The sequence below is a fragment of the Liolophura sinensis genome, chromosome 8 (assembly GCF_032854445.1).
Source record: "Liolophura sinensis isolate JHLJ2023 chromosome 8, CUHK_Ljap_v2, whole genome shotgun sequence".
In the NCBI taxonomy this organism is placed as follows: Eukaryota; Metazoa; Mollusca; class Polyplacophora; order Chitonida; family Chitonidae; genus Liolophura; species Liolophura sinensis.
Window position 1 is genome coordinate 2,891,448 of NC_088302.1, and position 129,347 is coordinate 3,020,794.

The window sequence follows — 129,347 nt, forward strand, 5'->3', positions numbered from 1 at the left end:
CTCAAGCTCAAGTCAATGACAATTTGTCTTCAACAAACCCTGAACAGTTTCTTCTCACCAGAACCCCACAAACAATGAAAAACCAAGAATCTAGAAATACCTGTTCTATTGTTGAGATTGAACCAGCAATGTGCGTGCCTGTGTTTGGGAGTGACACACTTTACCACTAAGCCACTTCATGATCCCCACAAGCAGGTTCATGTGTGGAGAAGGGGAGAGTCCTGAGGATATAATGATCAACCTTACTGGTTAGTGACACATTTCACTTCGTCAAAAAAAGCCTAATTAGTCACTCCTGAAACATGCAATCTCACTGGTCAAAGACCACACCAATCAATGAGGTGAATCGTAGCCACTGACAGCTTGCCAACATACGAACTATACACATGTAGCACTCATCATTTGCAGTCCACTAAGGAAACAAGAGCAAAATACAATTTTACAGATGTTGGCCAAAAATGCCATTTATTGAGGTGGTTGAACATGAATGATGTACATTAGTGACAATTTAAAGTGACATTTCTCAAATCCGTGTTAAAAGAGTGTTCTATAAACAGAATAAGGAACGTTTATGGACCAGCCTGATGACGAGATATCTAACATATGGCGTCATGCATCAGCGCCTTGAGAATCTGATCAACTACTCTCAACCTTCTCTTTAAAGCATGCATGGTCGCCTCCGACAATTAACATGTACAAATCTAAGCAGGTTAACTGTGCTGGGATTTGAACCAACAACCTTATGGATGCTAACCTATCCACCTGCAATAAGATGACAGAGTAACCATAGCTCCCGGGCTCTGATGCCTGAAGGCTGCATACATGTATGCTGTTATAAATATATCAAGCTCAAGATGTCCAACGTGTTCCATGACTCGTCTCTTTAATTAAATTTTAATACCACCGTGAACAGGAGACCTGGGTATTGACAGTGTATTAACTGCCCTCATTATTTTGTCATCAAGTTTTAGTTCAAATTCCTTGTTACATGGCCACCATGCAGGAATATCACAACAAAATATAAGCTCCCAGAACTGGATGATCTTTGTGATTGAAATTGCTAATGACACTGTGCAGTTGACCAAACTATCTGCCACACCTGTTGGGTCAGAGTGCCAGGACTAATTAATACATCTGGCAGTATAGTAGTCAGCTTACACCACTTACACCATAAAAAAATCATACGAAAATGTTACGCTTAAGAAAATCTCATTCTTGTACCCATGTAACTGCAGAAGACAGGGTTATGTCCAAAACGTTCCAAACGCTGTAAAACACTTCAAGGAAAGCCCAAACTTTGAACCTATTTGTCACACAACATACATAACTGTCTGTATATACACCACATTTCAACAGCCATTTGATCCAGTTCATGTACAATTTACAATTGTAACCTGTGATAAAATTAACAATAGACTTTATAGAAATTTTAACAATAACATTATTTCCAGCCAGCTAGAATTACACAGCAACATGAATATTAAACTTCCATGTACAATATTTAGGAAGGCATCAGCCCTCACGGCGTCATCATATGCATACATATAACCAGAGAGGTGAAGGCTGCAGTTTTGGGTTTCTCTGATCCCACTATTAAACTCTTGTTAACCCTTATAAATAACCACCCTCCATTCTGGAGACTTGCTCTACTCCACATAACCGTTACAATGGGCAATGCCATCTTATGTCTGAACTGAACATGTGATTTTGCTAGTGGTATATAAACATATATTGTGGTGGATATAAGGATGTGGGATCAGTTCTTGCAATCTCATAGCTCTTGTACTAAAAGCATGACTCTGTTGGTGTCCTTTGCTTCCATCTCATCCCGTCTTTTTAAAGTTCACATGCAGTTTCTGAGCGATGGTAATGGACCAAAAATGCACTAAATCAGGGGAGATAATTAAGTCCTCCTTAATATGTCTGTTTTTACAGTACAACAATGTACATGTATCTAACCTCAGGGGCGATAACTGACATTCAATGAACCCCTCCCTAATATGTCTGCTCTTACAACATAACAATGTGTTTTTTAACATCAGGGGAGATAACTATCAGTCAATTAACTCCTCCCTAATATGCTTGTTTAACAACATAACAGTGTGTCTAACATCAGGGGAGATAACTATCAGTCAATTAACTCCTCCCTAATATGCGTGTTCTTACAGCACACAACAATCTGTCCCTGAAAGCTACTGAAGGCTCTTAAAATTTGGACAGAAAGTAACTTCTCAATTAGACATATTTCCATGTACACTGCTTCTTGAAATTTCAGGTGTTTAGATAAAACATGCAGCTAAAACAAGCTGAAATAATACCCCTCAATTCAGCTGACCATCTTCATTAACTTTAACATCCATAAAGGATGAAAACTCCAAATACGTACATGTAGATTTTACATTATTTATAGACAAATCCACAACATCCCATAATTATAAAGTTTCCCAAATCCTCACACAACTTTGCTACCATCTACCTGGAATGGTGTACAAATATATATGGTTTGTCTCGCAAAAATCACAAAAACACCAATATCTAAAAGTCTCCAAAAGTTCTGCTATAAACACACAGCTGGTTAGCTATAGTGCCGTGTAAGTTATCACGTAATCAACACTAAACTATCCAACACATACCTGCTACTAGTTCCCGTCGTTCACTCTGGGGTCATGTACTTGTAGAATAGTTCATTATGAATTCATGCAGTTCATTTCAAGGTCATATAGTTCATTTGGAATTCATTTGTGAGTTCATTTGAAGTTCATTCTGTAGAATCTGACATGTCATTTCTGAGTTGTAATATTATGGCATAAGTTCACCCCACACAACATAGTGTGGTAACACCGCAGCCTGTCCTAACACAGCAATTTGTCACTTCATTAAAAATGTCACTCAGGGGTCATGCCAATGGAAAGTCATGTCGCTGAGGGGTCATGCCAATGGGTCGTCATGTCGCTGAGGGGTCATGCCAATGGGAAGTCATGTCGTTGAGGGGTCATGCCAAGGGCAAGTCATGTTACTCTGGGATGTCCTGCCACATGGGACACACCTATTTCGTACATGAATTCCAATAAATTCAAACTAAACTCTCACTGCATCAGTAGCAAAACAAGAATAACATGAAGAAAGAGAATGAAACAGACCCCTATGGCATAAGTGGCAGAGGAAAATACATCTGAAAGCACTGACGAGAAATATCTCAAATCAGAGAATTGGCATTTTATCCCCAAATACATTCCATGTAAATCTACTACACTACCCATCAGCAGATACCATCTTTTGCCATCTGTGAATGCAATTAAATCATACAATCTGGCACAATAATTAAATACCCATTTAAATATAGCAAGCCCCAGCCAATCTAAGGGAAAAACAAAATCAACAATAACTTTGGTCTCAACAAAAATATATCATATTACTGCACCATCATTAAACATGTGTGTATATATATAATTATATACATATATATGTAGGTATTTCTAGCTTAAATAAATACATCCACACATATTACAATGTTTACCATAGCTCTTAGGTATATCATGACCTGGACAAACTATTCATTACATGAGGATAGTAAACACAAAATGATATGCATGATATCTTAAGAGAAGATATGTTCAAAAACCTTCATTTGGGGAGAGGTGTTTAGTGGTTAAGACATTACTAAGATGTTTACAAAGATTAACACCTTTTCAGCCCACACACATGGAGTATCAATTCAATATTCAATGCACATTCTAAAAATTCTAAAAATCTTGGACCCAATAGGTCTGCTCTGAATTACCTCCCTTGTTACACAACAGCCACTATGACGCAACACGAGATTAGTTTTTGAGGGGTGAACTTATTAAAGTTAACTTATTAAAAAGAGAAGTGGGACCTTGCCTATTATAGCATGCACTATATAGGTAATGTCACAACAGTTGCAAACATTTTCTAGACAAGAGAATGGAGAAAAAAAGCATGATATCAGAGTCACAGAAATGTAGACAGATCTCAAACGAAGTAAATGATTTTAAGCTTAAAGGCAGAATATATAGCATTTTACACAGTTCTCCAAAGCTGTCTGTTGTATTTAATTGGGTCAGGATATTAAAATTACCTCCATATGTATCCTGGACTTCCAAACTGGTTTACAAAATTAATAGCTGTATGAAAGCTAGGTCTTCAACTACCTCATGCCACTTTAACTTCCATATTAGCCATTAGCCATTTTCTGAGGTCACACCTAACTACAGCATACTCCTACAAAGGCACCTCTTAAATGGCAGAGTGGTCTCCAGAGGTAATTCCGAGCTGCACTACGGTCTGAATTGCGAATGTGTAACCTGAGGTGATTTGCCTTTTCATCAGTCTTCTGCACTGACGAGTTGACGGCCGGTTTTTCACAGGATAAATTTGTTACATCAGTTACAGGATAAGGGAACAATATAACTGACATTATCTTGTGCCCCTGTGTACTCATAATTTGTACTTTTAACTCTACTCACGACCTGTAATATTAAACCAATGATTAGCAAGTAGCTCATAATTATCACAACATTGTATAAATCAGTATGCTTATGCCACGGTCTGTTTCTGCAAGCTTATCTCAGTTCAGCATAAAAATTTTTTCTATAGATTCTAAATTATTAATTTCAGAGAATGTCCATGTTCAAGTGCTGCAATATACTCAAACCTATATACCTGTAGGACATTCCAAAAAAGCTGAAGTCTACAGTTTATACAGCGCAACAGGCCTACTCTGTAACATCCAAATACAATCTCTGGCATGATATTGGCACCTTTTATACATTATACTAATTACAGAAATGATTCCGGTGAGCAGATTTTGTGGACGGTCCTAAACAATTACACACAGAGCTTTCCAGACAGTTACCTCCCTTTATAATCAACTCTTCTGTACCTGACCTATTATGGTATTTATGGTAAAATGACATCAGTATTTACAAGAATGAAGAACATTAATGTATCTGAACTCTCTCAAACAGCACCCAGCTGCAGAAGTAATTGCACAAATGCTTTTTCCCATACACTGTGTTCCCACAAATGCTACAATCAATAAAAACATAACTCAGGTGTCAGTAACATATTAATGTGCCGGAAAACATTGTGCTACGGTAACCAAACAAATGGCATCATGTACAAGCGCTTGAAATTACTTCGGCTCACAAGTCTAGAGTTTAAAGAGCAAATATATGAGCACCCATTATAGACTATGGGTAGATTTATACTTAGATTTCAGCACCTACATGTAACATCACAATTACATCTTGTTTGTACATGTTCACACACCATATATTGTTTTCCCACAAATGCTACGATCAATAAAAACAGATTCTACATTTACAAAGCCACAAAAATCCCACATTACTGTACTGCAATCCTACAGCACAGGATGTTTGAGTGAATAGAAACACTAAATACACTATCACAGGATCGGTTATATACCACTGTTAGATACATGGGGTTCTTGCAAATACAAATGTGACCATTTCCTTAAAGCTTAAACAGTTCAAAATAAATCAGGTTTTTGAAAGGACAGGAGGTTCGTCCACAATAAATCCAGCCTGGCCGCATCCAAGTTCCTTCTGCACACAACCATCGTACACATGCAACATTTGCAGAAAAGTGCAGATGAGTAAAAGAAAAAACAGGAGGATAAAGAGCCACATGTGTAGACCACTACACACAAATGCCATACTACACAGCTCACACCTGGACATTCATTCTCAGTGGAAATTATAAACATGATCCGACCGGATTACTTCAGTGTACACAGACTGTAAATAACCACTGTTTGATTGACTTCAAATATCCTTTAATGTATCACTCTAATTTCCTTGCCAAAGGTCAAAAAAATTCAACCATGCAGCATAAAGGGCTAGTTGTGTTAATGTCATTCATTTGGTTGCACTGCCACGACGCGAAAACGACCCTAAAAACAAATGCCACAGGAAGGACAGGAAGTAACATAGACAAATTTGTGGCCATATTATTACAGAAATATCAGAACTTTTCACAGATTCATATGCTGCGTTATTTCCTTCACTCTTTCAAGGATAAACTCCTTAGAGTTGCATAATCAGACCGTATGATATAGTTACAAGGAGTTTAATTCTCAACCTTCTCTTCATGTAAAGCCACAATCCTTTCAAATTGCACAAGATGAATGGGCACATGTCTGCACAAGATGAAGGGGCACGTCTTCACAAGATGAAGGGGCACATGTCTTCACAAGATGAAGGGGCACATGTCTTCACAAGATGAAGGGGCACATGTCTGCACAAGGTGAAGGGGCACATGTCTGCACAAGATGAAGGGGCACGCCTTCACAAGATGAAGGGGCACGTCTTCACAAGATGAAGGGGCACATGTCTGCACAAGATGAAGGGGCACATGCCTTCACAAGATGAAGGGGCACATGTCTGCACAAGATGAAGGGGCACATGTCTGCACAAGATGAAGGGGCACATGTCTGCACAAGATGAAGGGGCACATGTCTTCACAAGATGAAGGGGCACGCCTTCACAAGATGAAGGGGCACATGTCTGCACAAGATGAAGGGGCACATGTCTTCACAAGATGAAGGGGCACATGCCTTCACAAGATGAAGGGGCACATGTCTTCACAAGATGAAGGGGCACATGTCTTCACAAGATGAAGGGGCACGCCTTCACAAGATGAAGGAGCACATGTCTTCACAAGATGAAGGGGCACATGCCTTCACAAGATGAAGGGGCACATGTCTTCACAAGATGAAGGGGCACATGTCTGCACAAGATGAAGGGGCACGTCTTCACAAGATGAAGGGGCACATGTCTGCACAAGATGAAGGGGCACATGTCTTCACAAGATGAAGGGGCACATGTCTGCACAAGATGAAGGGGCACATGTCTTCACAAGATGAAGGGGCACATGTCTGCACAAGATGAAGGGGCACATGTCTTCACAAGATAAAGGGGCACGCCTTCACAAGATGAAGGGGCACATGTCTTCACAAGATGAAGGGGCACATGTCTTCACAAGATGAAGGGGCACGTCTTCACAAAATGAAGGGGCACATGCCTTCACAAGATGAAGGGGCACATGTCTGCACAAGATGAAGGGGCACACATGTCTGCACAAGATGAAGGGGCACATGTCTGCACAAGATGAAGGGGCACATGTCTTCACAAGATGAAGGGGCACATGTCTTCACAAGATGAAGGGGCACGCCTTCACAAGATGAAGGGGCACATGTCTGCACAAGATGAAGGCACATGTCTGCACAAGATGAAGGGGCACATGTCTTCACAAGATGAAGGGGCACGCCTTCACAAGATGAAGGGGCACATGTCTTCACAAGATGAAGGGGCACATGTCTGCACAAGATGAAGGGGCACATGCCTTCACAAGATGAAGGGGCACATGCCTTCACAAGATGAAGGGGCACATGTCTGCACAAGATGAAGGGGCACATGTCTTCACAAGATGAAGGGGCACATGCCTTCACAAGATGAAGGGGCACATGCCTTCACAAGATGAAGGGGCACATGTCTGCACAAGATGAAGGGGCACGTCTTCACAAGATGAAGGGGCACATGCCTTCACAAGATGAAGGGGCACATGTCTTCACAAGATGAAGGGGCACATGTCTGCACAAGATGAAGGGGCACATGCCTTCACAAGATGAAGGGGGCAGGTCTTCACAAGATGAAGGGGCAGGTCTTCACAAGATGAAGGGGCACATGCCTTCACAAGATGAAGGGGCACATGTCTTCACAAGATGAAGGAGCACATGCCTTCACAAGATGAAGGGGCAGGTCTTCACAAGATGAAGGGGGCAGGTCTTCACAAGATGAAGGGGGCAGGTCTTCACAAGATGAAGGGGCACATGTCTTCACAAGATGAAGGGGCACATGTCTTCACAAGATGAAGGGGCACATGTCTTCACAAGATGAAGGGGCACATGTCTGCACAAGATGAAGGGGCACATGTCTTCACAAGATGAAGGGGCACATGCCTTCACAAGATGAAGGGGCACATGCCTTCACAAGATGAAGGGGCACATGTCTTCACAAGATGAAGGGGCACGCCTTCACAAGATGAAGGGGCACATGTCTGCACAAGATGAAGGGGCACATGTCTGCACAAGATGAAGGGGCACATGCCTTCACAAGATGAAGGGGCACATGTCTTCACAAGATGAAGGGGCACATGTCTTCACAAGATGAAGGGGCACGTCTTCACAAGATGAAGGGGGCAGGTCTTCACAAGATGAAGGGGCACATGTCTTCACAAGATGAAGGGGCACATGTCTTCACAAGATGAAGGGGCACATGTCTTCACAAGATGAAGGGGCACATGTCTTCACAAGATGAAGGGGCACATGTCTGCACAAGATGAAGGGGCACATGCCTTCACAAGATGAAGGGGCACATGCCTTCACAAGATGAAGGGGCACATGCCTTCACAAGATGAAGGGGCACATGTCTTCACAAGATGAAGGGGCACGCCTTCACAAGATGAAGGGGCACATGTCTGCACAAGATGAAGGGGCACATGTCTGCACAAGATGAAGGGGCACATGCCTTCACAAGATGAAGGGGCACATGTCTTCACAAGATGAAGGGGGCAGGTCTTCACAAGATGAAGGGGCACATGCCTTCACAAGATGAAGGGGGCAGGTCTTCACAAGATGAAGGGGCACATGCCTTCACAAGATGAAGGGGCACGTCTTCACAAGATGAAGGGGCACGTCTTCACAAGATGAAGGGGCACATGTCTTCACAAGATGAAGGGGCACATGTCTTCACAAGATGAAGGGGCACATGTCTTCACAAGATGAAGGGGCACATGTCTTCACAAGATGAAGGGGCACATGCCTTCACAAGATGAGGGGCACATGCCTTCACAAGATGAAGGGGCACATGTCTTCACAAAATGAAGGGGCACATGCCTTCACAAGATGAAGGGGCACATGTCTTCACAAGATGAAGGGGCACATGTCTTCACAAGATGAAGGGGCACATGCCTTCACAAGATGAAGGGGCACGTCTTCACAAGATGAAGGGGGCAGGTCTGCACAAGATGAAGGGGCACATGTCTTCACAAGATGAAGGGGCACATGTCTTCACAAGATGAAGGGGCATATGTCTTCACAAGATGAAGGGGCACATGTCTTCACAAGATGAAGGGGCACATGTCTGCACAAGATGAAGGGGGCAGGTCTGCACAAGATGAAGGGGCACATGTCTTCACAAGATGAAGGGGCACATGTCTTCACAAGATGAAGGGGCACATGTCTGCACAAGATGAAGGGGCACATGTCTTCACAAGATGAAGGGGCACATGTCTGCACAAGATGAAGGGGCACATGTCTGCACAAGATGAAGGGGCACATGTCTGCACAAGATGAAGGGGCACATGTCTTCACAAGATGAAGGGGCACATGTCTTCACAAGATGAAGGGGCACATGTCTTCACAAGATGAAGGGGCACATGTCTGCACAAGATGAAGGGGCACATGTCTTCACAAGATGAAGGGGCACATGTCTGCACAAGATGAAGGGGCACATGTCTTCACAAGATAAAGGGGCACGTCTTCACAAGATGAAGGGGCACATGTCTGCACAAGATGAAGGGGCACATGTCTGCACAAGATGAAGGGGGCAGGTCTTCACAAGATGAAGGGGCACATGCCTTCACAAGATGAAGGGGGCAGGTCTTCACAAGATGAAGGGGGCAGGTCTTCACAAGATGAAGGGGGCAGGTCTTCACAAGATGAAGGGGCACGTCTTCACAAGATGAAGGGGCACATGCCTTCACAAGATGAAGGGGCACATGTCTTCACAAGATGAAGGGGCACATGCCTTCACAAGATGAAGGGGCACATGTCTTCACAAGATGAAGGGGCACATGCCTTCACAAGATGAAGGGGCACGTCTTCACAAGATGAAGGGGCACATGTCTTCACAAGATGAAGGGGCACGTCTTCACAAGATGAAGGGGCACATGTCTTCACAAGATGAAGGGGCACATGCCTTCACAAGATGAAGGGGCACGTCTTCACAAGATGAAGGGGCACATGTCTTCACAAGATGAAGGGGCACATGTCTTCACAAGATGAAGGGGCACATGTCTTCACAAGATGAAGGGGCACATGCCTTCACAAGATGAAGGGGCACGTCTTCACAAGATGAAGGGGCACATGTCTTCACAAGATGAAGGGGCACATGTCTTCACAAGATGAAGGGGCACATGTCTTCACAAGATGAAGGGGCACATGCCTTCACAAGATGAAGGGGCACGTCTTCACAAGATGAAGGGGCACGTCTTCACAAGATGAAGGGGCACATGTCTTCACAAGATGAAGGGGCACATGTCTTCACAAGATGAAGGGGCACATGCCTTCACAAGATGAAGGGGCACGTCTTCACAAGATGAAGGGGGCAGGTCTTCACAAGATGAAGGGGCACATGTCTTCACAAGATGAAGGGGCACATGTCTTCACAAGATGAAGGGGCACATGTCTTCACAACATGAAGGGGCACATGTCTTCACAAGATGAAGGGGCACGTCTTCACAAGATGAAGGGGGCAGGTCTTCACAAGATGAAGGGGCACATGTCTTCACAAGATGAAGGGGCACATGCCTTCACAAGATGAAGGGGCACGTCTTCACAAGATGAAGGGGCACATGCCTTCACAAGATGAAGGGGCATATGTCTTCACAAGATGAAGGAGCACATGTCTGCACCAGTGTGTGCCATGATTGATGCATAGGGAGCCTGTGAGCTGGCACAGAAAATCTTTAATGATACAATGATTGACCGATTTATTAAATAATGGATTATGGGTTAAATATGTCTGAAGTAGATATGTCTAATCTGCAGTGCAAAAAAATGTGAAATATTCTTTGCCGTCGCTATCTTGCCCAAACTATATTCACTGAATTCTTGATGAAAAGGCAATGAAGTGTGAGATTTGCCTTCTGCAGAAGTCAAAGAAAACAAACTAACTGTGTCCTTGCAGCTCTTTCAGCTGGCATGCAGATACAGTGTGCCTATCACAACACACTCCACTAAACAAGAAATATCCACATGTTTGCTGACTACGTCCATGTAAAGACAGAAGCATAGCTACATGTAGTCTGGGAAGTCTTGAAATTGTCAAGACACGTACGTCTACACACGTTTCTTTTAGACGTTTTCCATTTTCCCAATTCTGCATGCAGACTGAAGAAACAATGACAGATCTTATCACACTGGGTATTAACCTCTAGTATTGTGGTTAAATGCTAAGGGACTGCTAGACTCACAAAATGTGTAGCTTGTACATGTACCTGTGGCACACAGCTCCCCCTAAATCTACCTCTGTCTAAATCCTCCTTGTTTTATGTAAATCAGGTGCATCTTTTTGTCTATAACATTAAAGCACAAGATATACAGGATAGATCTATGTAGGCTAGTATGACCGAATAAAGCAGGTGTACCAATAAACTGGCTGATATGTAAGGTAGTCTCTGTAATCAGATGTGCTGTGTGTATCCACTTATCAATATTCTATTACCACTACTCACATTTCTAACACGTTAATAAAGTTCCCTTACCCATCAGGCGGTTATACTTACAACTGCACCCTAGCTACAACTACAGCTGTATAAATACAAGTGCCAGTATTTTGCTCTTCCAGAAAAAGACATTGTAGTTAACCTGAACAAGATAGACATTTATAAACATTAGAAATACAGTTTTCCTGAAGATGTGGCATGAGCTATCATCAATTATCACAAGATTTACTATAGGGGGCCTATATGAAAGGCCTGAAGTCAAAAACAACAGGGGTTAACCCACTGCTGTAAAATGTAAGGTATTATAACTTAATTAAAACTAAACAGGATACACCATCCTTGAGAATTTACCTCCCCTGAACACGAGCTCTCCTCTTTCAAATTTTCATTGAAAAAAATTTCTAACAAAAATCAACAAAATTTCCTGCTTGTGTAATTTACACTTCAATATCCTTTCAGACAAATAAATACACATAGACAGCACACTTAACTTGATTACCTTTCATTAAATATAATTATATCAAATCTAAAAAAAAAAAATTAAGACAAAACATGGCCCCTTTGTGTAAAAAAGTGGTCCAATCACAGCACTTGTTATATACAGGAGGAGAGTTGTCATCCTCACAAGTCAGCTGCAGTCGTCTGCCCCTGACTCCCCATCCGCTCTACAGTGCAGCGATGGACTGTAAATTGTGTGTAAGTTCTTTAATGAGGTACGCATCTGAAAATGCCAAGGAAAAAAACTTTTCAAATTAGTATTTACATGAACATGGTGAAGACAAATTTACTTAGTCAATCCTTTCCAAAAAACCTTTCAAATCAGAATTATGGCAGATAAAAACATATACTTCACACCGCCAACTTACGCAATTCAAAAATTAAAAACAAAATGGTGCAGTGGTATGGACTTGTGTATGGTCTTACCTCATTCAGCATCTCTATATTAGCCTGAAGGACACGTGGGAGCTGTTGTATGGTAGCTGTATGGACTTGTGTATGGTCTTACCTCATTCAGCATCTCTATATTAGCCTGAAGGACACTGTGGAGCTGTTGTATGGTAGCTGTATGGACTTGTGTATGGTCTTACCTCATTCAGCATCTCTATATTAGCCTGAAGGACACAGTGGAGCTGTTGTATGGTAGCTGTATGGACTTGTGTATGGTCTTACCTCATTCAGCATCTCTATATTAGCCTGAAGGACACGTGGGAGCTGTTGTATGGTAGCTGTATGGACTTGTGTATGGTCTTACCTCATTCAGCATCTCTATATTAGCCTGAAGGACACAGTGGAGCTGTTGTATGGTAGCTGTATGGACTTGTGTATGGTCTTACCTCATTCAGCATCTCTATATTAGCCTGAAGGACACGTGGGAGCTGTTGTATGGTAGCTGTATGGACTTGTGTATGGTCTTACCTCATTCAGCATCTCTATATTAGCCTGAAGGACACTGTGGAGCTGTTGTATGGTAGCTGTATGGACTTGTGTATGGTCTTACCTCATTCAGCATCTCTATATTAGCCTGAAGGACACGTGGGAGCTGTTGTATGGTAGCTGTATGGACTTGTGTATGGTCTTACCTCATTCAGCATCTCTATATTAGCCTGAAGGACACAGTGGAGCTGTTGTATGGTAGCTGTATGGACTTGTGTATGGTCTTACCTCATTCAGCATCTCTATATTAGCCTGAAGGACACGGTGGAGCTGTTGTATGGTAGCTGTATGGACTTGTGTATGGTCTTACCTCATTCAGCATCTCTATATTAGCCTGAAGGACACTGTGGAGCTGTTGTATGGTAGCTGTATGGACTTGTGTATGGTCTTACCTCATTCAGCATCTCTATATTAGCCTGAAGGACACAGTGGAGCTGTTGTATGGTAGCTGTATGGACTTGTGTATGGTCTTACCTCATTCAGCATCTCTATATTAGCCTGAAGGACACAGTGGAGCTGTTGTATGGTAGCTGTATGGACTTGTGTATGGTCTTACCTCATTCAGCATCTCTATATTAGCCTGAAGGACACAGTGGAGCTGTTGTATGGTAGCTGTATGGACTTGTGTATGGTCTTACCTCATTCAGCATCTCTATATTAGCCTGAAGGACACAGTGGAGCTGTTGTATGGTAGCTGTATGGACTTGTGTATGGTCTTACCTCATTCAGCATCTCTATATTAGCCTGAAGGACACAGTGGAGCTGTTGTATGGTAGCTGTATGGACTTGTGTATGGTCTTACCTCATTCAGCATCTCTATATTAGCCTGAAGGACACTGTGGAGCTGTTGTATGGTAGCTGTATGGACTTGTGTATGGTCTTACCTCATTCAGCATCTCTATATTAGCCTGAAGGACACAGTGGAGCTGTTGTATGGTAGCTGTATGGACTTGTGTATGGTCTTACCTCATTCAGCATCTCTATATTAGCCTGAAGGACACAGTGGAGCTGTTGTATGGTAGCTGTATGGACTTGTGTATGGTCTTACCTCATTCAGCATCTCTATATTAGCCTGAAGGACACGGTGGAGCTGTTGTATGGTAGCTGTATGGACTTGTGTATGGTCTTACCTCATTCAGCATCTCTATATTAGCCTGAAGGACACAGTGGAGCTGTTGTATGGTAGCTGTATGGACTTGTGTATGGTCTTACCTCATTCAGCATCTCTATATTAGCCTGAAGGACACAGTGGAGCTGTTGTATGGTAGCTGTATGGACTTGTGTATGGTCTTACCTCATTCAGCATCTCTATATTAGCCTGAAGGACACGTGGGAGCTGGTGTATGGTAGCTGTATGGACTTGTGTATGGTCTTACCTCATTCAGCATCTCTATATTAGCCTGAAGGACACGTGGGAGCTGTTGTATGGTAGCTGTATGGACTTGTGTATGGTCTTACCTCATTCAGCATCTCTATATTAGCCTGAAGGACACTGTGGAGCTGTTGTATGGTAGCTGTATGGACTTGTGTATGGTCTTACCTCATTCAGCATCTCTATATTAGCCTGAAGGACACAGTGCAGCTATTGTATGGTAGCTGTATGGACTTGTCTTACCTCATTCAGCATCTCTATATTAGCCTGAAGGACACGTGGGAGCTGTTGTATGGTAGCTGTATGGACTTGTGTATGGTCTTACCTCATTCAGCATCTCTATATTAGCCTGAAGGACACAGTGGAGCTGTTGTATGGTAGCTGTATGGACTTGTGTATGGTCTTACCTCATTCAGCATCTCTATATTAGCCTGAAGGACACGGTGGAGCTGTTGTATGGTAGCTGTATGGACTTGTGTATGGTCTTACCTCATTCAGCATCTCTATATTAGCCTGAAGGACACGTGGGAGCTGTTGTATGGTAGCTGTATGGACTTGTGTATGGTCTTACCTCATTCAGCATCTCTATATTAGCCTGAAGGACACGTGGGAGCTGTCGTATGGTAGCTGTATGGACTTGTGTATGGTCTTACCTCATTCAGCATCTCTATATTAGCCTGAAGGACACGTGGGAGCTGTTGTATGGTAGCTGTATGGACTTGTGTATGGTCTTACCTCATTCAGCATCTCTATATTAGCCTGAAGGACACAGTGGAGCTGTTGTATGGTAGCTGTATGGACTTGTGTATGGTCTTACCTCATTCAGCATCTCTATATTAGCCTGAAGGACACGTGGGAGCTGTTGTATGGTAGCTGTATGGACTTGTGTATGGTCTTACCTCATTCAGCATCTCTATATTAGCCTGAAGGACACGTGGGAGCTGTTGTATGGTAGCTGTATGGACTTGTGTATGGTCTTACCTCATTCAGCATCTCTATATTAGCCTGAAGGACACAGTGGAGCTGTTGTATGGTAGCTGTATGGACTTGTGTATGGTCTTACCTCATTCAGCATCTCTATATTAGCCTGAAGGACACAGTGGAGCTGTTGTATGGTAGCTGTATGGACTTGTGTATGGTCTTACCTCATTCAGCATCTCTATATTAGCCTGAAGGACACGTGGGAGCTGTTGTATGGTAGCTGTATGGACTTGTGTATGGTCTTACCTCATTCAGCATCTCTATATTAGCCTGAAGGACACTGTGGAGCTGTTGTATGGTAGCTGTATGGACTTGTGTATGAAATGAATGAATATCGCTGTACATCTTCTCTCTGAAAAACAAAATCAAATTGAGACTTTAAAAGTTACAGTATATATACAAGAACGTATTAATGGCTAAAGGGTTCGCACAATTTATCAGAAAATAAATTCCGGGACTTTTTCAGGACTTAAAAGGATAAATTCCAGCACCTAGCAGAATCTCCCCCTAACCCACAGGACCCCAGTCTCACGTGGACATGGTGTACCCCACCCATAACGATGTGTGTAAATCACACTGTCATCCCTCACTATGTGTGAAAGACCAACTACCATGCTGGCAACTCTAAACTCGGTGTTTGTATTTTTGCCCTAACCAGCTGGGCTGTTTATGAAGAGTTACCACCCCTATCACATATATATTACACGGGTTAACATCTAGTTCGCAAGGTATGCCGTGTGTTTATTTGTGCCTCTCTTCAACCAATCTTTAAATTCTTCAAATAATGGTCACTTGTTGCAAAATTTACACTTCCAGGGCATTTTTTCATGTGCCGGCCCAACTAAGAATTGTTAAAATAATCCAGTATCATACACAGCTGAGTTGGCAGAAGTATCAGCCACTATGGCAATGCATGTGGCTATACTATAAGTATCCATGCTACAGGGCTGCTAACTTGAATTATGTACACAACCCTGGGACTTTAACATTAAGATGCTGCAAGATACAAGTCAACCAACTTGTGACATGGAGCAGACATTGAAAGGGCGTGGAGAGTAAACAAGGCACAAATAAAACACGAAAGGCTTTACTGTTTTACTTTTTCACATGTGTGACATTGTGTCTTTCACATGTGTGACACTGTGTCTTTCACATGTGTGACACTGTGTCTTTCACATGTGTGACACTGTGTCTTTCACACTTGTGACATTGTCTTTCACATGTGTGACACTGTGTCTTTCACATGTGTGACACTGTGTCTTTCACACATGTGTGACACTGTGCCTTTCACATGTGTGACACTGTGTCTTTCACATGTGTGACATTGTCTTTCACATGTGTGACACTGTGTCTTTCACATGTGTGACACTGTGTCTTGCACTTGTGTGACACTGTGTCATTCACATGTGTGACATTGTGTCTTTCACATGTGTGACACTGTGTCTTTCACATGTGTGACACTGTGTCTTTCACATGTGTGACACTGTGTCTCACATGTGTGACACTGTGTCTTTCACATGTGTGACACATGATACACAACACTGTGATACTGTCCTTTTTTCTGTTACATAAGATTCTTCTGTCACATGATAAATAATACAGTGAGAAATACCACTCTTTGTCTATCTATGAAGGCAATTCTGGTATTTCACAAGAACATAAATACTGCCATGTAATACAGCACCATGTAATACAGCACCATGTAATACAGTGCTGACCTGTGCTCAACCATGTAATACAGCACCATGTAATACAGTGCTGACCTGTGCTCAACCATGTAATACAGCACCATGTAATACAGTGCTGACCTGTGCTCAACCATGTAATACAGTACCATGCAATACAGTGCTGGCCTGTGCTCAACCATGTAATACAGTACCATGCAATACAGTGCTGGCCTGTGCTCAACCATGTAATACAGTACCATGCAATACAGTGCTGGCCTGTGCTCAACCATGTAATACAGTACCATGCAATACAGTACTGACCTGTGCTCAAACTTGACCACTTCGTTCCAAATATGCCGGGATTCTAACTTTGCCTGAAGTAGCAGCAGTTTGTATGTGAGGGCAACAGCCGAGATGAGCAAAAACAACACCCTGAAATATCAAATGTTTACAGAGTCAGCATCATTCATATAACACGGAAACCACTTCACCCACATCAGATCAGACTTCAGACCTGACTTCGCCCACATCAGACCAGATTTCAGACCTGACTTCACCCACATCACACCAGACTTCACCCACATCACACCAGACTTCACTGAATGCAGGTAGTAGGCTTTTACATGTATCTAGCAACAACAACAAGTTGTTTAAGATTTCCTTGCAACCAGTAAGAATTTCTTTCTGATTTGATTCAAAATTTTGATGTTTTTTTCTAGAGCAGATATTATCAGTAGCAGGAGTCGGGTATGTCATGGATTCTACACAGAGAATCTTCAACTTGTGACTCTGTAGTATCCAGTTTATTAAACGAGAGTTAAAAAATTGGTTTGTTTGAAGCCTATGGCAAGAAACAAACCAAAATTTTGGACTCAAGTTTAATACACTTGATACGACAGTGTCACACAGTTGGAGATTCTGTTTGAATACCCCAAAAAAGTGCAAAATCTAGTCCTTCATCCTCAGGCCAAAGCGCAACATTTCTGAACAAGGTGAAATATACATCACAGAAAAGAGTTCAACTTCGGACCAGCGGTACTGACCCAAATTTGGGTGAACTTTTTACATTATCATCTATATAATTAAAATTGATCAGCAGATCATTGTTTTCAGTTTACAGATATGACTGTCAAAGGTAGATGTCAAGGAGGGGAAAATTAGAGAAGATGACATCACGCACAGTGTGCAGATTTGTGTGGGAACGCTGGCTGAAACGCGCCTAAACATACCAGACAAGAACATTCAAAAACTTCAAAGGCAACATCGTTCTTACGGAACGCTTAGAGATGAAACTGAAAAAAGGAATTTGCAAAGAATCTATGGCTATGCAGTCAAGATAACGTGGACGTTTGCACTCAATGCAGAAATGTAGGTTGAAATTACAGTAATTACAACCAGATGAGCTACTTTGTAACCATATATATTTGGCTTGATCAAATCTGTTCGACAGAATGTGTAATTTCTGAGTTGTCAATCAGGCATGACAAATATTGCAAATTTGAACCATATCCTTGATTGGTTTTGCTGATTGTCACACCGCTGATGGGTGTGGTACATGTAGGTAATACAGGTGTGGTAGATAATACAGAATGTGGCACAGAAATTCTTACACAAATCTTGACTTACATGACAGTACAGATTGCCAGGAGAAAACTGGTCCGAGGAATTCTGCAGAAAAAAAAACATAACCCGTTAATACACATTACAAGCACTGTAGCTATCTGCTTTAGTTGATGATGCTATGACAATTTGTTTTAGTGAGACATGATAAATTGGACAATGGACATATTACGGTTTATACTTTCGTCATACTGAATGTAGGCAATTCTACATCCAAGTTACCATGGTAACAAACTAATACAGGTGCTCAGAATCCACACTATGATGACTACGTAATTGATGGGGAAGATGAATACTGAACTTACCTTATTTCTTCTAAAATTTGGGACACCTGGTCTGCTCATTTTAGCCAACATATATGTAATTCTAGCATTGAGTTTCTTTTTTCTCACATGGTTAGTCCATCTCATGAACCACATACTCATATCTTTACTTTTCCAAAAGGCTAGCAAAGAAATATAATATTCTACTTTCAACATTACTAATATCTGTCCCAAATTTTAGAAGAAGCAAAACAAACTCTTCCTGACAATTCAGAGAGAAGTCATGTCTTGAGTGACCCAGTGATGCATGACCGAGACTAGAGAGAAGTCATGTCTTGAGTGACCCAGTGATGCATGACTGAGACTAGAGAGAAGTCATGTCTTGAGTGACCCAGTGATGCATGACTGAGACTAGAGAGAAGTCGTCTAGACCCAGTGATGCATGACCGAGACTAGAGAGAAGTCATGTCTTGAGTGACCCAGTGACGCATGACTAAGAAGAGAGAGAAGTCATGTCTTGAGTAACCAAGTGATGCATGACTGAGACTATCATTTTAATAATAAAATATCACAAAACTCAAACCTTACCTTTGAAGTTTTAATGACAAATGGCATATTGCGTCGTACGTTTTGTTGAATTGAAAACCTGTAATAAAAGAAGGGAGATAAAGTTTTTTATTTGGATCAGTAGACAGCAACAACTGTAACACCAGAATTTTTTACTTAGACTGCTGAGTGAAGCCAGACATCTAGCTGTATTTATATGTACAATGCTGGTGTAAGACATGGTTTCTCTACTCATGGTCCACATTCAATACACAAATCACTTCTCATTGGGAAAAATATATTTAAATTTTTACTTTTGAAACCAAATGATTGCTCAAGGTGGAGAGTACTGCTTCAAAGAAGAACACTCCTCAGACTTGTGCATAAGCACACACAATTTTGGGTCAAAAAAGACGTTTTTGCATGTATCCCAATTCAACCTTTTCGCATTTGAAAGAGAAATTTTCAATGCAATTTATGAGCATGTTGAATTTGATTTATTTATTTATTTGATTGGTGTTTTAAGTCATACTCAAGAATATTTCATTTATATGAAGGCGACCAGCATAATGTTGGGAGGAAACCGGGCAGAGCCCAGTGGAAACTCACGACCATCCATAGGTTGCTGTCAGGCCTTCCCACTTATGGCTGTTGAGGAAGTCAGCATTTTTAATTTGATTTCAGAAACAAAACTACTTGGTTGGATTGGCCAGTTTCAGGGCTTCATAAAAAATATAATTTTATCAGTCAACACAGAATAATGCCTTCAGACTATCCTTAAATGAACACCTTGCAAACGTGCAAAAAGATTGAAGAATTACAGTTCATGTACAAATCTTGTCTACCCATCTGCAACTTGTCCATAGACATTCCCATCATGAGCTGGACTTGAACTAACAGCCACCACGCTGTGAGAGGCTCCTGGGCATTGCGTCTCCCCGACACTCTACCCAAGTCTTAATAGGGATCTTGTTTACCACTAGATTTATTGAGCATACAAACCAAATTTGACTTGCCACCTCATGCAGTGTAATTTCTATTGTATACTTGCCATTGGAGGTAAGATTTAGACCTGGATGCCAAAGACACTAGAAACTTAAATGAAATGACCCCAGCTCTAATAGGAAATATCAAATTTGGACTTTCTAGGGCTTCTACTGTAAGCAAATATATACATGTACTTATGGGATAAAAATGTGTTCCGGCTAAGAAATATATAATGTTCCCCCACACCATTCTCAAAAATGAAATATTACAATAATCAGAAGAGGTCCATTTTACAGGGTCCTGAACTCACATTGTGTGAAATACTGCACATGGGGTCCACTGCTGTTCTGCACCACTGAGGGTTTGTCACCTGAATTCTGACGAGCTGAGTGTTTCTTATCCCTGTCGGAATCAGTCTCGTCAGCCAATCCACATTCAGGACACATACTGAGGTCAGAGTCTGAAGAGTCAAGCCCCACTCTGCGGCCATTCTGCATGGCCACACTACTGGCAATTTGCGGGGTGTCTATCACAGAAGAGTTTACCACATTGTTATTCTCCGTCGGTGAACTCGTGGCACTGGGACTAAAAATTTCAGAGAGATTCCCCTTGAAGGGTTCCTGCAATAAAAAAAAATATAAAAAAACACAAAACAAAATTTTAGTGAATATTTTCAAGTCATAGTGACTGAAACCTATATGCAGCAGAGTTTCTCCGCTTTGCAGCCTTTCTTTGAAAAACTGTAGAATCTGTTGAAAGAAATGAGAGGGAACACCAAGAAGGAACCCAGACTGTCTCCCATCTTTTACCCTGGCCTCAAATGCTTTTACCTTGGCCTCCCAGCTTTTAACCTGAGCTCCCAGCTTTTAACCTGGCCTCCAAGCTTTTAACCTGGCCTACCAGCATTTACCCTGGGCTCCCAGCTTTTACCCTGGCCTCCCAGCTTTAACCTTGGCCATTTATGTAATGATCTTATACAAGCAAGTCACAGCTATTGTCAATTTGTGATTGATAAAAATGAGCAAGAACCACAGCTTGTGAAGACACAAGGGTAACTTTTTGTTCAAACGATAAAAATGACTGAACACCACAGCTTGTGAAGACACACTGTAAACCTGCCACAATGTTTGTGAATTAGCTAATGTTCTATACTATTACGTTATGCATAAGAAAACCAGTGTTTACTGTTTGATCCTAGATGTAGACTACGCTTTCATTTTAGGCCTCATTTCATTAACTATACATCTGAAGAGAGCTGAAGAATACTTACCGGAGAGGAAATACTCTGATCCTTGGTTGAGTCTGTCTGAAAAAAACAAAAAGCAAGTTTTAGTTTCTCCTTTCCAACCCAGATGACTAGCTACTTTGTTTGTACACACTGCCTCTGCTTCATTTCCAGAGTTAGAGCTTTCTAAAGTTAGTTTTTAATATTTCGGCATTAATATGCAACCAAAACATTGATTTGCACAGGTAAAGAACTATGTCCAAGATAATGGTCTGAGCATGTGGATTATAAAGTGAAATGATCACCCAAATATGACAAAGGATAATAAAGAAATGGAGGACAAATTGCCAGGTTAGATGTATTGCACATGATAAAACCAAGCACAAAAATCCAATAAAACACACTGAAATAAAAATGCACATTCACAGCCAAAGCAAAAACAGCAAAGAGTCAACACTTACTGAATCCTGAGATTTCTTCCAGGTACTGACGAGGAATTTGTATGTACTGTCCCGTGTCATGAACGATCCAAAGACATACTGCAGAGGGAAAAACACACAACAAAGCTCATTATGGTCAGAGGAACGTTTCCACATATCACAAGAGGTAACATGTAGCGCAGCACATAACCTGTTTTGGAAGAGCAGCAATTTATTTCCAGACAGCTTTAAGCCTACTGTACATTATTCATGACAAGATGCTTTGAGAGACAACTTTTGTTTCACATGTCACCGGGACTGGTGGAAATTTTGTACATATTTCTATGGCAACCACTAATTATTTGTACCTTTTTTCAGCAACAAGAATTGCTCCTATGTAATATGCCTTTTGAAAATTATACATAAGCATAGTAGCTTGTTTAGATTAAGAGCACAATTAAAGATGTGGGGGTTAAGAAAGCTGAGCAGAGCCCTAGATCCATTTACTCACGCCATCTTACAACAGGAGGCATGTGTCACACTTACAGTCTTGATCACATGACCTTGTATTGGCAGAGCGAGGACATAACTCCTTAAAGTCACCATTTAATTTACAAACAAAGAGCAGAGAATATACATATAATTCCCTGCAAAAGCCCCTCTATGAAGTGATACCTTTTCCTCTGCAGTCTGAATACCAATGGCATTTGGAATGATAAGAGCGGTCTTCTCACGGGAGATGTTGACCACCTTCTCCATGGGGATCTCCACCTAAACAAAAACAGTACCAGGATAGCTCACTTAAAAATCTAACCTCAAAACCAAACAGATAAACTGTATACCATACTCAAGACTTTTTCACTTCCAAAACTCAAAATTTATTTATTTATTTCTTTGATTGGTGTTTTACGCTATCCAGAAGACAAAATAGCTTCCTTCAAATGAGCCTGACAGATATAACACCCCATTTCTTTTCTCACATGATAACCTAGTGTTGTGTTTAAGAGGACACTGAGCCTTGACTGAAAAAGATTACATTTTATGTGAAACACTGATGTAAGCAAACCCACCAAAACATAAATTATTGTCATACAGTAAACATTGAGGTGGACAAATTACATTCAAAGTTGCCCTATATATTACTAAATAAGCAAAAAGCCTGAGGAAATAGGATAACTTGAGACTTTTGTTCCTGTACTCCTTGTTGACGGATATAGTGGACACATGAAGCAAGAAGGGTACCATACACGTAGATGGAAAAGCAAATTTCCTATATTTCAAGAGACACTGTGAGAAAGTTTCCCTGCGACTTCAGAAAATGTGGGACAGTTTGCAGTCAACTTGTGGTTTCTTCATGCAGTGTACATCAAAAAGAAAATATTGGAATGTCAAATGTGCAACCTGAGTATTTTTTGGAGTCTCTATGTTTTACATTATGATCAGTCTACATGTATGGGTTGATCAAAAAGATTTCAGCTTTCGTATCATGAAATACAAACTGAAACAGATCCAACCCTCTGTAAATACAAGAAAGACTTTGCTAGAACGGAACAATGAATTATGATGGTACCAACTTGACTCACAACAAGCCACACCTGTGAATTGTGACAATGGAGATGTTTAAATGACTTACTTGTCGGCCACGAGCCCTGATTTTTGAGTAGAAGCAAATCCAGTTGGGAGAGACATAAAGGTTTCCATGTAAAAGTATATCACCCAGAAAGGCACAGGAATAATCTGTAGGGAGAGACACAAACAAATCTACATATGATATTGGTGCAAAAAGATAGGAACCATATAAATGTGACACAGGAAACAGATGATCCTAGACAATTTGAAGACTTACCTGTACTTATTTAATTAACTTCTGCTGGAGATGATTCTTAGGAATATTTCAGTTATACAATGAATACAGGATACATCATGAGCGAACTACATGCGTAACAACTAAATGTCATGAGACACAGAATAATGACTTAATCAGTTGTCATGATGATGTATTTCATATATATCATAAATGAATGTATGTATTGAGCATACAATTATGATCAAAATGATAATAAAAAAAATTATACTCTAAGAAAAATTAGAGTATGTAGATTTAATGTAAAAGTTAATTTGAATAAATACTGATAAATGAAAACGCACAAACAAATGAGGCAGTCAAGAGAAGAATTATCAAAGTCAAATACTGTATGCGGAACTGAAACAGCTGTTGTTTAAACAAACCTCAACAGTTGAACTGAGAACAAACATATGTAGCGAGGTTTTTATTTTTATGAAATTGCTCCTGAAGTGCACTGGAGGTTTTGCAGACAGTGGTGCCTAATACAGTCAGTTTGATTACAGGCAACAGGATGGAAGTTTATAAAGATGAATACGAAGTTTGATTACAGTCAGTTTGATTACAGGCAACAGGATGGAAGTTTATAAAGATGAATAAGAAGTCTGATTACAGCCAGTTTGATTACAGCCAATAGGATGGATGATTATGAAGTTGAATACAGTAAGTTTGTTTACATCCTATAGGTTGGAGGTTTATTAAGTTGAATACGGTAAGTTTGTTTACATCCAATAGGTTGGAGGTTTGTTAAGTTGAATACGGTAAGTTTGTTTACATCCAATAGGTTGGAGGTATGGTAAGTTGGTAGACCACAGGATGGAGGTTCATAAAGTTGAATACAGTAAGTTTGTTTACATCCTATAGGTTAGAGGTTTATTACGTTGAATACGGTAAGTTTGTTTACATCCACTAGGTTAGAGGTTTGTTAAGTTGAATACGGTAAGTTTGTTTACATCCAATAGGTTGGAGGTTTATTAAGTTGACTACGGTAAGTGTGTTTACATCCACTAGGTTAGAGGTTTGTTAAGTTGAATACGGTAAGTTTGTTTACATCCACTAGGTTAGAGGTTTGTTAAGTTGAATACGGTAAGTGTGTTTACATCCACTAGGTTAGAGGTTTGTTAAGTTGAATACAGTAAGCTTGTTTACATCCAATAGGTTGGAGGTTTATTAAGTTGACTACGGTAAGTGTGTTTACATCCAATAGGTTAGAGGTTTGTTAAGTTGAATACAGTAAGCTTGTTTACATCCAATAGGTTGGAGGTTTATTAAGTTGAATACGGTAAGTTGGTTTACATCCACTAGGTTAGAGGTTTGTTAAGTTGAATATGGTAAGTTGGTTTACATCCACTAGGTTGGAGGTTTGTTAAGTTGAATACGGTAAGTTGGTTTACATCCAATAGGTTAGAGGTTTGTTAAGTTGAATACGGTAAGTTTGTTTACATCCAATAGGTTAGAGGTTTGTTAAGTTGAATACGGTAAGTTTGTTTACATCCACTAGGTTGGAGGTTTGTTAAGTTGAATACGGTAAGTTGGTTTACATCCACTAGGTTAGAGGTTTGTTAAGTTGAATACGGTAAGTGTGTTTACATCCAATAGGTTAGAGGTTTGTTAAGTTGAATACGGTAAGTGTGTTTACATCCAATAGGTTAGAGGTTTGTTAAGTTGAATACGGTAAGTTGGTTTACATCCAATAGGTTAGAGGTTTGTTAAGTTGAATACGGTAAGTTTGTTTACATCCACTAGGTTAGAGGTTTGTTAAGTTGAATACGGTAAGTTTGTTTACATCCACTAGGTTGGAGGTTTGTTAAGTTGACTACGGTAAGTGTGTTTACATCCAATAGGTTAGAGGTTTGTTAAGTTGAATACGGTAAGTGTGTTTACATCCACTAGGTTGGAGGTTTATTAAGTTGAGTACGGTAAGTGTGTTTACATCCAATAGGTTAGAGGTTTGTTAAGTTGAATACGGTAAGTTTGTTTACATCCACTAGGTTGGAGGTTTGTTAAGTTGACTACGGTAAGTGTGTTTACATCCACTAGGTTGGAGGTTTGTTAAGTTGAATACGGTAAGTGTGTTTACATCCACTAGGTTGGAGGTTTATTAAGTTGAGTACGGTAAGTTTGTTTACATCCACTAGGTTGGAGGTTTATTAAGTTGAGTACGGTCAGTTTGTTTGCATCCACTAGGTTGGAGGTTTATTAAGTTGAGTACGGTAAGTTTGTTTACATCCAATAGGTTGGAGGTTTATTAAGTTGAGTACGGTAAGTTTGTTTACATCCACTAGGTTGGAGGTTTGTTAAGTTGAATACGGTAAGTGTGTTTACATCCACTAGGTTGGAGGTTTATTAAGTTGAGTACGGTCAGTTTGTTTGCATCCACTAGGTTGGAGGTTTATTAAGTTGAGTACGGTAAGTTTGTTTACATCCAATAGGTTGGAGGTTTATTAAGTTGAGTACGGTAAGTTTGTTTGCATCCACTAGGTTGGAGGTTTATTAAGTTGAGTACGGTAAGTTTGTTTACATCCAATAGGTTGGAGGTTTATTAAGTTGAGTACGGTAAGTTTGTTTACATCCACTAGGTTGGAGGTTTGTTAAGTTGAATACGGTAAGTGTGTTTACATCCACTAGGTTGGAGGTTTATTAAGTTGAGTACGGTCAGTTTGTTTGCATCCACTAGGTTGGAGGTTTATTAAGTTGAGTACGGTAAGTTTGTTTACATCCAATAGGTTGGAGGTTTATTAAGTTGAGTACGGTAAGTTTGTTTGCATCCAATAGGTTGGAGGTTTATTAAGTTGAATACGGTAAGTGTGTTTACATCCACTAGGTTGGAGGTTTATTAAGTTGAGTACGGTCAGTTTGTTTACATCCAATAGGTTAGAGGTTTAATAAGTTGAGTACGGTAAGTTTGTTTACATCCAATAGGTTGGAGGTTTAATAAGTTGAGTACGGTAAGTTTGTTTACATCCAATAGGTTGGAGGTTTAATAAGTTGAATACGGTCAGTTTGTTTACATCCAATAGGTTGGAGGTTTATTAAGTTGAATACGGTAAGTATGTCTGCATCCAATACATTGGAGTTTGCTTACAGTCAATAGGAGTTTCGTCTTCAGGAACGCGCTTGAACAGTTTGTGGAATTTCTCACTCCTGGACTTGCTACAACTGGGTGCATTTTCCTGAAAGAAGAAGAGGGTCAAACATCACACCAGTGCTCGAGTACTCCCTGTTGACACTTTTCTTTAACCAAGTTGCAAACTAAATGGGGTAGCTCATGACCACACCTATACCTTTTCATCTTGTTTGCTTCAGAGTTTTAGTATTATTCCATTCTGTCATATACAAGGTTTCAGGCAGATGATTTCAATGCTGTTTTACAAGTACATACATGTAAAGTGCATGATTTTACAGGTGTGGATCCATATATCTGTGTCTACCAGATAAAGTAACAGCCAACCCCTTTCGAAACCAATCTTCATGTTTTACCAAGGTGAAACAATCCTAAACTCATACCACTCTTCAATTAGACCATAAGAATGGATAAGAGTGTTCCAGTAGCCTCTAGATGTTCTCTGGTGTTTCATAGATACACAAACTGAAAAGTCAAATAACCTTCCCTTCCTCTCCAAACATCACAAAAAGACAAAGGGGCCATTCCAAAAAGCAGTTAAAAATTTGTTTTCTTCAGTTAATTAATTTTCACACATGTAATCAAAGCAGCTTTTGGTTGTTTTTTTTTACATGCATTTTTTACATAAATAATGAATGTGTATAATACTGCAATTTTGGTTGTCCACCATGTAGGATAATATCAGATATTACGCTGGAATCACAAACAAAGAAGACACTGTTAGACCTATGTCTGAAATGATCGAACAGTGGACAGGCCCCATTTGTCTCCTACCAGAAGTTGCCTTCTTCAATGCTAAATGGTTCAGAGTTCACCTTCATTAAGAGTAAGTACATGACACAAATTTTGCTTTGGTCTTTTGGTCAGCAAAATGTCGTTCAGTTTTCATCCTACAAGAAATAGTGAAGGAAATCTTACCTTAACAGATGTCTTTCTACTGCCAGCCATCACTGGACTTGAGCTTGAATAGAGAAAACAATCTGTGAATGCACAAGGCTAGACAACACGTCATTACCTCGGGTGCAGCACAAACAAAATACTAGGCTTTCACAGCTCCAACTAGCACACCTATCCAACTAGATCAGCTGTCATACATTTATCTTATAATGCATATAGGTTATCATTTTAATGCTTGTTTATTTAAAATATGATATGATGTGCTAGAAAAACAAGAAACCAGGTTTTATTCACAAAAAGATTAAGTTTAAGTGACTATGAACACACTGTATGTGCTAGTGTTATGTTTAATTGGCAAAAGGAGAGGAAAGTAAAATGTTCAGTAATCAGGGGCCCATCTTATATTTATTTATTTTATTTATTTTTACACTGTACTCAAGAATATTTCACTTATACCACGGCGACCAGCATTATGGTGGGAGGAAACCAGAGAGAGGCTGGGGGAAACCAACGACCATCATCAGTTGATGGCAGACCTACTGGCTATGCCGTTAGCATTTTAATACCATGGTCACACATCACTTTAAAATATGTTGCCAGATTTATACTTAAGTTCTGTTCTAATGGAAACATTTAGAATTTTTTAATATGTGTGTTTCAGTATATTAATATCCTTCAGAATATCACTGCAATTGTACGAGATATTAAATGATCAATTTAATCATAAAATGATGTTGGTATGGATTCATTGGTATCAAATGATCCTTTTCTTCAGTCACATATGTTTACCTCAGAAAACATTAAAATACCTTGTAGGGGAAGTGAAGGGGACTATGCCTAAACATAAGATACAATGTTCTTGCAGTGCAGCTCCAACAAACACACAGAAATATGGCTTACAGAGATACCTTATCATGTAATACTGCGAGTCCAGAAAAATTAAACCATTCACAACACAGCCAACAATCATTTACTTGTTTAAATCATGGTTTATCCATTAGTCAACAAAACAATTTTATTCTGGAAAATTAGAACGGTCCATACCACTTGCACACAGAATCAATTGTGACTTCATCAAACATGGATGTACACCTAGACGCAGTTGTTGCAAGACAAGGTAACTATGAGATGCAAACATAATATTGCTTACAATGCATCAACGTTAAAGGTTTCATCTCACTGAGCAAAAAAAGTCTCTTTGTGAACAATAATATTGTCTACTTGAGCTCTGTGATTTGTCACAATTACACATTTCTGATGAATTGCGCACTTTGCTGAAGAGGCTCTTTAAATTCCTCACGTCAACATGAAGTGCTACCTTTGTTACATAAGCCAATTACATCTCCACCTGCGTTTAATGAGCACCAGCGTACGACATCACTACTGAGAGGCAGCCTGTGAAAGCTAACCTGATAAACTCATCTCAACAAAACATATACTGCCATATCATATTAAATGTAAGGAGAGCTGCTAACAGTTTAACCTCTTAAAATGGCTCAGTTATCAATAATAACCCCACCCCACATCCTGCTCCAACATCAAAGACAGCTCATTTAGCCTGCGTGACACAGTTAATGAGTGTCCCTCTGATTTATCTACAGCACTTGAGGTCACATTTCTCACCTGGAGAGGTTATATCATAGACGAAAATATAGAATTCTCTGCCCCACAGGCTATACCCGGGGCAAGCAGATAAGTAAACACGATGCCCACATGTGTATAATCCAACTCTTCTCAGCATCTAATTACTGACGTGGCCCTAACCCGAAGTGAAAGGAGAAAAGACATCCTCGCCCATTTCATTACATGCCATCAACCTACATCAACCCTATAGAGATTTCAGATCAAAAATATATATGAAATATTCCAGAGTGGGCCTTGTAGTGATGGCTGCATCCTCTTCCAGCCTTATGTTGCCATCTCACTTGGTGGTGGTCCCCATACTACAGAGCTGGTTGAAAACAATGACGCAGAGTTTTCCTTTTGGCGTGGGGGTGGGTGGTGAAGGGTTCACTGTAAAGTTAATAAATTTACAAACACCTCATGTTAAACCCGAAAGTCAGCAGCAATATTTGACTTTGGAGCATCTTTTGCTTATACAGCACAAGTGCGGTTTTCCTATCATCAGAGTTTTGCATTCACCATAACAATAGCAGACATCACCTTGAAACGAAATACCATCTACTGAATGGAGATTTATTCTATATCTAACATTCAAGAGTAGTGAAACTTCAAATACAGTGTATAAACAAACACATACAAGTATCACAAAACTGGCCATGTTTAAAATATTAGATGTGGCTTGTTTTCATTTGGCTTCTCTTCTGTTAGTTCAAACCCAGTGAAGAAAGATTATACCTGTTCAGGTACGTGAAGCAGTTCCCCAGACATGGCCATGCTACACAAGGCCATGCTACACTATAACCCTTGACACCAGTATATAAAAATACACACATAAATTATATTTCCTTATTACACTGCAAGTTTCATAAGCTACGGTATGAATGAGAAACTTGCACAAGATAGGTCTCAGCATTCCGGTTTCTTCTTAAGTCAGCATATATAATGGACATTCAAATCTTACTAATATAAAAGCTCTCTTTGTTCCAAACCTAATGGAAAATCACATTGTCCAAAAAAAATTGGGAACTCTGCTTATACAATGTTACTGCTATAATTAGCTTCTGTTACACCAAAAAACACACCAGAAGCATTCACCTCACTTTAATACAGTTTCACCAGGTGACTTTTAGTTCTTTTTACATGTAAGTATAAAGTTACATAAAATCACTGTTTTATTTGAGACCTGCTATATCGCTTCACGTGCCTCCTAGCCTCTTTGCGCTTTTCTCTTCCCTCACTAAGCAAAACATAGTGTTAGACACAGATAGAACAGCCAGCAAATGGCTGCCAACTGGTTTCCCAATCTGTATATAAAATCAAGATATCTGTTTATGCATAATACTCCAATATAACAAATTCACCATAACTACATTTTTTGAAAAATATGTATAACTGAGAGGCTTGTACACTATTAGGTACCTCATATTAACCTGAGCTAGTGTGAGCCCCATGCACACTTCAAAAAAAAATATCATGAAATATAAGTAAACTTTATGTACCAAAATATCAATGAGTACACATGGGATAAAACCAAGACTCTTAGGTTATTGTGATATAACAAAATTATGCTCCAAAATACACGTATCTGAGTATTTAACATATTTAAGGAATTCAGATGAAAATGGTACGATACTCTGATCAGTATAAACATTAAAACAACAAAAGCATCAATGAAGATTCAAGTAATGTATTACAAATTACTGTAAAGCCGAGTGTGCATAATTGATTATACAGGAAGATCTACATGTAGGAGAGATGAGGCCATTTTGGAGTGGTTGTGTTAAGTGAATGGATTACCTGCATAGCTTACCTACTGCCCTGATAGCCCCTGAGTAATTGTACACCTGGATCAGTCAGATATAGCTGCTATCCATGGCAGGCTTACAACCACAGATCTCCTTACACGCTGCCACAGGCATGTCTGACCCTGATGACACCACAGGCTCCCAGAGCAACACAGATCTAGGGCTGTGTCACCATTCCACACATGTTTACCACCAGTTCTTGTACCTCAGTTACACAATGCTTTAATGTGAAAAATGCTTGGCTAGGCATTCCTGTTGTTGTTGTAAAAGCCGGCAGTCCCCTGCATGGTTTCTTATGTAGGGCCTTCTATGATCGTGTGGTATTGTGGTTTGGCCTACATTTTACATGACTGTGACACTGTATGTGAACCCCCACCCTCAACCAAAATCTGTGTGGCCTTGACCCTAATGGTGCCCAGTGACCTCTAAAACTGATACTGGAAGATAATATTTATTTAAAATCTTTACTAGAGCAAAGTAACAGACAAATATTAATCCAGAGATATAAGTTTGCTATCAATCTGTATGTGAGAATGGCCCACACAGCCTGCCCTACGATTAAAATACACTTCTGCAATGAAGTCTTTAGTCTATCTTTAGTTTTTTTCTTCAGACATTTCAGCTATTTTCAGTGATTTCATTTTGACTGGTTTAGCATCAACCCTAATGGTTTCAGCCAATGAACACAATCATGAACTGTTCTCATGGTACCACATGTACACCTTCAATCAGGTAGCATTCATTCTTCCCACACGTAGAGATATGTGATTTATCTAGAACACCTTATTTCTAAACTCACATTTAATCAGGCACTGTATAATTTAAATGTAAACACCTCAAAAAGTTTCAAATAAATACATGGCATATAGAGCATATATGTTATCTTGACACAACACCTGTAGTGTAGCTATTTGACAAACTTGCGCACACTGAGGACTGATGTTCTGTCTATCACAATGTGACATATATATAGCATGATATTACATCAGTTGTTGTGTTTCCAGGTACCCCATCAGGTGACCTTATCTATGCCTCACCACACCTGTAATTAACAGCACTGTAACTGTGTTTGACAACACAGGTGGCACACAGGTACAACCTTAATGAACATATGCTGTAATTAACATAATAATTTGTGGTCTATATGAAAAACTGACACTAAGTTAAAATTTAGTTTTATTAATTGAATTAAAATAATTTTTTTTTACGGTCTAATTTTTCCTTCGGCTGGGGGAGGGGGGAGAGAGCTGTATATGTAGTAAAGCAAGGCAAAGGGAAGAAATGGGTCTGAACTACATGCAGGCACAAATACGTCTACCGACAGCAGGCAGGTTTATATGTATTGGTGCTAACCCAATTTATAACACATACCTAAGTAAGAGATAAATGAAATGTACACAACATTTCCCTCACCACCAAACTTTTACCCTACTGACATCATGAAAATACAAACAATACTTCACACTCCCTGGGCTATGCTCATAACTTATATCTAAATGTAAGCAAGGACAAACAACTGACAGGTACACATAAATCTCATTAGGCATAAAAAAGACAACCACAAAAATAAATGAATAAAAACAAGGCTGGCTATAATCGCTCCAAATTCAGACAATGTTTGGCACAGCTATATAGTAGTTATTGCAGAGAAACCATTGACCAATCACAAAATTAAGAAAATCATTATAAATGCAAATCTTATTCACTCTTCAAGCTCGTTTTCAAACTTAATCTCAGGTTACACAAAATGAACCTGCAAAAAACATTTTTTAAAAATACAATAATTAGATTAGTTATTACAGAGAAATCATCGATGAATGTTATTACAGAGAAATCATCAATGAATGGATTGGGTTCGCTTTCAAGACTGATCTGAATATTCAAAACTTATGCACAGACAGAGCTACCGGCAGTTTTGTACTCAACCTGAGGGTTCTCACACTCCATGTAGCCTGTGACTTTCATGACTCTCCTCTGAGTATTTGATTTCCGGATTTTTAAGAGGAAGCGTAAAAATTGCTTTATGAAGACCAGTCTGTACATGACCATCATGAACGTTTTCTATTCAGTCTATTTTGTTAACAGCATTTTTTCTCTGTACCAGAGTCCACTTGGTTGCCGTGGTAATTCCATGCTCGTAACGTTGAGAAGGCTTCGTACAAGTGTGCCCGGGTCTTAACATACACATCAGGACATTTACTATCTCTGTTATAATAGTACACAAGTTAAGTTGATAGGAAGTCCATGTAAACTCGCTGGTTCTGCTAAGGCATTCATACGGCAGGAAGTTTCTCGTGTACGTGACCAGTAGCGATGATTTATCCCAACAGCACCCGTATCTGTTTATGTTCCTATAATTATTAGAGTGATCCTACTTATAATAAAGTTGTCATGGAAAGGCAGAGTATAAATATTTTCTGCGCTTCTTACAGGTTCTCTGTAAAAATGTGTACATGTATCTTCAAGATTGACTGTAACAGTTTACCTGGAAAATAAAGATAAAACCTGCATGCCTGTGATGTACCACATACTCCTTCATACCTGTCATGTACCACATACACCTGAATGCCTGTCATCTATCACATACATCCGAATGCCTGTCATCTACCACATACACCTGAATGCATGTGATCTACCACATACACCTGAATGCATGTGATCTACCACATACATCCGAATGCCTGTAATCTACCACATACACCTGAATGCATGTCATCTATCACATACATCCGAATGCCTGTCATCTACCACATACACCTGAATGCCTGTCATCTACCACATACACCTGAATGCACGTGATCTACCACATACACCTGAATGCATGTGATCTACCATATACACCTGAATGCCCGTGATCTACCATATACACCTGAATGCCTTTGATCTACCACATAAACCTGAATGCCTTTGATCTACCACATACACCTGAATGCACGTGATCTACCACATACACCTGAATGCCTGTGATCTACCACATACACCTGAATGCCTGTGATCTACCACATACACCTGAATGCCTGTGATCTACCACATACACCTGAATGCCTGTGATCTACCACATACACCTGAATGCCTTTGATCTACCTTATACACCTGAATGTCTGTGATCTACCACATATACCTGAATGCCTTTGATCTACCACATACACCTGAATGCCTTTGATCTACCATATACACCTGAATGCCTGTGATCTACCACATACACCTGAATGCCTGTGATCTACCACATACACCTGAATGTCAGTGATCTACCACATACACCTGAATGCCTTTGATCTACCACATACACCTGAATGCCTTTGATCTACCATATACACCTGAATGCCTGTGATCTACCACATACACCTGAATGCCTGTGATCTACCACATACACCAGAATCACAGGACCGATACCAGTTATGATACCAGTTATGTTCCTTGACAAGGCCCCATATTGTGGAATACAGCCTATACTGGTACTTGTTTTAGGTTCATAAAATTATTACTCACTTCTTGAGTCCAGTTTTGGCACTGGAGATGAGGATCTGAGTGGTCACATTGTCAAAGGACGGGGGTGTGCCTTCAAATGACTTGGAGCCAATGTCCGGTGTGGAGGGTGCAGTCAGCGACCGCCTGAAATTACATGAAACAAAATAGAAGTCAGCAGGCGGGTAATGTAATCTATTATAAGGCACTAAGGGAGATAATCTGAAATAAAGATAATCTGTAATAAGCAAAGCATGCAAAGGACACAGACACAATTATTTAAGATACATGGCTTTCAGACCACTGTGCAGGCAGAGACAACATCAGTTCAAAACCAGCTCTTACCCCACAGATTTACAGTTGAATATCTGACAAGATTAGACTGCGCCATGTGGTTAATTCTCTAAGGGTTATAATGAATACTTTCTCCATCAATAATCCTGACAAGCTTTGCCCATCAATAATCCCTACACGCTTTGCACGCAAGCATGACACTGAAATAAAATTCAGTACCGTCATAAAAGTGCCGATACATGTCTCAAGGACATGCTACTATAATAGTTTAGAACAGCCAATAGACAATTAAACATGTGGCACTCATATCACAAACATTAACAATTCTCATGTACAGCCTTCACATGTATCTCAATTAAGAACAATTAAACATGTGGCACTCATATCACAAACATTAACAATTCTCATGTACAGCCTTCACATGTATCTCAATTAAGAACAATTAAACATGTGGCACTCATATCACAAACATTAACAATTCTCATGTACAGCCGTCACATGTATCTCAATTAAGAACAATTAAACATGTGGCACTCATATCACAAACATTAACAATTCTCATGTACAGCCTTCACATGTATCTCAATTAGGAACAATTAAACACAGGGCACTCATATCACAAACATTAACAATTCTCATGTACAGCCTTCACATGTATCTCAATTAGGAACAATTAAACACAGGGCACTCATATCACAAACATTAACAATTCTCATGTACAGCCTTCACATGTATCTCAATTAAGAACAATTAAACATGTGGCACTCATATCACAAACATTAACAATTCTCATGTACAGTCTTCACATGTATCCGAATTAAGAACACACTTCACTTTACATTCATGTTGCCATGGAAATCCATGAAGAGATAGTCAAATGAGAGAGAAATAATGCAAGAGTGACTACGAAGCCTCTGGCAATTCAGTATCAACCTTCCTGACAGGACATAGGGGATATTTATGTATATTACAAATCAGTGCTTATAATTTATGTTCACTCATCCAATGATTCAAATTGTCACTAAACATATTAGCCCTTGACCACAACAAAGGTGACAAAGGCAGAGAATCCATGCGGTAAACCTTAACAGAAAACTGTTCATGCATGCTCATGTAGAGTTTGTTACTGCACAGCTGTCACTGGCCCCCATGACCAGTGGTTCTAACACAGACATGTGGCACTTGGCCCAGGAATGGTCCAAGGCTCACATATCTGTGTTAGAACCACTGGCCCCCATGACCAGTGGTTCTAACACAAGACATGTGGCACTTGGCCCAGGAATGGTCCAAGGCTCACATGTCTGTAGTGTTCAATCTGGGCAATCATATTTTGTTCAATAACACACCAGTACCTGCAGCAGCACAAATGTATGAGGAAGGTCAGATATACTTACATAACAGCGGAAAAAAGCATTTTGTTCCACTTTAGGCCACTGAAATTTGTACTACACCAAGAAGCAAGTGTTCTTAATTATGCACAAAAAACTGACTTGCAGCACTGAACATATGAATTTCAGCTCCTGATCTTGCATTCCTCTATTAATGATCAGATGGAAAGAAATACAATTTGGCCATATCCCAGACAAATATCATTACAGAGTAGACGTGCACACTGATATACAATGAACAAGGCAGTCTTTCATGTACATGTACCCAAAATACTGAATATCAAAATCCTGAATAAATTCTTCAATCCATCTTGGCTCCATTGCTTGATGTGTGTTCAATATGGCTTACACTTATTCCATTTGCTTTTAATGCCAACTACTGAAGAATCTGGTGTATCTATTGGTGGAGGAAGCCTGAGTCTGAAGGTTGCTGATACACCTAACACAAACCAGTGGGCCCAGAACTGAAGGTAGCTGATACACCTAACACACACCAGTGGGCCCAGAACTGAAAGTAGCTGATACACCTAACACAAACCAGTGGGCCCAGAACTGAAGGTAGCTGATATACCTAACACAAACCAGTGGGCCCAGAACTGAAGGTAGCTGATACACCTAACACAAACCAGTGGGCCCAGAACTGAAGGTAGCTGATACACCTAACACAAACCAGTGGGCCCAGAACTGAAGATAGCTGATACACCTAACACAAACCAGTGGGCCCAGAACTGAAGGTAGCTGATACACCTAACACAAACCAGTGGGCCCAGAACTGAAGGTAGCTGATATACCTAACACAAACCAGTGGGCCCAGAACTGAAGGTAGCTGATACACGTAACACAAACCAGTGGGCCCAGAACTGAAGGTAGCTGATACACCTAACACAAACCAGTGGGCCCAGAACTGAAGATAGCTGATACACCTAACACAAACCAGTGGGCCCAGAACTGAAGGTAGCTGATACACCTAACACAAACCAGTGGGCCCAGAACTGAAGGTAGCTGATACACCTAACACACACCAGTGGGCCCAGAACTGAAAGTAGCTGATACACCTAACACAAACCAGTGGGCCCAGAACTGAAGGTAGCTGATACACCTAACACACACCAGTGGGCCCAGAACTGAAAGTAGCTGATACACCTAACACAAACCAGTGGGCCCAGAACTGAAGGTAGCTGATACACCTAACACACACCAGTGGGCCCAGAACTGAAAGTAGCTGATACACCTAACACAAACCAGTGGGCCCAGAACTGAAGGCGGCTGATACACCTAACACACACCAGTGGGCCCAGAACTGAAGGTAGCTGATACACCTAACACAAACCAGTGGGCCCAGAACTGAAAGCAGCTGATACACCTAACACAAACCAGTGGGCCCAGAACTGAAGGTAGCTGATACACCTAACACAAACCAGTGGGCCCAGAACTGAAAGTAGCTGATACACCTAACACAAACCAGTGGGCCCAGAACTGAAGGTAGCTGATACACCTAACACAAACCAGTGGGCCCAGAACTGAAGGCAGCTGATACACCTAACACAAACCAGTGGGCCCAGAACTGAAGATAGCTGATACACCTAACACAAACCAGTGGGCCCAGAACTGAAGGTAACTGATCACCTAACACACACCAGTGAGCCCAGAACTGAAGGTAGCTGCTACACCTAACACAAACCAGTGGGCCCAGAACTGAAGATAGCTGATATACCTAACACAAACCAGTGGGCTCAGAACTGAAGGTAGCTGATACAACTAACACAAACCAGTGGGCCCAGAACCGAAGGTAGCTGATACATGTAACACAAACCAGTGGGCCCAGAACTGAAGGTAACTGATCACCTAACACACACCAGTGAGCCCAGAACTGAAGGTAGCTGCTACACCTAACACAAACCAGTGGGCCCAGAACTGAAGGTAGCTGATACACGTAACACAAACCAGTGGGTACAGAACTGAAAGTAGCTGATACACCTAACACAAACCAGTGGGCCCAGAACTGAAGGTAGCTGATACACCTAACACACACCAGTGGGCCCAGAACTGAAAGTAGCTGATACACCTAACACAAACCAGTGGGCCCAGAACTGAAGGTAGCTGATACACCTAACACACACCAGTGGGCCCAGAACTGAAAGTAGCTGATACACCTAACACAAACCAGTGGGCCCAGAACTGAAGGCGGCTGATACACCTAACACACACCAGTGGGCCCAGAACTGAAAGTAGCTGATACACCTAACACAAACCAGTGGGCCCAGAACTGAAAGCAGCTGATACACCTAACACAAACCAGTGGGCCCAGAACTGAAGGTAGCTGATACACCTAACACAAACCAGTGGGCCCAGAACTGAAAGTAGCTGATACACCTAACACAAACCAGTGGGCCCAGAACTGAAGGTAGCTGATACACCTAACACAAACCAGTGGGCCCAGAACTGAAGGCAGCTGATACACCTAACACAAACCAGTGGGCCCAGAACTGAAGATAGCTGATACACCTAACACAAACCAGTGGGCCCAGAACTGAAGGTAACTGATCACCTAACACACACCAGTGAGCCCAGAACTGAAGGTAGCTGCTACACCTAACACAAACCAGTGGGCCCAGAACTGAAGATAGCTGATATACCTAACACAAACCAGTGGGCTCAGAACTGAAGGTAGCTGATACAACTAACACAAACCAGTGGGCCCAGAACCGAAGGTAGCTGATACATGTAACACAAACCAGTGGGCCCAGAACTGAAGGTAGCTGATACACCTAACACAAACCAGTGGGCCCAGAACTGAAGGTAGCTGATACACTTAACACAAACCAGTGGGCCCAGAACTGAAGGTAGCTGATACACGTAACACAAACCAGTGGGCCCAGAACTGAAGGTAGCTGATACACCTAACACAAACCAGTGGGCCCAGAACTGAAGGCAGCTGATACACCTAACACAAACCAGTGGGCCCAGAACTGAAGATAGCTGATACACCTAACACAAACCAGTGGGCCCAGAACTGAAGGTAACTGATCACCTAACACACACCAGTGAGCCCAGAACTGAAGGTAGCTGCTACACCTAACACAAACCAGTGGGCCCAGAACTGAAGATAGCTGATATACCTAACACAAACCAGTGGGCTCAGAACTGAAGGTAGCTGATACAACTAACACAAACCAGTGGGCCCAGAACCGAAGGTAGCTGATACATGTAACACAAACCAGTGGGCCCAGAACTGAAGGTAGCTGATACACCTAACACAAACCAGTGGGCCCAGAACTGAAGGTAGCTGATACACTTAACACAAACCAGTGGGCCCAGAACTGAAGGTAGCTGATACACGTAACACAAACCAGTGGGTACAGAACTGAAGGCAGCTGATACGCCTAACACAAACCAGTGGGCCCAGAACTGAAGGTAGCTGATACACCTAACACAAACCAGTGAGCCCAGAACTGAAGGTAACTGATACACCTAACACACACCAGTGAGCCCAGAACTGAAGGTAGCTGATAAAAAAACACAAACCAGTGGGCCCAGAAAAAAGCACACCAGGTAACTCTGTCTGAATGGGCATCATGTATATGCACCACTTGGCTGCTCCTGTAATCTCAAAGGAAATTCTTCCTCTGTGTAGAACTTAGATCACCGTTACTGTCGGCCACCCCCAAAGGTCCAATAAGGGGCCCAAGGCAACAACTGAGCTGGCTACAAACCAACACCTTTATCTAGTCCGCTAGCACATGTTTAATGGAAAACCATTTAACAGATGCCGCAAGATCGGAGATGGAAGACAACTGATAAATTTGACTAGGAACCACATCAGGCAAGGGTTACATCAACGTGGAGTTAATGGCACATCGCTTACATCACCGGTTCCGGTGCCGATATCTTGTCATGCGAGGACCCTGAGAACACCCATTCTACAAAACAAGCCTGCTTTAGTCATTTCAGTGTACATGTAGTTTATTTAGCTCAAGATTTCACAAATACATGCCCTGACAATGATGTATGTATTTGTATCGGACTGTAAAACAAGAATCTATGTATGAAAACAGACGTTTGTATATCTGCTGTCAACCAATAAGGCTGTTCCAAGTCAATCATCGCAATGGCTCAAGGAGGGATGAAACCAGAGTCCCAGGAATAAAGGTTAACAACAGCCCTTCAGCAGGTACCTACCAAACCTTTCAACTTACATGTCGCATGCAACCTAACTAGCTGGAATCCACCTACCAACATTATGTATCAGGGACGGCTTTGCCGCCAAGACCATGTAATGGGGAATTTATGCCAAGTCAGCTAGTTGTTTGAACCAGCTAAGACATTTATCAATACTTTACCAACAGATTACACAATCAACAAAATATAAATCTCTCTCTCTCCTATATCACCAGACCACTTTTTGGTAACATTTTACAAAGGTGGAAACCATGACTAGTGATGCAAGCATGATATAGTTTACATTTAACTCTTCTTTATAGTTTGTCCTTTCATAAGCACCTGAACTATGTTGACTTCACTCCTTTGTTTTGAAAGGACGCAGGTGGGTAGATATCTGGAGCATTTGACTCAAGATTCCATGCATGTAGATGTGGTTAACTCATGACAATTGCTCATTTCAGTACTTAGTGGCTTGTACATTTAAACATGCATATTTCTTTGAAAAGGCACATGCATTTTCACACTCAGCCTCTTTGTTTTTGAAGACAAAGAAACCTAGTAACATGACGTATGTTCAAAACTATAAATACAAAGTCAAAGCCAGACTGTCCTCCACATGCTCTGTCTCACACAGCCACATACTGCTCTACAAGCTCACGCACTGACGTTCATCATCTATAATCGTCCCTTGAGTGATGTGGTGTGTACATGTACATATTCTGCCTTTCTGGGATGAGTTTACAAGCTTATACCTGTAGTCACAATACTACAATCGTTTCGTACTATCCTAGCATTCATATCATTTTTACGTCACACACTTTGATATATTCCGTCTAGCTAATTTAACCCTCTAAGTCTCAACCCTCAACCCAGAAAATCTTTTCGAAAATGTAATCATTTCATTATGTATAATGCATGGAGGTTTTGAATATAATGTGGAAACAGCAAGAGAAAAAAAAATGAAATCTTTATGTCACATGTCACACTTACCACCAATCATGTGGTGGCTGGGTTAATGTATGTATTCGGTTTCCAGAAAAAAAAAACAAGTCATCCTACATATGGTTCGCATTATAAAAGACATGAATGATTGACATAAATTAATGCATAGGCAAAAACCACAGTCATTTCACACAGAGTCTTTCACTGCAGAAACATGTCCATATTAACAGACAGCAAAAGCAGTACTTGTTGAGCATGTATGTGTATGTAGACATTATACAACATAGTACATCGCCATCGACTAAGTTTGGGGGGTTCCAGTACAACTACTCTACCTGCAATCAAAGGGGACAGGCTGATATATAACAGGCTGTTGTTTTTTACCCTTGGGGCTATATATAGAACCTATTAAATACATCCAGGCATATAGGTTGTTCAGTTTTATCAATGGACACAGGATTCCACTAACAACAAGCTCCTCACAATCATCACCCGGCCTTCTGCTTCCTCACATTTTTGGCTGACTCAAAAACTCCCAAAATATACATAGCACAAACAAAAACCATCTGTGGTTACCTCAGGCAGAAGCAAGAACTGATCATGGGTGTAAGTAACCCAGTTAGATACATGTACAGAGCCCTACAAGTAAGTGAGGGAGCCCTACAAGCAAGTGTAGGTACAGTGCCCTACAAGTAAGTGTAGTGTACATGTACGTAGTGCCCTACAAGTAAGTGTAGGTACAGTGCCCTGCAAGCAAGTGTAGGTGCAGTGCCCTACAAGCAAGTGTAGGTACGGTGCCCTACAACCAAGTGTAGGTATGGTGTCCTACAAGTAAGTGTAGGTATGGTGCCCTACAAGCAAGTGTAGGTATGGTGCCCTACAAGTAAGTGTAGGTACAGTGCCCTGCAAGCAAGTGTAGGTGCAGTGCCCTACAAGCAAGTGTAGGTGCAGTGCCCTACAAGCAAGTGTAGGTACGGTGCCCTACAAGTAAGTGTAGGTACGGTGCCCTACAAGCAAGTGTAGGTATGGTGCCCTACAAGCAAGTGTAGGTGCAGTGCCCTACAAGCAAGTGTAGGTACAGTGCCCTACAAGCAACAGATCACTGCCAATGGCTTTTCATAACAACTCTGCAAATTTAAGCCACTAAATATTTTATTTCCTTTAATTTACAGCTCAAAAGAAATAAACTTTAGTACAGGAGAATTCAATCTTTGACAAAACAAATCACGACAATGCACTACATACATGTAAGTCCATGCATTTTAGCTTACTCCACATTTTAAATATTGTCTAATAACACTAAATGACAAAATAACTACATAACATGAAAGTCAGAACAAAAAATGGCAGCATAAACCCAAAACTTTGGTGACCTTCACAATTTACAACATATAACAGCCGTGATGAATGTTCTGTTATTTGATATACTATAATTTTCAGTCATGTCAAGGTTCTACAATACCACTGATCAATTCCACAAAACCACTCAACTGTGCAGCTGATCATGACATGGTTTAACAGAACCACTCAACTGTGCAGCTGATCATGACATGGTTTAACAGAACCACTCAGCTGTGCAGCTGATCATGACATGGTTTAACAGAAAAACTCAGCTGTGCAGCTGATCACGACATGGTTTAACAGAACCACTCAGCTGTGCAGCTGATCATGACATGGTTTAACAGAACCACTCAGTGTAGCAACCCATCTGTTATTTTCAATGAGGACAATGTAATCAGGTGTAGCAACACATCTGTTATTTTCACAGAGGACAATGTAATCAGGTATAGCAACCCGAATGTTATTTCACTGAAGACAATGTAATCAGGTTTAACAACCCAAATGTTATTTTGACTGAGGACAATGCAATCAAGTATAGCAACAAGAATGTTATTTTCACTGAGGACAATGTAATCAGGTTTAGCAACCGGAATGTTATTTCACTGAGGACAATGTAATCAGGTATAGCAACCGGAATGTTATTTCACTGAGGACAATGTAATCAGGTATAGCAACCGGAATGTTATTTCACTGAGGACAATGTAATCAGGTATAGCAGCTCAACCAGGGAATCCTTGTATTAAATTCCAATGACTAATTGTTTAGGAGAGAAAATGTTAGCCATTCAAACAGAGAAAAAGTAAGCCAAAGTTAAGTAAAACATTGTTTAACAATCTACTTGAGCAGTGATAAACAATAAATAATACAAGTTCCCTAAATGTCATTAAAGAAATACAAGAATTGGTCCTTAAGACATTTTGACAGATAGATCAAGACAAGTATAGCCTTTGCCTAAAGTTCTGTGATGCAGGGTAGAAATCAAACTGAACACCAGAATACGGTAGGCTGCTGACCACTCGACCTCTGCTATGTACTTCTGCACGACCTTGTCACTTAGGAGCTGAGTACGTTAATGTCAACCCGTAGGATTACTACAGAGCCTGACCAAAGCTTCACACAACCACCCTCAATATTGATGAAAATGTACTCTATATCAGCACTACCAATTCAACAACTAACGATCAATATGAAGTTAAATGGTAGCAAAGCACTGCCCAGCCTCACAACTCACATATACGGGCTGGCATTAATCTATGTTGCTATAGGGACTGCCGCTGAATTATAATGTCACGGTGGGAAGCAACTTCACAGTCCATTACCTATACCCTGTTATGTTAGGATACTGATTGAAGTAGGTAGATCTACAATAAACAGTATCGACTTACAGACATAGCTATGGCCGATACATTCCACAAATAAAAACCACCCACTAATTGCAAGCACCTCAGACCAGATGATGAAATATAACCAATCAATAGTAATACCATTAGCATGTAAGCAGAAAACAGAATGATGGAATTCAATTACTGATAGACTGCAGCAGAGAAATGTAAACGTCTATGTCTAACACGATCTATATACATGTTGTTGTTTGCTTGAGCATTTTCCTTCTGCCACACTTCAGCAAATGAATCAGGACAACTTGGGCACACATGTCAATCTAATAACAAGAAATACTATGGTGACAATAAAGACAAACACCATTCAGAAAATTCACGGAATTGCCTTCAATGTTTCATCCTATCTTCATTTTTAATAAACACTAATACACATGTGAAGACACCTAATGACAAAATGATCTGCTATTTCTCCATTGAGTTTTTTGCCCTACAGATGGCTGGCTGATACTATAGGGCAAATTCAGCGTATGAAGTCTGAGAGATTGGCCAGGATGGGACGAGTTTTACAGTATATTACAGTTTGTTTATATGTAGACAGGAGATAATCCCTGAACAGCTGTCATGTTGTCATTACATATGACATAAACAAAGAAAATATGCTAATTACCCACCAAACAGGTAAGCCACACTAAAGCAGCATTGTACTAGCTGTCCAGCCCGAGGAAAGTTGTGCAAATATGTGAAACCTAACTGCGCCAATTACACAGTGCATCAGGAAATTACCAAGTGATGTGTCAGTTGGAGAAACACAAATTACATTAGTTTCTGCTGGCTGTCTTGTGTTCTCAATAAATAATCCAAGGTACATAGCCAGGTTAGGGACTCGTTCACTTGGTGCGTATAAATTATAGAGTTGTCAGTCATTTAACTTCTGACCGGCTGCTAAATTTACTCTATTAGAGTCTCTCTCCCCATGCAGTTTGATCTGCTATGCGTTAAAATTTAAAAAACAATTTAATTACAATAATTTTTATTTTAAGAAAATGGGAAATACATTTTCAATGTCACATGAATGATAAATACTTGACATAATCTGACAACTTGCCCTCCATTATATCCCAGAAGGCTGCTCTATTTGTCTTCAAACCATTAACAGCTGTGAATATCAGGGAGCAAATATACATTGCTTTCATTTTTACTGGTACATGTATCTTTTCTGAAGTTCACATCCTGTAAAAATGGTTACTCGAGACATACTCTATGTATTTAAACAGCACCATTACTTTAATTCACCTGTGATACTAGCAAAATTGGTCGTCATTATGATTGCAGTTTGAACTAGGTGTGCCACTTGGTCTCTGGGGTGGCTGGTAAACAAGTGGTCACTAACCTTTGGTATTGGCTACCAGATTGTGTGTACTGGTGGCACTTACCAAACAGTGGACACCTACCCGCAACTGACCTTTGCAGCAAACAATTATTTACTTTTATTCTAACATATTACTCATACATTTTCCACACTAAATAACATCTCCAAAAATAAACACCTGCTTCACACAAGCTCAACAGTATGAGTCTTTGTATGCCAGAGGAAATATTTCACCCAACTGATAAATCCATGTTTTAAACAAACAAAAAGTCATTGAACAAAACCCATGCAAACCGTAGATCAGCGTCTCTGACATGACCGTTTCAGAAGCGTTTCTGTAAATCCATGAATTCTGACACCATCAAGGATTCTCCTTTTTGTTATTTTAATGTACTGAGATAACCACTGATCTATGGTGTTACTATTCACATTTATTTGAACAATTTACATTGTTTACATGCAGAAGTGACATGTCATTGAGATTTAGGTCAATATTTCTCATTTTTGTTATTTTAATGTACAGAGATTACCACTGATCTATGGTGTTACTATTCATATTTATTTGAACAATTTACATTGTTTACATGCAGAAGTGACATGTCACTGAGATTTAGGTCAATATTTCTCATTTTCGTTATTTTAATGTACAGAGATAACCACTGATCTATGGTGTTACTATTCACATTTATTTGAACAATTTACATTGTTTACATGCAGAAGTGACATGTCATTGAGATTTAGGTCAATATTTCTCATTTTTGTTGTTTTAATGTACCGAGATAACCACTGATTTATGGTGTTACTATTCACATTTATTTGAACAATTTACATTATTTACATGCAGAAGTGACATGTCACTGAAATTTAGGCCAATATTTCTCATTTTTGTCTTTTTTTTAACTAAAATTTCTGAGCTTTTATGCGCTCTTATCTGTCTAAACTTTAAAACACACAACTTGAACACAGCACAAATCTGGTCTAAAGTACATCTGTACTCTGATCATTCTTCTGTCTGGAGGAAATTTAGCCCGCAGGAAAAGCTATCTAAAACATTCTAATAATCAGAAGAAATCATTCTTGCTACCTTTATAAGTCTGAACTGTATCCAAAGCTTACAAACAGTGCATGTGACATTCAAATGTTTGACATTAGATAAGTCAGGTGAGCTTCAGGATAGTCGGGGCATGTCCTAGATTACTACACCAACAATATCAACTCTGACAGGTGTATTACCCTACAGGGCCATAAATTTTGTCCACGACTAACACTCCTTTTTCCTGATTCTGAGCGTTCTCTTGATTTTAGAAAGGTGTTTTTTGCTTGGAACAAGGGATGATAATTCTACAGGAAAATTGTAAGTTTCAGCATCAAAAATAGTATTTTGTGACATTTATTTGCCTCTAAAAGTGCTCTCTGGTGGGGTGAAATTTTATGTCATTTAGGATATCACCAACAAAAACATCACCTACATCTACATGCATGTTTAACTTACATACTTACTTCCACACATGGGTACAGAATGTATGAGACCCTATAAAGGTAAGTGTCCTACTGTTTATCATGTAGAAAAGCACAACAGTATATGACCTGGTTCCAGCTACATCAAATGGCACTTTGACAACCCTCAACAATGTCAGACAGAACATTAGCCTTGATATAAATCAATGTATTTCCTCTATAAAATAATAAATATGTCTGTTTATCTGAAGGGTTTTTACAACGAGATCTTGTGACTGGCTGTACCACATGTGAAGACTGATTCATTTAAACCATCTGCTACCACACTAACATCTCATTTGTCAACAAGTAAGGAATAACTTCCTATTTTTGATGAAAGTTAAAAATAAAAACAGCAAGTGCAAATTTGCAATCCATGAATGCCCTACATGTATATTCTACGATAGAATGGATCCAACAAAATGTTGCATAAATGAAGATCAACACCACAAAATTGTACCAATATGATGGCTTGGACCAAATTGTTTTAAGAGTCATGATTCCTCAACACAATGTTGATCTATGACTTATCACAGTTTAACAAGCATTGATACATAACCAATGATTCTTCACCAAAATTTTGGAATATGACCTCACCTGCTTATAAAGCTCTTTAACAAACTGTTGACACATAATGTGTGATTCTTCAACCTCTTTAACATCAGATTCATCAAGTTTTGATAAAGGATGTCTGATTCTTGACCAACATTTGACACAAGGCGTCTGATTCTTGACCAACATTTGACACAAGACGTCTGATTCTTGACCAACATTTGGTGCAAGACGTCTGATTCTTGACCAACATTTGACACAAGACGTCTGATTCTTGACCAACATTTGACACAAGACGTCTGATTCTTGACCAACATTTGACACAAGACGTCTGATTCTTGACCAACATTTGACACAAGACGTCTGATTCTTGACCAACATTTGGTGCAAGACGTCTGATTTTTTACCAACATTTGGTGCAAGACGTCTGATTTTTTACCAACATTTGGTATGACGTTTAATTCTTCAACAATATGCTGATCGATACAGGATGTTTCATTCTTCAACAAAATGTTATGTCAGTGACTGAAGCACCAGTCCATGACAACAGTACAAGATGAAGTGACTTTTAGCCATTAAGAATCTCCTCTTCAATCCTTTAAATCTGAAGGTACTTACAACAGATTACACATAATTATAGCTCAAGTAAACAAGAACTTTAGTTTGTTCCCTGTCAATTAGCTATGACTCAGGAGAGAAATGTCAAAATCCGTAAAGCTGCCCAAACTTAATTCCTCACTTTTGCCCAAACATTTCACAGAGAGGTGATATTTAATTATCCTGTCTGGACAGACACATTTTATACTTATCCAATGTGCTGGATGTCTCAGAACCAAACATTGCACAGAGAGGTGATATTTAATTATCCTGTCTGGACAGACACATTTTATACTTATCCAATGTGCTGGATGTCTCAGAACCAAACATTGCACAGAGAGGTGATATTTAATTATCCTGTCTGGACAGACACATTTTATACTTATCCAATGTGCTGGATGTCTCAGAACCAAACACTGCACAGAGAGGTGATATTTAATCATCCTGTCTGGACAGACACATTTTATACTTATCCAATGTGCAGGATGTCTCAGAACCAAACATTGCACAGAGAGGTGATATTTAATCATCCTGTCTGGACAGACACATTTTATACTTATCCAATGTGCAGAATGTCTCAGAACCAAACATTGCACAGAGAGGTGATATTTAATTATCCTGTCTGGACAGACACATTTTATACTTATCCAATGTGCTGGATGTCTCAGAACCATGGCTATTCATTTTCACATTGAAAATCCCATTATGGCTGTCCTTTCACTATGCATGGCCAGACAGATGAGGAGTGCAGATATGTATGTAACCACTGACAGTGTTCATGGCCAGCCTGGTTATTAACCAGCTCCACACAATCATGCTCATCTGTGGACACAGTACAGTGGTGTTAGCTGGACATCAGCCTCAGCAGGTTAACAACAATTAGGCAGGAATCTAACCACTGATCCTCAAATGTTGCAGATACATTAGGAATCTAGATTGAGAGTATTTACAGTAGTTGCACTAATGAACATGAACATACCTGCACTAATATCACAAATTCTCTACTTCATAACCTTAATACACCCATGCATGCATTCAATGGAGAAAATGATTATGTTCTTTATGGCGTAGCCAAAAATGACTAACCAAATCTTCAACACCAGGTCTCTCAGATAATTCCTCAACATCCCTGGGATCCTTATGTATATTTATTTGTTTGATTGGTGTTTTGCGCCATACTCAAGAACATTTCACTTCTACCATGGCGGCCAGCATTATATTGTGTGAGGAAAGCAGGCAGAGCCCTGTGGAATCCTTATACACGTGCATTTCTACCTGTGAACAGCTTAAAGTGTTTTTTCTCTCCAGGCAGACTGGCAGATACAGATACAAACTGGATGAGTTTTAACGAGACCAGGTGGGTTTTGAGGGTAAGTTTTACATCAGAAAAGCCTTCAATATGCCAGCTGTATAAACACATCTAATACATAAACACGTACACTGTAATCCTTAACGTCTGTCACAGAGCGCCTGATGGATATCTTGGACAGGAAATCTTTAAGCTGTGAGCAAATATTGACATACGCGAAATCCATACATATACGCTGTTCCATTGATGTCATTGATGTATTTGAAGTATTTCTCATCATTAATCTGATCCTTAATTAATCGGTTCGCGGGTGAAAATCATTATGACTAATGTCAAACTTAGTTTACATTGATGCAATAAATATTTCCTAATTTGGGCTCCCATGCATACAAGGATATGGAAAAAGCAAGAAGGTAAAATCAAACAAATTTAGCGTGTTATTTTTCAGCAAAGGCACAAAAATATGTACATTATGACCTTTAATACACCGATCTAGGATCTGTGATTTCTCCAGATTTGTCAACAGCATACATGTATAACCAAATACAGTGCAGGAATGACAACAATTGATCAACATATGTTTACATCACTTAAACAGAAGCAAACGGGGGAGCAAGCTGGAAACAAAATAACAGAAACTGATCATTTTGACCAGTAAAATAGAAAACACAAGATTACCTCTGAGACTGTGACTGTGATGAGGCAATGGACAAGCCTTGAGTCTCGGCCGTTTCTCCACAGTGATTCTGATGTAAGGACGTTTCTGATGGAGCAGTGGACACGTCCTGCTCATGGAGAGCGCTTTGCTTGGGGTCAACAACAACAGGCTCTTGCTCGGCTGCCATGTGTGCCCTGATCAGCACTACACTGGCTGTGACAGTTTCAGGTAAGGTATGTGTTCACTGTGACATATAACTGAGAGTCACTGACAAGACAGCCCAATGATCAGCAGGCTCATGACAGCACAGGCCTTCATACTGAGCATAAACACAGCCAGAACAACACAGGGTTCCTGATTATGTTAATAGCTGTCAGACTGAGGCTACGGGAGAGGAGAATCGGAAGCAATCGGCCTTCTAGTCGTAAACTTGGAGGGTTTCTCTGATTATAGATACACTAAGCTTGCCTCACAGTCAAGCAGGTACACCCAGCCTTCACCAGAAGTCCACACAGTTGATCTTATGACCCCTGAGGCCCTGAGCAATGTAGAGAGAGAGAAATCTGGGCAGTGATATCTAAGCCTGGCCTTTGAACAGTCCCCTATACTATGGCAATGAGGTCTTCTGATTAGGCCTCATTGATCTATTGCCTCAACAGCCAACCTGCCTGTGAAGTAGGTCATGTTGTGTGTGGTGGGGGCAGGAGTGTATACACACAGCTTAGCTGTATCACAGACTTCCACTGCAGGCTCTACACCCTGCCCTGGGCTCCCCCTCCCCCCTTGTACTGGCCTTGGAGCCTCTTCACTCTCCTGTCTGTCTGGCTAGTGGAAGATCTGGGCAAGGAGGTGAGGATGGGGTAGCCTGACCCTCAGTCTTTACAGCCACCTGCTGATGATCAATCTGGGGCCCTGCACCCTGCTCTAGTTAAGCCCCTTCATCCCAGCATACATGAACACTACAGGCAGATGACTTAAGCCTCAGATCATGCACTTTCAGTTAATAGCAAATACATGTACCTCACACCTCCTCTGTCTATAAATAACCCTGGCCTACACAAGTCCAATCAATCTACCTGTACATCTTAATGAGTACACTCAGCACTTGACCCAGTTAAACTTTGTTACTATGATTTGAAACACTGGGTGCCTAGGAGTAAACACCAGCAACCAGGGTGTAAGCAAGATATACATCAATCCCTATTATAATTACATATAATATCATCACTGTCAGGTAACTCGGAAAAATAGCATGCTGAATCCAGAAAATTCCCCCAATCATACTTAGAATGTAATATACATGTAATAGCTGTATATATGTTTATTTTCATATCTATATGTTCTGAATATAGGTCTTTGGTTCCCGAAAAATAGGAAATGTAACGAAAAAAAATCATCAAAGAGTTTATACAACTCCTTGTTTTGAAAAAAAGAGTCCAATGGTAAATTAATGAAGAATTTTTTCACCTAATTATTTCTTAATCTATGTGGTGGCCTAATTTATCTATATACACATAACCTGGCAAAACAGCAATTTATGCACATGCAAAACTTCTGTTTTTGTTTTTATTTTTGGTTAAAAATACATATATATACATCTGTCATGATATGCTTTGTTTTTCTTTTTCCTTTTTTAGAGCATACTAATTAATATATATAGCTGTATAATAAGTCCAAACTCAGGTTTGTATGGCCGAGTTCTTCCCTCAAGCTCTTACAACAAAAAAATTAATAACAAACAATCTGATAAGAAATACATTTATATGAGATAATATAAACTACAGAACTAAAAGGTGGTGACTGCTACTGCACCTCAGCTCGGATGTATGCATGAAGCATCTGGTATAGCGACACTCCATCATACTATTGATGGATTCCATACATGTATTTTTTTCGAAATGTCGAGTATTGATTAACAAGTAAAGTTCCCACAACTACGGCTAGTTTCAGCTGGTAAATAAGGTATATACTCAGCATTACAAGCAGCACACCTCAGTGGATTCAAATCTGCATTCAAAATCTTTCAATCACTGTACAAATGGCAATCACTGTACACATACAGTACACTCCAAATTCGGGCATTCACTGTACACATACAAAACACAGCAAATTCGGGCATTCACTGTACACACACAGTACACCGCAAATTCGGGCAATCACTATACACACACAGTACACTGCAAATTCGGGCAATCACTGTACACATACAGTAGACCGCAAATTCGGGCAATCACTGTACACATACAGTACACCGCAAATTCAGGCAATCACTGTACACATACAGTACACCGCAAATTCAGGCAATCACTGTACACATACAAAACACCGCAAATTCGGGCAATCACTGTACACATACAGTACACCGCAAATTCGGGCAATCACTGTACACATACAGTACACTCCAAATTCGGGCAATCACTATACACATACAGTACACCGCAAATTCAGACAATCACTATACACATACAGTACACCGCAAATTCGGGCAATCACCGTACACATACAGTACACCGCAAATTCGGGCAATCACTGTACACATACAGTACACTCCAAATTCGGGCAATCACTGCACACATACAGTACACTCCAAATATGGGCAATCACCATACACATACAGTACACCGCAAATTCGGGCATTCACTGTACACATACAGTACACCACAAATTCGGGCATTCACTGTACACATACAGTACACCGCAAATTCGGGCATTCACTGTACACATACAAAACACCCCAAATTTGGGCAATCACTATACACATACAGTACACTCCAAATTCTGGCAATCTATGTACATGTAGATCCGTTGTAACTTCATTGTATTTACAAATCTTGAGTTTTGTGTTTCATGCACAGTGTAGACTCTAAGGGTAGTGTTAAACATGAACTTGTCCTGATAATTTTGTCAAAATTAACACACCTGTCTTCTTGCTGGTGGTTGAACAATTAGAAATTTAGCTCAACTCACACCAGGCTGTTCAAACTGACATACAGCTGAGTGTGAATTCTACTTGGTTCACCGGTGTTTGCACTTTGAATTGTTGTACGTCATATGCTGTAGAGAGCCAATCGAGTTTCCTCACAGGCATAATGTTTTATTTCCTCAACTGTTGGTACAATTGACAGATTTTTGTGAACATGCCAATCAGATCTTGCCTCAACTTATCTGAGCACTACAATTCAACTAATGTATGGTAAGGGTGTGCAAAAATGTGCTTTCAGAAGCACATGAAGAGTTTAAAATGATATAATTTTAATGAAAACATATAAGTTTTTCATAACAAATTTAACATTTTTAATAACAAATTAATGAAAATTCACACAAAATCTTTAAAGAAAAGACAGCAAATAATATAACTAATTATAGTTATTTCAGAAGAAAGGTAGAAACAGACCTAGTGGACAGTCACGGTGTCATGCTTCTCACATGATTGATAATAAACTCTATAGATGTATATCAATTACATTCTAATCTGTAATTTATACCAAGCCATGGAACATGCCATATTAGTGAAAGCAGAAACATGATGCTGTGCGGCTCCTACCCTTTGCTAATATGGTTAACAGGAAAAACAGTGTTCATGTGACCTCAGTGGAAACAGGTGTATTCTTGGGTTACAGAAATAACTTGTGCCTGATTGGTTACTGAACTCAATGTGAAATGTTTTGCTTACTTTGAACTGAAATATCTTGGTTATGCAACATCATCAAAATAACAAGGGTCATGAGAAACCCGACAGCTCGCCGGTAATGGCTTCAGTTCAAATGGCAGCCTAAGTTTAACGAAGATATGTTGAAAACTGAGAACAGTTGACCCAATCATAATCCTTACTCTGAGCCTACATTTACAACTCTGAAGTGTACGTGAACACAGCATGTCCACAAAACTTGGTAGTTTTTACCAAAACAGAAAAATCAAGTATAATGTCCACATCTTAAAGGATGTTTATCAAGCCCAAGAAGTTTCATGAGCGTATCGTGAAAACATTGACAACAGGTGGCCCACACATAAAAGCTGTGTAACCTCGAGTTAAAAATGCAAATATCCCTAATTATTCACAATGAGTAAATCCCCAAATCCTATTCATCATTCCCACCAAGTTTCATAAAGATGATATGAAAACTGTTAGAATATCTGACCCAAACAAAAAACCTTACCTGACCAACAAAACTGAATAGTACTGGCTAAGATAAAATGGCAAAAACCTGATAATTTGTTTAAGGATATAAATATACCTAACCTGAGGTCTTCAAAACATGCCCATCGTCCCCACAAAGTTTCAGACAAACAGAAAAGCTTACTCCCCCCCCCACTTTCCCCCACATTCACAATACCTTGCCTCATTTTGTAACAGCGAGCAAACAAGGCCTGCTTTTTAAACTTTACATGGGATGCATGTATTTCATCTCTACATATATACATTTGGTCTAAAGTTGTCTTTTCTTATTAACTGGTTGAATTGATCAATATCAAATAAAATGTGTCACCTGAAAAACAGCAATTCTACACCAGTGACGACTATTATAAACTGCAATTAAACATCAGTGGATTTTTTTCACAACCTACATGTAATTCTGCTGAGCACGCTAGAGGGTTGTACAGGTAGCTACTTCTTGGTAAGCTTTTACATGAACTGTCAAACCAAAATCCTGACTGCACGAGGTAAACTGGTAAGAGGCCCCACATATTCCAACTGTTATGTACAAGTGACCATTTAGCAAATGTCACACCATCATCGATGCGGTTTTATTTTTTAAACTGTCTTTTATGTCTTACACTATCTATGCTTATTCATTTAGCTCCATGATATATTTGGGATGTCAAAATGCTTCCGAGGTTGTGCTTTCTGTGCCCAATGCAGTGGTTTCCAGAGTAAACACACCTGAATCAGCCAGAAAAATATTCTCAATATACAGAAAACTCTATCCTTTCTCCTGGTCAATACTGTATCCATCTTAATATAGATATAGATATGTACATCATCACAGTTCCAGCAATAATTTGGCTTTCGCGTTTTCACTATTAATCTTTATATTCCATAAGCCTTTTTGTCCATTTCAAGTCACCAACAATTCAACCTTAAAGTGTAAGCGCATGTGCAAGCAGGTTTCTGAAAGCAAATCAAACACATTTGAGCCAGAGTATCCCCTGGGGCCAGGTATATCCAGGCTAGATATATCCAGCTTTGAGAAGACGATGACACTCCAATAATGTCAGACGAGACACTGTTCAACTGTGTAAACTGACAATGGACATCCTATAGCTTCCTCAATGACCCCAGCCGCCTCTATCTGGCATGATAGATATACAGTGTCCAGAAGAAAGTGGACAATTGCCATTAAATTCCCCCAGCAATGCATGGTGATATGAATGCTGTCTTTATGCAGCACTACACCATGGGTACAAGACCCAGTCAGTCAACTGGGTGTCTAAGCATTATATACCACTATAAATATTCACTGGCATACTTGTTCTTTACGCACTAATGATCGAGTTTTTCAGGAGCAATTCAAAAAGATCCCTATCTTTTGATTTATTTGTGAATAAATTACGTATTATCTACACTAATCATACATTAAAAACATTGTTTTTATATGGATTAAAATAACCACATTCACATTTCAAAGCTTGACCTTTGTTACCATGTGTAAATGAAAACAGATCTGTGATTATGTTATCATATTAAAGGTTGACATTATACAGTCATCTAAAAGCAAGTGCTCCATGGGTCGGGTCACCTGCCCTAGCTAAAAGCACAGTTGGATAAACCAAAGAGTAGAAATCTCCTGCGTCTGGGTTCACAGCCACAGAAATCAATTAAAGTCTCACAAAAGTTTGTACTGCACTTCAAAGACCACTTACTGACAAATTTAAATTCTTGAAAAATAATCAACGTCTTAATCAATAGTGTGATGTCACCACCGACATTTACTACCCCTTAATTAGCCTGCAAATCTAATGAGAAAGGACATAAATTGTAAGTTTTTCACATAGCCATAATAGATATCTTTCCAGTAATTGAAGGCTTGTCAATGGTACTCACTATGTGTTTTATAACAAGAGAAACGCTTGACTGGTATATATCGTTACTGCACGGTCAGATCAGATCAGATCATAGAGCAGAGCTTTTTTTTATGTAGTTACATCTCAGTCCATGGTTCTATGCTTCAATTTGGCATGAGCTGTCATCAAGAGTTGCTTCCCCTGATACATTCACCTTCAAGGTCTACATCTTTATAAGAATAAAAATAATGGGTTGATCTACTCTGAGGCCCTCAAACACAAATAATTTGAAACAATATGTTACATTACATATGCATTGGAAAACATGTTAATTTGGATTGTGTAAACCACTTGCAACAAGATCTTGAAAACAATATATATTATATATAGATATACAGTGGCGAATTAAATCAACACAAAATAATAATAAAAGCAAGGGTGAATTTTGACACCATAACTATCCCAACCAATGGAAGAGATAGATTAGTGGGAGACGGCCCATTCCCGATCCCTTCCTATCCCCTCCAGAAGTTGGAACCTCATGATACACATGTTCAAAGCACAGAACGAGTGAGTGGGTGATGGCCCATTAATGAAGCCTTCCTATCCCCTCCAGAAGTTGGAACCTCATGATACACATGTTCAAAGCACAGAACGAGTGAGTGGGTGATGGCCCATTACTGAAGCCTTCCTATCCCCTCCAGAAGTTGGAACCTCATGATACACATGTTCAAAGCACAGAACAAGTGAGTCGGTGATGGCCCATTAATGAAGCTTTCCTATCCCCTCCAGAAGATGGAACCTCATGATACACATGTTCAGAGCACAGAACGAGTGAGTGGGTGATGGCCCATTACTGAAGCCTTCCTATCCCCTCCAGAAGTTGGAACCTCATGATACACATGTTCAAAGCACAGAACGAGTGAGTGGGTGATGGCCCATTACTGAAGCCTTCCTATCCCCTCCAGAAGTTGGAACCTCATGATACACATGTTCAAAGCACAGAACAAGTGAGTGGGTGATGGCCCATTAATGAAGCTTTCCTATCCCCTCCAGAAGTTGGAACCTCATGATACACATCTTCAAAGCACAGAATGAGTGAGTGGGTGATGGCCCATTACTGAAGCCTTCCTATCCCCTCCAGAAGTTGGAACCTCATGATACACATGTTCAAAACACAGAACGAGTGAGTGGGTGATGGCCCATTACTGAAGCCTTCCTATCCCCTCCAGAAGTTGGAACCTCATGATACACATGTTCAAAGCACAGAACGAGTGAGTGGGTGATGGCCCATTACTGAAGGCTTCCTATCCCCTCCAGAAGTTGGAACCTCATGATACACATGTTCAAAGCACAGAACGAGTGAGTGGGTGATGGCCCATTACTGAAGCCTTCCTATCCCCTCCAGAAGTTGGAACCTCATGATACACATGTTCAAAGCACAGAACGAGTGAGTGGGTGATGGCCCATTACTGAAGCCTTCCTATCCCCTCCAGAAGTTGGAACCTCATGATACACATGTTCAAAGCACAGAACGAGTGAGTGGGTGATGGCCCATTAATGAAGCCTTCCTATCCCCTCCAGAAGTTGGGACCTCATGATACACATGTTCAAAGCACAGAACGAGTGAGTGGGTGATGGCCCATTACTGAAGCCTTCCTATCCCCTCCAGAAGTTGGAACCTCATGATACACATGTTCAAAGCACAGAACGAGTGAGTGGGTGATGGCCCATTAATGAAGCTTTCCTATCCCCTCCAGAAGATGGAACCTCATGATACACATGTTCAAAGCACAGAACGAGTGAGTGGGTGATGGCCCATTAATGAAGCTTTCCTATCCCCTCCAGAAGATGGAACCTCATGATACACATGTTCAGAGCACAGAACGAGTGAGTGGGTGATGGCCCATTACTGAAGCCTTCCTATCCCCTCCAGAAGTTGGAACCTCATGATACACATGTTCAAAGCACAGAACGAGTGAGTGGGTGATGGCCCATTACTGAAGCTTTCCTATCCCCTCCAGAAGTTGGAACCTCATGATACACATGTTCAAAGCACAGAACGAGTGAGTGGGTGATGGCCCATTAATGAAGCTTTCCTATCCCCTCCAGAAGTTGGAACCTCATGATACACATGTTCAAAGCACAGAACGAGTGAGTGGGTGATGGCCCATTACTGAGGCCTTCCTATCCCCTCCAGAAGTTGGAACCTCATGATACACATGTTCAAAGCACAGAACGAGTGAGTGGGTGATGGCCCATTACTGACGCCTTCCTATCCCCTCCAGTTTAGTTTAACTGCAGTTTTAGTAGATCTTAAATTCATAGCAGGGTTTACTTCAGTTGAGAATAGAGCTGACATATATGCTGGGAAACAGTCATTAAGGGATTTGTATACATTGATAACCTAGCAGTAGTCCACAAGTTGATAAATAGTGAGTCATTTTAACTTTTGGAAAAGAACTGTTGTTAGGGTCTGTCTGTCCACATTCAGCATAAGACAGACAGCAGCTTTTCTGCAGTTTGAAAACTCAATTTAGAAGGTCTTTAGAGCAGTCCCCTGCAATACTTAAGCAACAATAAATGTGAGGTAGTATATAGCTGTTATAAAACAGCAGTCGAATGTTTTCTGGGAAAAGTGTCCTGTTTTTCCTTAAGATATAAAGCAATTTTGAAACTGTTGAGCATACATGATTAATGTGAAAATTAAACTTGAGGTTGTCATTAAGATGCAAACCAAGCAGCTTTTGGGTATACACTCTTTCAATCGGTACCTTATTAATGCTTATTGATGGTGTATAGTCGATTGTACTATTCTTTACTTTTCTGGCAGAACCTATCAACATGAACTTCGTTTTATGTGGATGAATAATGATCTTATTCTGGAGTCACCAGTTTTCTGCACTTTGATATCAGCTTGAAGCTTTTGTTCAAGCTCTAACACAGTCTTGGACGAAACATTGTGTCATCTGTATAGTTGTCAACGCTACACTCATTTACACAAAGTACCATGTCATTGAAAAATAGAATAAACAGTAAAGGGCCCAGTATAGAACCCTGAGGTACCTCGCTCTGAAGTGTCAGAGGAGCTGAATAGATGTTACTAATTGACACCCTTTGCATCCTTGATGTAAGGTAAGAGGAAAACCATGTGAGAGTTTTGTTACTAAATTGGTATACTCTCAATTTAGTAACAAATTATGGTCCACCAAGTCAAAGGGTTTTTTAAAGTCTATCATGATAGCACCTGCAATTTCCTCATTATCCATATCCATAGCACTTGTTCATTGTTCAGTTAATTTTGTAAGTGCTGTCAGACAGGAGTGTTGGGCTCTGAAACCAGACTGACTGTTGTGGAGAAGATCATGAGACATCATAAAAGTGCAAAGCCAGTTGTGTACGTGTCATTCTAACAGCTTAGAGAGAGTTGGTAGGATTGAAATTGGTCTGTATTTGTCAGCTTTACTTGTGGAGAGGGTTAACTTTTGCTTATTTCCACAAATCCAGACAAACACCACTGGCAATGCTTAAATCCAGTATATAAATCAGAGAATGAGATATAGCATCTGCTCCCAATTGCAAACATTCTGCACTGATACCATCTAAACCTGAAGTTTTCTTTGTGTCCATTGACTTTGGGCTTTTACAAGTACATTTAATTAGAACCCATGAGCTCCTGGTAACGTCTGACTTAACAAACCAAAATAGTACTATAACACCCCACGTCACAATATTTATTTATTTATTTCTTTGATTGGTGTTTTATGCTGCACTCAAGAATATTTCACTTATATGATGGCGGCCAGCATTATGGTGGTAGGAAACCAGGTAGAGCACGAAGAAAACCCATGACCATCCTCAGGTTGCTGGCAGACCTTTCCACTTACAGCCATAGAGGAAACCAGCATAAGCTGGACTTGAACTCCCAGCGACTGCATTGGTGAGGGGCTCCTGGTTCATCATGCTGCACTAACGCGCTAACCAACTGAGCTCCCATGTCACAATAACATCATTGGTTCTGCTATGAACACCACAGAAAAGAGCTGGGAGGCAACTGACGTATTAATTACCCTGATTTTACATCATTGACGCATAACAACTGCTTCAACAGTCTGTTAATATGTACATGTGCCCACAAATGAAGGCTGCCACTTACCAAATGACACTATGAAAGTGTAGCTGCTTCGTAATTGCATTAATCATCAGCATAAATCCTGTTAACCAACCTACAAAAATGGTCCACAACTATCTGATGTACAGTACTGAATAATCAATTTACACTACCACAATGTTAAATGTTGCAGTGATTTGGGTAGGCTAGATGTGTGCTTTTAGCAAGTCGGCTTTCAAATACATCCAAGAAGTGCTTCAGTTTTATCCTGACACAAAGCAGTTTGAATACCAGGGTACGTTAGTTAATGACAATAATAACAATAACAATAATAATATAATAACACAACTTACATGTACTAGAAGGATAATCATACAGACAATGCTAGGTCATTCACCGCTTCAGTTGTCTGTAAACACTTCTTCTTTTTCAGACACAATTCAAAATATTAACTAAGAAAGAGCAGTAAGCACTATTATCTAAATCTTCGATTAGATTGTGATCAGGGTGAAACCTGACAAGCTTTCCATGCACAAATGACCGTGCTCACCTAATGAGTGCCTACGTCCAGTGGCCGATGCCAGCACACACTTGTCCATACAGAATGCAAACACATACTAAACATGCCACAATTCCAAGCATAAAACAACATTGACCTTTTTCTCGTCTAAACTGTACCACGCAAACTGTTGAATCAATTAAGAGGCCATCATGAAGTTCACCAGCAAGGAATCGATACGTCTCTCTGAAGTGCCGATACCATCACCAGTTAATATATGGGCTTAATGAGTTACGGGACCCTCCCTTTGTGGAAAGCCACATTCAGATATCAATCATAAACTGTTGCTAGCTAACGACCCACATATGTCATCAGGCGATTTGAGAATCGATTTCTGTTGATATGGAGATCACGTAGGGCTACCCTTTGGTGAGAGACTAGAACACCATAAATTTCACACAAACACATACGTCAGGTAAATTAAAGTCTTAACTTCTTTAACCCATTATTCTGGTTCCAGGAGTTTTATCTTAATTAATTATTATTTTCACAGCTCTGAACCATTTGATTACCTTTATTCCAACAAGCAGTTTTAATTATTACTTTAGGTTGTGGGGTTTTTTGGCCCTGTGTACTTTATATTACATTTTGTGGGGGAAGTCAGGTTAGGGTTGTGAAGCAATAGAACCAAGTAAACCAAACAAAACCAACATGTTATGCCCAAAACTACTGCAAACCTTAACACAACTACAGGCATGTATGCTTGGTATTACACAAAAACCAGTGAAATTATTCATGAGATCCATGGATATTTTGAAGTCACCCCTATTGCCTGCACATATTTGTTATTTTCTGACATATTTTGTGAGTTTTGTGTATAGATGTAAAGATGTATGTTGACTTGGCGAGTCCTAATTACCTTAAAGGATTAGTGTCCAGGACAGGTATATAGTCCTAATTAGCTAACCCTGTATATACTGTTAAACTGAGTGCACAAAAATACTGGAAAAAAGTGCAATAACCGAAGTACTATGGCATTAAAATCACCAGATAATGAGGCTGGGTTTGTGCATTTTTTCTGCCAACACTCATTAATCTCCACCGAATAACGTCATGTAAGTCCAACCTTTACAGACAGAAGTTGGATAAGAAATCCTGGCGGGCAGCTAAATTTTAACAGCTGGGAGGAAAAATTAGGTTTTAAGTATATGTATATAAACTCTGGAGATAGGTTAGGGTTGTGAAGTGTAAAACAAATGTAGAGTTCATTTGTTATTAGTTTGATCAATCTTCGGCATGCCAATAAAGGGAAAGAAAAGTAGACACAGCCACGTGATGGCTTCCAATGAATGTCGCTTTGATACATGCTATCCCATTGGCTATGTATCTCCTGTGGACCAATGAATGAGCTTCTAACAAATTGTGAACTGTGCAATGGCCATTTGGCCGCTATGGCAATGCTAGCAGTTTCTGACTGGCTGTAGAGGACGAATAAACATGAAAACAATCCAAAACTAACGATGTTGCTTGATTGTGTAAATCAAGAATTAATGGTTGAGTTGAAATACTGGTTGTTGATTAAAATTACTCATCAAAGGTGCAAAAACAAGTGACATCTCTTTGAATATTAATCAGGCTAGGTGTGAAAGCAACCTTACATAGTGATAATCCACCCCCCATTGTTTTAATGTCCACCTGATCCAGATTATGTGGATTAGCGACACCATAAGAAACAAAAAAGGATAAAAGTCACACATTATAATACCTGTTTGACATGATTGAGTACTTCCGGCCATAATATAACTAGGAAAATCAATATCTAAGAACTCATAATCTGAGGTCTGACCAAAGATGTCAGTGTCATAAATCGGGGCTTCAAAGTCATATGCTGTAGGTTCAAATTGATACAGTGGTATATTTGCTTCTGTGCAGCTAGAATCCATCCCAAAAATGTCAAAAATGCTCTACCAGGGCAACCAGATGGAGATCGGCTAGGGCAGTAAATCTAGTGTTTTTAGTGGATTTAAAGTCATAATTACGTTTCTCCTGGTAACATACAGTTGAACAGGTTATAATCTTTATACTTAAGACCTGTAGCTAAATCTGGACACCAATCCTGTAGGCCTTTTTCCACAAGTACTGGCCTTGTGCCAGTTTATCATATGTACATCTAACAGTCAGGCAAATTAACCTGAGGAAATTTTATATGACAGGTAGCTGTTCCACCTGGTAACCTAGCCTTAACGTAGATAATCCATGGGTCTTACGATGACAGTGTATTAATACTTCCTTTAAATGTAAATCTCATCATCATAAGCAAGAATATTTATTTATCAGGGATTCATACGCTTCGATTTTAGTCCCCCGGTATTCAGTAAAAAAAAAAACACAATTCAGTAAAAAAAACACAATTCAGTAAAAAAAACACAATTCAGTAAAAAAAACACAATTTTGTGTTTTTCTGGTAATTTTTGGATAAAACCTGAATTGCATTAGAAAATATATGCGTGATGATGAACTGTCAACTTCAATGGCTAATGGCTGTATCCGTGCCGAAGTGGTCATGCATGTCTTGGATGTAATTAAATTAAAATTAGGTTTTAGATGTATTCAAACTATGGTGATAAGGTTTAGTGGGTATAAAACACTGTGGGAGTCCATTCGTATTTAGTTTGATCAATCTTCAGTATACCAGGAAAGTGAAAGAAAAGTAGATACAACAGGTGCTGGCTTCCAATGAATGTCGCTTTGATACATGCCATCCCATTGGCTGTGTGTCTTCTATGGACCAATGAGTGAGCTTCTAACAAATTATTAACTGTATACAACAATGCAATGGCAGTTTGACAACTACGCAATGCTAGCTAGCAGTTTCTGACCCGCTACAGAGGAGGATTAAAACTGAAAACAATTCAAAACTAATCGTGTTGCTTGACTGCATGAATGACTGACTCCGATAATGGTTAAGTTACATGTTTTATTTCTGAACTGCACTGCTCAAAAGGTGACAGGTCACTTTGCCACTTGATTAAAGGTAGGTCTACATGTTCTCACTTGCCAGTCAAAGGCCGGTGCCAAAAAAGTGACACCTTTCAGGCTTTACTGCTCACAGTACGTGTGATTGTCATCTTCTAACATAGCGATAATAAATATCTCCCATTTTTTAAATACCTGATCCAGATTACCAGGATTAGTGACACCGCAGGAAAACAAAACAGGATCATAGCCCCTCTTGATAATACCTGTTTGATGTGCTTGAGTAATTTTGGCCATATTATAACTCGGATAACTGAACAGTTTTAATATTTTTTCTTCTTCAGTATTTCCTTGATTAATTACATGACAATTAATTCCCTACATAACAACCTACATGTCAATGCAAGAAACTGCTGGCCTGCAAACTTACTGATATGCACATACATGAATGCATCCATGCAGTAATTTCTCAGTGAATCTGCTATTTTTCTTGTTTTTTTTTTCATTTTTTTCTCGCAGTACAAAATCCATTGCGTGAGTGAGTGAGTGCTTGGGGTTTAACGTCGTATTCAACAATTTTTCAGTCATATGACGACGAAGGAATCCTTAGGGTGCATGTACGTATAATGTGCCTCCTTTTCTGACATATTTAGTGCTGCTTCACTGAGACGACTTACCGAAGGCAAGTAAGCCGCCCCGCCCGAGCAATTATACTGATACGGGTCAACCAGTCATTGCACTATCCCCTTCATGCTGAACGCCAAGCGAGGAAGTTACAACTTCCTCTTTTAAAGTCTTAGGTGTGACTCGATCAAGGATTGATCCTGGATCTACCAGTCCCGAAGCGGACCCCATTCTATGAAAGTGGTTGTGTAATACAGCAAAAGCATATTTTTCTTGTAGTTTCCTGTATTTTTTTCTCCAATACAGAGTAGAAAATCCCTCTGATGAAATGTGTCGCCTGCTCGCAGTCACTAAAGAAATTAAAGCTGTTATCCAACAGCGTTGCCAGGGTCCACATGACTAGACAAGTCCGCAATAGTGGTAAAAAACACACAAAAAAGTCTTCTGCTGATACCCAAGGACAACAGACAGAAAAATACATTGTTACGACGTTGGTGCCTGAGAGCAGACGACATAAGGAATATATTGTGGCAGAACTGATGGAAGTTCCCATTGTAAACTGCAGTCAACAGTTTCATGCAGTCTAGCACGAAGCTCCCATGTTATTTACATGGACAATTTGTCAAAATTTTGTTGATTTTTTGGTCATAACATGAAAACAACACAAAGTAAGAAAACAATTCTTGTATATCTGTAATCGTGACGTCAATGGGCACCAGGCAGTGTGTCTGTCTAATAATTGTTAGCAGTTTTAAAAACTTGACTACTTTTGTTAGAGCCATCCACCTAAAAACTGTCAATGAAAAGTTTATCTCGATAGGTTTCGGTGTTTTTGGAGAAGATTTTTTACGTCTATCAATAAAAGTACAAATGGCTGCTTAATCACGTGACTGGTGGAACAGTATAAAACGTCAAAAGTTGCTTCAGATGTTTGTTGTTAAGACACCAGAGTTTGGTTTTCTACCTTTGGACTCCTAATAATGCAAGCGATTTTAAGAAGTGTCCTGCTAGGATACTGATGTGGGCTCCTAATAAACCAATTCCTTACTACACCTTAAAATAGAGCATTCCAATTGTGAGAAACATGATTTGGATGCTTGTCCTGGTACCAGAATGATCAGTCCTTCACCATAATAAACCCATCATTAATCATCATTAATATATGACTAGTTGAAAGCTTACAAGGTTTACTTGATTGACTGGAATTGAAAGTCTATATTGCAATGGCGAAAACATCATATCTTCATACATCCAACATACAAGACCTGGTTAACCACAGAGCTAATTACAAGCAGGTAATTATTTCATATGCTCCTAATAAATATACTTTATTGTTTCCTAGAAACAAATGATTACTAACTAGACGTATCAAACAAGTGTGATCCTTATACCTTCTCTGAGTTGTCAGAATCCGCTATTAGAAGCTGCACTTGTAATCCTAATGTAAATGTAATATGTCTTCTCACCAATATAGAATTACCGATTTATATAGTACATTTTTGTTGCAAGTACATGTAATGTTAACGCATAGATCAAAAGCTCACTCACATAAAAGCATCATTATTTATAGCAAAGGATAGTCACCTTGTCTAAGTAGTCAGCAGTAACAATGCCAAGACAGTACATAGCTACAGGTACAACTGGTTTACAGGGATACAGAATCGATTCTGATTGGCTGGTATGCCTAGCCTAAGCTGAAATTTATTCAAGCCTGACCAAGTCAGCTGGATTTAACCCAGGGAACCCTATCTCTACTGTCAGCTAATCAGCGTCCATTCTGAATCCTTTCAAGCTATACTAAGTAACTGATTTAAGTTTGACGACGGCAATCGTTTAAACTCCTGGACCAACCATTCCTACACCATGCATTTACAACAATCGCACAGTAAGCTGCATGTCAAAATAATGTAGCAAGAGACACACGTCAATCTTATAGCCTCTGTAATTACAGAAAGCTGAGTGGAACACTATCAGGAAATCAGTTCAGTGTGCACCATTTAAAGGTGAGCTCCAAATGTTTTTGATCTAAAACTGAAAGTTATCAGAGTAAATACATGGTTATGATTGTATTACACTTTTCTGTTATATTGTACATGTGTACAGAATCACATGTAAGCTGTGCCTTATGGCTGACAAGAGAAGTAAATGGCATAAATCAAATGCAACACTGTCTATAGCTTTCTAAGAATGCCATGACTTGTCCCCCTTGAATTTTTTGGCGCTGTCTTGTGAAAGTGGCCCTGGATGTGGACATTGGAAAATTGTGAACTTTCATATTAAAAATCCATTCATTTATTCAGAAAGGATATGTCCGCAGCCTCATGCAAAAACAGGAAAAATCTGCAGACAACAAGTTTCACAGTCGATCACCTTTAACATCCATCATCCAATCCATTGCCCCATGACCAGGGCATTCAGGTAGACCTCACGGCACCACACCGTATGAGGTATCCTGGTATTATAAACAGGTCCAGAGCTCACTATTACTTGTATATGTATACATTTTATCCCCAAAGATTATCTCAGCCACGAAAGGCTATAAGACACAGGATATCGTCCTACCTTCTGAACAAACTCTTTTCATCTCTCTATAAGCAATAGAAAGAATCAGGCAATCTTTGGTAACTTAGTCAAGATTGATAGTTTCGGTCAAATACGGTATATTAAAAACTGATTTTGATCCATATGGTGCCTGATGACTCTATCACCATGGATACGGTGTACTTGAACATAGAGATAAAACGGAATCCAACATTTTCCTCACAAAAATTCTGAAAATTGGTTTGGCATTTAAATTTTGTGCACTTCAGGACTGCAGTTATAAAATCATGATATATAACATGATTAAACCTGACAACTGCTTTACAAGGCCACAGTCAGGTCAACTTTTCTAAGTCCATAAACATACAGCAAATCTGTGAACTGCCTGTAACCAGATACTGAATCGACCACTGACAATGCCTGTCTCAACACTTCTGTACTCTCTGCAAAGTTACCTTCATTAAACTCTAAGCAGCACAATAGAATCCCCATACCATACCTTCTTTAGCAGTGGTCAAACTTTCCTGAAATAAACAAGTAATTCTTTGCTCTGGTACACCTGTGGTCCTCTCAGCAGAACCAGACAGGTAAACCTCCTGTACTAATAAGCTATACTGCTCACCAGCTTCAAGCTTTTACCTACATGTGCTTTAGTGTGTACCAATAATTGATCAAACCAGTGTACAGGTAACTACCTATAGCAGATTGAGTTGCAGGCTCCCAGCATATGCACTTTATGTATGCATTTACGCTTGAAAGAACATTCAGCAGTATGGGTAAAGCGCTGTCAGGTGAGCAATTCACGTACAGGCTTGAGGATTGCAGAGACCGTTTACCTGCTCTATCTATACACAATGTATCAATAATGTACAAAATACCAATCAACAGCCCTTTTCCTTCACAGCTTTACACAGTTTTATAATTAAGCCAGAGAGATGCGCGGAAGTGTGTAATGAAGTATCACCACTGTTTAATGAGCTTTTTACTCAGGTGGTCCAGGTGTGGTGCAAATCACACTCCCTTGTTCATATATAGACACACGGGTATTACCACTGTACATCAAGAGAATAATATTTACATAATTTGTTCGTCCAGCATTAAGCCTAATGTCATATTCTATGACCATAGGCTGTTTTATCTTACTTTTCTTCCTTGTTTTATAATACCCCATGCATGGTCTTGAAGGTTTACCTGTGCATCCCAATACAGCAAATGTTAGAAAACTGTCATGTCTGCAAAAGCATCATTTATATACAAGTATGGTCACACTCCAAAGTTTTAGAAATTTCTTCTCAACCAAATAAAAACAGGTTACAATTTTGGCATTGCAGCTGTGCGTTCAACTACACTGGGTCTTTTGTTACCATAACTGTCTTGTTATCTAGCAAATAAAGCATTGGCTACAGAAAGTTACTCAACCGATCTCGAACACCTTGAATTATGGCAACTATTGGCATGTCACTGAAAGCATTTTAAATGAACAGACAGGAGGCATCCATTCACCAGAACCTGGTAATCTGCCACTAGTTTTTCCTTAGTTAGTTTAATGTAGATGGAACTGTTGAGTGACATGAAACATATCAAGGAAGTGGTCAAAGGTCTCACATCAAAACTAACCAATCAATCAAACACGAAAAGTTGTGTTTACATAGATCTGGACACTGGTCACTGTTTTTATGTTAATGGTAGTCTTAGGGTCACACATGCTTCCAACCAAATATACAGATCCCTGGAGACCACAGAACCCTTTACCTATAAGCCCTCCTTAACACATATCCTTTGTAAATAAGTATAATGAGCACAGGGTCAACAACCTCATGGTGTTACACATAGAACCAAGGTTTTGCATGCATTACCACGACAGCAGTCACAAGAGCATGCAATAAGCACATCCTAAGAAGGTATCATGAGCGTAAATGTACAAATAAAGGAAGATGGAACATATGCACTTCAGATTTGGAACAAACTCACTGTAATTCTGCATCATTTTCGAATTTTTGGAAGGTGTTTATTCCAGCCAAGTCTATGAGCATTACTCTGTGTAGACTAAGCCCTGAAGTTGGCCTTCAAAATCAAATTAAAAACATGAATAAATTGCACTGAAATTTGCTCTTTAACATGTGAAAAATGTTGAGGAATTAAGGTAATTTGCATAAAATAAATAAATGTTATTGAGAAATAATGATATACCACAAAGAAATTATGAATATATTGTTGAAGCATTGCAGCACTCCCGCCATTCATTATTTGTTTGATTGGCAATTAAAACTATGGTCTGCCCCAACCTTGTTGAAATAAGTCTTAAATAAATAACTATTACTAGTGCATTCAAAACACCATCATGCCAGTCCTGCAAACCATAATTCTGTATTTTGACTTCCACAAGGGGGAATAAGACAGACAACAATAGAGACTATGTCTATGCAGAGAGCAGCACGTCTGAGATCAGAGGTACTGCAATCTGTGATTACTAGGCCATCCATCCTCATTAGCCAAGTTCAGACAGCCCTATTAGTGGCTGATGGCTTGAGGGGCTCCTGGGTGGGAAATAAATGAGTGCCCCCATAGCGGGGTCAGTCTGACTGGGGAGCAAAGAACAAAGACACGACCCAGGAATGAGGTCGGCAACGACAGGAAATCAATGCTTATATCTCTCCCCAGAAAACACAAAGCCTAACCAGCTGCCAAAAATAAAAACAACATGTACCTAACACAATCATGCAAAGAATCTCTGTCTGTCTATAGCTGTCTTTCGATTTTCTCCACAACTGATCACGCAATCAACCTCCTGCTAGCCAAGCGTATTGCTGTATACCCAAGAAGTAAACTAGTCAGTATACTGGAAAAATTGTGTAAGCAAATTTGGCAATGATGACATCACTGACAAGCTCTGCACTTGATCGCCTGAAGTGTATAATGTATTAAAACTGTTAGTTCTACTGAAGAATAGTATTCTAAAACTTTATGTACCTCACCTTTTTTTTTATTATTTTTGGTTTATATATAGTTAATTGTGAATGTCTTTAACAATCCCACCCTCCATAAGCTTCCCTGATAAACTGATCCCACTCTTGTAATCTCATTTGTTGCCCCACCTGCAGTGCCACTCCAATCTTCCCACTCTTGTAATCTCATTTGTTGCCCACCTGCAGTGCCACCCCAATCTGCCCACTCTTGTACATCTCATTTGCTGCCCCACCTGCAGTGCCACCCCAATCTGCCCACTCTTGTACATCTCATTTGTTGCCCCACCTGCAGTGCCACCCCAATCTTCCCACTCTTGTAATCTCATTTGTTGCCCACCTGCAGTGCCACCCCAATCTGCCCACTCTTGTACATCTCATTTGTTGCCCCACCTGCAGTGCCACCCCAATCTGCCCACTCTTGTACATCTCATTTGTTGCCCCACCTGCAGTGCCACCCCAATCTTCCCACTCTTGTAATCTCATTTGTTGCCCACCTGCAGTGCCACCCCAATCTGCACACTCTTGTACATCTCATTTGCTGCCCCACCTGCAGTGCCACCCCAATCTGCCCACTCTTGTACATCTCATTTGCTGCCCCACCTGCAGTGCCACCCCAATCTGCTCACTCTTGTACATCTCATTTGTTTCCCCACCTGCAGTGCCACCCCAATCTGCCCACTCTTGTACATCTCATTTGTTGCCCCACCTGCAGTGCCACCCCAATCTGCCCACTCTTGTACATCTCATATGTTGCCCCACCTGCAGTGCCACCCCAATCTGCTCACTCTTGTACATCTCATTTGTTTCCCCACCTGCAGTGCCACAACATACACTAAGCACGTGGACATAAATGTATTTACAATACTGCCCGATCCTAATGATACTCTCTACGCGCATCATCCGCCATCCTACGCGCATCATCCGCCATTCTACACGCATCTTGATCGGATGTGGGACGCATCCTATATGGATCCTACGGCCAAGTTCTGCTTTCCCTTTTCTCCATGAAGATTATTAGTATAAATGGAGATGTGAAAAGTTTTTTTTAATTTTTTTTTATATAAAACAAGAGTACAAACAAGGTGAGTGTCAAACAACGCGGCATTTTTTTTGGGAATTAGATGAGTTTTTGTGTAAATGCAAGTGTATTTCATAAAATGATAGTCAGATCCTACGCCCATCCTACACAGATCCTACGCCCATCCTACACAGATCCTACGCCCATCCTACGTCCATCATACATGGATCCTACGCCCATCCTACACAGATCCTACGCCCATCATACATGGATCCTACGCCCATCCTACATGGATCCTACGCCCATCCTACACAGATCCTACGCCCATCCTACACAGATCCTACGCCCATCCTACATGGATCCTACGCCCATCCTACACAGATCCTACGCCCATCCTACACAGATCCTATGCCCATCCTACACACATGGTACACCTATCTTTGCTCTATGATCAGCATATGACATGTACATCTCACTTTGATGTTACGTCCTTCCTACATGGATTTTCCAACCAACCTCCACACCAGATATATCATTAGGATTGACCAGTACTGTAAATTGTCAATCAAAGTTCTGGACAATACTTCTTTTGTGAAAGTGCCCAAAATCACAGTGAATTCATCTATCTGACCCTTACTCAATTCCATGCATGTAAGTTTGTGATATGCTGGTCTATACAGATCTCCGGGTATGCAGATTTACACATGCATCTAAGTTTGTGAGGTAAGTTCATGCTGGTATGCAGATTTACACATGCATTTAAGTTTGTGAGGTGAGTTCATGCTGGTATGCAGATTTACACATGCATCTAAGTTTGTGAGGTGAGTTCATGCTGGTATGCAGATTTACACATGCATCTAAGTTTGTGAGGTGAGTTCATGCTGGTATGCAGATTTACACATGCATTTAAGTTTGTGAGGTGAGTTCATGCTGGTATGCAGATTTACACATGCATCTAAGTTTGTGAGGTAAGTTCATGCTGGTATGCAGATTTACACATGCATCTAAGTTTGTGAGATGAGTTCATGCTGGTATGCAGATTTACACATGCATCTAAGTTTGTGAGGTAAGTTCATGCTGGTATGCAGATTTACACATGCATCTAAGTTTGTGAGGTAAGTTCATGCTGGTATGCAGATTTACACATGCATCTAAGTTTGTGAGGTGAGTTCATGCTGGTATGCAGATTTACACATGCATCTAAGTTTGTGAGATGAGTTCATGCTGGTGTATACAGATCTCCAGGTATGCAGATTTACACATGCATCTAAGTTTGTGAGGTGAGTTCATGCTGGTGTACACAGATCTCCCGGTATGCAGATTTACACATGCATCTAAGTTTGTGAGATCAGTTCATGCTGGTGTATACAGATCTCCAGGTATGCAGATTTACACATGCATGTAAGTTTGTGAGATGAGTTCATGCTGGTGTATACAGATCTCCAGGTATGCAGATTTACACATGCATCTAAGTTTGTGAGGTGAGTTCATGCTGGTGTATACAGATCTCCAGGTATGCAGATTTACACATGCATGTAAGTTTGTGAGATGAGTTCATGCTAGTGTATACAGATCTCCAGGTATGCAGATTTACACATGCATCTAAGTTTGTGAGATCAGTTCATGCTGGTGTATACAGATCTCCAGGTATGGAGATTTACACATGCATCTAAGTTTGTGAGATGAGTTCATGCTGGTGTATACAGATCTCCAGGTATGCAGATTTACACATGCACGTAAGTTTGTGAGGTGAGTTCATGCTGGTGTATACAGATCTCCAGGTATGCAGATTTACACATCCATATAAGTTGGTGAGATCAGTTCATGCTGGTGTATACAGATCTTCAGGTATGCAGATTTACACATCCATGTAAGTTTGTGAGGTGAGTTCATGCTGGTGTATACAGATCTCCAGGTATGCAGATTTACACATCCATATAAAAGTTGGTGAGATCAGTTCATGCTGGTGTATACAGATCTCCAGGTATGCAGATTTACACATGCACGTAAGTTTGTGAGATGAGTTCATGCTGGTATGCAGATTTACACACGCATCTAAGTTTGTGAGATGAGTTCATGTTGGTGTACACAGATCTCCAGGTATGCAGATTTACACATGCATCTAAGTTTGTGAGATCAGTTCATGCTGGTGTATACAGATCTCCAGGTATGCAGATTTACACATCCATGTAAGTTTGTGAGGTGAGTTCATGCTGGTGTATACAGATCTCCAGGTATGCAGATTTACACATCCATGTAAGTTTGTGAGGTGAGTTCATGCTGGTGTATACAGATCTCCCGGTATGCAGATTTACACATGACAGTCTACTCTATATGTAAATACCGACTGTACATGCAGCATGCATGGTCCCTACTCCTAACCCACCAGACATTATACAGACCACAGCCCTGACTTTGACTACCTTATTATCTGGATAATAATTGACTAAGTGTCTGAGTATATCCACATGAGAGTTGCCAGAAGACGCCGGAACTATACAGTAATTCTACATCTGACACATGACCTGTGTCACAACAGTCATTCAGTGTTACTGATATCAAGGAATCTGACATGCATGTTATGATGCAATACAATACATGTGAATACAAGTGCCTACATTGTATCTGTTTTGTACTTTAAAATTTAAAAAAAAGGATTAACCACCAAGATTATAATTTCAATGTTTAACAGCCAATAAATAACTTTGATCTGAAATGCCCCATGACAAAATTTATACAAAAAAATTAAAAAGAACAAAAATCCAATGGTCCAGTTTGTGTCATAATGATACCTAGTTGTTTCTGTATAATAATTCAAGACAAGTTCTGGGATTCTTCTTTCTGGTCATAAAAGTTTGTGAACAAAAAATAAAAATGATATCAGACACATATTGTGTACAACTGATTTCAGGACTAAAACTCTAGAAGGCCTGGTTAATTCCTTATGGTAGGATGGCAACTAAAGATTGAACATTCCACCTAGCTTCAACGTATGAAAGGTTCAGAGCTGGGGTAATTTGGGAGCCAAATGCTCCTATATTTTTGGGTTGGCTTTTGGAAAATGTTATGTTTTCTTTTTCACTGCATACACCAATCTATCATCAAAATATTGAAAAACCAAACATTTCAAACCCTCTAATGTGATCTGATAAAAGAATCATCAAAAAAACATAATACAATTTTATTAAATGTATACATTTAGGTAAAAAGCATAAAGACTAACCTTAATAGTTTCCTCCTGTCTCGGTTAGACAGAGACAGTAAGGAATCCACAGAGCTTAATGACCAACTCATTGTGGCCAGATTTGCTGTCTCCAGTTCCTTATCACAGGTCTGCATATACCTCTGCCAGTAACCACTGAATAACAGGAATGTGTTTGAAGCCAGCAGTCCAGATATGAATGAAGACGACTGGTATCCGTCCCTTTAGGCACCCAACACAAGAAGTAGTGTTACGACTTGGCCCAGCTCACAAACTAAGCCACCCCCCAAAAACACATAGACTGACCACTCAGATCAATACTTGGCCACCAAGTTTCATTTTCCTAGGACGTTTGGGGGCGACGGAGCTCAGCATGTCCCATTGGTTTGGTCCAGACAAGAACAATGTTCATTGTGGCTCAACGCCAACCAAGATGCCAATGGCATTTGTAGCGGACGAAAGCAGCCTCCTTCTGCCCCACAGCTCTGATACAGTACAGCTGTACATGTATGTATGCATGTAAGTATGTATACATATATTTGCTTGATTATCTGCGTAGAACGGTTTCCATGAAAAAAAAATGCAAAGAAAACAAGAACTATAAAATTTAGCGGAATTTCCCTTAGGGTAACGCATTGTTTGCAAATGAAAATTGCATTATAAAACACATGCATACTTCATCAATTATATAGACAACATGCATACTTGAAGACGAATATTACAGTTTGAATAGCTAACCATATGCATGTGTGTTTGCATATCATTGAACACAAACCAGTAGCCATGTAAACTGGAATTGCATTGTTGGCAACCTTATAATGTAGGAGTTGGAATAAGTAGCAAAATATCCCACAGGTTCCAAAGCTCACATATGAAGAGCCCGCACAGTGAGAAATCAACCTCCTGGAGCGGATATAAACACAGCTAATGTTCACCAGTACACGGAGCCTCCAGACCACATGGCACTGCGAGTGGAAATCATCCTATAGCCTTGGCGTCATATCTCTTATGGGGATCTGAATGCAGTTCTGGCAGACAGTTTCCCGAAGGCATTGAGCTAAAAGACAATTGAATATTCACGGCAGCCCATGACAAAGGAGATAGAAAGTCTAATTCAGACGACTGAACCAGTGGCTTCCAATAAGAATTGTTTAACCTATATGTGCAGCTGAGAACTGTAAGAAATGCCAGAGCTAGAATTACATGATTGTATCAGACAACATGGAATAGCATAGACTATGTACAGACATGAAAGCAGATGTATGCATATCTGTATATATATGCTTGGTTGTCTGGGAATGGTTGGCTGGGAATGGTTGTCTGGAAATGTTTGTCTGGGAATGGTTGACAGTGAATGGTTTGCTGGGAATGGTTGTCTGGGAATGGTTGACAGGAAATTGTTGTCTCAGAATGGTTGTTAGAGAATGGTCATTAGGGAATGGTTGACAGGGAATGGTTGACAGGGAATGGTTGTCTGAGAATGGTTGAAAGGGAATGGTTGACAGGGAATGGTTGTATGGGAATGGTTGACTGGGAATAGTTGACAGGGAATGGTTGTCTGAGAATGGTTGATAGGGAATGGTTGACAGGGAATGGTTGTCTGGGAATGGTTGAAAGGGAATGGTTGACAGGGAATGGTTGTCTGGGAATGGTTGAAAGGGAATGGTTGACAGGGAATGGTTGTATGGGAATGGTTGACTGGGAATAGTTGACAGGGAATGGTTGTCTGAGAATGGTTGATAGGGAATGGTTGACAGGGAATGGTTGTCTGGGAATGGTTGAAAGGGAATGGTTGACAGGGAATGGTTGTCTGAGAATGGTTGATAGGGAATGGTTGTCTGGGAATGGTTGACAGGGAAAGGTTGTAAGGGAATGGTTGTCTGGGAATGGTTGACAAGGAATTGCTGTCTGGGAATGATTGTCTGGGAACGGTTGTCTGTGAAAGGTTGACAGGGAACAGTGGTCTGGGAATGGTTGACAGGGAATGTTTGTCTGAGAATGGTTGTCTGGGAATGGTTGACAGGGAATGGTTGACAGGAAATGGTTGTCTGGGAATGGTTGACAGGGAATTTCAAGAGCTAGTATAACAACACCAAACCCACCAGCCAAACATGTTCCAGACTGTAACCGCTCAACAAAGTATTTTTCCCAATGAAATTTGTTATCATAAACACTTCTGTACAAATAACTGATAAATAATGCAAAATACCTTCAATTTACAAGATGAAATATACTGATTAGTGACAAACAAGGGTGACACCATTACAATTACCAGACGGAACACAAATTATGATGATAAATAACGCAAGAAGCATTTCATCTACTAATCCGCCGCATGTAACTTCTATTGCATCTACCATGGATACAAACTTGGTTCCAGGCCACATAAAATTAAAGTATTATTAAAGTCATACATCTATGTACATGTACATATGTGAAAGTATTCAAGTCATACATACATGTACATATGTGACAGTATTCAAGTCATACATACATATACATGTATATACATTGTATGTGAAAGTATTCAAATCAAACATAGATGTACATGTACATAGGTGAAAGTATTCAAATCAAACATACATGTGCATGTACATATGTGAAAGTATTCAAGTCATACATACATGTACATGCGTGAAAGTATTCAAGTCATATATACATGTGCATGTACATATGTGAAAGTATTCAAGTCATATATACATGTGCATGTACATATGTGAAAGTATTCAAGTCATATATACATGTGCATGTACATATGTAAGGCACTGTTTCATTTTTTTAACTTGGAACGTCATTTTGATCCAGAAATCCTTAGAGATAGAAACGAGCAATTAGAAAAACATTATTCCTATTGATTAAAATGAATTAGAAATAATATTCCATCTTCTCAGAATCTCACAAAAAGCATTACTTCAACTTAATTGCCTTAAGGACAGGAATTAACCAGGAAATACAATCCTAAAGGCCTCACATTGCTAACTCCAGCTTTTATAGACACTATGACATCTACTTGCCTTTTTGAAAGCCCCTTACATTGTCATGTATTGCCTAATTTAAACTTACATGTATGTGTGATAACTGCACATTTTCCTAATATACACATTGCATAATGTAAATGCATTTGTGCATGTATCCACCATTTATTTCAAACCTATACACACCTGACAGTTCTACAGACAGCCATATAGCCAAACCAACCACAGTGGAGCTCAAATGTGTGTTTAGTGGTCAGGGGATTCCTGGTTCTTGTGACATGACACATTAGACCCCTGTGCCAGCTCCCGGTCCTAACCTATTATGACCACTTAGCACAACTAGGTCATACGCTCTTTCCAGACCAATATTTTGGGTCGTCACAAAATACCCATTAAATTCACATTCTCACAAGTGCTTTCCTGAAAGGCAGCAAATGTTATCAATATAACAACACCCCATGAGATCACCTAGTAGAGAATCATTAGCTATGGGCTATATACATGATACATGGCTCCAATGAGTCCCACAGGAACCAATGTACATCAGAGCAGATAGTTCTGAACAGAACTGTCTCCTGTCATTACTGCACTATGGTGGGTGCACACATCACAGTATGAAATGACAAACAGTTCTACAGCTGGTTCTATAGCAGGCCATGAAAGCAAAGGATATTAGGTCACTCTTATCTTTGTGTCTAGAAGGGGAATCAGATTTCTAACCCATCTCATCAGAAAAGTAGGTTCAAAAACACTGCGATTTAATACAATGAATAAAGCACACCTGAATCAAGAGATCAAAGGAATAATATACACCAAAATGACAATATGTTCTGTGAGGACAATTAACATTAAAAAGATATAGCAGTGAAGTAAGCTGCATAAACAGATTTTCATTTTGAATACATCAAAATAAGCAATGTAAGACACCACAAATACAGCTCTACAATATATCTTTCAACTATGTTCAAGACTGGCAAACGAGTCCACAAAATGCAGCATCAAAATGAAGAATATAAAGGTTGCAGTATAAAACATAACTTAAACAACAACAACAAAGACAGTGTGATACTTGAAAAGTCATAAATTGTTAAATGATACAATGTTATCTTTTCTTGGTCAAAAATCCCTAGAGATTCAAAATTCAAAATTTTACAATTCAGACAATACATGTACATACATACATACAAAAAGGTTTAATTTTCCTATGCCTAAAAATGATGTAATTTCCTTGTTTCTACTGCCCTTTATGATGAAGTTATTGCCAACAAGTGCCCTCACTTTGCTCTGAGTAATATGAAAGCATTTGTTGTGGATAACTTATGCCTCAGGGCAGTGATGTCTGAAAAGTGACAAGGATGTGGTAGAGTATAACCCAATTGTGAACGGCAACTGGCTGACAGCAACCATTCTTCACAAACATAGAAGTTTCTTATCTTCCTTCAAAAACATTGAATACAATCCCCACTTAGGTTTCTTCCCTTACGGCCACATATTTTTCACAACAGAACCCCCAAAAGGAAGAAGGCAAATTTATATATGCCAAAATGGCCGGTGAACAAACAGTTAGAATTATCACCTAACTGAAGTACACAGACAAGATACCAGATTTCACAGGTTACGTGTCACCGCTTGTCAACTATCACACTGTCATCACTTCTTTGCTTAGGTTTACTCTCAAGGCTGTATATTCTTTCAAAACATATATTACACCTCTGCCCATCAGACTGCCCAAGGTTCACCATGTACATGTATATACTTCTACCGTTTGGAAACAATCACAATATTAACTGTACATAAACAAGTTATTTTATCTAGATACACCATCTAGACACAGCTTAATTTAAGAGCCAAGAGCAAGACAAATGAGACACTGAATACCAATTAAGCGATCTACCACACCAAGCCACGCCCAACACTGGTCCCTAACTACCATTCAGGAAACAGCCTCTAAAAACTGAATCAGGCATCACTAAATAGAATGCTTAAAACCATCCATAAATATACTTTCGCTTACTTTTTAGATTTTTGTAAAAAGAGTTAAAGGCATTCAAACATTTCAATTCTAAGGTGGGCTTTATGGACCATGCTACCATGTGATGTTTAGAAACTGTGACAAGAATTTTTTCAAACTCTTATCCTACTCTCAATTTTGGAAACACCCTTTTACCCATAAGTAAATGATTACTGAAATAACGTTCCCAAAAATTCCTTCCTTCTGGTGAACATCAGGAAAAAAGGTAACACGACGTCAGCGTTACTAGATACCATCGGTATGGCTCATAAAGCTCACAATAGAGCTGATGTGACGTCAGAGTTCCTAGATACCATCAATATGGCTCATAAAACCCACCATAGAGGTGATGTGATGTCAGAGTTCCTAGATACTGTCAATATGGCTCATAAAGCCCACCATAGAGCTGATGTGACGTCAGAGTTCCTAGATACCGTCAGTATGGCTCATGGTAAGCCCACCATAGAGCTGATGTGACGTCAGAGTTCCTAGATACCATCAATATTGCTCATAAAACCCACCATAGAGGTGATGTGACGTCAGAGTTCCTAGATACCGTCAGTATGGCTCATAAACCCCACCATTGAGCTGATGTGACGTCAGAGTTCCTAGATACCGTCAGTATGGCTCATAAACCCCACCATTGAGCTGATGTGACGTCAGAGTTCCTAGATACTGTCAGTATGGCTCATAAAGCCCACCATAGAGCTGATGTGACGTCAGAGTTCCTAGATACCGTCAGTATGGCTCGTAAAGCCCACCATAGAGCTGATGTGACATCAGAGTTCCTAGATACTGTCAGTATGGCTCATAAAGCCCACCATAGAGCTGAGGTGACGTCAGAGTTCCTAGATACCGTCAGTATGGCTCATAAAGCCACCACAGAGCTGATCTGATGTCAGAGTTCCTAGATACTGTCAGTATGGCTCATAAAGCCCACCATAGAGCTGATGTGACATCAGAGTTCCTAGATACTGTCAGTATGGCTCATAAAACCCAACAAAGAGCTGATGTGACGTCAGAGTTCCTAGATACCGTCAGTATGGCTCATAAACCCCACCATAGAGCTGATGTGACATCAGAGTTCCTAGATACTGTCAGTATGGCTCATAAAACCCAACAAAGAGCTGATGTGACGTCAGAGTTCCTAGATACTGTCAGTATGGCTCATAAAGCCCAACAAAGAGCTGATCTGAGGTCAGAGTTCCTAGATACTGTCAGTATGGCTCATAAAACCCAACAAAGAGCTGATGTGACGTCAGAGTTCCTAGATACCGTCAGTATGGCTCATAAACCCCACCATAGAGCTGATGTGACGTCAGAGTTCCTAGATACCGTCAGTATGGCTCATAAAACCCAACAAAGAGCTGATGTGACGTCAGAGTTCCTAGATACTGTCAGTATGGCTCATAAAGCCCAACAAAGAGCTGATGTGACGTCAGAGTTCCTAGATACGGTCAGTATGGCTCATAAAACCCAACAAAGAGCTGATGTGACGTCAGAGTTCCTAGATACTGTCAGTATGGCTCATAAAGCCCAACAAAGAGCTGATGTGACATCAGAGTTCCTAGATACTGTCAGTATGGCTCATAAAACCCAACAAAGAGCTGATGTGACGTCAGAGTTCCTAGATACCATCAGTATGGCTCATAAAACCCACCATAGAGGTGTTGTGACATCAGAGTTCCTAGAAACCGTCAGTATGGCTCATAAAACCCACCATAGAGCTGATGTGACGTCAGAGTTCCTAGATACGGTCAGTATGGCTCATAAACCCCACCATAGAGGTGTTGTGACGTCAGAGTTCCTAGATACTGTCAGTATGGCTCATAAAACCCAACAAAGAGCTGATGTGACGTCAGAGTTCCTAGATACTGTCAGTATGGCTCATAAAGCCCACCATAGAGCTGATGTGACATCAGAGTTCCTAGATACCGTCAGTATGGCTCATAAAGCCCACCATAGAGCTGATGTGACATCAGAGTTCCTAGATACTGTCAGTATGGCTCATAAAACCCAACAAAGAGCTGATGTGACGTCAGAGTTCCTAGATACTGTCAGTATGGCTCATAAAGCCCACCATAGAGCTAATCTGATGTCAGAGTTCCTAGATACTGTCAGTATGGCTCATAAAACCCAACAAAGAGCTGATGTGACGTTAGAGTTCCTAGATACTGTCAGTATGGCTCATAAAGCCCACCATAGACGTGATGTGACGTCAGAGTTCCTAGATACTGTCAGTATGGTTCATAAAGCCCACCATAGAGCTGATGTGACGTCCGAGTTCCTAGATACCGTCAGTATGGCTCGTAAAGCCCACCATAGAGCTGATGTGACATCAGAGTTCCTAGATACTGTCAGTATGGCTCATAAAACCCACCATAGAGCTGATGTGACGTCAGAGTTCCTAGATACTGTCAGTATGGCTCATAAAACCCACCACAGAGCTGATGTGACGTCAGAGTTCCTAGATACCGTCAGTATGGCTCATAAAGCCACCATAGAGCTGATGTGACGTCAGAGTTCCTAGATACTGTCAGTATGGCTCATAAAGCCCACCATAGAGCTAATCTGATGTCAGAGTTCCTAGATACTGTCAGTATGGCTCATAAACCCCACCATAGAGCTGATGTGACGTCAGAGTTCCTAGATACGGTCAGTATGGCTCATAAAGCCCACCATAGACCTGATGTGACGTCAGAGTTCCTAGATACTGTCAGTATGGCTCATAAACCCCACCATAGAGCTGATGTGACGTCAGAGTTCCTAGATACCGTCAGTATGGCTCATAAAGCCCACCATAGAGGTGATGTGACGTCAGAGTTCCAAGATACTGTCAGTATGGCTCATGGTAAGCCCACCAAAGAGCTGATGTGACATCAGAGTTCCTAGATACTGTCAGTATGGCTCATAAAGCCCACCATAGAGGTGATGTGACGTCAGAGTTCCTAGATACCGTCAGTATGGCTCATAAAGCCCACCATAGAGGTGATGTGAGGTCAGAGTTCCTAGATACCGTCAGTATTTCTCATAAAGCCACCATAAAGCTGAAGCAGAGACAACCTCCCGTACATAAGCCTGTGGGTAGGAAGACTTTCCTGTACAGGTAGCTGCCAGATCAAGTTAGTAAACTGCACGATGAGGCAGAGACAACCTCCCATTTCCCTTCATCTTGGCTGTTAAACATGATTAACTTCTGATTGGTGAGGCAAAGACAACCATGTCTACATAATGTTTCCCTTCATCTCGGGCGTTAGGCATGATTTGCTTCTGATTGGTGAGGCACACACAACCATGTCTACATAATGTTTCCCTTCATCTTGGGCGTTAGGCATGATTTGCTTCTGATTGGTGAGGCACACACAACCATGTCTACATAATGTTTCCCTTCATCTTGGGCGTTAGGCATGATTTGCTTCTGATTGGTGAGGCACACACAACCATGTCTACATAATGTTTCCCTTCATTTTGGGCGTTAGGCATGATTTGCTTCTGATTGGTGAGGCACACACAACCATGTCTATCAAAATTATTCATGCTCAATAAAGCTGTTCTAGCAAATTTCTTCAGTCTTGTCACAAAAGTTTGGGACATCGACCCATATGGAATGCCTGTAGCATAGTTAAGACATTATCTCCAGGAAACATGGCACGCTTTGTGATATACCGCAGGGGTCAAGAATTCACGTTCGTTTTATACAGGAAACATGGAAAGCTTTGTCACATATTACAGGGGTCAAGAATTCATGTTCATTTTATACAGGAAACAGGAGAAGCTTTGTCATATATTACAGGGGTCAAGAATTCATGTTCATTTTATACAGGAAACAGGAGAAGATTTGTGATACATTATTTGACGACAATACAAACATGTACACAGTTAACTTCTATTACAACAGCTGTAGTAAACCATTTCTTCTAAAATCTGGGACACCTCGTCTGCTCATTTTAGCCAATATATATATGTAAATCTAGCAGGAATATTAAGTTTTTCTCACACGGTTGGACCATCTGCTGAACAACACATTCATATCTTCTCTCTTTCAAAAGGCTGGTAAAGAAATTTAATATTCTACTTTCAACACTACTAATATCTGTCCCACATTTTAGAAGGATTAGTTAAGAAATTTTTCGTTCAAATACATGCCTAAATTAATGCATGGTTGGCAAAAAATACTATGTTAATGCTTTTTTTATAATTTTAATTATGAAATAAAAACAGGGATTCTGGAATTAAGATATCTCAATGACAATATAAATGAGACAAAGACAATAATGTGCTACAATATGTATGCTTAGATTTAAAACTAACTCAGATATTTCTATGTCCATGTCCAAAACGATCGCAATCAATTACCAGGACTAATTATGAAATCAAACCTGAATCAGGTGCCCAGTCTGGACATAAGCGCTGTCCTATATAGTATTTTCAGGGATGAACTGTTTGGTACAAGACAAAACTACCATGAAAATCACATTTTAACATTTTGAATGTATATAGGTAGCTGGACAATTTACCACCATGTCCTGCACCAATTTGAGCATGTTTGTTGCTGGCCTGGACAACAAAACCTGCAAAGTCAATATTATTCCAGGATGCTACATCTTCCAAACTTATAAACAGACTTGGATCAGCTTCCAGAGGTGGCACTGTGATAGGCTAATTAAAATTCTATTTCCTGTGCGTTTGTCTTCCAGGATGTATAAAAGGAACTATACCTGGTTGTTTATCCACACCTGCCAGTTTTACACTGTGCCACATTTGCAGCATATTTTGTCTTGATAACCACTTGACAAATCTTTAACTTACAAATCACACATGATGGGCTTGATAAATTTATTTGCGTGTTGATAAATGTATCTAATCCACACTAATATTCTATTCTCTTAGCATGGCAAAGCAACAAATTAACCATACTTGTCAGCAACATTGCTGTAATCATTTCAAGTATGGTAGGGTGTGAAGCGCGATATAGCATAGTAGGACACCAACAGGGGAGGGAACTGACAGCTAGCACAGTAAAGTAATTAAAATACCATGCTATAATCCTACGCTAACACATGACATAACAAAAAGTAGAAGACAGTTATTCACAACAACTTACAATACAAATAGCAAGTCTTAAGTGCATGCAGATCTAAAACAACATTCCAGACTAAATCTTTTAAAACTACTTAAAATGCTTCCACTGCAAAGCTGACTATCTGGAGTGTCTAAACTGCGGTCATATCTATGTCCTCATTATGACAAATGACTTCCAACTGGTTGCCCAGCAGATGGTTAGTCAAGCCTTGTCTAAACAACTCTTCAATTGAATAGATGATTGGCTACTGAAAAGCTAAACAAGTGAGGATTAACTGCTTCAAGGCCCTATTAAGTGTGTTTAGTTTTAAAGTAACATATAAATGATGTTACCATCAATGCTCTGCCCTGTGTCTGGTAACATGCAGCTTTGCCCTTTTCCATAATCTTAAGTTCATGAATTCATACGACAATTTACATGTAGCTACTTTGTGATAATATGATCGGGTGCATCCCTGTGTGAACAGACACCAAAGTATAGTATGACCAGTAATAGATGAGTACAAAAATCACACCTTTACATTTTACTTATTTGTGAAATGTGTTACACACATTGTACCAATACTAATGTGTACCAATACTATGTATGCACTATAAATGGATGGGGTAACATATATTGACCGCTCTTTAATCAGGCTACAAACAAAATGAAATTACAGGTGACAAAACCCCCAAAACCAACCACCCAAACCATATGGGTGAATACAAAGCTATATGTTACAAATTCCAATTTCCATTAATTTAAAATTTAACCCCGTATAATCTGATGTATCAAAATACAACATACAAAATGATACAGGAATTTATGGACAAACCTAATTCTGCCGAACAGCACCATATGGAAAATGATCTAAAATTCTGCCCATGACTATGTTGCATATGTTTCCTGATTCTGATTGGGCATCAACAATTAAGGACATCAAATGAATATTTAATGGCCCCTTAAGAGCGCCAAAACATCATACTTCTTTAATATACCATCAATTACTTGGTTCATTTTTCCAATATGTTTTAATAATTAAGGGATCACAAAGCAAAAGTGGAATACGGATGTAAAGAGCACAATCAACACAGTAAATGTCAGAATCTGGTCAACACGGTGACTCTAATCTCCCTAAATTTTTGCTTTTACAATTTCCACACCACACCAATGCACCCAGTATATCTATGGACTTCCACCACCATGACTTAATTAACACAACATGGCCTGTGGAACTGAAACCACCCAGTGTAACATGCCAGGATTAATCACCCTGGGCCTTCACACAGACAAAGGTCTAGTCCCTCCATCATTCTGACAATGTATAACATATGACATGTACCTCGGGCCTTCACACAGACAGAAAGTCTAGTCCCTCCAACATTCTGACAATGTATAACATATGACATGTACCTCGGGCCTTCACACAGACAAAGGTCTAGTCCCTCCAACATTCTGACAATGTATAACGTATGACATGTGCCTCGGGCCTTCACACAGACAAAAAGTCTAGTCCCGCCAACATTCTGACAATGTATAACATATGACATGTACCTCGGGCCTTCACACAGACAAAGGTCTAGTCCCTCCATCATTCTGACAATGTATAACATATGACATGTACCTCGGGCCTTCACACAGACAAAGGTCTAGTCCCTCCATCATTCTGACAATGTATAACATATGACATGTGCCTCGGGCCTTCACACAGACAGAAAGTCTAGTCCCTTCATCATTCTGACAATGTATAACATATGACATGTACCACGGGCCTTCACACAGACAAAGGTCTAGTCCCTCCATCATTCTGACAATGTATAACATATGACATGTACCCTGGGCCTTCACACAGACAAAGGTCTAGTCCCTCCATCATTCTGACAATGTATAACATATGACATGTACCTCGGGCCTTCACACAGACAGAAAGTCTAGTCCCCCCAACATTCTGACAATGTATAACATATGACATGTACCTCGGGCCTTCACACAGACAGAAAGTCTAGTCCCGCCAACATTCTGACAATGTATAACATATCACATGTACCTCGGGCCTTCACACAGACAAAAAGTCTAGTCCCGCCAACATTCTGACAATGTATAACATATGACATGTACCTCGGGCCTTCACACAGACAGAAAGTCTAGTTCCCCCCAACATTCTGACAATGTATAACACATGACATGTGCCTCGGGCCTTCACACAGACAAAAAGTCTAGTCCCGCCAACATTCTGACAATGTATAACATATGACATGTACCTCGGGCCTTCACACAGACAGAAAGTCTAGTCCCTTCATCATTCTGACAATGTATAACGTATGACATGTACCTCGGGCCTTCACACAGACAGAAAGTCTAGTCCCTCCAACATTCTGACAATGTATAACATATGACATGTACCTCGGGCCTTCACACAGACAAAAAGTCTAGTCCCGCCAACATTCTGACAATGTATAACATATGACATGTACCTCGGGCCTTCACACAGACAGAAAGTCTAGTCCCTCCAACATTCTGACAATGTATAAAGATGACATGTACCTCGGGCCTTCACACAGACTGAAAATCTAGTCCCGCCAACATTCTGACAATGTATAACATATGACATGTACCTCGGGCCTTCACACAGACAGAAAGTCTAGTCTCTCCATCATTCTGACAATGTATAACATATGACATGTACCCTGGGCCTTCACACAGACAAAAAGTCTAGTCCTGCCAACATTCTGACAATGTATAACATATCACATGTACCTTGGGCCTTCACACAGACAAAGGTCTAGTCCCTCCAACATTCTGACAATGTATAACATATGACATGTGCCTTGGGCCTTCACACAGACAAAAAGTCTAGTCCCCCCAACATTCTGACAATGTATAACATATCACATGTACCTTGGGCCTTCACACAGACAGAAAGTCTAGTCCCGCCAACATTCTGACAATGTATAACATATGACATGTACCTCGGGCCTTCACACAGACAGAGGTCTAGTCCCGCCAACATTCTGACAATGTATAACATATGACATGTACCTCGGGCCTTCACACTAACAGAAAGTCTAGTCCTGCCAACATTCTGACAATGTATAACATATGACAGGTACCTTGGGCCTTCACACAGACAGAAAGTCTAGTCCCTCCAACATTCTGACAATGTATAACATATGACATGTACCTCGGGCCTTCACACAGACAGAAAGTCTAGTCCCGCCAACATTCTGACAATGTATAACGTATGACATGTACCTCGGGCCTTCACACAGACAGAAAGTCTAGTCCCCCCAACATTCTGACAATGTATAACATATGACATGTACCTTGGGCCTTCACACAGACAGAAAGTCTAGTCCCTCCATCATTCTGACAATGTATAACATATGACATGTACCTCGGGCCTTCACACAGACAGAAAGTCTAGTCCCCCCAACATTCTGACAATGTATAACATATGACATGTACCTCGGGCCTTCACACGGACAAAAAGTCTAGTCCCTTCATCATTCTGACAATGTATAACATATGACATGTGCCTCGGGCCTTCACACAGACAAAAAGTCTAGTCCCCCCAACATTCTGACAATGTATAACATATGACATGTACCACGGGCCTTCACACAGACAAAGGTCTAGTCCCTCCAACATTCTGACAATGTATAACATATGACATGTACCTCGGGCCTTCACACAGACAGAAAGTCTAGTCCCCCCAACATTCTGACAATGTATAACATATCACATGTACCACGGGCCTTCACACAGACAAAGGTCTAGTCCCTCCAACATTCTGACAATGTATAACATATGACATGTACCACAGGCCTTCACACAGACAAAGGTCTAGTCCCCCCAACATTCTGACAATGTATAACATATGACATGTACCTTGGGCCTTCACACAGACAGAAAGTCTAGTCTCTCCATCAGTCTGACAACGTATAACATATGACATGTACCTCGGGCCTTCACACAGACAGAAAGTCTAGTTCCTCCAACATTCTGACAATGTATAACATATGACATGTACCTCGGGCCTTCACACAGACAGAAAGTCTAGTCTCTCCATCAGTCTGACAAAGTATAACATATGACATGTACCTCGGGCCTTCACACAGACAGAAAGTCTAGTTCCTCCAACATTCTGACAATGTATAACATATGACATGTACCTTGGGCCTTCACACAGACAAAAAGTCTAGTCCCTCCAACATTCTGACAATGTATAACATATGACATGTACCCTGGGCCTTCACACAGACAAAAAGTCTAGTCCCTCCAACATTCTGACAATGTATAACATATGACATGTACCTTGGGCCTTCACACAGACAAAAAGTCTAGTCCCTTCATCATTCTGACAATGTATAACATATGACATGTACCTCGGGCCTTCACACAGACAAAAAGTCTAGTCCCTCCATCATTCTGACAATGTATAACATATGACATGTACCTCGGGCCTTCACACAGACAAAAAGTCTAGTCCCGCCAACATTCTGACAATGTATAACGTATGACATGTACCTCGGGCCTTCACACAGACAAAAAGTCTAGTCCCTCCAACATTCTGACAACGTATAACATATGACGTGTACCTTGGGCCTTCACACGGACAAAAGGTCTAGTCCCTCCAACATTCTGACAACGTATAACAAATGACATGTACCTCGGGCCTTCACACAGACAAAGGTCTAGTCCCTCCAACATTCTGACAATGTATAACATATGACATGTACCTCGGGCCTTCACACAGACAAAGGTCTAGTCCCTCCAACATTCTGACAACGTATAACATATGACGTGTACCTTGGGCCTTCACACGGACAAAAGGTCTAGTCCCTCCAACATTCTGACAACGTATAACAAATGACATGTACCTCGGGCCTTCACACAGACAAAGGTCTAGTCCCTCCAACATTCTGACAATGTATAACATATGACATGTACCTCGGGCCTTCACACAGACAAAAAGTCTAGTCCTGCCAACATTCTGACAATGTATAACATATGACATGTACCACGGGCCTTCACACAGACAAAGGTCTAGTCCCTCCAACATTCTGACAATGTATAACATATGACATGTACCTCGGGCCTTCACACAGACAAAAAGTCTAGTCCCTTCATCATTCTGACAATGTATAACATATGACATGTACCCTGGGCCTTCACACAGACAAAGGTCTAGTCCCTCCAACATTCTGACAATGTATAACATATGACATGTACCACGGGCCTTCACACAGACAAAAAGTCTAGTCCCCCCAACATTCTGACAATGTATAACATATGACATGTACCTCGGGCCTTCACACAGACAAAGGTCTAGTCCCTCCAACATTCTGACAATGTATAACATATGACATGTACCTCGGGCCTTCACACAGACAAAAAGTCTAGTCCCCCCAACATTCTGACAATGTATAACATATGACATGTACCACGGGCCTTCACACAGACAAAGGTCTAGTCCCTCCAACATTCTGACACTGTATAACATATGACATGTACCTCGGGCCTTCACACAGACAAAAAGTCTAGTCCCCCCAACATTCTGACAATGTATAACATATGACATGTACCACGGGCCTTCACACAGACAAAGGTCTAGTCCCTCCAACATTCTGACAATGTATAACATATGACATGTACCACGGGCCTTCACACAGACAAAAAGTCTAGTCCCCCCAACATTCTGACAATGTATAACATATGACATGTACCTTGGGCCTTCATACGGACAAAAGGTCTAGTCCCTCCATCATTCTGACAATGTATAACATATGACATGTACCTCGGGCCTTCACACAGACAGAAAGTCTAGTCCCCCCAACATTCTGACAATGTATAACATATGACATGTGCCTCGGGCCTTCACACAGACAAAAAGTCTAGTCCCTTCATCATTCTGACAATGTATAACATATGACATGTGCTTCACACGGACAAAAAATCTAGTCTCTCCAACATTCTGACAATGTATAAGATATGATATGTACATGTCGATTTACAATGTACGTAAGTGTTGGAAGGTTCTGCCATAAAATATACTCGTAATCCTTGATCCAGAATGACAGGATAAAGACAAAAGATCGAGCGGACAAAAGATCCGGCGGACAAAAGGTCTTCCCCTTAAACACCCTAGCACGAAATACCCCTCAAACAGAATGCCCATGCCTTATGTCAAAAGCAGACAAAATACCCACCGCTCAAAAGAATAAAACAATATAAATGTTGACATTTAGCATTATCTGATGAATTCTGATATTATTTGTGAAGTAACTCCTATGAAAAGAAATATATATAAATTCAAAACAGGTTTTGTGCATTATTATGCAACTTATTATGTCTTGTATTACAATGCTTTATTGCGTGGTGTATGTATCTGTCTGTCTTTAGGAATACCCAAATGCAATATTAAACTATGAACAAAAAAAAAATACACCTAATGCAGTTACTATGGTAACATTATATTTGGAGATTACTATTTATAGGAGTTATTGCATAAATAATAGCTGAATTCATCAAATAATGCTAAAAGTCAACATTTATATTGTTTTATTCTTTTGAGCCGTGGGTATTTTGTCCGCTTTTGACATAAGGCATGGGCATTCTGTCCAAGGGGCATTTTGTCTTAAGGTGTTTTAGGGGTGGATCTTTTGTCCTACACCCAGGATGACATACATGTACAGGTATTTCACACTGTCACACAAACAAAAGCATGATGACTATGGTATTACAGATACTGTCCATATTACGCTTTAAAACAGCGTTCCTTTGAAATATATTTATTTATTTATTTGATTGGTGTTTTACGCCGTACTCAAGAATATTTCACTTATGGGAGTGCGGCCAGCATGATGGTGGGAGACCTTCCCACTTACGGCCAGAGATGTTTGCTTGAAATGTTTTGAGTTATGGTTTCATTATAGTTAATATGTCAATAAACCTTGTACACGTTTACTGTACCAGAAAAAAGCATACTGACAGAATGGTTAAAAGTTGTCAGCGCATGTCCTGTCTATATAACCTGTTACAATATGCTGGGTATGAGTTCTGGAAACTCAAGAATATGGGAAACCATATTCTCTCCTTAAATTCAGGTAATCTTTAAGCTGTGGAGCAAATGGCTATACACGTACTAAAATTTAACAACCCATTGCCCATTCAGTGTGCGACGCACCTTTCTGCAACATAGGGCATTACCACATTCTTCTAGCTTACATGACTTGGTCTCTAACAAAACATTTAGAATGGCACAAATTTCCCAGTACGACAAGCTGGCATGAAAACTGATCTTACCTTCAGAAGGGAGAGGTAGTTGTTAGAAGCACTTACTACGCCAGCACACCTGAGCCATTACCCTCAGGTTAGGCAGTCTTCTACATTCAGAACCTGTGAAAGTCTTCACATTTCTTCAGGTGACTAGTATGTTTTTTTAAATTTATTAAAAGAGTGCGCTATTGGTTTCATTCCTTTTATTCTTGTTTATATATAAATAAACATTTAACTGTTTTACTCTTCATTTCTCGCAGTAGTAGGCCATAAAGGATTAAATTCAAGAAACCATCACACAATGTACCGATACAGTAAATGATTCCTCAATATTACAGCCTTCAGGCCAAATATGCTCTAACACACTACACAAGTGACTCATGTGCACGACAGCCAAAATACTGCACAAGTGGCAGTCGTAGAAAGAGAGGACATGTTTACTCCTGCTCATTATTACTAGTTTTTTCTTAATCGATATGGCTACATGTAATTCTATATCCCAAACAAAGCAAACAGTTTCACCGTTTTGAACAAAGTTCACCATTTTGTCATTAATCTTAACGCATGTGGAAGCAAATTTAATATGCCAGCAAATCTGCACGATTTTCAGTAAATAAATGAGATTTTTTATCCTTTCACTGGGTCAGTGACTAATCCTAGTGCCTTCGTGCAAACAAAAGGCAAGCCACAAGTACCAGGATTGAGTTTCAGTAGGTATCAATATTACACTCCAGTTTTATGATAACCCTTCACTTGTATGACTTCCTGATATAAAGTTCTGTTGGGCTTAAGTCTACTCAGAAACATAGTGCTATGACACACAAGGAAACAGAATCATGATGAATGCTGGCAAAGGCCACTTAGGAAAATGTTTATATTTACAAAGCATATGCTCATTTTGTGATGATTTGGCAACAAAAGTAGTACCAGTAAGAATGAAACGTTTTAATCTCAGCAGAGTTTTGCTTTCAAAGCACTACGTGAAGCATCAATGAAAAAAAAAAAACTTTGTGAAAATATCGCTAGATACAATGAGTTTGTAATAAATTCCTGTACTGATTCCAGATTCTTAAATATATATATATAAAAAAAACAAACAAACAGAATAGCCATACAATAAATCAGCATAATTTTGTATCCATAGGAAATGCTGCCACCAAGTTTCTGTTAAAAAATAATTTATTAATATCAAACATGACCACAAAATTCAGTAATTTCTAAACGGGACCAGGGCTGAACTCTTTATTTTCAGCCCATTAAAGAAAAATCAGGGGCCTCTTTGCACAAAGCCATCATAGCCTAAGTTGACTGTAACTATACCATAGCAACATATGATTTTAACATGCACTGACAATAAATCAACCTTAAGCTTGAATATTTGCTAGGGTTGTATGTCATTTTTTTTACACACACAGAGAAAATTTGCATTGCCTATCAGTTACACAGAACAGTTCTGCAGAATCTGCAAATATGAGTCTGTCATGAACGTCTGAACTGGCCGAGCTGACTAGCGATGGTGTGAAATGTCATCTTTCTACCTCTAAAAGATATCGCTAGATACAATGAGTAGAGCCTTTCCCTAGAGAAAGAAGGCCCTGAAGAAACACGTTAATTAAAATGTACAGTAGCTCTACACATCAAATGGAGGTACAAAGTCAATGATATCACCTTCACAAAAACTGTTCACAAATCTTAAACTAGCCAGTTACTTGTCACTACTAAATCTGAGATCAAATCAACAAGACGGATCAGAAACACGACAAATTTTCCTCTTAGCAAAGAAGGTAACAACTGATGTCATAATTAAATATGTAGGCCTACAAGTATCAAGCTAGAAAGGTCAAGCAAATACAACGTACAGTAAAATGCACCATTAGCAAAATACACACTACAATGTACTTACTATCTGGTATGGATTTGTGAAGATAACAAATTTAAAGAAAAAACAAGAACACAATAATTTGTGAAATAAATTATACATGTATCTTTTCCCAACTTTAACCTTTAATGTCATTCAAATATAACAATAAAGCTCTTTTTTTACCAATTAAGTTCAAGTTGACAACTGTGAAAAACTGCTGCCGAATATTGCAGTCAGACAAGGCCTCTATGGTTTACATATATGTATTTATTTATTTATCTGACTGTATAACGCTGTGATCAATACCTTTTTGGTTGTCAGGTGCAAAGAATACAGACATGTGTTCAAAACAAGGAAGTGAACCTGTAACCCTCTACAGGCATATACACCACAGAAACCTAACCCTGTAATCATACACTGCCCTGGCCACAACTGATCAACAGTAACAGTCCCTGGGTGTATACCAATACCCAGTCATTGCACAATTCCTTTATTGTGAAAACTGCCTTGTTTACAAGGTAAACTCCGTCCTATATCTGTTGATACAATCTCTCATGAATCATATCAGTACAAGAACATGTTCAAGGTGCCATTCAATTTAAGCCAGATGTCTGCAAGAACATGTTCAAGGTGCCATGGACGTAAGCCAGACGTCTGAACGAACATGTTCAAGGTGCCATGGACGTAAGCCAGACATCTGCAAGAACATGTTCAAGGTACCATGGACGTAAGCCAGACGTCTGCAAGAACATGTTCAAGGTGCCATGGACGTAAGCCAGACATCTGCAAGGACATGTTCAGGTGCTATGGATGTAAGCCAGACATCTGCACAAACATGTTCAAGGTGCCATGGATGTAAGCCAGACATGAGCATAAATATGTTCAAGGTGCCATGGATGTAAGCCAGAACATGTCAAAGCACTGGTACTTACACGTAAATTAAGATCTGCACCAACTCACAAAGGTGCTTATGACACTGATATTTACACACTTAGAATATCTCAAATGTGTATGATGCAGAATTTCTACAAGTATTATCTGCCTGAACTTTCCAAGACAGAACTTTCTGAACCAAAGCAAATAGCGTAACAATGGTCAAGAGATGTTGTATCAAAGGATTAGTGCCCAGATTTATGTTTTACTCATAATTACTCACTGATTTTACACAATGTTAAAAAAACTGCACAATACTCTGAGCAATGGCACTAATGGCACTTAAGATCTCTGGACAATGAGGCTGTTTGTATGCATTTTTTCTGCCAACACTCCTTAGTCTCCCCCGCGTTACAGTATGTCATACAAGTCCAATCGTTATTAGCTGCCAGCACTTCGCCATTTAATTCACTGTTAAAAAAGCTACAAGAGTGACAACAAGCATAACAATTTTCTCCACGAAATAGTTTGCAGTTCTGTCTATGGTTGTAGAAACAGTTGTCCAAGCACCCTAAAGTTTATTTTTCAAGTTTGCAGACGATTTGCCTATCAGGGAGGCGTGGGTTTACAGTACAAGACAGAGGAATTTTGTATCCACTAAGAAACAGCCATACCTTCCCTCACCATTTTACAGCTGAAAGCTGTGAGAGAAATACAGCTGAACTCGACAGATTTGGCTATACTATGACCAGCCATATACTAATCATCCTGATAATTCATGTACACTACCTAGTAAACGAGTTAGAGACAAGCTGTGTACACACATGCAGTGGTTAAGTGTAATGTACATGTAAAATACCTATAATAGACACGTGACATACGAATAGTTAAATCAAGCTATAGACTGGGCAGTCAACGGTGTCCAGCTTGTTAACATGTATAGTGAAGCAGATTAAATGTGGGGATTAACTTTCCACCTGTGCAGTCAGTGTTTGTATTTAAAGAACAAGTTTATGCCTGACACCAGCAACTGTTATTAATAGTTAAGTAAACAAACTATTGTATGTATAAATATGGTTGTTTTTCAAAGAGAAAGAAGGGTTAGGGAGTTGATCTGTAAGGACCTCAAGAGTCTGGCCACTTCGACGTGGTAATGTATAATAAATGGCTGTTGTTAACTGCAAATGCCTTGGAGAGTTTTCCTATCTATGTTAGACACGGCATGATGGTGACCATCCTGGGTGCAATTTTACTTAAGAGCCTAACCTTGGTCTTAATACTATGGCAGCTTCAGTGAACTAAAACCTGACGCTTAAGTGACCAGAAAACCGAGAGATATCCAACCTCTATATACTACTAAACACTGGCGTCCACATCATACATGTATGTACATTGTATACGACTAATTTAAATGAATTTTGAATACTTCCAGGAATAAATGATATCCATTATGAAGTGGACAGAGGGAAAGAACAGTAAACAAATGTTAAATTTTAAAATAAAGACACAGAAAGTACAGTGTACACAGCATAAAGGTACAGACTCACAGTCCTTATTGCCAATACGGTTTGAAATGCCTGGACGAAGATCAATTTCAACATCTGAAAACTGTCGACCATATATAGACAAAAAAGATTCAACATACAGATCAAGCTCAAGGCATTATGGTTTGATAATTACTGTAAAGGATACCATCCTGCAATAAAGATAGCTCTTTACCCCTGAAATAGAATTGCTTCCCAACTAACTAAAGTCCTGGAATTTTTTCATGGCTTCATAAACAGCCTTTATCCTTCCGTCTCCCGAGGTTTATGACCCTAAATTTACATGTAACCAATGAGATACTATAAAACATATTTGCTGTCTCACCAGAATAGGTGGCACTTCAAACAAATCCTACGGAAGGAGTGGAAAATGTTCATTTATCACAGTAACATGTATAGCATAATAATACAGGTAAAATGGTGCGGTGTACTTACCCTTCGTAACAAGCCAGTGACGCTAAACTGTTTGGGCGCATAGCTTTAATGTTTTGGTCAGAAGAGGAACTGGTCATGTGGGCAGCATTCAGCCTGTAGCAAAAGATCAGAAAGATTTAAATAAGCCATTCATCAATTCACTGCTTCTACCTTCCAAAAGGCATGTACATCAATATAAAAGTACACATTTTTGTCGGCAGTTTATTTTTGGGGTTTTTATCTTGCTTTCTTTGGTAAAAGCTACAACAGTGATAAAATTGACAAGCTGCTCAATTCGATGTTTAGTGTTTTGTTCAGTGGGAGACTCCTTATGTAAACTTCATCAAATTTGGACTTTACAACTGGGTCATTGAGAAGTGTTTTTGTACATTATGGAGTGGAGCTATAGCAGCTACCCTGACAAAGTGTACTTGGACAGAAGTATATCTGAATAACATGCAACTCAACTGAAGGGCAACAGGTAAATACATGTGTGTAGAAATACTTCACAATTAATCTTTCTCCCAGATAAAAGGCTCACCAGCAATTACTTACCACAGGCTTTTTACATTATTCAGTACCTGGACATTTATTTATTTATTTATTTGATTGGTGTTTTATGCCATATTCAAGAGTATTTCACCAGCACTTATATGATGGCGGCCAACATTATGGTGGGAGCAAACAGGCAGATCCCGGGGGATACCACAGGTGTCCGGTTGTTGCTGGCAGACCTTCCCACGTATGGTGGAAGAGAAAGCCAGTATGAGCTGGACTTGAACTCACAGCGACCGCATTGGTGAGGGGTTCCTGGGTCATTACACCAAAACATTTAATAAAAACTCATTAGCTGTAAAATATCGTTCAAAGAAATAAATTATTTTCAAAATATTCTTCAGACACCAAAAAAGGACTGGCCTATGAAGACAGTGACTCAATGTCACTTCCATGTAGTCTGAACAGGCCATCAATATTTTATCTCATGTTTGAATGTTCATTTTCTAGGACACAGCAAAAATTCTAAATGAAAAATTGAGAGTTTGATCTTGTGCTTTCATTGGCACTGACTTTATCGTGCCAGTTTACCTGTATTTTGACATGAACAGTTTTCTTGTTGCTACCAGTCAAGTCTTTAACAGTCTCCTTTATGATTTGAGAACAACTTGACAAAACAAACCTTAGTGTAATGATTGACATTCTAACCTGTCTTCGTGACCTTGACTATACAATATCCCCCCACATACACAGGTCAACATGACTGCACAAGCTGTACTCTAGACTCTAGACAGCACCCCCCCCTTCCCTATACCAAGGACATTGGTTACTAATATATACCAGGACATTGTCCCTACACCACACACATAAATCATCCTACCCTACCCCTTTTACCCCACTCCCAACCCTCCCACAAAACACACCCACCCACAAATAGTACAAGGCATTGGGAAGTAGAATGATGGTCATTGAACAAAACAAACTGCCATCCGATGTCAGTCTTATGACCAAGTCTTGTGAGCTCACAAGGTTACAGTGACATTTACCTACAGAGGCTTTACCAGAAATGAATATGCAGTTTGCTTGAAAAATGATACTGACACCAGATGTTTAGCAGAAAAACCTTCTATGAACGGATCTCAACCTATTGACTGAAAATAAGTCAGGTTGAGCAGTGGCCGCAGTATTCTGTATCTGTTAGATTTGTTTTTGTATAAGTTTCCAGATGGCCTGAGTAATTCTGCACAGCTTCAGTGATGTTATTTCAAACAACTATGGCCTTACCAGCCGCTAGTGAAGTGGCAAAAAATGGCCTTTTCCCTAATGATTTACAGGGGAAGAAAATTCAAATATCAAACAAATACCATTGAAAAGAGTATGCATTTCCTCACATGTGCATGTTATAAAAAAAAATTCTAATATGTACCCCAAGTTGATAAATTATAAATAAATTCAGCACCAAACTCCGCTGTGGGCATCTCCATTTTGCCTAGTCCTGAAGTCTTCTGTGTTAGGAGGAGAATTTCTGTCGGAAACCACCAAAGTGCAGTTCGCACATTTCCGGTAGAAAATGTATGTGACCTGCCAACCGCCGGTACTTCACGTTGCTTCAGTGATTTCCTCTTGAAGATCAAGAAACCGGAATCTTGGACGTAGGTTCCGAATTTACACGAACAAGCCGGCAGTTTTAACAACTGTCACTGGCTGAGAGGTAACACACCCACAGCATAAATTATAGGGTGTTAAAGATGGAGGACGCAATGAACTCGGTGATTTATACCAGCTTTGCCGTTTTCAGGCTTTACGTGTATGGCAAGGAAAAATCGCAAAATTATGCATCAGGCACCACCAGAAAAAAAAAAATGTGCTCTTTTCAGCCTATAGTGCTATTTTTAAAATTTTCTTCTCCTTTAACATTGGACGGCCATTTTGTTTTCGACACGAAGAGGTCATGTGACCTCCAACTTCCGACCTGTCTTACAGACTACAGTACTCTGTACTGCAACTGCAACACAACCAAGGACGGCAGTTTAGCCGAACAAGTTTTCCTGATATAATTTTTCGCTTAATGAAGGTTCTCTGCATACTGTTGACATCACTATGCTAGATAGCTAGGCTCTCCTGTCAGTCAATGTCCCATTGAGCAGCCACCAGCATTATTTTCATACTATGGCAGCACAGATTAAATTCACCCCACGAGGGAATCACATATATCCATTTTTCAGGTGGTCAATGTTTTAACGTCATTACGGTATCTTGATATGTTTTAATTTCCCACCTAAATTTTTTGCAGCCCAAGATGATCATCATCTGATGGCATCAAGAAATTCACTCTCAAAAACTTCTGCTCCAAACACACCTGAAAAATCCATGTAATTACAGAACAGACTAAAATGTTATACCCATGCATACCCATTACAGTCCTTCAGAGCATCACTGTTGCAAGCAGAGTTGTTGTTGTTGTTGCTGTTATTTGCGGCAGCTTTTTTACGTCTGCGGAATATTGGCATGGCAGTTTAAGTAAAACTTTCTCGCAACAGATGAAACCCGGTCTGAAAATTAGAAATAGAACACTATAAATAAGTATGGCTACATGAAAACATGAGTCAACCAATACATGAAACCATGAGTCAACCAATACATGAAAACATGAGTCAACTAATACATGAAAACATGAGTCAACTAATACATGAAAACATGAGTTGTCTAATACAGACAAAAAAAAAACATGGAGACATTTAATACCATACACTAATAGATTTATTTATTTATTTGATTGGTGTTTTATGCCGTACTCAAGAATATTTCACTTATACGACAGCGACCAGCATTATGGTGGGAGGAAACCAGGCAGAGCCCAGGGGAAACCCACCACCATCCGCAGCTTGCTGGAAAACCTTCCCACCTACGGCCGGAGAGGAAGCCAGCATGAGCTGGACTTGAATACACAAACAGAATGATAGTTGTCAGAACATGAATGAAAATCCTACACATACGAATAGAGAAACTAGTAACATTCAAATTTCACATGATTTTCGTTTAAATGAATAAATCACTACCAATGGTAATACAACACTGGTAATGAGAGTCTGATATGGAATTTCTACAGATACCATGAACATGTGGCAAGTTTTGCAAACATTTTGGTACTTATACAGGTAATACAATATGTACAACAAGGAGTAATTAGATGTGTGCACACATATGGTGTCTTCATGTGGCAGAGCGAATCCATATTGCCAAAGTTCTGCCATCACTGAAGACTCATGCCCAAGATATCAGACATGACATCCCACCCAGAAACATTATGCTTACACCTAGCCAACCAGTCCTGTTTTCTTGCTCTAACCTCTCAGTGCTGACCTGCATCGGGACCGGTAGATCCAGGATCAATCCTTGATCGAGTCACACCTAAGACTTTAAAAGAGGAAGTTGTAACTTCCTGGCTTTTCGTTCAGCATGAAGGGGATAGTGCAACGACTTGTTGACCCGTATCAGTATAATGGCTCTGGCGGGGCGGCTTACTTGCCTTCGGTAATTCGTCTCAGTGAAGCAGCACTAGATAAAAGAGCGGTGGAAATCCGTCCTGCTACAAGGAGGCTCATTACACGTACATGCACCCTAAGGATTCCTTCGTTGTCATATGACTGAAAAATTGTTGAGTACGACGTTAAACCCCAAGCACGCACTCACTCACTCAGTGCTGAGTGTCAAGTGAGACAGCAGGAAGAACCATTTATAACATGTCTGGTATGACCTGACCCTGATTTGATCTCAGGATCTGCCCACTCTGAGGCAGACACTCTTGCTATTAGGCCACTGAAGTGGCCTTTTCTCATGTTTGCAGAGAGTTTATTTAAGTATATTCTGAAGGCATTGCTCTGTGCAGAGAGCTAAAATGATACTTTTCTGAATCCCTGATACTGGTCAATCCAACCAAGGTAGTTTTGTCTCCAAAAGCCAAATTAAAGATGTGCATAAATCGCACTGAAAGTTGCTGTTTTGTTGTGCGAAAAGATTGAGGAATTAGGGTATTGCCACCTCACTGTTGTTATGATCAATACACGGAAACACGGCCAAATGCTAGGGCATTTTCGTATAGTTTACATTGGGCCCAAACTACAGCATACCCTCAAAAAAGCCCAAACTGTCAGGAATTTTGCCTGATAAATTCAACTTAAATGTTTGCAAAAATTTCTTAGGTTCCTTTGTTATATATGAAAATGTTTTAGCCCAAATTAGTGATGTAAATAGGTGCAAAAAATTAGAAAGTTGTATTTGGCCCTGGTAAAACAAATAATTAAATATATACATTCAAATTATAAACCATCTAATCATACAAAAAGTATAAGATATATGCATACTAAAATGGACAGCACTAAACACGACAGAAAACCAAGCGGTTACCAAATAGTGTGTGACAATTTAAACACGTTCCAAACTATAAGCTGTACATCAAACTCAAGTGTATACAGGTATGTCTTATCAACCCATTCAAAAACTTGGGTGTACATTATTATCAGCAATATGCTGCACTCACCTTGGTTTTCTTCCTTTGCCCCCAACCTGCACTTCCTTGAATCAGGTATCTATGCCAGACCCGGCAAGTAGCCTTTCTCCACTCTCTACGATCACCAAAGCCTGTTTAAGCATTGCCGTACTTGAAATGAGTCTATGACACATTGCTTGCACATTCAATGTTGCTCCCATCAAAGGCTGATCAGCCAATGGAGAAGCGCTGTCCGCATGCTGTATACACACCAGGGGAGTCACTCACAGACGTACAATGCCAAACACCCCACGCTACTTAATCAACCAACCGTAAATCCTTCCTCGTAGAAAATCTGCCACTACATCAAAAAATGAAACAAAATAAGCTATTCAAAAATATTATGCATTTAATATTTCATACCCTACACAGCCCAGGTTTACGTATATCGTAGGTGATTGTTAGAGGTAAATGTAGACCTGGTTATGGATATGTACATATATAACACTTCTATACCTACAACGTACACCACCAATCAATCAAAGAAACAGACCTCATGTTACACTTTCCCAGCAACTGTCCACAAAGCTTTGTCTGAAATTTCTCCAAGTGCATATTTAGTGCTTCAGAGTTTTCAGGTTGAATCAATCTCTTCCACTCTGACATTATACTATCTTATAATAATACCAACATGTTATCTACTAGCAGAAAAACACTGGGGTAAATATATGGATTATGGTGAGGTAGGGTATCATCCTACCTCACAACCAAACCTCAAAATACCTATTTTTGATCAATAAAACTCACAGCCTCGAGCAAAATCTACAAGCAAACTTATTGTAAGTCCATTATGTCATGAACTAAAAATGTTATTTTGAATTTTCTACGCTACATTTGTATATATAACAATAGAAAATTACGTGTATTTAGGTTCAAGAGAATATAAAATCATAATACAAAATTATCTGTACAAAATTTTAGCTGACAAACAGCGTAAGGCTTGCATAATACATGTATGCTCAGTGATGTATTTTTATCACACTCTACATGAGTCACAACCATCGTCTGAATCTTGAGGCCATGTGCTGCAAAGTCCCTTAAGACTCCTGCCTACCACGTTGTCTCATTCCCACACCTGCAGCATTAAGAATTTCAGAAGTCTCTATGTTAAATACTCATATTTTTAGGCAGCTCGACCAGTCACACCTGAGCCATCCTCTAAGCTTTGGACTCTGCAGTGTAGAATCTAGTCTGGGGTTTGAATCCTAAGCTATGACTCTTTAGGCTGAGGCACCAATTCCACCCTGATTCTTGACTTCAGCCAAAACATAAGACTTCAATCTAATAAGTACTTAAGTTCCAACTCCTTCCTATTTTGATACATTTGTCTGCACAAAGCACTTACTAAGCATTCCAAATTTTAACTCATATATTTTCTGAAAACCAGCTATTAAATAACATTTCAAACTTTGACTGATATGAAAAATGGCTTTGTGGAACCATGCAGTCGCACAAACACAACATGTGATCCCTATGTTCATTCATTTATTTGCATCACTTGTGTTTAACTCCATACTACAGACTTTTTCACCAATCTATTGGCAGGTTGATGGTGGTGAAACTCTGCATGGGTTAATCTGTGAGCCTCTGCTGACAGGCACCTGGCACCCCTCCTCACCTAAACCATAACTGAGCCTGAAGACATTTTGTGGCTTATATTTCATATTATACTGACTTATACCGATATGACTTTTGCCAGAATGGGACGATGCAAAGGTAACTTTTGAGCTGCCATCAGTGGTACCTGACCATGGTATTGTCATGCAAACAATGAAACAGTACATGAAATGTTTAAACTGGCTCTACATGACATTTTGGTTCAGGGCCCTATTATGTATCAAAACTGAAAGCGTCAGATGAGCTCTAAAGACTAACGACAAGACACAACTGTATAAGCCCATCTTCATAAACTTTCCTTCATAAATATGCACGATTCATGGTCCAATCAGATTCCACTGACAGGAGTTCATAACAATATGGTATCACCATCGATCACAGATCAAAGCACCGCTTAGTGCTGTTGTATAATGTGATGTCAATTTATAAATCGGATCTGAATATACAGGCATTTGCTTCGACACAAGGAAATACACCCATATAAGGGACGATCAATGATTGAATAAAAATGCCCTGGTGGAAGTATGCGGGATGCAGTGCCATTGGCTGTCGAAAGAGTGGGTTTCTAAAGACGTTTATATGTACAGTAAAACAAGAGAGATTACAAGGAACAGCTATAGGAACTATCAACCATGGTCAAAGGAAGATGCAAATGCCATGCTGAACAGCATTGCACCTGTAACCAGGCAGGTACCTGTAACCAGGCAGGCACCTGTAACCAGGCAGGTACCTGTAACCAGGCAGGCACCTGTAACCAGGCAGGTACCTGTAACCAGGCAGGCACCTGTAACCAGGCAGGTACCTGTAACCAGGCAGGCACCTGTAACCAGGCAGGTACCTGACAAACCTCCTGGATCATACCTCATGTACTAGGCTGGCCACACTTGATTAGAACAGTCAATGACCAAATATCGGAATACCTTGGTCTATTTCATAAACAATGTTTGTCCGAGATTGCTCTGACTATAGGTTTGGCAAAATTTTGTCCGACCAAGGATGGCCCCAAACCAATGAGGCGCACTGCACTTATAAATCTGAGGCAGTTACCTGCCCTTGTCAAATACGTCGAGGCTGAGCATCACCAAGGAGTCTCATAGCCAAGGATCTTGACCGTGATCTTTTAATGTGGGGTTAGGCGTAGGGTGTCCAGCAGTCCCCTCGCATCAGTATATATATCCCACCCTTATACCGCGGACTCGGGCTAGGAGTCTCAGACTCCTGTGGCCTACGAAATAACAGGTCAAAAATAAATCAACAGACGAAAAGATAAAGAATAGGCCTACAAGTGTCTGCAAATTTTTTTGTCTCAAACGCCGTGGCACACTGCTTTGGCAACTGCATCAGCTTTTTAAACAGGGCGCACTCTGACGTCGGCTTGGAGTCATCCATGGCCGGACAAAATTTTGCCAAACCACAAGTCAGAGCAACCTAGCTTGAGCTAAAAGTTATACAGACTATTAAAGCCGCATTATTAAAATCAAGATGGCCTGGCACGTATCAGGCGATCTGTCAAATGTTGTGTTGGGTAAGCATAACATATTCACTTAAACAAATCCATAAAACAACTACCCTAAGATGCGGACGCATAGAAAGTTATCCTCAAAGCGAAAGTAACGCCAACATTTCTACACAACAACAACATCAAAACGTCCCGCAAAGTCGATTCGAACTCGCAAACACCGAAAGTAACTAAGTGGGTTTCTACACAGTAAGTGAGAACAAATCCGCTTAGTCATCAAAACAATCAAGTTCTCCGTAATCAGTGCGCGTTGTAGTATATGAAATATTTATGTACTTACCCACACGACAACACTTGGATTGCCTGAAAACTTCCTAATGTAGGTTAACTTTTTTCCGCGCGGTCACCTGACATGCTGGCCTGAGCACGTCAGCTAATCAGAACGATCGGGGCTTCTATGATATCAATGGACGCGTGGTATTACACAAGCCCCGCCCCTTGACTTAAACATGCCGGGTTCAACACAAATGAAAGTGAAAGGGGCGGGCATGAATGATGGCTACGAGAAAATGAACAAGTGTGAACGTGACTTAATGAACAAACGCAGATATATGAAAACGTTTTTTTTTTCACCAAGGCTGCTTAACTGTCGTGTACATAAGCGAAAACAATTGCCCATGACGAGGCAATGGGGCTTCACTTGGAGTTGGAGGACATGGGGGCTGGAGATTGGGGAAGTGGGGATGGTGACCTCACGTGGAGCATAAATATTAGAAGTATATGTACAAAGTGGTGGACACACAAAAATTTAACTCTGTAGCTCTACGTCCATGGTCATACCATGCATGGCAGAGTTACGTTACAATATTGTATCAGATGAAAACCTGGTGTTTTATTTTAAAAAATAGCACAGATTTTTATATTTAGGGTTGTATTTATTTTTTTATTTGTTTGATTGGTGTTTTACGACGAACTCAGGAATCCTTATACGACAGTGGTCAGCATTATGATGAGAGGAAACCAAGCAGAGCTCGGCTTTCTTTTTTTTAATTTTATTTTTATCAGTACCTATAGTGTATCTACCGTGGTATTTGTGCTTTCAGTATGCATCCCAGTTGTTTGAATGATTGACTGACTGATTGATTGCCTTCATGTGCATGAAAATTGTATTTATACATGTTTTTATTTGATTGGTATTCTACTTTTACTTATTTCACTTTTACAGCGGCGGCCTATATTACGGTAGGAGAAAATTAGGCGGAGCCAGGGGCAATGTCCAATCATCCCCAGGTTTGTATAAACACCAAATGTAAGGATTAATAAGTTGACGTGCACTTAATGTGTGAGAGATTTTGAGCTGCTGTTCACGGGCGGAAAGGTCAATGGGTTAACTGCTTATAATCAGCCGATGCTTTTCACTTTTCAGGAATTAAAATCCTCTTTTACTGTTTACAAGATACATTGTGCATACTGTTTACAAGCTACATTGTGCATACTGTTTACAAGCTACATTGTGCTACATTGTGCATACTGTTTCCAAACTCCCTTGTGCATACTGTTTACAAGCTACATTGTGCATACTGCATGTTTACATGCTATATTATGCATACTGTTTACAAGCTACATTGTGCATACTGTTTTCAAGCTACATTGTGCTACATTGTGCATACTGTTTACAAGCTACATTGTGCATACTGTTTACGAGCTACATTGTGCATACTGCATGTTTACAAGCTACATTGTGCATACTGTTTACAAGCTACATTGTGCACACTGTTATAGAAAGGACCACAACAATAACATGGTTACACCACAAACCAGACTGACCTCTGAAGCCAGTCTTAGAACGTTGCCTTAGTGCTGTGTCAAGGTCTTTATATACCTTTATATGTTTACATATGCTATGTTGCTGCGGATGTCACGCCAGATGCATCACGAGACTGTTTCATAAGACAGCCCCCGTGAACACAACTGCAAGAAGTTTGTGAATTGTGCACAACCTTAGCACAATTTTTGGGCTAGCCTTAACAGTGAAGGTTGCGCAAGCCCGCGAACAATGCACTTTGATACAATACAATGCCGTATTCATGAACATTCGCACATGCGGCAGCGGTTATTACCATGGGTGGAGGGAACATATGAGTGCCTGAACGTAGTGAACCACTGACTTTAGGCAAGTGAAGTGTGACATGTGACTACGCTCTATGTTCCTCTGCAAACTCCATGTTAGATTACATGAAAATCCCTATGAAAGCTGCCCTACAAAGCCAAAGGAGTAGTTGGAGGCAGCAGGTTGGTGAAAATTCCCTGCCAGAGGCTGCGACTGGAGAGACCTTTCTGCCATTTCCCCTATCCCTGAAAGAGTGAGTGAGTGCTTGGGGTTTGACGTCGTACTCAACAATTTTTCAGTCATATGACGACGAAGGAATCATTAGGGTGCATGTACGTATAATCTTTTATTTAGTGCTGCTTCACTGAGACGACTTACCGAAGGCAAGTAAGCGGCCCCGCCCGAGCCATTATACTGATACGGGTCAACCAGTCGTTGCACTATCCCCTTCATGCTGAACGCCAAGCGAGGAAGTTACAACTTCCTCTTTTAAAGTCTTAGGTGTGACTCGATCTAGGATTGATCCTGGATCTACCGGTCCCGAAGCGGACGCTCTACCAACTATCCGGGCCGGTCTATCCCTGAAAGACACTGAGGCTCAATCTAGGGTTAATTGTGCGTGCAATTTCAACATGTCCCGTCACACAATCTTCAACTGTGAAACTGAGTTAATAGTGCAGCAGAACTATGTGATATAACTGAATATACTTCATTGGACACCAACATTTTTCAAGGTAATTTAAGCCCAGTTACATATAGCTGTTTGCATGCGTGGCAACACAGGGAATGTAATCATGTGTATGTTTTCTGTCTGGACATCGCTTAGTCAACAGTCAATACTGCCTTCACTAATATCAGTATATGTTTTCTGTCTGGACATCGCTTAGTCAACACTGCCTTCGCTGATATCAACATATGTTTTCTGTCTGGACATCGCTTAGTCAACAGTCAGTACTGTCTTCACTGATATCAGTACATGTTTTCTGTCTTAACATCGTTTAGTCAAAAGTCAACACTGCCTTCATTGATATCAGTATATGTTTTCTGTCTGGACATCGCTCAGTCAACACTGCCTTCACTGATATGAACATATGTTTTCTGTCTGGACATCGCTTAGTCAACAGTCAACACTGCCTTCACTGATATCAGTATATGTGTTTTGTGTGGACATCGTTTAGTCAACAGTCAACACTGCCTTTACTGATATCAGTATATGTGTTTTGTGTGGACATCGTTTAGTCAACAGTCAACACTGCCTTCACTGATATCAGTATATGTGTTTTGTGTGGACATCGTTTAGTCAACAGTCAACACTGCCTTCATTGATATTAGTATATGTTTTCCAGTCTGGACATCGCTTAGTCAACAGTCAACACTGCCTTCACTGATATCAGTATATGTTCTCCTGTCTGGACATCGCTTAGTCAGCAGTCAACACTGCCTTCACTGATATCAGTATATGTGTTTTGTGTGGACATCGTTTAGTCAACAGTCAACATTACCTTCACTGATATCAGTTTATGTTTTCCTGTTAGGGCATCGCTTAGTCAACAGTAACCTCGTAAATGTACATGGAGAATACAGATATAGGGGTGAACTGGCTGCAGGTGCCAGTAAGAAGAAAAATATACAAGAAAGACTAAGCGTTGTTTATATGTGGGATCGTCGCCCGCGTGCCATGGATCGCCACCCCGCTCCTGGCGTTTTCCGTGTCCTGCTGGGGTGGGCGGGTTTATGCAGAGTGATCGGAATTGGTTAGTCAAAGATACTCCATGAAACGCCTGCTTTCTAAGTTTCTCAAAGTTTACAAAGATTATAACACTCTCGTTGGCAGGTATTGCCAGAGCGTTCAGAATCTCTGGCGATCTGCATTGTGTTCAACCGCATCTAATACCGCTTAACCTGGGGCTAGGGGCTAAAAAGCCAGCCATGCTCATTACATCTGCATGGTGCCTTTATGGACAGTTGCAATCAAAGCGCGACTGAGATACCTATTCATGCCTGGAATATCCACTTTCTGCCCGGCATCATTGAAAAGCGATGACCGCTTCTCTCTTGTGTGTTACCGGCTTTATTTCTTATGTGTATAATTTTGTACATACCTTTGTCTTTGGGAGCTAGTGTTAAACGTTGTTTTGGAATTGGATCTTGTGATTATCCATTGTGGTTACCATTAATATCCGACGCTCGCCCCGCGGGGAAGGCGGTAACAGTTCTTGTTATTAATATGTATATAATTATAGCGTCACTTCTACAATGTCTGTGGTATTGGTTCCAAAGACCTTGATATTCGTCATTTCTGCAATGCCCAATAATATTATTATTATCCGCTCACTGTCATATATGTCATATATCCTTATGCTGATATCTTCTTCGGGGAATCACCCCGATGGTAAAACCGGCAAAGCTCCCACGGACGCTGGAAGACACTGTGTGCGGGGCGCCACACCATGGCAAGTTATACTGTACTATAGTTATACTATACTATAGTTTCACTGTGCTATAGTTATACTATAGTTATACAGTATACTATATACTAAAACTATACTATGCAGTATAATGTTCCACACCTGTAAATGCTCCTATGTTAGAGACCCACTGAAGAAGCAGCAGCGACGACTTCCACGGTCTTGCCAGCAGATCCATCCTCCGCAAACGAAGCCAGCTCGAATGAGGTGTCCAAGCAAGACCAGAGGCGGATGAGTGGAGGAAGAAAAAGTAGAACATCCCAATAAGCTACTTCCAATCCGACCCAACCCAACCCACAGACTAACAGTGAGTGATGCAAGGCAACTGTACCGGCAGCTTTGACGTTCCATCCGCCAGCATTTCCATATTGGCAAGCTGGTGCAGGACCTCTACAACTACCGCCTTAGCGATCTCAAAGCCATGGACGTGTACCTGAACGCTATCTATGATGACCAGCCCACAGCGTTCACCGTCAACTACAGCTTCGGTTACATCCTACGCCACAAGGAGACGGGAGAGGTGAGTCACTTTTCACATCACGTTCCCAGCACATACCCACTCACCTGGGCGCAGCAACAACCTCCCAACAAAAACTGGACCGTAGATCTCTTGACTAACGTCTTGTTTTTTGTTCACAAGTTGCCCCATCAGACCATCAGTGAGGGCGGGGTCACGTGGCAACCCTACCTTCAGGATAATAAGGCACTGCGCACGCTAGTGTGAGGAGCTGGTGGACCTTATACGGATCATTTGTGTTTAATACGATGTGTCACCGTGCATCTGGACAAGGCCATCTCCAAAAACTGCGAGAACCAGGCTTGACATCACCACCGAATTTATCTCGAGACGGTAGAGATGGAGTCTAAGCATTTCCGCGGTGTGCCTCCCAGTGCGCTGGACACGATGGAGAGCCTACTAAAGGGGAACATTCAAGTATACCAGCTCGTCCCCATGGACAACTTTTACTCGGCTCCAACATGCCCGACTACGACCAGCCCGTGTGCTTCATCTCTACCGGTGATCCCCATGCTCTCGTCGAACGGATGATGGTTTACCTCGTAACCATCCCAATGACACCAAACAGTGTTACACCCGGCGTGCGGGGCATATTCATGGCCTATATCGACCAGCTCCCTGTCATCAGCTTCAACTCGGGCAAGTACGGCCTGAACTTGACCAAGCAACAGCTTTACCCCCACCTGGTCAAGTACGGTGATTTGGGGTGTGTCATCAAGCGCAACAACAATTACATGTCCATCAGCACTTCGCAGCTAAAATTTCTGAACATTCGAAATTATTTGGCCACTAATTACAGTTACGAAAAGTGGGTTGAAGCCTTCGACTGCCGTGTCACCAAAGGCAATTTTTTTATAACTACATAGACTTTCTCGCCCGGCTGGTGGAAACGGCGCTCCCAACTCCGCCACGCTTTTGACAACGATCTTGCCCACCAACCGTGCATAGACGACGAGTACAAGACCCTGCAGGGGACTTGAAGGATGCACACCGCATGCGCATCGCAGGACCTGCTGCTGTGGTACAACAACCTGGAAATGATACCAGAGGCGGAGGCGGCGGGGGAAAATAGTTCTACCATGCACGGTTGTCTGAATAAAAACATCGTTGGCGGGCCGAGCATCATTTTCCATCGTTATTACGAGGTGTGACTCGTATACGGGAAGGTAAGCTCTGTCAGCAGACAGACGCTAACGCTTTGTATTTGGCCTGCCTTGCCTGACCCATGCCTGAGGGTCACTCATCCGATAGCGACGGGACAGGGAGAAGTTCGTTTCCTCCGGCACAGCGATGCGTATGGTAGAAAAATGGCTGGATTGGCAGTCGGACGTATCCATCTGCCACAGGGTCAACCACACAGAGAAATGGATAGATGATCGCCAACTCCCCGTAGGCGGTTTCGCCCACATCGAGGAACGTTCTAGCTTCTTCGAATCCCACGGTTGCTATTACCACTACAACGGCTGTCTCCTGAATCATCCACGCCAGGGTTGGCTACGCTACAACGATCAACGAGGGTTGACGCCCTCTAGACTTTCGCCTGGAAGTGGGCGCGTCAAAGACATCATGTCCTGTTTCAGGTGAAAGCTGATAGGGAGTATGTTCGGCACGGAAATTTTGCTGGCCACCCGGATACTGCAATGGTACCTCGCTCACGGGCTGGTAGTTACCCGTGCCTACCAAGTAAAGGAGTGCACGCCAGAGCGAGCCTTCCAAACTTTACGGACCTGCCGGTAACCTGCCCAGAAACCGGTTTTGTTCGTTAATGAGGGTGTCCGGCCCATTTGTGGGAAGGCCTGACAGCAACCTGCGGGTGGTCGTGGGTTTTCCCGGGGTTTTGCCCGGTTTCCTTCCACCATAATGCTGGCCGCCGTAGTTTAAGTGAAATACTCTTGAGTAGGCGTAAAAGACCAATCAAATAATAAAAAATTAATGAGGGTGTGGCCTTTGGGCTTGGAGAAATACTTGATCAGCACGCTGCGGTTTGGGTACTAAACTTTGGCTTTGGCTAACGCATTCAAATGCCCCAGTTGACCACAGCTGGTCTCTTTGACATCAAGGCAAACGTGTCCATGGACGGGATGAGTCGGATGCGGATGCTCATGTTGTTGAGAAGGTAACGACATTACAGAAAGATGTCGCAGTGCAGGCGCCCCAGCCTGTCTACCGACGGAACTTGGGCTGTGCGTTGCAGCCATTTGTAAAACCCGGTGTTGCTCTCATCTGTCCTGTCAAACTTCTCGGGGGTGTGCGTGTACCACATGGCGGAAAAGAACTGGGTGTTCTTAGCCCCTGCGCAGTTAGACAACAACGTGTCCAGGTAGGCGTGGTACAGGTACATGTTGGTGGAAGCGGTGTTGAATTTTCGTTCAGGGAGACGACCTGTTGCCACAGCGAATGCAGCCACAGGTTGGTCGAACCTACACTCTTGCCGGCCTCCAAGACATCTCCCTTGCCGTCAATGATTTTCGCCTGCACGTACAATATGGTGTTGGCCAAGTCCAAGTCAGTGTCATCGTCCGCGTTGGTGCTTAGAAATTCCACGGGAATTACGACGCTCAGGCAGGCGATGGGACTGTAGGACCCATAGATCACCGACTCTCTCGAAAGCTGGTGTCGGCATTAGGTAACGTCCACAAATCAACGTCACTGCTGACCAAAGTTCCACCTCACATGTCGTCACTTTCAGTCCTGTACGTAACGCGGTTTTTCCCAACGCTTGTGCGGCAAGCGTTAACAAGGGATGCAACATTTGATGAAACTGCCCAGCAAACCGTGATATCGCTGTACTGCCGCACCCCAAAACACAGGTAACCCACCTCTTCCAGCTTGCACCGCTGTCGAAAGTAAAGTGTCAGCACCACTTTACCGCGTTCGAATGGCACGGGTTGCCCCGTGTCGTCACAATATCAATTTCCACCGTCTAGAAATGATTGCACCACACGGGGATGTATTCCACGTGTTGGAAGGTCTTGGAGGTGTGCTTCCCCTACTTTCCCTTTCGTTGTGACTAGCCGCAGCAGTGGCGTCATCGTGCCACCCACCATGCGTGGTTTGATTCTTTTATTTATTCATTTTTTGATTGGTTTTACGCGGAACTCAGGAATATTTCGCTGCACGTTATCAAAGCATTGGCGTGGGACTTGAGCAAGGCGATGTTTGTGTTGGTCAACAAGCCTGTCAGCCCCTTGGTAAAGGGTAATAGCCTCCTGGCAATTTTAAGTTATGCGTAGTGTGGTGCGGGTCGTGTTTGGAGTCTATGACATATCTCATTTCGTCTTGCCAAACGCTGAACCAGGTGTGGGGGTACTGTATCAACCCACATTCCCACACAAATTACTGAGCGGTGACAGCTTGGTGGTGAAATGCGCCACGGTATTGTTGGGAAAATAGACGAGCGAAATGTCACTGGGCAGCGACATGTAAAATATGTTTGTGGGGTGATCTCTTCCGGGCAGACTAACCGTCTTCCCATCTGACCACGGTATTTATACGGACACCACTTCTGCGGTGGCTGGAGAGGCACGCAGTCCGGGTCGCCCCTGTTGTTGTACAGTGGGTCGTTGGCGTGGCGCGGTGGTGGTGGTTATGGTGGTGATGATAGAGGTAGAAGGCGTGGAATACGGAGAGGAAAGGAGAGTAGTGTACTGGGAGGCAAGAGGTTGAGAACGAGCGGGCAGAGACCGTGGTGTTGTAGAGGATTTTTTCGTCTGGGGTGGTGTATCCATCTTTTCCCACACACACTCGCGCAGTGTCGCCCTACCGTGTTAGGTTAGGTACCCAGTCTCGCGGTCTGTTCACGGCTTTCAGCCCTCGGCCGGAGTCCTCCCGACCCGTGGGTTGGAAGTGTTGTCTTTCACGCGAGGCGTCGTTCACCAAGTCGATCATGTTACTCTTGGGGACGGTTTTTCAGTCCCCGCGGTCCGTCCACCGAGAAGAAGAATTTTTTTTTAATGGGCTGGAGACGCAGGGCAGACTTTCGCCGTAAAGAGATGGGGACGCTCTCTAAAATCTCCCCCTCGCTCAAACGACCGATGGACTTGGCGGCGGGCTAGTTGGTCGGATTTGGGTGCTGTGAGGCTTGGTATTGATTTTTAAACGCACGGCGCCGTTAAAAGGTGTGGCGATACCACTGTATTTTCTCATCGTCCGAAAGGGTCGTATCGCGAAGGATCAATGCCGTCTCCTGATCGAGGGCCTTGAGGGCATTGACGGTACTGGGCACAGGGAACGGGGAGATGGGTGGTGTCTGTGTGAGCGTGTCTAAGAGCCGCGGCTCGACCAATGCCATTTTCTTGGCGTGCTCCATTACTGCGAGATGGCATTCACGTGGGCATTGCTGGAGGATCCTATGACGGAGCGAGGGGGCGAGCAGCGCTCCAATTAAACCACTGCGATGAACAATGTGTCCTTTCTTATGCAGGGGAACACTTTTCTTGACTAAGGTGCGAAGACCCGTCTTGTGCTGCTGTAACCTCACCTTCTGAGCCCGAGTAAGTCCCATCTAACACATTCTTCGCACATTTACACAAACATGGAAGTAAACCCGCATCGTTGCCGCGCGGAACGGCTTGTTGAACGGCTGGGGTGGCTCGAGCCAGCAAGGGTAGCAAGGACGCGTAACGTTGGAGCCGGTGTTTCAAGCTTTTATGACTTGGGTAGGTATGCGTGCAGAATCTCTACGGGGAAGATGTGGTTGCAAAGTCGTAGCTGGTCGGGTATGGCTTGCTTGAAATCCTCCAGAAAGTTCCCGTGAGATTCGGCGCTGGCATCCTCAAACTCCTCGCGCACGTACTGCGTCCGCTCCGGAGCAATCTGTTACGTGATCGTGGTAATTTGAGAAGCGTCTCTCGGGTTTTTAAACAACACCATGTAGTGTGCGTTCAGACTGATGGCAACATGATCTTTGTTTTGTTGAACAAGTTCTGCACGATTTACACGAAGCTGATAGTGCGGTGGTACCTGCCGTTGATAAAGAGCTTTGTCACCCGTTCGTCCGCTTCGGGTATCAAATCGCCCACGACGAGTAATTTCCGCTCCCTCGGGTCGAATGCTGACGGGCTGGGCGCACCTTCTTCAAACCGAACGTTGAGTAACGTGGCGTACATATGCAGCCACTTCCCGTAAGAGCAGACGACGAGTTGCGGGGGTGGGTGAATAAGAGCTTGAGCGTGCTCTACCAACAAATTTCCACACCCCGTCAGTCCGCTGACAATGCCGAGGTGGTGTTAAGGAGCGGTGGTCGGTATCTGTTTCGGGGTTGGGGTGGACCGGAAGATCCCGTAAAATTCGACCTGGAAGAGGTGGGTGGCCTCGTGGACGCGTCCCGCTCCCCGGTAAATGCCTGATACATTTATGAACAGATGCAATCAAAGCGCGACCGAAATACCTTGTATAATTTGACCTGGAACTCAATCATGGACTACGAATATGAACTTTTTTTTTTTTGATTGGTGTTTTACGCCGTACTCAAGAATATTTCACTTATACGACGGCGGCCAGCATTATGGTGGGTGGAAACCGGGCAGAACCCGGGGGAAACCCACGACCATCCGCAGGTAGCTGACAGACCTTCCCACTTAAGGCCGGAGAGAAAGCCAGCATGAGCTGGACTTGAACTCACAGCGACCGCATTGGTGAGAGACTCCTGGGTCATTACGCTGCGCTAGCACGCTAACCAACTGAGCCACGGAGGCCCCCAATATGAACTTTGATGTAGAATTCATGCCTGGAATATCCACTGTCTGCCCGGCATCATTGAAAACCGATGACCGCTTCTCTCTTGTGTGTTACCGGCTTTATTTCCTATTTGTATACTTGCGTACATACCTTTGTCTTAACTAGTGTTAAACGTTGTTTTGGAAATGGATCTTGCAATTTGGAAAGCCCTTTACGGACTACGAATGGTGTACGAATGTCGGACATTCGCTTATTTTGGACAGCGGTGTGGACGTCAGGCCCTTGCCCGGGACAGTGCTGTTAAGTCGACATGCGATGTTACTCGGCGACGGCGACGGCGACGGCGGCGGCGGTGGTGGGAAAGAAGCCTCCCAGGTAAGCGGCTAGAGAAGGAGCGTCTACAATTGCCATTGTAGATAATGAATGGTCTTGGAGGAGTTGCACGCTGAATTCCGCGGCCAACCCACCTACTCTGATGTACAGAAGATCACCAAGCACGTCTGCCACGGTGCCTTTATTTCCGCGCAAGAGTTGTACGCAGTAATCCATCTCTTGAGGCAGGCCGATGAGAAGTGACAGACGCTGCCGTCACCTTAGGGTTAAATAGGTTTGACGTCCGTGGCCGACCCCAAAGAATAGAAGCTGCGTGGATAGCCGAGCCACTTCACCCAATAGTACAGTTTTCGTCGGCGATGTTCCGTCTTTAAGATCTTCTCCACCTGATTAAGCTTGTCTGCAGCGGCCGCCACTGGTTTATGTTCGGTCTCTCCCGAGCAACTGTACCCCGTTCAAGTCCTCGAGTGTGTACACGACGGAGCACATTCGGAGCACGATGTGACTTTTCGAATTTCCCTTAACTTTACTTATACCCATGAGATCGCCGGCGTGGTTACGGTACACTGATGATTTTGATGTGGGTGGACCATACAAGGTTTGACGCACTTCTTTCTGGTTCTGCGCAGTGACTTCGATGGGGGTCCGCTGTATACTCCGGTGATACGCTCGATTTTAGCCGCGGACGAGCGATGATGAGGCGTCCAGGTACCGTCGAGGGTTATGAGCGGTGAAATACTTCTACAAGCGTCCTTTCAAGGTACGGTTTCAATCGTTCTACCACGGAGGCTTTGGTCTTGTAAAACTTGTGAAAGAAGAAGACCCCTTTGTCCCTTAAAAATGCCTGGAGATGTCTGTTCAAAAACTCTTTGCCTTCGTCCGTTTGCAGGTACAACGGTGGACGCCTCGTCTTGAAAATGCGTTGAAGCGCCTCGATTAGATGAGCACCGGTTTTTGGTGCGCAGTGGGACGACCAAAGCGTCTTGGAGAGGACATCGATGCAGGTAAGTAGGTAACCGTTGTTGTCGTTCTCTTTGATAAACGCTCCCATGTCGACCAGGTCCGCCTACCATTGACTGTTTATAGCCCCAACCACAACCCGATTTCGAGGGTAGTGCCGACGAGCGGGACGGTGCAGCGTAAACGGCTCCCGTTGGGCCAGTCAAGCTGACACGTGGGGCCGACGCACTTTGAGCACTTGTTGCCGGGCTGCCATGAGCAAGGGCTGGACGCCACTGTAAGCTGCTGGGCTGTAGGGCTCGTAGTACAATGTACGATGAGCTGCTGCTGGCGAGAAAACTGGCTGCCGGTGCGATGGTCCCTTGTCCTCTCTGTGTGTGTGCGTGCGAGTAGGTATATTAGGTGTGGTCTGGCAGAATGCGCGCACCAATGTGAGGGAACCTACCCCAGACATCATATTGTTTTTAAGATTCCAGCCCCGGTCTGACGACCGGTCAAGTTGGCTGGGGCTGAGATACGGTCTAGTCTCTGTGCTAAAAAAAACAAACACGCCAGTGTACCGTGAACATAAATTACCTGTTGTATTTACACCATTGTACATGCATTTGATACAAGGCGTTTGTGACGCCTGGTTGGAGGGTCCCTCCTCGTACCTTAACGTGGGGGAACAATGTCTAAATAATAATGATGAATGGGCTGGGGATCATTGACCTGTCGGCAAACGTCTTCGGCATAAGCTCGCACAATCTGCAGACGTCCCTGATTGACAATACCACCCGCAAGCATACTACGGAGTACACCCGTATAGCCTCAAAGGTCGACGACGACGTACACCTATTCTTTCGACCTGGGCGTGGTGTGCAGGTTATTCAGGCTGTAAAGACACAAAATTTAAAAAAAAAAACACACACCAATCGAGCAATACGGCCATCAATCAAATCATTAATGAAAATCTTGGCAATGGTCAATGTTCAGAACCCGCACCCTGGTAACGTCCCCGTAAACGCATATGTAGAATGATCACCGTATGCATTGACCAGGGTTAAATGGTGGTATGACCGACAAGAAAGTGGCGAGGGTGGAGCAATAAAGCACTTACTCGTCTGCGGGCTTGTCCTGCACGGTCATGGAGGGCTTCTGCAGGTTGGTTGCCATACGCTCCACGTACATCCAGGCGAAGAGAGGGTTGGCCTTCTTGATAGGCGTCTTGTGCAAAAACTGACGCAGTTGCTGCTTCACTTCATTACCCGTATCCCAAAGTAGTGGTGACTTGCGGGCCCGGAGCATGAAATTGACGAGCACGGCTCACTCTTACAGGCAACGGGTACGGGCTTCGTCCACGATGCTGACGGCCAGCTCTCCATCCTGCAGCCAGCGAGGAAAGGAGGTCTGGTCTATCGTGCCTGGGCGTTGTTTGTTGAGATCTGGAGCGTTCGCTTTGTGCTGCAACTGTAGGATGTGGGGCTGGAGAGCCACGTCGTACGCATTCCATAGCAAGTTAGTCAGGGCCACCTCAAGCTCTGACTCCAGCGAGGCCTGTTTGGGCTGCTCCAGGCTTAACGCCACGGGCTTACCCTCCACGTTGTCGTCGTTTTCGTCATCGCAGCATGTCAATGTTTGGGATGGCTTCCACGAGGTTTTGCCAATTGATTAGGTAGTTGTGAGTGACACCGTCTTTGGTCTGGTAGAGCCGACCGTCGAGTCGATGTATCCTTCAGTTCTTCACGTGGACGAACATGGCGCCATCACGGACAGAGTGGAGAAACACAAGCCGTCGGATAATGGCTGACGCATCGTCAAGCCCACCTTGGAGACATCTACAGCCGGTTCCTTCAACCTAGCCCTGTTCTGCCCGTCGAGAGCGGCACGCTTGGGTGGGGAGTAGGGGTGTATGGAACATTGTAGAATCTCAGTCATGTTGTCATCACGCACCCTCACCCACAGCCACGAGGCGAGCTGAAGTTTGGTCACGGTCTCGCTGGGAGATATCCTGCACACCTTCTTCTCGGCAGGCTTTGGCGGAGAAGGGTTGGCAAAAGCGGATCGTTTCATAATGGCAGGGTCTTGGTGAGCGAAGTCTGGCGTTGGGTAGGCAGGTATTATAGCCGTAGTAGGTTGCCCCTTCACGGCAGCCCCACACCTCAATTTATCTCACCCGCGTGGGCGGAAGAAATTCAAGCGCCAACGTCACGCGAGAGAGCCGCCCAACTCAACTTTACAAGCCGACGTTTCGCTCACCCGTTGCTCATTCGTTCGTCCCGCTCGTCGCTCATTGGAGAATGCGACGTAACGTCAACGAAATCCGAGCGGGAAAAAATCCAGCCCACCCCATTGGTCCGTTCTGGCGAAACACAGCTCAACACTCAACTCTACAAGCCAACCAAACAGTATACTGTACTATACTAAAGCATACTACACTATCACATACACAACGCTAACTCAACGACACTCCCGCCACAACCTCCTCCGCCGCAAATGGACATGTTCGGCCCATTCTGTACTACTATTATAAATGTTTGAAACTTTATAATCATTTTAATTCAATACATTATAGTAATTAATATACTATAGATAGTAATTCACATACTATAGATAGTACAGGTGGGCCTAAGAGTCTGATATTTACTGGAAAACAATAATATCAGCTATATTATGGGTAAATTCCGAAAATGTTATTTCATTAAAATAACAGAAATCTAAAATATGATGTAAGGTTCGTGATATAGACAAATGAAAACTATGCGTAATACTTTCATTTTTTTTCTCAGATTTTTTAAAGAGTGTTTAAAGGCATTCAAATATTTGAATACTTCGGTGGGCTTTATGAGCCATACCGATGGATTCTAGGAACCCTGACGTCACTCCACCCTTTTTCCCTGATGTTCACCAGAAGGAAGGAATTTTTGGGAAAATTGTTTCAGTAATCTTTCACTCATGGTTTTGAAGGGTTATTCCAACATTTAATGTCGTGTTTAGAGTTGGAAAAACTTCCTGTGACGTCAGAGTTCCTAACCTCTGATAGTATGGTCCATAAAGCCCACCTCAGAATTCAAATGTTTGAAAGCCTTTAATTCTTTTCACTAACATCTGAGAAATAAATGAAAGTATTTTATGCATAGTTTTAAGTGGTCTATTTAGTAATGCCTGCTTTGAATTTTTAGAGGCATTTTTCTTTAAGGAAAATGTTTAGTTTTTTTTTTGTTATTATTATTATTTTCTTCTTATTATTTTTTGTCCAAAAATCTCCCGTTTTGCCTTTTATGTAAATGAATGTGTGATTACACAGTCGTTCGTGATAAAGTGTGACTGAACAATAACATACTGAATTGTCTGGCTTCACCAGAATTAAGGTAGCATGAATGTGATCAAGACATTGGCCGAAAGGTTTTGCTCTTTATATGACAGGTAGAGCTTACGGTGTGGATATATGACAGATAGGGCTTACTGTGTGGATAAATGACAGATAGGGCTTACTGTATGGATATATGCCATATATGGCTTACTGTGTGAGTATATGACAAAGAGGGCTTACTGTGTGGATAAATGAGAGGGCTTACTGTGTGGATAAATGACAGATAGGGCTTAATGTGTGGATATATAACAGATCGGTCTTACTGTGTGGATATATTTTATTTATTTGATTGGTGTCTTACGCCGTACTCAAGAATATTTCACTTATACGACGGCGGCCAGCATTATGGTGGGTGGAAACCGGCCACAGCCCGGGGGAAACCCACGACCATCCGCAGGTTGCTGACAGACCTTCCCACGAGACTCGTGGGTCATTACGCTGCGCTAGCGCGCTAACCAACTGAGCCACGGAGGCCCCGTGTGGATATATGACAGATAGGGCTTACTGTGTGGATATACGTGGAATAAGCTATAACCTCTAGAAATCATCGATTTATTTTGTGTATAACTGAAGACAGATGGCTGATATAGAATTACATGTATTTACCTCAATGAGCCCTACACAGACTGTCTCTGACCAGATCAGAATGTGATGTTAAATTTGTACTTTCAGCAGGTGATACTGTTTCCTTGTGTATTTCTCCCCTAATTAACAGCTGATAATAGGTTTTAGATTTCTTAAACGAAACGTTTTTATTTTAAATAGTCCCGATATACCTCAAAATCAAAATATACATCAAATATATATACCTCAAATAAAAAATTTGCCGACTTAGACAGGCCTATGTTTGTACATGCAAGGCCCATGTTTGTACATGCAAGGCCCATGTTTGTACATGCAAGGCCTATGTTGGTGCATGCAAGGCCCATGTTTGTACATGCAAGGCCTATGTTTATACATGCAAGGCCTATGTTTGTACATGCAAGGCCCATGTTTGTACATGCAAGGCCTATGTTGGTACATGCAAGGCCTATGTTGGAACATGCAAGGCCTATGTTGGAACATGCAAGGCCCATGTTTGTACATGCAAGGCCTATGTTTGTACATGCAAGGCCTATGTTGGAACATGCAAGGCCCATGTTTGTACATGCAAGGCCTATGTTTGTACATGCAAGGCCTATGTTGGTACATGCAAGGCCTATGTTTGTACATGCAAGGCCTATGTTGGTACATGCAAGGCCTATGTTTGTACATGCAAGGCCTATGTTGGTACATGCAAGGCCTATGTTTGTACATGCAAGGCCTATGTTTGTACATGCAAGGCCTATGTTGGTACATGCAAGGCCCATGTTTGTACATGCAAGGCCTATGTTTGTACATGCAAGGCCTATGTTGGAACATGCAAGGCCTATGTTGGAACATGCAAGGCCTATGTTGGTACATGCAAGGCCTATGTTGGAACATGCAAGGCCTATGTTGGAACATGCAAGGCCTATGTTTGTACATGCAAGGCCTATGTTTGTACATGCAAGGCCTATGTTGGTACATGCAAGGCCTATGTTGGAACATGCAAGGCCTATGTTGGAACATGCAAGGCCTATGTTGGTACATGCTAGGCCTATGTTTGTACATGCAAGGCCTATGTTTATACATGCAAGGCCTATGTTGGAACATGCAAGGCCTATGTTGGAACATGCAAGGCCTATGTTGGAACATCCAAAGCCTATGTTTGTACATGCAAGGCCTATGTTTATACATGCAAGGCCTATGTTGGAACATGCAAGGCCTATGTTGGAACATGCAAGGCCTATGTTGGTACATGCAAGGCCTATGTTGGAACATGCAAGGCCTATGTTTATACATGCAAGGCCTATGTTTGTACATGCAAGGCCTATGTTGGTACATGCAAGGCCTATGTTTGTACATGCAAGGCCTATGTTGGTACATGCAAGGCCTATGTTTGTACATGCAAGGCCTATGTTGGTACATGCTAGGCCTATGTTGGTACATGCAAGGCCTATGTTGGTACATGCAAGGCCTATGTTTGTACATGCAAGGCCTATGTTTGTACATGCAAGGCCTATGTTGGAACATGCAAGGCCTATGTTGGAACATGCAAGGCCTATGTTTGTACATGCAAGGCCTATGTTGGAACATGCAAGGCCTATGTTGGAACATGCAAGGCCTATGTTTGTACATGCAAGGCCTATGTTGGAACATGCAAGGCCTATGTTGGTACATGCAAGGCCTATGTTGGAACATGCAAGGCCTATGTTGGAACATGCAAGGCCTATGTTTGTACATGCAAGGCCTATGTTGGAACATGCAAGGCCTATGTTGGAACATGCAAGGCCTATGTTGGAACATGCAAGGCCTATGTTGGTACATGCAAGGCCTATGTTGGAACATGCAAGGCCTAATACCAATAACTTTATATGCAATATTACTGGGTTGGGTTAATGATGATAACAAACAGCCTCAAAGTCATAAACGTCAACTAAAAATGTGAAATCGCGATACTAGTATACTTCAAAAGATATGAACCATTCAATCAGTAAAAGAGAAATGGATTTATGTGATAAAAGATAACAATAATATAGCTTTTAGGACAATGATTTGTTCTGTTGATGCTGGTTGATGACATTCCTCTTTAATGGCCGGCATATATTAAAGGAAGTAAAGGACGACTTAAGGGAAATAAAAGTTATCCCCCACCTCCAAACATTACTAATCTTCTGTGATCAAATACAGAAGATTAGTCACTACATTAAAGCAATAATTCCTAATATTCGAAGCGAAGAAGTCGTAGGTTTGCACCAACGTTCATGAAAAATAACAAAACAAAAAGAAACTTACTGTTTATAAACAAGAGATTAAGGCAGAGCCTTAGCCCAGCCGTGGATTTCCAGACGATTAAATACGCTAAAAACGCCATACTTAAATTTACAAAACGTCCCATCTCTTATCCTGACGTGCCAGCCATTTGTAAGCCGCTGTACATCCAGTGCTGTGTTCGGTATCTATAGTTGTTCACATGATGAGAACTCACTAAAATCCAGATCTCAGTTTGAAATCACTGATTGTAAACAACTAAATGTACAGTTTTGATATTTTTGTTATTTCATACAATTACTACCATCACTGTACACTCTAATGGTCATTGCAAATTAAAAATCTGAAAATGCCAGCTGAATTACATGTTAACCCAGTATACCAAACATTTAAAATGATACCGTTATCCCCTAGCACACCCCTCGCCAACTCCTCGCCGACCCCTTGCCCACCCCTCGCCGACCCCTCGCCCATTCCTCGCCAACCCTTCGCACACCCCTAGAACAGCTTTGGTACAGAACATCATATAACGATGGTCTATCCCTGGGAACCCTTTAGAGAACTTTTGGAGACATTGACCAATATTTCAAATTTACCACAGGCTCGCTTGAGAGCAAACGATCGTGATAACTAATGGCTTAACTTTATCTTCTTTATAGTTCATATTCTTTATAAACATGTCAACATGTATTTTTCCTAAATACTGTAGCATTAGCCCTACTCTATTGTAAAGAAGTGATGAATGACAACACATCTTCTGACTTGATTACTGCATGAAATCTTACTTTCAAAGTTAAATCCTTTTGGATTTCGAGGAAACGCCAATAAGTGGTTCCAAAGCTATTTGTCAGCCAGAATACAATGCATACACAATATAACATTTACGACATCTACCTTTCTAACTATGTCCCATGGAGTTCCCCAAGGGTCAATTCTTGGACCTATTCTATTTCAAGTTTACATAAACCACATCACTTCCGTTAGTAATATCTCAGAACTCTTACTCTTTGCTGATGACAGGTCTGTATCGCTGTCAAAGTGAAACACTCAAAATACTACAGAAATGTATACTGTATTTCAAACCATTCTCATGAAGTAACAAAAGCGTAAAACTGGTTTTTCTTGAAATTTTCAAGGCAATCAACTAAATCTTTATCGCGTAAAATGTCGATCTGATTCATCTCTTTATACTATTCGCAGAAAAGGCACTAAACTGTGGAAAAGTGTGACCTCAAATCTAAAATGTAAGTCAATTTAATGTACGTCAAGTTATTTATGTATTTGAAAATTGTGTAATTTTTATTTTATGTCTGTCTTACTGGATAGCACAAGTTAAAACTGGTGACAATGTGGTAGTGCAATACTATTACATCTTTCATATTATATTATTTACAACAGAGTCCGGTTTCTCGAAACTTCTGGAGTTACTTTGCTTAAGCAACATAATACTATACTTAGGAAGTGTTTGACTTAAGTTTTGTCGAGAAACACTCCATCCTGGACTTTAACCAAAAACTCCGACTTCAACAATTTACTGGACGTAAGAAGTTCGTGAAACCGGGCCCAGTTCATTACTCGTAAGGTGCTGAACATTAGTATCTACGTGATATTGGTGGACTGTTTTGATACAATCTTTCATATCCACTCTATAGGGGATAGAACAGGCCCCATTGAGTTTTATTCTCGCCTACTGTGTTTGCATACATTAATGTAAACAAAATCTATTTTATAGTGAATAAATGATATGAAATGAATTACATGTAATCCCTCGTTCCTTGTAGAATCATAAACTGTGTTTCTACTCATAAAATGTCTGAAGATATGTACAGGAACCGCTACAGTACAACAATGCAGAAATCGTAACTAATTATTCAGTTATCTATCTGACTGTTGCTTAACGCCACATTACTCAAGACCTGTTTACGTATCCAATGGCGGTCAGTTTTATGGGTAGAGGAAACGGGAGTGATCAGGAAGAACAACCCACCTTCGGCAAGTTACTGACGAACTTTCCCACATTTGAGGTTCAAATATGTACACTGCATTGGTGGAACAGAAGACAAATACTAGCCAAATAACCACACCTTGTCTCCAAAGCCCCACAAGCAGTGAGAACGTAGCAATCTACAAAATCCCTGCCCATGGTCGGTTAACAATTTAGATTCGCCAATAAACGGAGAAATCATTAATCAGTTCACAGTTTGGTCATAACTATCTAACACACCACAACCATATTCCTTGCTGTACCTGTTACTTGAACTTCCAGTGAGTTTTATTAAAAATCTCACCCAGGAAAGTCAGTCGTTAAAAGGAAAACCATGATGGTATACTTTCTCTTCTCAATACATGTGGTTAGAGTACTTTGTCATTTATGTGGATACAGAGAGTGCTTTCTCTTCTCGATATACGTGGTTAGAGTACCGTCTGATGTGGATATATACAGTGCCTTCTTTTCCCAATACTTGTGCCTTGTCACTGATGTGGATATATACAGTGCCTCGTCTTCCCAATACATGTGCCTTGTCACTGATGTGGATACACACAGTGCCTTCTCTTCCCAATATATGTACCTTGTCACTGATGTGGATCAAGACAGTGCCCTTTCTTACTAATTCATCTACCTTGACAGGGATGTGGATATATACAGTGCCTTCTCTACCCAACACATGTACCTTGTCACTGACGTGCATACACACAGTGCCTTCTCTTTCCAATACATGTACCTTGTCACCGATGTGGATACAGACAGTGCCTTCTCTCTCCAGTCCATGTGCCTTGTCACTGAAGTGGATATATACAGTGCCTTCGTTTCCCAGTACTGGTTGCTTTACTTTTGAAAGTGTTCATTAATTTACGTACATTTATATGTTTGATTGATTCTCAATGCCATACTCAAGAAATAATATTTCACAGTTGTTGAAGGTAAAAACAGTCCTCCTGTACCATTTGACTTGTGAAAAATGTTAGGTAACCTTTGTAGACATCAAATTACAAATGACTTGTCTGACCATGTTCCAGAGGCACAAATGACACCTCTTTCCTTTAGAAATTTCCTCATTTTTTCCCATCGCTTGTCTAAATAAGTTATTAGGAAACTCTTTCAGACACCCATGTTATAGTAAATCTGATCTTGCAACAGTAGCCTAACAAAATCCACAAGGACATTTTTTGGAAACTCCCCTATTGTTTGCTCGTACAGTGGTTGTTAGGTTTAGGAGTGGAGGAAACCATAAATCTGTTAACCTGAATAAGCTTTGCTTGGCAAAGAAGAAAATGATATAAAAAACATAAAAGCAACAGATGACTTCACGTCAGGTAGTTTTGTATTTATTACAGCTTTTGAGAATAAAATCGAAGCTTCATTAATAACAAACTGCTACATCATTTCCCAAGTGTGTTTCCATGGTAACTAATTGGGTAGTTGACTGCTACATGTACAAACAGTACATATATATCCATGGTATCTAGGGGGCGTAGTCCATGGTAACTAGGGGGTGGTTCACAAAAATGTTGTCATAGCAACACCTGGGTAGTTAACAAATGGATTTCTTTATCAAACTGACATCATACCAATACATGTACTGTACAAAACTGACATCATACCAGTACATGTACTGTACAAAACTGACATCATACCAGTGCACGTACATCATACCAGTGCACGTACATCATACCAGTGCACGTACTGTACAAAACTGACATCATACCAGTGCATGTACTGTACAAAACTGGTATCATACCAGTACATGTACTGTACAAAACTGAAATAGTCGATTACCTGTAGAATATACAACTTTGCACAGAATGTAAACATAGTATTCACTAGACAACAAGCGAGACCATCAAACAATATACCCATAAGAAAATGTTGTCAATGGCAAAGCTAACAGGACCCGTATGACTGTCGAGTCGTACGAAGTTAAACAACATCAACGAGACCCGTACGATATTATATATATGTATGTTCCGCATCTATAGACAATATCAACTAAGACATATCTAGAGTTATACACGATGGTAGACTGCTCATATCAGCGCACAACAGTGTACGGTGAATGAATCACCATTTGTCAGTAAAATGACAGCCTACAATTACGGTCCATTCTGTCAAAGCACACATAAAACTTCTATCTGAGAAATAAAACAACTTCCTGCACAGTATATAAGTTACTAACATATGGTGAAAACTGCCAGTGAGTAATTACATTAACATATTATTTTAATAATAAAAATAACTATATTTAATAACATTAGTCCGCCGTGTCTTTTTACTGTCTTAAAACATAAGCAGTTTTTCTTACAAATATCACAATGTTGTATGGTGTAAAATTGAATCATGCCAGACATACATATAAAACTTGTTACGTATACATACAAACAAAGACCTTACAGTCAGCCAGTCTTGAATTAATGGATAGTTTCATAAGATAGGGCTGTGTGAGAACAAACAAGGTCATAAACAAGTCAGGTGAGGTCACACATGTGTTATATACATCAATTAAAGAGAGCTGCAGGTAGTCCTACCCAAAATCTGATGTCCAACCCCTGGATACGTTGAACAGGGCATTCACATCAGTAATGAAGGCCAATAAAGAACAATCAGCTCTTACATCCTACGTGTAAAATAAAGATAAAAAAACTGTGTAAACTGACCTTGGTACACAGTTGTTTTTGCACACACAACAAGATTAAAACAAAAGTCAGTGGATTATTTCATGCTGCTACACAGTTCACAGGTGATTCTTACAATGTTCAAGAGTAGGGCCCTAACATATTTCCTGAAGAACAAATAGATTTGTACACATCACAGTAATATCTTTATGTGTCATATTTGGTACCAAAACTCATGTAAATGTCGTGCTTTTTTTTTATACATTTCGCAAAACTAGCGTGCAGACCTATAAATCCCCGGCGATATCTAGATTTTAGGAGAGGACTCTTTGAAAAATCAAATGTACAAAATGACAACAAAAAATCAATCTACCAATTTACATGTCCGTGAACTTAGAAAAAGAAATGAAATTTTCTCTACTGAATAAACTATGCAAAAGACTGTAGAATATTTAGTTTTTTCAAAGAATCTAATTACATTCAATACGGGAGTTTTGAGTTTGAATCCTTTTTTCATTAAAGGTAAAAATGGTCCAACTGTATCACCTGACTTGTGAAAAATTTTAGGCAACATTTGTTGACATTAATTTACTGATCACCTGTCTCACCCTGTTCCAGACACACAAATTACAACTATTTCCTATAGGAGCTTCTCAAGTTCATGTTTATTCAGCTCCTCAATTTTCTCCATCACCCGTCAACTCCAAATTACCTTTTGTGAAACATTTTTCAAATGCCCATGTTACAGTAAATGTGATGAAATACAGTTGCCTAGCATTTTTGGCACAGGTCACATGATACAGTCCTCTAGTGTAGGGCGTGCGTGCAAATTAGGAGTTATGTAGTTGCCAATGTAACAGCATACACATACATGTTAGCATTCCGACTGTGAGCAGAACTATTGCCAGTTAAGCCTCCTCTGTCTTGTCATGATGTCTGGGTCATATTGTGTTGTTGAGAATTAATGCTTAAGGGCAGCAGTAACTATGGAAACCAACCCTGCCAGTATGACGATGAAACATATTCTTGTTTATCATCACTCCAATAACCTGCTTCAAGTCTTTGGGTTTGAGTTGTTTTGTTTTATTCTAAAATGTTTAGTTTGCACATTCCACATGTGCAGTGTCCATGAAATAAACAATAAAAGTCTTTGTATTTACTTTTGACACGAAATCATTACCTGCACATCTAAACCTCCAAGACAGTACATTACAGAATCAATTTGCCATGGGATTCCTGTGACTCTTGGACATTTGGTTATAGGGAAGGAGTGAAAAGTCAGATGGGTAAACCTCTATACTTGTGGGGTATTCTTGTAAACCAACAAGTTGTGATGACTGGTGAATAGCTGTATCGGTGAGTATCTTAAGAACCACCTATCCTCAAGCACAAGAGACTGGACAAGATCCACAAACATGTATGCTCAAGAACTGGAGATCGGCCAAGATCCACAAACATGTATGCTCAAGCACTGGAGATTGGCCAAGATCCACAAACGTGTATGCTCAAGCACTGGAGATTGGCCAAGATCCACAAACGTGTATGCTCAAGCACTGGAGATTGGCAAAGATCCACAAACGTGTATGCTCAAGCACTGGAGATTGGACAAGATCCACAAACATGTACGCTCAAGCACTACAGATTGGCCAAGATCCACAAACATGTATGCTCAAGCACTGGAGATTGATCAAGAACCACATATGCTCAAGTACAGGAGATTGGCAAAAACCACATATGGTCAAGCACAGGAGATTGGCCACGAACTACATATGGTCAATTACAGGAGATTGGCCAAGAACCACATATGCTCAAGCACACAGGATTGGCCAAGAACCAGATATGCTAAACCACAGGAAATTGGCCAAGGACCACATCTGATCAAGCGTAGGAGACAAGAAAGAACCGCATATGACGAAGCACAAGAGACTGACCAAGAACCACATATGTTCAATCACAGAAAACTGGCCAAGAATCACATATGCTCAAACGCAGGAGACTGGCCAAGAACCACATAATGTCAAGCACAGGACACTGGAAAGAACCAGATACGATCAAGCATAGGAGACTGGCCAAGAACCACATATGACCAAGTACAGGAGACTGGTCAAGAACCAAGTATGTTCAAGTACAGGAGATTG

The 129,347-nt window shown here is 40.9% G+C and overlaps 1 protein-coding gene across 1 annotated transcript; it reads right to left on the reverse strand.

Annotated features, from left to right (window-relative positions):
- Positions 1-10,710: 10,710 nt before the first annotated feature.
- LOC135472406 (GRAM domain-containing protein 2B-like) lies at positions 10,711-104,721 on the reverse strand. Its single transcript, XM_064751895.1, has 17 exons — positions 104,688-104,721; positions 101,263-101,572; positions 99,135-99,274; positions 96,249-96,341; positions 34,846-34,968; positions 27,950-27,992; positions 26,993-27,080; positions 23,698-23,801; positions 22,740-22,835; positions 22,107-22,184; positions 21,691-21,726; positions 20,731-21,040; positions 19,476-19,533; positions 18,631-18,672; positions 17,326-17,436; positions 15,584-15,689; positions 10,711-12,271 (listed from the first exon to the last, which is right to left on the reverse strand). Exons 3-17 carry the CDS (start codon positions 99,230-99,232, stop codon positions 12,179-12,181), a joined length of 1,479 nt encoding a protein of 492 aa, XP_064607965.1. The 5' UTR covers positions 99,233-99,274; positions 101,263-101,572; positions 104,688-104,721; the 3' UTR covers positions 10,711-12,178.
- Between the last annotated feature and the right edge of the window lie 24,626 nt (positions 104,722-129,347).

Coding starts and splice junctions, on each gene's coding strand:
- LOC135472406 (XM_064751895.1), bottom strand. CDS start 99,232: ATGCCAATATTCCGCAGACGTAAAAAAGCTGCCGCAAATAACAGCAAC. Junction 22,185..22,739: donor TTCAGACTGCAGAGGAAAAG/GTATCACTTCAT, acceptor TTCCCTCTGCAG/TATGTCTTTGGATCGTTCAT. Junction 21,041..21,690: donor ATCAGAGTATTTCCTCTCCG/GTAAGTATTCTT, acceptor TTTTTATTGCAG/GAACCCTTCAAGGGGAATCT.